Raw genomic sequence first — 127,832 nt, 5'->3', positions numbered from 1 at the left:
GTGCGGCTGGAGGGCTGTGGAAAAAGGGGGTTCACTCGGACTGGGGTCCAGGCCCAGGTGTACTGTTGTCATCTGGTGCACTAGGTTGCGGAGACGACGGCATTCTCGTCTCATTAGACGCGTGGTTGCTGGTGGCGGGCCGGATTGCCCTTCCTGGGATCCAGATTGGTTGTGCTGCATCATCTGGGAAAACACAAGCAAACCCGCGCCCCTGGGCGAGGAGTGGGGAGGGACCCTTCCAGGCATTATTCTCTGGGTCCTTCCAGTAAACCATCGGGGCCTGGGTGGGCCTATACGAGGGCCCCCAATGTTTATGTAGGGGCGAAAGCCCATCCTGATTGAATGTGAGTAGATTAAGGTGAATAAGGGCTGCTATGATAAGGTCCCCTGGAGTTGCCTGGGGGAGCATTGCCCTTTCTTTTTCAATTTGTGTTTTTAAGCGGCGATGGACTGCTTTTACAATGGCTTGCCCCTGAGGATTATAGGGGATGCCGAAATGATGGGTAATGTTATATAACTGAAGAAAGGCTGCAAAGGAGGCACTGCGATAGGCAGGCCCATTGTCTGTTTTTAGGTCCCAGGGGACTCCCATGAAGAGAATTGCTTGTCTTAGGGCCTTGATACAGTGTTTGGCCATTTCCCCGGCGAGGGGGACTGCATAACACATGGCCGAGAAGGTGTCAATTATTACATGCACATATTTGAGGCGTCCAAAGGACGGAACGTGAGTTACATCCATTTGCCATCTAGAATTGGGTTTTAGGCCTCGTGGGTTGACTCCCTGAGGTTGCAGGGGGCCAAGCGGCGCGAAGGGCGCACAAGTTGCGCAATTGCGGACAAGATGTTTACAGGTGTCTAGGGGGAGGCCACATAGATGATGTAACGACGTAGCCGAAAAGTGAAACCTGGAATGCAATAACTTGGCCTGGTTAACAGCATCCCCCGGAGGGGCTGCTGTGTGGGTTAGCATAGCTTGGGTATTCTGAGGTGAGACCGCTTGGTCTACTATACTATTGCCATTAGCCAGGGGCCCCGGAAGGCCTGAGTGACTACGAATGTGGCTAATGAACCAAGGATCCTGTCGATGCTCCAGGATGCTTCTGAGGTCAGAAAGTGCTTTATCAATGGCCGAGTCTCCCGGGAAAAAGGTGGAAAACGCGAAGACTCGGCAGACCTGATACGTGTAGAGGCTGTCTGTGAAAATGTTTACTGGGTGGTTACAGTGGGTGTTTAGCGCGTATGACACTGCCAGAATTTCCCCCACTTGGACTGAATGAAGGTTGACATAACTGAATAGGTGGGGTTCTGGGTGGTCCTGGGAATAAGAGAGGAAGGCGAAACGGGTTTTGGAGGCGTCAGTGAAGACGGTAGTGGCACCCGGGATGGGTGCAGAGGAGGGGAAAGGATGGAAGGGGCTGCGGAAGGGAAGCTTGGCGAGCCCCTGTAACAGTCGATGGCTAGGATAGTGGCAGCTGAATTCCCCCTGAAATCCTTCTAAGAGGATTTGCATGTCCGGGTTATCACGTATAAGCAGGCGGGTTTGGCCTGCGTCCAGGGGCCAAACAATTTTTTCCAGCGGCTCTCCAAATACATGAACAGCCAGAGTGACTAGATCTGAAGCTAGGCTGATCCAGAGCCGCACTGCGGGGCAAATTTTCCTAAGCCGGCTTTTAGCAGGGTGCACCCAAAGTAGAGGGCCTTCCTGCCACAGGCAGCCCATAGGTGTGCCGGGCGTAAAAAGGATGAGTGCTATAAGATTGCCCTCTCTAGTGCTGAACCTGTTGAGACAGCAGGCGGCAAGCGCCTTGTTAATAGCGGCAATGGCTTCCTTTGCCTCCTGGCTGAGCTTAATGCGCCGGGACATTGCTAGCGGCAGGGCTTCAGGGACACTCAGCAGCATAAAGAGTGGTTGGAGCTGCGCGGTGGTGATTGGCAACGCAGAGCGGAGCCAATTGATCTGGCCACAGAGCTGTTGGAGCTCAGTGATAGTGACCCGATCCGGTATGTCCAGCTGGGGAGCGGACGGGGCAATGGTTTTATCAATACTAAACCCTAAGAAGGCTAATGGAGGCACAATTTGAACTTTTTCGGGCTGAACCGTAAGGCCGAGGTCAGCTAAATTAGTGGTGAGGTCTTTAAGGATTAGAGGAAGCGCCTCGGCGTCCTCAGAGGCCACCAAGATGTCATCCATGTAATGGATGAGCATGGCCCACTTTCGCAGGGGGGCCAGTGCGTGATTAACATACATTTGGCAGATGGCCAGACTGTTACGCATCCCTTGAGGGAGGACTTTCCATTGGTACCTGCTAGCCGCGCCCGCGTGATTGGGGACGGGAACTGTAAAGGCAAAGCGCGGGCGGTCTCGCTTATGTAGTGGGATGGAAAAGAAACAGTCTTGATGTCAATGGTGGCTACGTGATAGTGGGCTGGGATGGCCACCGGATGGGGGAGACCAGACTGCGGGGAACCCATGGGAAGAATATGCTTATTGATCTCCCGCAGATCATGGAGGAGCCTAAATTTCCCTGTGGCTTTTTTATGAATAACAAATACTGGCAAATTATAGGGACTAGCAGAAGGTTCTATGTGGCCTGCGTCTAATTGTTCTTGAACAAGGGCTTGGAGTGCAACTAATTTGTGTGTGGGAAGGGGCCACTGCTCTACCCATATAGGTTCCTCAGTATCCCACTGCAGAGGAACGGGCGCTGGAGGTGTTAAACGAGCAGTGGCGCACATTATTGGGGGGGGCTGCGTGGTAAGCACTGCCCCAGAGGCGGCGAGGATATCACAGCCCCATAAAATTTGGTCTATGGTGTGGAGGAACAACGGGCGGAAGATGCCCGAGTGGCCTTATTTATCCTCCCACTTAATGGGTCCCATGGCCTGAAGAGAAGTGGAGGTACCGGTGGCTCCTACTACCGAGGGACCATCGAGAACCATGCACATGGTAGCATACTGAACGGGCATGCAAGAGACTTCTGCCCCTGAATCGAGCGTGCCCGTGTACCATTGCCCCCCTATTCTTAATTTACGAGTAGGCTTTTCCGGAGTGATAGGGACTGTCCAGAGAAGCGTTTTATTGCCAGTGAGGTGATGAGTTTTATTAGAACCGGCCGGCACGCTGCCTCTTAGGGGCGGGGCTGAGGCTTGCCCCGCTTGGAGTTTAAAGCTTGCTCAGCGCCTTGGCGCTGATTGACACCGGGGCAGCGGCAGAGGGTTTTGGGGTTATTTTTGCAATCGCGCGCCCAGTGATAGCCACGCTGGCAGCGTGGGCAAGGAGTGGGAGGGGGGCGCCCATTGCGCGGCATGAAAGGCGGGCGGTTGACCTCCGCATTGGGGCACTCCCGGGCAAAATGGCCGCTCTGCCCGCACTTAAAGCAACCGGTGGTGGCGGCTAAGGCGGCAGTGACAGCACCAGAGACAGCCTGGGCTAGGGACGCGACAGCTGGGTCAAAGGCGCTGCAGGCAAGTACCCAATCGTGCAGGCTCTTCTCCCGTAAGGGAAGAATAGCCTGCTTGCAAGGGGGACTGGCTCCCTCTAGAATGAGTTCTCGAGCGAGAGCCAATTGGGCCTGGGGATCACTAACCTTCCGAGCGCAGGTTTCTTCAACCCTAGAGACAAAGGTGGCAAAAGGCTCATTTGGCTCCTGGAGGAGCTTGGTGAATTTGGTAGGCCGACAGGCGGAACAGCTGGCAAAAGCTTGCAAGGCGATTCCCCGAAGGATAGGCCAAAAGGTGGCAGGTGCATTAATATAAGCAGATGCATTTATAAACGCTCCCGTGCCCAAGTAAGCTTCGGGGTGATGATAGACTCCAGTGGCTGCGTCTTGCTCGCTTTGCCTAGCTGCTTCTGCCTGGAAGTGGGCACGCCAATCAACGAACTGGCCGGGGTTAAGGATGGTAGGGGCAAGTGAGGCCCAGTCCTGGGGGAGGCAAAAGTCCATGGCGATATCCTGCAGTAATTGGGAAGCATATGGGCTACCTAACCCGTCTTCCTTAACGGCCCTGCGAAGCTGCTTGATAATATCTGAATCAATGGGATACCAGTCGTACGGTTTCTGCGGTGTGGGGGTAAAGTTAAGGGGAAAGCAGCGAAAAGCGCGAGAGAAAGGAGGACGCGCTTGCAGAGGGCCTGGCACGGGAGTGGGGGCAGGGGCAGCGTTGCCCCAAGGGTTGCCTTGAGGTGTAGAAGGCAGCCAGGGGTTGTTAGTCGGCAGGGTGGGAGGAGCGGCGGCAGCTGCCGGCAGCGGCTCTGAGGGGGAGCTCGCCGAAGGGGGAGGCGGAAGTGGGAGGCCCCAAGCGTCGCAAGATGGCGGCGCGGTAGGCGTGGCTAAGACACAAGATGGCGGACTAGCTCCGCCCTGTGAAAGGGCGGGGCCTAAGGCATAAGATGGCGGACTAACTCCGCCCTGTGAAAGGGCGGGGCCTAAGGCATAAGATGGCAGACTAGCTCCGCCCTGTGAAAGGGCGGGGTAAAGCGCATGCGGTTTCCGCCCGGCTTAGGGCTGACGTCATCACTAGAGCACTTCCTCCCCTCAGTAGAAGAAGGAGGAAGTTCGCCATTTTGGAGCAGTCTGGGGGGGGCGGTTGCAAAGAGGCACACGGCGCCAAACAAAGAAACAAAGACACAAAGGACTACAGCAAAGTAATGGAGGGGAAGAGGGAGAGTGTCAGGAGGAATGGGGGAGATAGGAAGAGAAGACGAAAGGTAGTCGGGGGCAATAGCCAGGGTAATACGGGAAAGGAGGAGCGGCCCGGGCGCGGAGCGGCGAGGGAGAGGCGGCTCCGGACGTGGAGCGGCGAGGGAGAGGCGGCTCTGCGGGGCGGCGAGGGAGAGGCGGCCCTTACCTTGCAGGCGAGGAGAAGGGGAGTTGGAGAGGCGTCCGGGCGAGCGGGTGGTTTACTGGACCGCTGCGTGGAGAGGACCTGCCCCACGTTGGGCGCCAGTTGCGGTCGCAGTTGATTCGTCTGGGGGGGGGGGGCGGCCGGTTGCTGAACCCTCGGCTCTCGGCGTTGCTCAGAGGGTACCGGCGGCGGGGGCTCTTTCCCGGAGGCGAGGGCGAGGCGGGGGACTGGGCCCGGTCCCCGGCGGAGGCGTGCAAGGTGTGGAGGGCGGCGAGAAGGAACAGGCAGGACACGGTTCTTTGAGGATGAAGAAGCCAAGAGAGTTTATTAGGGGTGAGCACAGGTTATATAGGCTGGCATAGAGGGCGGGGGTTGTTACAAGTCAATGCTGAGGGGATAAAGGCTAGGATTGGTTCTGAGAGGGTGCGGAGGTTAGGATTGGTTCTAAGAGAGCACGGAGGTTGTTTGAAAAGGGGCGGGAGTTGCTCTGGCAACGGTGTCTGGCAACAATGTATGCGCACTGGTGGTGATGGGAGTTGCACTGGCAACGGGGAGTGTCCGGGCAAGATAAGGGGGTGGGGAAAAGGCGGTTCCCTCCGGCAAGCCTCCCCTAACGGTGGTATTTTGGGTGAGGAAATGGGGCCTGCTTCCGGCCTCACTTTCCCAGGCCTGGGGGGCTGTGGAGGGCGCTGTCGCCCGTGCCCACCACCCTCCCCAGGGGCGGATCTGGTCCCCTGGCCCAGGCCCGCCAAGTTGAAGCACGTAATCAGTGTCCCGCAGTAGTTGTTTCACATGATCACATGATATTTAAGGTTCCTTCTAACTCTTAAGTTTCTTTAGTCAAACCTGCAGCATATCACTTACAATGGATATTTATATTTCCATGAAAACTCACAATTTAATCAAAAACATGAAAATTACTCTGCCTCTAAAACAAGTTAGAATTTAACAGTGTTAATGGAACAGTACCTCTGTTATCAGTGTTTTTGAGGGGAATACTTTCCCCCTACTTCTCATTAGGGGAAAGGGGACTTCATGGGAGAGAGAAGTATGGGAAGAAGTTCTCTGGACCCTCATTCATTTCTTCCCAACAGAGAGGTGTCTTATGTGATTAACGATATTGGGAAAAGAAACTGAGCATGTGTGGATTCTCTAACCTTGGGAACTTCCCAGTCTCATTATGCAAAGATGGGCCCCCAATCAGGGGGAAGTATTAGGAGACTAATTGGAGAACAAGTCAACCTTGCTCTCTATTTCAGCTTCATCACTAATAAAACTGATATTTCAATCTCCCTCTGACTCCTCTATCTTATCTTTCAATTTGTTCCAAAGTGAAGTGGGGAAGACGGGAGTTACCTGTTGGTGCCCTTAAATCTCACAAGCCTCACAATGCAGCCATAAATTGTAATTGGCTATGGCCATGCTACTTACATTCTGAAATAGCATCCTATTAGTTTTTCAAGTCAGTGAACAATTATATCCTTCTAAAATACAAAAACAATAAAACATTATAATTACATAAAAAGGCCCTCTTTCTTTACTGGCATCAAAAAATTAGGGAATTCTAATTACTCAGTTGTCTATCTCTAGGAAACATTGGCATTTTCCTAGGTTCTACTTTATTGAGAATATTTTTAGTCATAATCTGCAGAAGTTGGTCCTGGGCAATTTGAAGTTAAATCTTCTTTATCTTCATAGGCTGTTCCACACCAAATACAATACAGATGTTCTTCCCTTAAATAACTGGTCAATATATGCAATTTTTCCAGTATACTTAAATCGTCACTCTCATATTCATCTTCATCCTGTTCTTTTTCTTCTGACTCTTCCTCTTCTTCATCCTCTTGTTCAGGCCTCAACCAGTACCATGCCTCTCTGGGAACCTGAACATTCTTCTGGGTGTCCAATTGTTGACAGGCTCACTGGCTTCTCTTAAGATCTCCTTCTAACTTCATTTCGTCTCGCTTAGTCTTAAGTCTCATTTGAAATTGTTCTGTAGCTTTATCTTCGAATCTTTCTTCTGTAGCTTTCTAATTTTTCCTCTGCTTTCCGTTTTAATAAGGCTTCATGACCAATGCCACCTTTCCCAGTTTTGACAATGAGAGGAATCGGTTCAACAATGCCATCTCCAATTTTGCCTGACCACTTTTATAACCCATCTTCTGGAGCAAAGCAAACCCTTTGTTTTCACAGCCTAGTGCATTCTTCAACCCAATGTCACGTCTTTCTTGTTCTTCTATTAAACTCTTCTGCCTATTTTTCAAATTAGCCTCCAGTTGCTTTCTTCTTTTCAATAGGCTTCTCGGATTTGCCTCAGCATTGGCAATCCTGGTCTGATGTCTTCTTGGACATTAATGAAGGAATCAGACATGTAGTCCTCTTCTTCTGCCATCTTCAACTTCAAATGGCAATCATCTGGCAGCTCCACTCCCAGTCAGCTCACAAGAGCCTTTCAGGACTTTCTTAATATAGGATCATGTCATCTGCAAATAGGGGAAGTTTTACTTCTTCCTTTCCAATTTGGATGCCTTTTATTTCTTTTTCTTGCCTAATTGTTCTGGCTAGAACTTCTAGCATCATGTTGAATAGGAGTGATAACAGTGGGCATTCTTGTCTTGTTACTGATCTTGGAGGGAAAGCTTTCAGTCTTTCACCATTGAGTACAATCTTAGCTGTGGGTTTTTCATAAATGCCTTTTATCATATTGAGGAAGTTTCCTTCTATACCTATCTTTTGAAGTGTTTTTATTAAGAAAGGATACTAGATTTGTTGGATGCTTTTTCTTCATCAATTGATATGATCATGTAGTTTTTTTTCCTTTCAATTTGTTAATGTGGTGTATTACATTAATTGATTTTCCTGTGTTCAACCACCCATCATACCTGGAATAAAAGCCACTTGATTGTGATGTAAAATTCTTTTAACGTGATGTTGAATTTGATTTGCAAGTATTTTGTTGAGGATTTTTGCATCCATAGTCATTAGAGAGATTGGTCTGTAATTTTCTTTTCTTGTAGTATCTTTATCTGACTTTGATGTAAGGGTGATGTTAGTTTCATAGAATGAGTTATGTGGTGTTCCCTCCTCTTCAGTTTTTTGGAAAAGTTTGAACAGGATTTTTACTAATTCTTCTTGAAATGATGGTAGATTTCACCCTTGAAGCCATCTGGACCTGGGCTATTCTTTGTTGGGAGGTTTTTGATAACTAATTCAATCTCTTTACTTGCGATTTGTTTGTTGAAGTTTCTATTTCTTCTTGAAATAGTGTATGTTGTTTGTTTGTTTCTATAAAATTGTTCATTTATGTAAGTTGTCTAATTTCTTGGCCTCCAGATGTTCATAGTGTCTTCTCTTGAGCTTCTTTATTTCTGTGGGGTCTGTAATAATGTCCCCATACTCATTCTGATTTTATTTATATACATTTTCTCTCTTTTTCTTTGTCAGTCTAGCTAAGGGTTGTCAATTTTATTGATCTCAAAGAACCAACTTTTGGTTTTGTTGATTCTCTCTATAGTTTTATCATTCTCTGTTTCATTTACTTATGCTCTGATCTTTGTTATTTCTTTCCTTCTGCTTGCTTTGGGATTAGTTAGCTTTCTTTTTCTAATTCCTCCAGGTGTGCAGTTAGGTCTTTGATTTTAGCTCTTCTTTTTAAGTTAAGTGTTTAGGGCTATAAAATTCCCTCTCAGCACTGCCTTCAGTGCATCCCATAAGTTTTGATTATTTGTGGTCTCCTTTGTCTTGAGATATTTACTAATTTCTCTTTCAATTTCTTCTTTAGCCCACTGATTGTTTAAGACTGTGTTGTTTAACCTCCATATATTTATTAATTTTCCCTTTCCCCACCTGTTATTGATGTCAAGCTTCACTCAGTTATGATCAGAGAAAGTGCTTTGTATAATCTCAGCCTTTTTCAATTATTGAGACATGTTTTGTGACCCAACATGTGGTCTATCCTGGAGAATGATCTATAAGCACTTGAAAAGAATGTATATCCTGCTGTTTGGGGCTTCAGTGTTCTGTATGTGTCTGTTAGATCTAGTTCATTTATCGTTTTGTTCAAGTTCTCTGTTTCCTTATTGATCCCCTTATAGATGTTGTATCTGTTGATGAAAGTGATGTATTGAAGTCTCCAACTACTATTGTAGAGGTGTCTATTTTCCCCTTCAGTTTTGCCAGTGTTTGCCTCGTGTATTTTTGGGCACCATGGTTAGATGCATAAACATTTATGGTGTTATTTCTTCTTGGTGGATCACCCCTTTTATTAATATATAATGTCCTTCCTTATCTCTTATAACATTTTTGCATTTAAAGTCTATTTTTGCTGATACTAATACAGCTACCCCAGATCTTTTCTGTTTACTGTTTGCGTGGAATATCTTTTTCCATCCTTTTACTTTCAACCTATTTGTATCTTTTGGTCTAAGTCTCTTTTATTTTTTAATTCATTTTTATTGAGATTGTTCACATACCATATAATAATCCAAAGATCCAAAGTGAACAATCATTTGCCCATTGTACCGTCATATAGCTGTGCATCCATCACCATAACTTTTCGATTTTTAGAACATTTTCATTACTCCAGAAAAGAAATAAAGACAAAAAAGAAAATTCAAATCCTCTCATACCCCTAACTACCCTCCTCTATTATTGACTCATAGTATTGGTATAGCACATTTGTTACTGTTGATGAAAGAATGTTAAAATACTACTAACTGTAGTACATAGTTTGCAATAGGTATATTTTTCCCCATATACTCCTATTATTAACTTCTAGTTATAGTGTCATACATTTGTTCTAGTTCATGAAAGAGATTTCTAATATTTGTATAGTTAATCATGGACATTGTCCACCACAAGATTCACTGTTTTATACATTCCCATATTTTAATCTCCAACTTTCCTTCTGGTGACATACATGACTCTGAGATTCCCCTTTCCACCACATTCACACACCATTCAGCACTGTTAGTTATTCTCACAATAACGTGCTACCGTCACCTCTGTCCATTTCCAAACACTTTAGTTCAACCTAGTTAAACATTCTGTTCATAGTAAGCAACCACTCCCCATTCTTAAGCCTCGTTCTATATCCTGGTAACTTATATTTCATGTCTGTGAGTTTACATATTATAATTAGTTCATATCAGTGAGACCAAACAATATTTGTCCTTATGTGTCTGACTTATTTCACTCAATATAGTGCCCTCAAGGTTTCTTCATCAACCCATTTTTTAAGACAGTTTTGTTCACCCACTATACATTCCATCTTAAATAAACACTTGATGGTTCCTTGTATAATCACATATTTATCCATTCATCACCATCACCACTATCTATATAAGAACATCTCCCTTTTATCCACAAAGAAGGAGGAAGAGTCAAAGAAGGTAGAGAGACAAAAGAAAAAGAAAGAAAAAAATGACAGCTAAAAAGCAACAAAAGGAAAGATAGAATTAAACTAAAGTACAATAAAAGAGTCAGACAACATCACCAATGCCCAGAGTCTCATACCTCTCCCTTATGTTCCCCTCTTATAGGCATTTAGCTTTGGTATATTGCCTTTGTTACATTAAAGGAAGCATAATGCAATGTTTCTGTTAACTATAGTCTCTAGTTTGCATTGATTGTATTTTTCCCCAATACTGCCCCATTTTTAACACCTTGAAAACTTGACATTCATTTGTTCTCTCTCACATAAAAACATATTTGTACATTTTATCAAAATTGCTGAGCATCATAGGTTTCACTGAGTTATACAGTCCCAGTCTTTATCTTTCCTCTTTCCTTCTGGTGTCCCACATGCTCCTAACCTTCCTCTTTCAACCACACTCACAGTCATCTTTGCTCAGTGTACTTACATTGTTGTGCTACCATCACCCCAAAATTGTGTTCCAAACCTCTCACTCCTATCTTTTCCTATCTGTCTATAGTGCTCCCTTTAGTATTTCCTGTATTGCAGGTATCTTGTTCACAAACTCTGTCATTGTCTGTTTGTCAGAGAATATTTTAAACTCTCCCTCATATTTGAAGGACGAGTTTTGCCAGATATGTGATTCTCGGTTGGCAGTTTTTCTCTTTCAGTATCTTAAATATATCACACCACTTCCTTCTTGCCTCCATGGTTTCTACTAAAATCCACACATCGTTTTGTCAAGCTTCTTTTGTATGTGATGGATCACTTTTCTCTTGCTGCTTTCAGGATTCTCTCTTTGTCTTTGACATTTGATAATATGATTACTAAGTGTCTTGATGTAGGTCTATTCAGATCTCTTCTGTTTGGGGGTATGCTGCACTTCTTGGATCTCTAATTTTATGTCTTTCATAAGAGATGGGAAATTTTCATTGATTATTTCCTCTCTTATTGCTTCTGCCTCTTTTCCCTTCTCTTCTCCTTCTGAGACACCCATGACATGTACATTCATTTGCTTCCTGTTGTCATTCAGTTCCCTGAGCTGTTGCTCATATTTTTCCATTCTTTTCCCTATCTGTTCTTTTGTGTGTAGGATTTCAGGTGTCTTGTTCTCAGTTCCTGAGTGTTTTCTTCTGCTTCTTGAAATCTGCTGTTGTATGTCTTCACTGTGTTTTTCATCTCTTGTGTTGTGCCTTTCATTTGTATAGGTTCTACAAGTTGTTTTTCAAACTTTCAATTTCTACCAAATGGCCAGTTTTCTTTATACACTTCATCTCTTTTGCCATATCTTCCCTGAACTTGTTGACTTGATTTTTTAATTCATTTAGTATATTTCTTTGAAAATATTTTATTGATTGTTTCATTAAAGTGAAACAATATCTCAACTGTATCTTAATTGAGGTGTAAGTTTGGGCCATAGCTTCTTTTTCCCTAGTGTAATTTGTAGTTTTCTGTTTTCTAGGCATCTGGTTTCCTTGGTTACCCCAATCAGATTTTCCCAGGCCAGAATGGGTTCAGGTATCAGAATGGGGTTATATTCAGTTTCAGGTTTCCTTGTGGGTGTATCTTAGAAGATTGACAGACTTTCCTATGAGGCCTCTAAGTGTTGTGCTTTTCCTAATCTGCCCAGCAGGTGGCACCCATCAGCCTGTTGCTCCCAACTGGTGTAAGGAGTTGTGGCCCCTTTAGTTCTCAGCTTAGGTTGTTTCTGTTTTTTCCCAGGCCCTGGGGTCTGAGTTCTGAAGAGAAGGCACTAGAGCACTAGAGCTGGGCCCCACATTGTTCCTCTTAGGGAAGATACACCCCCTAGGGAGTTATCTTCTGCATTTGAATTTCTCCCTTTGTCTCTCTGATTCTGTTAACTCCACCCCTGTCTGGGTCAGACCACTTTTAACTGAAAATGGCTGAGGCTCTCTCCACTGAACCACTCAGGTTGAGAGAGAGCAAAAGGGAAAGAAAGCCCCCATTCAGAACCACTCCATGGCCCTCCAGTTTTCCCATTGGTCAGTGAGAGCACCTGGTCTTCTGGGCTCCCTTTCCCAGGGCACAGGCATTTTCTGGGTCTTTAAGGTCAGTCATCTCTAAAAGCCTCTGTATTTTTCCTTCTTTTTTATAATTAACTTTTTTTTCCATCAGCCCCACCTCCTCTCCACTGGGAGCAACTTCAGGGTACTTTGCTGCTTGTTAGAGGTTTGTCTATGTTTGTAGCTTGTATTCAGCAGTTTACATTTGTTAATTAAAACCCCAGATGGAGCTGGGCTGAGCTATATTTGCTTGTTGCAGAAATACTGTTTTTTCCTACAATAAGGTCTTGCAGCTCAGTCTGCCATGGAGGAAGGGGGCTCCCAGCATGTTTCTGCAGTTTTTACTTACAGATTTTATGCTGCGATCTCAGCCATTCCATAAGTTGAGTCTCTTGTAGACACCATATAGATGGATTATATTTGTTTTGTCCATTCTGCCAATCTGTATCTTTTGATTGGGGAATTTAATACATTAATATTCAGTGCTATTGCAAAGGTAGTACATAATTTCAACCATTCTATCTTTTGGCTTTTATGTGTCATATCTTATTTTTGTCTCTCTTTTTATCCTTTTAGCTACCCTTACTGATAATCTTCATTCCTGTTTTTCCTTTTCAGCCTGCAGAGCTCCCTTTAGTATTTCTTGTATTGCAGGACTGCTGTTAACAAACTCTGTCAGCTTCTCTTTATCTGTGAATATTTTAAATTCTCCCTCATTTTTGAGGGACAGTTTTGCTGGTTAAAGAATTCCTGGTTGGCAGTTTTCTCTTTCAGTATCTCAAATGTATCATACTACTGCCTTCTCACCTCCATGATTTGTGATGAGAAATCAGAACTGAATCTTTTTGGGCATCCCTTGTATGTGATGGATCATTTTTCTGTTACTGTTTTCAGAATTCTCTTTATCTTTGTCAGTTGACATTCTGATTAGTATATGTCTTAGAGTGGGTCTTTTTTAAAAATACATTTTTATTGTGAAATTTAGCATATATACATAACAGTGATAACTTTCAAAGTATGATTTAACAAGTAGTTAGAAAATTTCAAAGAATTTTACAGGTTACAGTTCCACAATTTCAGTTATTTTCTTATTGGGAAATATAACATATAGACAAAAAGGTGATAACTTTCAAAGTACATTTTAACAAGTAGTTATATAGGTAATTTCAAAGAATGTTATGGGTTACAGTTCCACTATTTCAGTTTTTTCATTATTTTGAAATATAAGATATATACAGTATGCTGGCTTGGATGTATTATATTCCCCAAAATGCCATGTTCTTCAATGCAATCTTGTGGGGGCAGATTGACTAATCTTTTTGATTAGGGAGTGACCTCTTGATTGGATATTTCCATGGACATGTGACCCACCCAACTATGGGTAACACCTTTGATTAGATTATTTCCATGGAGTTGTGGCCCCGCCCATTCAGCATGGGTCTTAATTAAATTACCTGTACTGGTTTGAATGTATTATGTCCCCCAGAAAAAGCCATATTCTTTGATGCAATCTTGTGGGGCAGACATATTAGTGAGGATTAAGTTGGAATATTTGTATAAGGTTGTTTGCATGGAAATGTGCCCCACCCAACTGTAGATGATAACTTTGATGAGATATTTCCATGGACGCATGGCCCCACCCATTCAGGGTGGGCCTTGATCAGTAGAGCCATATAAATGAGCTAATGGGCAGAAGGAACTCAGTGCAGCTGTGAGTGACATTTTGAAGAGGAGCTACAGCCAAGAGGGACACTTTGAAGAGTGCACAGGAACTGAGAGAGGAGCTGCAGATGATGGGACAGTTTGAAGACAGCTGTTGAAAGCAGACTTTTGCTCCAGAGAAGTTGTGAGAGGAAAATTGCCCCAAGAGCAACTAAGAGTGACATTTTTGAGGAACTGCAGCCTAGAGAGGAATGTCCTGGGAGAAAGCCATTTTGAAACCAGAACTTTGGAGCAGATGCCAGCCACATGCCTTCCCAGCTAACGGAGGTTTTCTGGATGCCATTGGCCATCCTCCAGTGAAGGTACCCAATTGCTGATGTGTTACCTTGGACACTTTATGGCCTCAAGACTGTAACTGTGTAACCAAATAAACCCCCTTTTATAAAAGCCAATCCATTTCTGGTGTTTTGCATTCTGGCAGCATTAGCAAATTAGAACATTACTAGAGCCCTACAAATGCTCAAACAGAAGGAGCTCAGTGCTGCAGCTTAGAGAGACATTTTGAAGACAGCCATTGAAAGCTGATGCTGACGTTTTTGGAGACTGCCATTTTGAAATGCAATCTGGGAGCAAGCAGACATCAGCCATGTGCCTTCCAAGTTAACAGAGGTTTTGTGGATGCCAATGGCCTTTCTCCAGTGAAGGTATACTTGTGTTTATGCCTTGGTTTGGACCCTTTTATGGTGTAGAACTGTAACTTATAACCAAATAATCCCCCTTTGTAAAAGCCAATCCATTTCTGGTATTTTGCATAATAGCAGCATTAGCAAACCAGAACATACAGAAAGGTGATAACTTTCAAAGTACAATTTAACGAGTAGCTATAGAGAAAATTTCAAAGAATGTTATGGGTTACAGTTCCACCATGTCAGTTGTTTCCTTATAGGTATTCTAATACCCTAGCATCTAAAAAATGTTTATATAAAGATTCAGTATTGGTAATCCTTTGTTAAATCCTATCTTGTCTGTTGCTACCCCTTTTCTCATTTAATCACTTTCTCGATCTTCAGGTGTGTTTAGGCAGTGACCACCCTAACTTGTTCATATTGAAAAGAGGTGTCAACATTATGGGGAAGGGGGCTGCATTTGGTTGTTGTTCTTAAAGAGGCTATTGCCTCTGGGTTTGGGAACACTCTGGTGGATTTAAGTTTCTGAGACACAAACTTAGTGAGTGAAACTTTCATATAATCTCAGATAGGGACCTAGGTATTTTTTTTATTAAATTCAGTTTTATTGAAATATATTCACACACCATACAATCATCCATGATATACAATCCACTGAGGGACCTAGGTATTTGGGGACTACTGTTGGTTAGGGCTTGGCATACTGTATCCATTTAGGTTATACTGCTGGAGATTACATAAGAGTAACCTCCAGGATAGCCTCTTGACTCTATTTGAAATCTCTTAGCCACTATAACCTTATTTTGTTATCTTTCTTTTCGCCCTTTTGGTTAAGAAGGCATTTTCAGCTCCTTGATGCCAGGGCCAGGCTCATTCCTGGGAGTCATGTACCATGCCACCAGGGAGATTCACTCCCCTGGGAGTCATGTCCCACATAGTAGGGAAGGTTAATTAATTTATTTGCCAAGTTGGGCTTAGAGAGAGGAAGGCCACATCTGAGCAACTAAAAAGGTTCTCTGGAGTTGCCCCTCAGGCATAATTATAGGAAGGCTGAGCCTTGGGTGGGTCTTTTTTATATATTCTGTTTGGAGTATGTTGCATTTCTTTGACATGTATATTTATATCTTTCTTAAGGGAAGTTTTCAGCTATTATTTCCTTGAGTATTCTTTCTGCCCCTCTTATCTCCTTCTGGGCTACCCATGATGCGTATGTTTGTACACTTTGTACTTTCACTTAATTCCTGATATCCTGCTCATATTTTTCCATTTTTTCTTTCTGTTCTTTTGTCTGTTCAGTTTCAGGTGTCCTGTCTTCTAGGTCTCTGATCCTTTCTTCAGCCTGTTGAAATCTGCTGTTGTATGCCTCTAGCATATTTTTTTTAAGTGAGAATAATTTCTCTTTATTGAGGTAAAATTCACTGTTTTAACTATTTTAAAGTATATAATTCAGTGACTTCCAGCATATTCTCAATGCTGTACAACCATCACTATTCAATTACAGAACACTTTCATAAGTCCCAAAAGGAACCCCTTACCCATCAAGCAGTCACGCCCCATTACCTCTTTCCCCAGCCCAACAGCTACTAATCTGCTTTAAGTGATATGGATTTGCCTATTCTGGACAGGTCACATAAATGGAATCCTACAATGTGTGGACTTCTGTAGCTAGTTTCTTTCACATAACATGATTTTCCAAGATACCAAGTAGCAGCATGCATTAGTAAATCATTCCTATTCATGGCAGAATAATATCCCTTTGTAAGGACATGCCATATCTTGTTTATCCATTCATTAGATAATGGACATCCTGGTTGTTTGCACTTTCTGGCTATTGTGATAACTGCTACTATAAATATTTATGTACAACTTTGTTTTCAATTCTCCTGGGCATATATTTCAGATTGGACTTACTTTACTCATGGTGTATAATAATCCTTTAATATGCTGTTGGATTGCATTTCTTGGCATTTTGTTAAGGATTTTTGAATGTATGCTTATTAGGTACACTGGTTGGTATTGTCCTTTTTGGTGCTGTTGTTGGTATTAGGGTAATATGGGCCTTACAGAACAAGTTAGGAAGCATACCCTTTAGTTTTTGGAGTTTGAGGAAGACTGATTGTTTTTAATGATAGATTCACCAGCAAAGCCATCTGGTTCTAGATATTTTTGTTGTTGGAAGGATTTGATTATCTGTTATAGACCTATTCAAATTTTCTAATTCTTCTTGAGTCAGTGTTAGCACTTTGTTTCCAGAATTTTATCCATTTCATCTAGGTTATCTAATGTGATGGCATACACTTGTTCACAGTATTTTCTTATATCTCTTTTTTTTTCCTGTCAATGTCAGTAGTAATGTTCCTACTTTATTGCTGATTTTAGAAATTTGGGTGTTCTTTTGTTCTTGGTCAGTCTAGCTAAAAGTTTGCCAGTTTTGTTGATCTTTTCAAAGAACCAATTTTTGGTTTCATTGATTCTGCTTTTCGTATTTCACTTATCTCCACTCTAAACTTTATTTCCTTCCTTCTGCTGGCTTTGGGTTTGCTCTTCTTTTTCTAGTTCATCGAAGTGGAAAGTTAGGTTACTGATTTGAGATTGTTCTTTAATGCAGGCATAGCTACAAATTTCCCTGATCATTAATGGCCTTTGCTTCATTCATTCCATTAGTTTTGGTATGTTTTGCTTTCATTTCCATTAACCTGCAAGCATTTACTAACTTCTTTGATGCACTGCTTAAGAGCACTTTTTTTTTTTAACTTCCACATATTTGTCAATTTTCCTTCTATTAATTTCTAATTTCATTTCATTGTGGTCATGGACAACACTTTGTACAATTTCAGCCTTTTAAAACTTATTGACACATTTTGTGGCCTAACATGGTCTAAATAGAATGTCCCATGTGCACTTGAGAAGCATGTGTATTCTGCTGTAGCTGGATGGAGTGTTCTGTTAGGTCTAGCTGCTTTATATGTTATTCAAATCTTCTACTTCTTGGTTTATCTTTTGTCCAGTTCTATTCAACAGAAAGTTGGGGGGTTGAAGTCTCTAAATACAATTGTTAATTTTTCACTTCACCTTTCATTTTTGCTTCATCTACATTGAAAGTCTGCTGATAGGTATGTTTATAATTGTTGTATCTTCTTGATGACTGACCCTTTATCAATACATAATGTCCTTCTTTACCTCTAAGAGCTATTTTTGTCTTAAGGTCTACCATGTGTGATATTAGTATGGCCACTCCAGTTCTCTTTCTGTGAGTGTTTGTATGGAATATCTCTTTTCATTCTTTTACTTTCATCACATTTGTGCCTTTGGTTGTAAAGTGAGTCTCTTGTACACAGCAATAGTTGACTCATGGTTTCCTTACTCTGTTCTGCCAATCTCAGCCTTTTAACTGATTTATATCTGATGTAATAACTGAAAAGGAAGGAGTTAGGTTGCCATTGCTATCTGTTCTCTAGGTCATAATTTTGTTGCTCAATTCCTCCACTGCTGCCTTCCCAGCTTATAAAAAACTGCTCCTATATAGATCTGTTCCCTACCCCCTGTTATTGTTACAAATTACATCTTTATGTGTTGTATATCTGCTGCCATTGATTTATTATTTTATGTAGCTATCATTTAAATAATACAGGAAAAAAGTACTGACCAGAAATATACTTTTATATTTACATATGTAGCTAACTTTACCAGTGTATTTTATTTCTTAGGACTCAAGTTACTCTCTAGTGTCCTTTCACTTCAGGCTGAAGGACTCCTTTTAGCATTTTTTGGTGGGCAGGTTTACCAGCCTCTAGCATATTTTTAATCTCACCTATTGTGACTTTCATTCCATAAGTTCTGTGAATTTTCTTTGCTTGCTTTCAAATTCTTCTTCATGGTCACCCAGTGTCTTCTTAATATCCTTTATCTCTTTAGCCATATTTTCCTTCCTCTCCTTCAATTGGTTTAGGAGATTTATTTGAACATCTTTGATTTGTTGTTCCAAATTCTGTATCTCCTCTGACATTTTAATTTGTCCCTTTGACTGGGCCATATCTTCTTGTTTCTTAGTATGCCTTATGATATTTTCCTGGTATTTAGGCATCTGATTATCTTGATGAGATTCTGAAGATTGGTTTCCCTCTCTTGTCTAGGATTTTGTTGTTGATTGGGTTCATGTTAAAGCTCTTCTTTGGCACTTGGTTTGTTAGTATTTCCCAGCCAAAACAGGGCCAAGGACTCATACAGGGTCACAGACTGGTTCCAAAGGGCCCTGAGGATAGGGTAAAGAAGTCAGCTTCCCAAGACTGCACTTTCCGAGCCTGCCCAGCAGATGGCACTCCTTGGTAAATAATTCCTTGCAGCCCTACAAAGACAGGGTGCTTTTAGTTCTCTATCCACTCAGCTTCTGACATGGGCTGAAACAATGGTGCAGTGGGTGCTTATCCATTAAGGGCCAAGGCTGTGGGACCCAGCAGTCCAAATCCACCAGAGAACAGCCAGATCAGAACTGTACCATGTCCCCTTTTGTTCCCCGGGAGGATGGCTTCCCCAGCCCACCCAGTTGGCGGCAGCCTGCCAGACAGGGATCCAATTGACTAGAAGCTGCTTGCCTTGAGGTTAGGGGGTGGGTGCCAAGCTCCACGGCTGAGTGAGTCACTTTCTACAGTTCTTCATTCTCTTTGTCCTGCTCTTCCCTGCGGGCTGCATGTTACTCCCCTGGTCTCTGAATCCCAAGAACCACTGCTTTGGACTGTTTGTGCCAAAAGTGGAGGAGTGTTTTTGGTAGAGGAATGAGCCCTGCCACTGCCTATTTAACCATCTTCCCAGAAGTCCGTCTCTGTATTTTCTTGTAAAAGTTTTATAATATTAGTTTTTCTACATAGGTTGTTGTCTCATTTTAAATTAATTTTTGTATATGGTGAAAGGTAGAGGTTCAAATTCATTCTTTTGTATATGGATTTCTAGTTTTACAAACACCATTTGTTGAAGAGACTATTCTTTCCCCTTCACATGTACTTAGCACCTTTGTTGAAAATCAACTTACCATAGATGTGTGAATTTATTTCTGGAGTCTCGATTCTATTCCATTGGTCTAAATGTCTATCCTTATGCTGTACCACACCTATTTTGATTACTATTGCTTTATAGTAGGTTTTGAAATCAGGAAGTGTGGTTCCTCTAACTTTGTTCTTCTTTTTCAAGATGGTTTTGGCTATTTGGAACCCCTTACAATTCCATATGAATTTGATGATCAGCTTTTCCCTATCTTCAAAAAAAGGCTGCTAGAATTTTGATTGGAATGCATTGAATTTGTATATCTCTTTAGGTAGCATTGCTATGTTAACAATATTAAGTCTTCCATTCTGTGAGCACAGAATATCTTCCCATTTATTTAGGTCTTTAATTTCCTTTAGCAACATTTTGTAGTTTTCAGTATATATCTTTCACCTCCTTAGCCTTCTTTTATTTAGCATTTTCTTGAAGGTACATATATTGAATTATATAATATTCAATAGAAAAGTGCACACCAATCATAACTGGTACAGTTTGAAGAATTTATCACAAACTGAACATACCTTGTTTTCCAGCACCCAGATCAAGAAATAGAACATTACCTGTAGCCTTCTTTGTGCCTTCCACTAGTCACTATCTGCCCCCTCCCCAAGGGAAATCCTACCAGTTTATATCAATCAAATTCTAAATCCTAACAGTTTATATCAATTTTGTCTGTTTTGAACTTACATATGTGGAAACATACAGTATACTCTTTTGTGTCTGTCTTCTTTCACTCAACATTATGTTTGTGAGATTGATCTGCATCATTGCCTGTAGTTACAGTTCATTCATTTTCATTCCTTTGTATAAATATGCCACAATTTAATTATCTATTCTAGCATACATGGACATTTGTATTGATTTCAAGTTTTCAGTTATTATAAATACTGCTGATATGAACATTCTTGTACATGGATTCTGGTGAGCATATGTATGCATTTCTGTTGGTTACATGCCTAGGAGTAGAATTCTGTGTCATAGGCTATGGGTATGTTTCACTTTAGTAGACACTGCCAAATAGTATTTGAGAATTGCATTTGTTCCACATCCTTGCCAACATTTGTTTTGTTTTTCTTTTTTTGTAACATTTAGTATTATGTCTTAAATTGAGCCAAGTTAGTGAGTTACCCATGTACTGGTATTTCGTTTTGGTTTTAATTTGTATTACCTTAGTTTCTACTGAGGTGAAACTCCTTTCGTATGTATTGACCATTCACATTTCATTTTATATGAGATACCTGTTCAAGTGTTGCTCATTTTGCTCCTATAAATTGTATGTCTTTTATTTATTGATTTATAGGAGTTCTTTATATCCTCTAAATATGAGTCCTTTGCAGGTTAAATGTGTTACAAAATATTTCCTTCTACTCTGTGGTTTCTCTTTTTCACTTTCTTAATGAAAGGTGTATAAAAATTATATATAAGTACATATATTTATCATATATTGATTTTATATCCAGCAATCTTACTCTTATAATTTATCTGTAATTATTTTGCATTTTCTTTGTACCCAATAATATATAGAATAGTAACAGTTATGTTTCTTCCTTTTCAATACTTATATCTTTCGTTTTTTCCCTTGTGGTATAGTACCAACAGAGCCTATAGTACAATGCATAATAGATGTGATGATGGTGGGCATCTTGATGTCAGTGGACAAACTTTCAACTTTTCACCATTAAGTGTGCTGTTTGTTGTAACTTTTTGGTAGGTTCTCTTCATTAGATTAAGGAAGTTCCTTTTCATTTCTGGTTTTCTAAGCTTTTAAAAAAATTATTAATGTATGTTGATATTTATCAAATTCTTTTCCTGCACCTAGTGAAATGATCATATAATTTTCCCCTTCAATCTGTTACTATAGTGAATTACATTGATTTTTATATTTTTTGAGAGAATTCCAATGGAAAATATTAAAAACACAACTAACTGGGGTTTCTGGGTTGAGTAATGTTCTATTTCTTGACCTGGGTGCTGGGTACACAGTGTGATTGGTTTGTGGAAATTCTCCGAACTGTACATTTATGTAATTTTCAGTATATATGTTATATTTCAATAAAAGTTAAAAAGAAAGGCAACTAATTCCTATTTGAGTATGAAACTCATTCTTCTTAAGTATACCTAAATGCCCCACTTTTCACTCACATCCACCTCCTAAGAGAGGTAGAGATCTGGGTTATTAAAATGGAAGGAAGGCCAAATCTATTAAATGGTGCCCAGCTAACACATTTTATATTCTCAGAGTTAAAAGCCAGTGTGGATCAACTTTGTTTCTCAGTGATTCACTCAAGTCAAAGGAGCTCATGTTTAGTGCTATGCTGAGAAATTCTTCAAGAATTATCTTTTAGGTCATCTTCTCCAGACAATTGTTGTTATCTGGTTTTTGCTATCTTTGCTTTAGCTTTGAGATTCTCCAACATGGTATTTTTTTAATGTGTTGAGATATTCTAAAGTATTTCCATTTCTCCTCTTACAATACCTGTAGATGTTACCTTTTATATGCCTGCAGGAATTGGTGCGGAGTCTTACATTCTGTCTTCAAAATAGGTCTCCATTCTTTCACAGATTTATTTTCAATTTTATTTATTTATTTTTGCTTAGAATTGTGTTGTCAATTCATTTTTAATTTAGGAAGAACTGACATCTTTACTATCTTCCCTCTTTTCATTCAGGACCATGGTAAGCCTCTCCATTATTTCAAGTCTAATTTTATCCCTCTTGGATATCAACGTTCGGTAGTTTTCTCCATATAGGTTGTACATATTTCTTATTAGAATTATTTCTAGTTCTTTTCATGGTTTTTCTGTTGTTATTGTTGCTATTGTGAATGGACCCCCCCCCCCCTTTTTTTTTCATTCAAAAATGAACCTGTGGAGCGATAGGATCTCTACCAACCCCTTTCAGCTGTGAGACTCTATGGTTCCTTGGTTCTATGAGAACATTCTACTCGAGCCTACATTACCCGAACCTGAAGGAAGATGGCAACCCGGAGTCACCAAGCAATGGGCCGCTCTAGCTCGCCTTTGTTCTCCTCTCGGTGACGACTGCGCAGCCGTAGAAGCCTCAGGCCCGTCCCCGCCTCCCCGGTCGCGGGCCCAGCTCGGTAGCGCCGGCGCACTGGCGCGCTCCGTTTACACGCTCTGGGGCCTGTAGACGTCGCGAGTTCCGGCTATCGGTGTCGCCGCCACAGCTCCTGGAGGTTGGTTGCGACGAGTAACGGCGCCAGGACGAGCCCTGTGCTTTCTTCTCCGATATGTACCCGAATTGGGGCCGGTATGGCGGGAGCAGCCACTATCCGCCGCCGCCGGTCCCGCCGCCGCCACCGGTGGCGCTTCCTGAGGCCTCGCCGGGGCCCGGGTACTCGAGCTCGACAACTCCCGCGGCCCCCTCCTCTTCGGGCTTCATGAGCTTCCGCGAGCAGCACCTGGCACAGCTCCAGCAATTGCAGCAGATGCATCAGAAGCAAATGCAGTGTGTGCTCCAGCCCCACCACCTTCCCCCGCCCCCCCTGCCACCCCCGCCGGTGATGCCGGGGGGCGGCTACGGGGACTGGCAGCCGCCGCCGATGCCCCCGCCGCCTGGGCCGGCCCTCAGCTATCAGAAGCAGCAGCAGTACAAACACCAGATGCTTCACCACCAACGAGATGGGCCTCCTGGTTTGGTTCCCATGGAGCTGGATTCTCCCCCTGAATCTCCCGCTGTGCCGCCGGGATCCTACATGCCCCCGTCTCAATCTTACATGCCGCCACCTCAGCCGCCACCCTCGTACTATCCCCCGTCCTCGTCCCAGCCCTATCTGCCTCCCGCTCAGCCTTCCCCTTCGCAGTCCCCACCTTCCCAATCATACCTGGCGCCCACCCCATCTTACTCTTCCTCCTCTTCCTCGCAATCCTATTTGAGCCATTCCCAGTCCTACTTGCCTCCTTCTCAGGCATCGCCTTCCCGCCCCTCCCAGGGCCATTCTAAGTCCCAACTACTAGCTCCACCACCACCGTCAGCCCCTTCTGGGATTAAGACCACTGCCCAGCAAGAGTCTTTGGAGAGTGGGGCCAAGAACAAGAGTTCTGAACAGCAGCAAGCCGCCCCGGAGCCAGATCCGTCTACAATGACTCCACAGGTAAGAAAGCGTCTGTCAGAACCGCATCTTTCTCCTTGAGGGCCGTAGGTGAGCAGGCCTCAGGGCTTTAACCAATGCTTAGCCGTTCCAGTACACAGTGACTAGCTAATTTACACCCCAAAGGATTCCACCATAGCCTTACAGCCAACTTTTAAATTAGATAAATGTGGATTACTAAAAGAATCTTGTTTAAAAATGTTGCTAGACACCACAGAATAGTGGGATGGTTCAAGTTACTTCTCAGATATATTCCGGGTTTCCTTCCACCGGCCTCCTAGATTTGTTGCAAAGGACCTTGTTTTAAAATTGTATTTTAAATTCAAATTTCTGTGTGAGAGGCAACATATAGAAGAAGCTTCTCAAAGGATTGACACTTGAAATATATGTAAACCTTACGACCCAGCTAGCTTAAAAAAAAAAAAAAAGTATTTGGGGACCACTGATAGTTCTCAGCTTTCCGAATTAGGAGGCCTCAGCAAATGAAGGATAAATGTCATATTAGAGGCATCTTAATTATGCTTATAGATGCATACTGAAGTTTTATAGTTTATTCTCAAAATGCACTTACTCTGTCAATACATAGATTTGTCTCTAGACGTTTGATCCTTTTCCGGGGCCTGTTGGTCCATTTAAGGAACTGATCCATATGTCTTTTCCTCACATCACTTATAGTTTATATAAGTTTAAGGTAGTTTTAAGACATGACCAATTTGCTGCGTTCATCGTTGTTACCATGAACACCAAAGTAACATCCTTGGAATTAGGCCAAGGTAAAAAAAAAGAAAAGTTTGTTATGTCCCTTCATTAGAATATTAGTAGCGAGAGAGCCATTCCTCTCTCTGTTTAAAGTGATGCGTCCCACAGAATGATCAAAGATTGACAGGGTAAATAGAGGTAATAAATGAATTCCTCTATTGAGAAGGAAGGTAGAACTAAAGGGGAATAAATGATTTGTTACGATTTCTTAAAATAGACACTTTTAGCAATTACTAACCCAGATACACTAACCATTTTTGGTTATTGAAGAGAATCTTCTAATATACAAGCCCATATATGCGTATAAAAGATTTTCAGAAGGTAGGGATGTAGTATTCTAATTTTACAGTGCTTTGGCATTAGAAATCAAGAATGAGGCAAATTGTTTTAAGGAATGATACTTGGCACACCATCAGAAAACACTTGAGATGCCAGGATAAAGCAGTAAATATGTGATTCTGTTGGTTTATGCCAAATTAGTTCCATCCCTCCAGGTTATTTCCTCCACATTCCTCTGTTACATAGACAGAATTTCTGGCCCCTTTCCCACTCCACTCTGAAATTTCTAGTGTTTTGTTGTCACATGCTCTCAGAGTTAGTTCGAGCCAAAATATGACATTTATATCCTCATCTCTACTGTGCTGTTTTTCTGACCTTTTAGAGTGACAAATGAATTGGATTTTTTGGATTACATGTTTTGGCTTTTTATGGGGACACTATCAAATGGTCCTTAATATAAATACTGACCACAAATGCTACTTTTACTTTTCTACCTTTGTATCCTTGTCTATAGTAAATTTCTTTCAGTACCTTGAATATTTAGTGCCTCCAGTTCTTTGGTGAGAGCTAGAAAGACAGTGGTAGAAGATGAGACTTGAGAGGTATGCATGGGCTAGGTCTAGAAGGCCACGTTAAGCCTGCTTAGTCTTTTCTCCCTCTGTCTAGGATTCATCCCGACCTCATCTACCCTCCCTGTCTCCTTAGAGGAAGTCTCTTCAAGGCACATCTCAAATAGGGTCTCCATGAAGCTGTGACTGAGCGTGACCATTTGGTTTTGTTCTGTTGTTCTGATTCTAAGTCCCTTGCAGACAGGGACTGTCTTGCTCATCTTTTTTATCCCCTGTAGCACCTAGGACAGTGCCATGAAGATTTGTTGACAAGATACAAGAGTTGTCGTGTTCTAGACTTAGAAAACTTTCATTTGTTAGTTGATAAATATTTTTTTCCATGCCAATGCCAATCTCTTGACAATTAACCCTTCTATATATTTATTATTCTTTGATTCATATTTTATGTTTGGAATATATCATTTAAAAATATTTATGATGAAAGATTTTAAACATACATAACATTAAAGTAAGAAAATTATGATTCTCACCCCTCCCCCATATACCCATCATTCAAATTCAGCATCTGTCAGGAGTTTGCCACTTTTACTTCACTTAGGTTTTTTGTATTGCTGCTACTGAAATATTTTAAAGCAAATCTTAGATGTCATGTTATTTCATCCCTACATTCTTTTTTTTAATTCAAGTTTATTGAGATATGTTCACATACCATGCAGTCATACAAAGCGTACATTCAGTTCACAGTACCATTATATAGTTGTGCATTCATCACCAAAATTAATTTTTGAACATTTTCATTACCACACACACAAAAATAATAAGAATAAAAATTAAAGTGAAAAAGAGCAATTAAGTAAAAATCACTGGGTGCCTTTTTTTTTTGCCCCCATTTTTCTACTCATCCATCCATACACTGGACAAAGGGGAGTGTGGTCCATATGGCTTTCCCAATCACATTGTAACCTCTCATAAGCTATATTTTTATACAATCATCTTCAAGATTCAAGGGTTCTGAGTTGTAGTTTGATAGTTTCAGGTATTTACTGCTAGCTATTCCATATTGTGCTAAAAATGGTTGTCCGTATTGTGCGTAAGAGTTCACACGAGAGTGACCTCTCGGCTCCTTTTGGAATCTCTCTGCCACTGAAGCTTATTTCATTTCCTTTCCCATCCCCCTTTTGGTCAAGAAGATGTTCTCCATACCACGATGCCACATCTCTACATTCTTAATTAGGCGTCTCTCTTCAATAAACGAATTATAACACCTAAAAAAATTAATAGTGTCTTGGTATCCTCTAGTACCTGATTCATATTCATGTTTCCCCAGTTGTCTCATCACACTATCAGAATTCACAATAATTCCTTCATCTTATCCAATAACCAGTCCATGTTAAAATCCCTCAAGTAACTCAGTAATGTTTTTTACACTTGGCTTGTTCAAATTAGGATCCAAAAGGGGTACACAGGAGTCTAGATCAAGGTTTCTCAGCCTTAGCATTATAGACATTTTGAGCAGGATAATACTTTGTTGTGGAGCAATGTCCATTATAAGATGTTTAGCAGTATCTCTGGCTTCTACTTGCTGGATGCCAATAGCCCCCAGTTGTGACAAACAGAAATGTTTCTAGGCAGTGTTTCCAGACATTGCCAAATGTACTCTGAAGGGCAAAATCACCCTTGATTGAGAACCCCTGATCTAGATTCAGTCCTCTATCCTCTACCCGCCTCCCGTGCCATTAAACTTGATGGAAAATCTGTCAGTTATCCTGTAGAATGTCCCCATTCTGGATTTATCTGTTTGCTTTCTCGTGATGGTGTTTGGCTTGTTCCTCTCTCTTCCATGTTTTTTGGCAAACTAGAAGTTAACCCTGAAGGCTTTGTAAATTTAGGTTCAGCTTTCTTTTGGCAAATGTGTGCCATAGGTGGTGCTCTATACTTCATATGCATCCCAACAGAAGGCCCACTTTGCCTGGATGTGCAACTGTTAGCAGTGCCCAGGTTGATCAGTAGGTTCAGGTGGTAACAGTCTGGTCCCTTCACTATAACGCTTCCCATCAGTGTTGCATCTAATGGGTCATGCATTGATGGTCTCTACCTGAATAAATTGTTTCAGTAGTGGTTCCAACATGGTGATATTTCCACCATTTCTTCCGCATTTATTTCCTTCATGAAGTAGGGCTGTTGGGTTGGAAATACTGTTAGTGTAAGAAAGACAAGATAAATTCCTTATTGTTTCCATCTAATATCTAGATTTCAGAGTAAAGCATTGATGATTTAATGAAATGCATCTTTTTTGAAGTACTGACTTGTGTGTGTCTAAAAGATTCACTAGGTAAAGTGCATTATAGCCTTTTTTCATGAATTGTGATTTTATTTATCCTTTTATTAAAGCAACTTATTTAGGTAAAGCTGTTGACCTTGAGTAGAGTTTTTAGGGTTGTCACTTATTTAACATTCAAGTATTTATTGATTAGCAACTGTATGTCAAGTACTGTGCTTGGTACTGGAGATGAAATGCTGAATAAGATGGACGTGGTACCTGTCCTCATTGACTTGTTGTTCCAGTGGTAAAGAAAGACATTTGATAATTAAGAGAAGTGCAAGATGCTATAGGAGTGTATCTAATATATATATTATAAACGTCACTAAACTGTTCCATAAGGACAAAGCCTTTTTTAGCCCACCACTGAATTTACAGGATGTAGCACATGGTAGGTGAAGAACAAATATTTATTAAATGATTGGCTGTAGCTAGGAGCTCTAACCTAATTGAAGAGGCCCCATTTTGTAAGTGATATTTAAGGGAAACCTGGAGGATGGATAGGAACTAATTAGAGTTCAAAGAATTAAGCTCAGTGAGGCTTACTGAAAGCTCAGGGTGAGAATGGTAGACATGGACCAGATCAGGTCCTTTTCCTGATTATTAAGAATTTTATCCTAGGGGAGGTGAGAAGCCAAATGATTTTAAATAGGTGAGTGTGACAGACTGGCATTTTTGAAAGTTCACTCTGATTTCAGTGTGGAGACTGGAATAGAAGGGAGCAAGAGTGATTTAGAGAGAATAGTTATTGAAGTAATCCAGCAACAAATAATAATGGATTGATCTTGGATGGTGAGAGTTGAGACAGAAAGAAGTGGACAGACTGGAAAAATAGGTGCTCCAAGGATGATTCCTGGATTTCTGGGATGAGCTGCTAAGTGGCTAGTAGTTCCAGGACTAAAATAGGAAACCCTTGAGGAAGAGGAAAAACAATTTTGGGAATGAAGAGGAAATGATGAGTTAACTTTTAGACATACTAAGTTTGAGGTCCTTAAGACATAAGATTCCAAATGGAGATATCCAGTTGGATGTTAGATATAGGTCTGGGGTCTAGGAGAGAGATTTGAGAGACATGATAGATTTGTGTGTCATCAGCATAAAAATGGTATTTGAAGGCACAGAAATAAATGAGATCTCCTAAGAGGAGTGTGTGTAGACTAAAAACAGCTTAAAGGGCATTGAGCCTCATCCTTTGGAATGGCAGTATCTAAGGGAACCAATTGAGGAAAGACCAAATAAGTAGATGGAAAATCAGAACAGTGTAGTGCCACAGAAGTGAAGGGAAGACTTTGTCTAGAAGGAAGGAGGGGTCAGATGTGTGAAATACTGCTAAGAGGTCAAGCACGGTGAAGATTGCAAGTCGTCTTTTGCGTTTACTGACGTGTAGATTATTGTTGATCTTGGCAGGAGCAGTTTCATAGTGACTGAAGCTATATTGCATTGATTTGAGGAGTGATGGCAGGTGAGGAAATGGGAATGTTGAGTATAGACATCTCTTTCAAGAAGTTTGACTGAAAGAGAGAGAGAATAAGGGCAGGAGGTGGAGGAAGAGGTGAAATAAAAGAGCTTTTTTTTTTAAGATGAGGACTAGGATTATCTGGTGACCCTAATTCCAGGAGTAGCATGTAGACATCAAAAATATTTGAAATAAATGTAGGTGAAATGAATTCTTAAATGAAAATTCGGTTAATTATTTTACCAGTCCCTCCCCCCCTTGCTTTAGGATCTAAGACATACAACATTTAGTATTACAGCCATTTATAATAGTTTAACCTGAAGGGAACCTTCCAAATTAATCTTTAAAATAGAACACATACACACACTTTGTACTCCCCTCCTTTATATTCCTTGCTTGGAAAATCATTTAGTACCTAATTCATTACTCTACAGGTAGCAAGTGGTTGGTAATAAATTAGCATCTTTTTTGGTGGATAAATTAGCTGAATAAATTAGCGTCTTAGTTGGTGAAGATATTTGTAACAAGTAGTTCTTTTTTTTTTTTTCCTTGTTCTTGGCTTGCTTTTTTTTTTAGTACAGTTTTATTGAGATACAGTCACATACCCTACAGTCGTCCACAGCGTACAATCAGCTGTTCACAGTACCATCATATAGTTGTGCATTCATCACCAGAATGAACTTTTGAATGTTTTTCTTACTCCCCCAAAAACAGAATAAAATAAAATAAAAATAAAAGTGAAAGTAAAAAATAACACCCAAGACATTCTATCCCCCGTCATCCCACCTTATTTTTCATTTAGTTTTTGTCTCCATTTTTCTACTCATCTGTCCATACACTGGAAAAAGAGAGTGTGAGCCACGAGGTTTTCACAATCACACAGTCACACCCTGTAAGCTACATAGTTACGCAATTGTCTTCAAGAATCAAGGATACTGGGCTGCAGTTCAACAGTTTCAGGTATTTCCTTTTAGCTATTCCAATACACTAAAAACTCAAAAGGGGTATCTATATAACGCAAAAGAATGCACTCCAGAGTGACCTCTTGACTCCATTTGAAATCTCTGAGCCAATGAAACTTTCATTTCACTTCCTCCTTTTGGTCAAGAAGATTTTCTCAATCCAGGCTCATCCCAGGAGTCATGTCCCACGTTACTAGGGAGATTTATACCCCTGGAATTCAAGTTCCATGTAGTGGGGAGGGCTGTGAGTTCACCTGCCATGTGGGCTTAGAGAGAGAGAGGCCACATCTGAGCAGCAAAGAGGTTCTCTGGGGGAGACTCTTAAGCACAATTATAAGTAGGCTCAATCTCTCCTTTGCAGCAATAAGCTTCACAAGGGCATGCCCCAAGATCGAGGTTTCATACTACCAAACTGTCAGTCCTCAGCGTTTTCGAGGGCGCTAGTTAACAACCCAGGTCGAGAAGTCCAACATTCTCATTCTTCCCCAGTTCCCTACGGGTTCCTGCAAATATATCCTCATTCTCTGCTCAAATTACTTTGGGATGTATTGGAATTTCACACTAACATGTACAAACCTACCAGATCTCATTTCCTATTCAAAGTTTCATTTAATTATTTGTAGTAATAACTCCCTCCATTCAGTCTCTTTTAAATCTGTTTTTAAGTCATCTATGCTATGATTTTCTCCTACTAATGAACCAACAATCCATATGAGATGGAGTTGTCTGATAAGATAGGGCCATCAGAGGAATTGGCTTCTAGTCACAGCTTCATAAGGAAGTCCAGGCAGATTTTTTCCTTGCGAACATGGAGAGCTCTTCTCTTGGGGTCACTGAAGACATTTCTGGGTCTTGTCATTATTCACTTGTAAAGCTTCAAACATATATTGAAGCCTAGTCCTAGAGTTGAATTAGATCTGGTTTCTGCTTATTGGGATCATATTAAATAGAAATTGGCATATGAGGTTTACTGCTGTCAATTAATCAACAAGTACTTGAGCCATTAACAAGGTTCTTAACTCTGGGCCATGTCTAAACCAAAGATAGGAAGCATGAAACTAAGGTGGGTACAAATTGATAAAGAATCTAGAAGTGCACAATCTTTATATCTGTAGCCTCTACTTTGAAAGATAGTTGGCATTTTGTAACCTTTAATTATGCTATCAGAGCAACTAAGAAAGAAATCTATTAATTTCTGTTTGAACGGGACTGAGTTTAATTTTTTGAACTCAAGGATAAGCCTGTTTTCAGTATTTTCATAAATAATGGAAGAAAGATGAAAGTAGATACTATATTGTTGTTGACTATCATAGTCAATGTGCACTGTTCTTATTTTGATCGCTAAAAGTGATTATACCTAGGAGCTAATGATACATGTTTTACAATTAAAAACAAAACAAAAAGCCAGTCAAGTGCCAAAAGTTAGTGAGGTAAAACTAATTCTTCCCAATAGATTGGAACAAATTTCAGGGTCAAAGAAATGAGTGGTCTAGAAGGGAAGTCTTCAGGTGATCAACTATTTTGATGTTCTGCTGTGTGCTCCATCACTAGGCTTAAGCACCAGATACATGAAACATGTCTCCCCCAAGAAAATTTCTATGAGAGAAAAAACAGTTAACAAAATAGTATGTTTAATAAGAAATAAGTATATAGTATGTATATTTTATTTATCTGTTTGCAAAATTTGGAAGGTTAAATAATAAAATATTAACATTATAGGAAATCCTGGTTATCCAAAGATAATTAGATTAGTAGATGGCCAAATAAAATCCATTTATTACAGGGATGAAAAGTTCATTATAAAAAGTAAAAAAAATTGATTGGGGCACAGTCTTGAAATGCAAAGCTCAAAATTATGAAAATGTTTTAAGTATTCAGTGGAATTGTTATGAATGAAATTATAGCTGAATCCTAGAGTGAACAAATAATAAAGTATAGGTTGTTTCTGTGCTATAGTTATATTTGTGACAAAATTGAATGACAACATTACATATTATCTTTATATATATGTGTGTGTGTGTGTGTGTGTGTGTGTGTGTGTGTGTGTGTGTATGTATTTTTTTTTTCTTGGGATTTATAAATTTTCAATCTTTGATATTTAGATCATTCCCTTTTCAGTTGCTATTGTAAAAGTTTCCTTTGGTTGTTAACTGGCATGACTTCTGCCAGATCCTAATCTGTCATTAATGAGTTCAGAAGGTCTGCAGCATCATTTTTATCAATTTCATAAAATCTTGCATCCTTTTAATAATCTCACCTTTGTAATGAAGGTATATGTTAGTGTTAATCATAGAGATATATAGGGAAGTTCATTACTGAATGTTTTACTGTTATGACAACTTGTATTTTCCTTATGCAACCTTGTCACCATGGGGAATTATATAATGAATGTGGAATAACGAGGACCCTGTAGTTATTTCTGCATGGTGAGATTTTTTTTAAGTTGATTTTAGTTAATTAATATTTGCTTATTTGTATTTTCTAATTTTTTTCTCCTTTGAACTTATTACTCTTATAAGAGTTATGAAAGTGTTATAAGAATTTTTAAATGGAACAAAACCAAGCCTCCAGAAAATTAAATTAAAGTATAATTTGGATGACAAGGCTGAGACTTCTAACCTAATTAGAAAGTATTTTAAAACACAGCATGTTCTCATGTATATGTGTATACCTGACTATGGATAGACTGATGGTAAAACAGGTATTTGAAAGAAGGAGGAGCAGTGAAGAAGAGAGGAGGTAGGCCTATTTGGTTATAGTCACTAATTATAGGACTCTTTAGGATAAATATGAACGACTAAGCACACGTTAAAAACAAGGAACTGTTGAAAAAGTTTACTTTGATCATTTATCAAAAAGTCTTCCCACCTCCAAGTGCATGTATTTTAAGAGAGTAGAGAAGTATGTTAAATTCATATATATGGTTTAATTTAAATTTATAAATTGAGGAAGGAAATGAAAATTTTCTCTAGCCCATTATTGATTAAGATACTGTTTTAATTAGTTATCTTTCTTAGTTCAGCTTTGCATTTTCTTACATATAGGCACATGAACACAGACACAAATTGTAGCTCCCTGTGTCAGCTCCAAGTTGCAGAGATACAAGTACTGCCAATTAAAATTCTTAAAAATGGTTTCTGTTGTAGGAACAGCAGCAATATTGGTACCGACAGCACCTGCTTAGTTTGCAGCAAAGGACAAAAGTGCATTTACCGGGACACAAAAAGGGTCCTGTCATAGCAAAGGATACACCAGAGCCAGTAAAAGAAGAAGTTATGGTACCCGCTACCAGTCAAGTTCCAGAACTCCCTCTGTCTGAGGACCCCCCATTACCTCCCCCTAAAGAAGAGGTGCCACCTCCTCTCCCACCTGAGGAACCCCAGGTAACATATACTTAAGTATTTGGTATTCACTAAATTTTGACATTTTTTTTCTGGTTTACTTATGCACATCTTTGTACACAAATGGTATATAGTTTCATGTGGTTTTTTGTTTGTTCACCAACCCCCCCTTTTTAATGGTGTATTACTCAGAAAAACAGAACCAACAAGAGATTATTTATATGTATAATATTTATATGTATAATATTTACATGTATGTATATGTAAGAGGTTTGTTATAGAATTGGCTCACATGACCATGGTGATTGGCAAGTCCACATCTCTTAAGGCAGGACACAATTTGGGAACCCAATGGTGAGGCTGAAGTTCCCAGGAGAAGCTTGTTGGCTTTAAATTAGCATGTGTGGTTACTGATATCATAATTGGAGAGTACGGTATTAGAGGATGAGTTTCATTCCAGTAAGAGATGCTTGAGGAAACCAGTAAAAGAATGGATGATGAACAGTTGATAAATTTTATTGTAGATCCAAGACTAAAACACAGGTGAAGATGAGGGTAAAAGAGTAACATATAGATGCAATACATGTATTTTTTGCTATTTTAAATGGAATATTTTTACTGAAGTTTAATGCACATAGAGAAAAGTACAAAAATTACAGTTACATAGTTTGATGAATTTTCACAAAGAAATCACCCCTGTGAACTGCTTGCATGGTCAAAAAATAGAGCATTACCAGCTAAAACTAAAGTTCCACATCCCAGGAAATCTCGTTAGTTCTGGGAGAGCCCTCCTGTGAAGGCTGCATGTAGCCCTTCCGTTCTGTACTATGTTCCTAAGTAACCAAGACCCTGAAAAATATTGATGAGATTTGCATGCATCTGAATGAATATAAATGGGTATAAACAAAATGTATTGTTTGGTGACTGGATTATTCCATTCAACATTATGATTAGGAATTAATCCATGTTGCATGACTATTCCTCCAATTTATTCAAATCACTATCTTTTTTTAAGGGTTCCCTCTTTGTGTTGTACAGTCCTATGCATTTTTAAATTTTTTTCTGGTAATATACATGATCTAAGATTTCCCCCTTTTAATTACATTCAAGTATATAATTCAGTGCTGTTAATTATGTTCCCAGTGTTTGTTACCATCACCACCATCTATTACTAAAACTTTTCATCACTTCAAATAGAAACTCTGTACAATTTAAGCATTAACTCCCCATTCCCCATTTCCTACCCCCCACCATGGCCCCTGGTAACCTGTATTGTATTTTCTGATATGAATTTGCTTATTCTAATTATTTCAGATCAATGAGGTCATATAATATTTACCCTTTTGTGTCTTATTTCATTCAACATGATGTCTTAAGGGTTCATCCATGTTGTTGCATGTATCAGAACTTCATTCCTTTCTACAGCTGAATAAATTCCATTGTATGTATATACCACACTTTGTATATCCATGGGTCAGTTCCTGGACACTTGGATTGCTTTCATCTTTTGGCAGTTGTTAATAATGCCACTATGAACATCAGCGTGTAAATATGAATAAATCACAATCTATAATTTTTAATGTTGGATGCTTAGATTGTTTGCAGTTTGAGGCTATTGTGAATTATGATACTATGAAAATTCTTGTATATGTCTTTGCACATAAGTATACATTTTTGTTGAGTATATGCCCGGGAGTAAAGTTGCTGAGTCACAGGAAATGCATAAGTATGGCTTTAGTTGATACCAACCAAACCATTTCCAAAGTGATCACCCACTAGCAGTGAATGATCCAGCTGCTCCAATCCATGCCAACACTTGGCATCCTATTTAATTTTAGTCATTCAGTTGGGTGTTTTGAAGCATCTTGTTGTGGTCTCCCACACAAAGAGGAGTTTTTTTGTGGTGGTTGTGGTTGAATGCATGTGTTTTTTTTTTAATTCAATTTTATTGAGATATAGTCATACACCATACAATCCATCAAACTATACAATCAGTGGCTCACAGTATGATCACCACAATCAATTTTAGAACATTTTCATTACTCTAGGGAAAAAAAGAGAGAGAAAACCCAAAACATTCCATAACCCTTATCCCCCCATCATAGATCCCTACCATTGGTGTGGTACATTGGTTACTGCTTATGAAAGAATATTAATATATTACTGTTTTAACAATAGTCCATAGTTTGTGATAGGTTTGTTTTTTCCCATATACCACTCTGTTATTAACTCCTTATAATAGTTTTGTACATTCATTCTAGTTCATGGAAGAAATTTTTTATATTTGTATTGTTAATCTCAGTCATCATTTTGTTTGTTTTTAAATTCAGTTTTACTGAGATATATTCACATACCATACAGTCATCCATGATGTGCAATCAGGTGTTCACAGCACCATCATAGAGTTGTGCATTCATCACCCCAATCTATTTTTGAACATTTTCTTACACCAGAAAGAATAAAAATTAAAAAAAAAAAAGTAAAAAAGAATACCCAAATCATCCCCCCATCCCACCCTATTTTTTCTTTAGTTTTTGTCCCCATTTTCCTACTCATCCATCCATATAAAGGGAGTGTGATCCACAAGGTTTTCACAATCATGCTGTCACCCCTTGTAAGCTATATAGCTATATAATCATCTTCAAGAGTCAAGGCTACTGGGTTGGAGTTTGATAGTTTCAGGTATTTACTTCTAGCTGTTCCCATACATTAAAACCTAAAAAGGGATATCTTTAGTGTGTAAGAATGCCCACCAGAGTGACCTCTTGACTCCATTTGAAATCTCTCTGCCACTGGAACTTTATTTCGTTTCATTTTGCATCCCCCTTTTGGCCAAGAAGATGTTCTCAATCCCATGATACCGGGTCTGGATTCATCCCCAGGAGTCATATCCTGCATTGCCAGGGAGATTTACACCCCTGGGAGTCAGGTTCCATGTAATGGGAGGGCAGTGAGTTCGCCTGCAGAGTTGGCATAGCTAGAGAGAGAGGGCCACATCTGAGCAACAGAGAGGCACTCAGGGGGAGACTCTTAGGCATAATTATAAACAGGTGTAGCTCTCCTTTGCAGTACGAGCTTCATAAGGGCAAGCCCCGAGATAGAGGGCTGGGGCATACCAAACTGTCAATCCTCAGTGTTTGTGAGAACGTCAGCAACAACTCAGGTGAGGAAGTCTTAACACTTTTGCATTTTCCCCCAGCTCCTCAGGGGGCTTTTCATACATATTTTTATTCTCTGCGCAAGTTACTTTGGGATGTTAAACCCATGTTTTAACCTCTGTCTTGTCTTCTGGTGGCATATATGATTCTAAACATCCCCTATCAGCCACAAACCCATACCATTCAGCACTGTTAATTATACTCGTAATAATGTGCTACCGTCACCTCTATCCATTTCCACTCATTTAAATTCAACCTAGTTAAAAATTCTGCACATCTTAAGCAACTGCTCCCCATTCTCTAGCCTCATTCTATCTCCTGGTAATGTATATTCTAGATTATATGTCTGGGAGTGTAAATAGTATAATTAGTTCATATTAGTGAGATAATACAATATTTGTCCTTTTGTGTCTGACTTACTTCACTCAAGATAATGTCCTCAGGTTTCGTCCATGTTGTCGCATATTCAGGATCATTTGTTTTTTTGTATATTTTCTTTTGTTTTAAACTTTTGGTTATAGTAATGTAAATACAACTCAAATTTTCCCATTTTAACAACTTTCAAGTGTACAATTCAGTGGTAGTAATTACATCATGCATCTTTAAGTACATATAAAATTCCATTTGTGGACTAATCAGTTGTATGCCTTATCAGGTTTAGAAAGGGATTTTTTTTCCTGGTTTAATTAAGAGTGAAAAATTAGACACTCCTCTGAATTGAGTGGCCCTAAGCCACTAAAGGCATGCCAAGATGGTTTTATATAGACAGCACAAGGCAGTAGTTCAGATTTAGAGTGAAGTTGCCCAGGCTGGAGTCCAGGCACTGCCACTTGGTGGTGGTTACTTTGGGCACTAGTTAACCATCCTGTATTTAAATGGATGCATCTTCAAAATGGGCGTATTTAAACAGTGGCTATCTAATAGAGCTGTTGAAGCATTAAGTGTTATGATTTTTGTCACTAAGCATAATGAGAAGCACATAGACAGTTCTCACATTGGTCCAAAGATCATTGTTCTCTCAAATGCCTTATGTGTAAGCTTTATTGAAACATAATGATTAAATTGGTGAAAAGTGACTAAGGTCAAAAAGAATGGGATTACATGAAAGCTTTTCATAGAGTGAAAGGATGATAATTGTAAGTCCACTTTCTGCTGAGGAAATGGTTTCCTATTTAGAAAAGGTAAGATTATTGCAATGAAGACTATGGAATTTAGAAATTCTTTTGTGTCAGTATCCATGTAACAGTAGAGATAAAGCTGGGTGTTTTATCTAAAGATAGAAGGGCTTGTCTCAGTCAGCCAAAGTTGTAGGGATCCTGGACTTTGTAGTACATTTATGAAATATTCAGTTTTTTGATTAATTTGGTTATCATTTTGTGATTCATACAAAAATGTAGCTTTTTTTTAATATTTAGTCTGAGGACCCAGAAGAAGATGCCAGGTTAAAACAGTTGCAGGCTGCAGCAGCACATTGGCAGCAGCACCAGCAACATCGAGTTGGCTTCCAGTATCAGGGAATAATGCAGAAGCACACTCAGTTACAGCAGATCCTACAACAGTACCAGCAGATTATACAGCAGCCACCACATATACAGGTGAGTACTTCCTCAGGTGACAAACAGGAAGTTGTCCTGAGAAGTTAAAAGTATTAATTCCTGAAAGAGGTCTGAGTGTGAAGTACTAAAGATAGTGAGTGTTGCCAATTAGATATTTCCCAAGGGGTGCCCAAGTAGTTAACTGTCACATTACCTGGAGGCTTGGGAAATGGGGTATAATGTAAAGACCCTTGAGGAGGGGTGGTTTATTGGAGTCTCCTGATCATGGCAACTGAAGCCCAACATTAGAATGCTATTGCTGAGGGACTTAAGAACCAGGGATTTTTACCATATGCAGGCATACCTTGGAGATATTGTGGGTTTGGTTCCAGGCCACCACAGTAAAGCAGATATCACAGTAAAGCAAATCACGTGAATTTTTTGGTTTCCCAGTGCATATGAAAGTTATGTTTACACTATACTGTAGTTTATTAACCGTGCAGTAGCATTATGTCTAAGAAAGCAATGCACATACATTAATTAAAAAATACTTTATGGCCAAAAAATAATAACTATCGTCTGAGCCTTCAGTGAATCATACTCTTTTTGCTGGTGGAGGGTCGTGCTTTGATGTTGATAGCTGCTGACTGATCAGGGTGGTGTGGTTGCTGAAGGTTGGCTTGGCTGTGGCAATTTCTTAAAATAAGACAGCAATGAAGTTTGCTGCTAATGACTCTTCCTTTCATGAAAGATTTCTCTATAGCATGCAAGGCTGTGTGATAGCATTTCATCCACAGTAGAACTCCTTTCAAAATTGGGGTCTATCCTCTCAAACCCTCCCACTGCTTTATCAACTAAGTTGATAACAATATTCTAAATCCTTTGTTATCATTTCAACAAAGTTCACAGCATCTTCACCAGGAGTAGATTCTATCTCAAGAAACCATTTTCTTTGCTCATCATAAGAAGCAACTCCCCACCCGTTCAAGTTTTATCATGAGATTACAGCAGTTCGGTCTCTGCTTCTAATTCTAGTTCTCTTCCTATTTCCACCACATTTGCTGTTACTTCCTCCACTTATGTCTTGAATCCCTCAATGTCATCCATGAGGACTGGAATCAGCTTCTTCCAAACTCCTGTTAATGCTGATATTTTGACCTTCTCCTATGAATCATGAATGTTCTTAATGGTATCTAGAATGGTGAATCCTTTCAGATGGTTTTCAATTTACTTTACCCATATGCATCATAGGAATCACTATCTATGGCACTATAGCTATAGCCTTATGAAATGTGTTTCTTAAATACTAAGACTTGAAAGTTGAAGTGACTCCTTGATCCGTGGGCTGCAGAATGATGTGCTAGCAGGCATGAAAACAAGATTCTTATTGTACATCTCCATCAGAACTCTTGGGTGACCAGGTGAATTGTCAGTGAGCAGTACTGTTTTGAAAGGAGTCTTTTTTTTTTCTGAGCAGTAGATCTCCACAGTGGGCTTAAAATATTCAGTAAATTATGTTTTAAACAGATGTGCAGTCATCTAGGCTTTATTATTCCATTTATAGAGCACAGGCAGAGTAGATTTAGTTTAGTTCTTAAGAGCCCTAGGATTTTCTGAATGATAAATGAATATTGGCTTCAACTTCAGGTTACCAGCTGCACTAGCCCCTAACAAGAGAGAGAGCCTATCTTTTGAAGCTTTGAAGCTCGGCATTGACTTCTTCAGTCCAGCTATGAAATTCCTAGATGGAGTCCTCTTCCAATATAAGCCTGTTATGTCTACACTGAAAATCTGTTGTTTAGTGTAGCTGCCTTCATCAGTCATCTTGCTAGATCTTCTGTATAACTTGCTGCAGCTTCTACATTAGCGCTTGTTGCTTCACCTTGTACTTTTATGTAATGGAAATGTCTTTTTTCCTTAAACATCATGAACCAACCTCTGCTTAGCTTCAAACTTTTTTTCTACAGCTCCCTCACCTCTCTTGCCTTCATAGAATTGAAGGAGTTAAGACTTTGTTCTGGATTAGGCTTTGGCCGAAGGGAACGTTGTGGCTGGTTTGTCCTATCCAGACTACTACAACTTTCTCCACATTAACAATAAGGCTGCTTCACTTTCATATCATTCTTGCATTCACTGGAGTAGCCTTTCTAATTTCCTTCAAGAACTTTTCCTTTGGGTCAAAATGGCTCTGCTGTTGCAGCATCAGGCTGGTGGCTGGATGGTGTTTGAAAATGGTATCACAGTGCTGCAGGGTTCAATAAACTGGAGTTAATACGAGATGATACAACAGCAAGAATAAAGATGTAAAAGAAGCCATAAGAAGACATTCTGAGAACCTTTATAATGACAGGGTGTTTTGCATTAAGAGAGCACTGGACCTAACCATGAGACAGCAGCTCTTGCCTAAAGAGCAGTGGACAAAATATGAGGAGGATAAATTCTATCTTAAACCATCTCTGAAAGAAGCTATTTGGGAAAGAAAAGAGAGAGAGGAACGGGCAAAGAAATAATCACGTAATTGAAATGTGGATGCAGCTGGTCCCCAAAGTATTTTTATGAAGTTGGTAAAACCTAAAATGTACAATTTAAGAACTATTTGGGCTACAAATATATTACTTTAAACAAATATCAATTGTAATCATTGGAGTTTTTGAATTCTAAATTATAAAAATCTTAACTACTGATTTCACTTATCTGTTATAACTCTTTACAAACTTCTAAGCTATATTTAGTTAGTGTTTAATTGCTTCCTGGGGCTGAGAGAGAACACTTTAATCAATTCTCACCAGTTGGATAACCCCAATTTACTAAAGGAAATAATGTTACACCAAGTAGAATAGTCACCTTTATATTGCCTTTATAGGTTAGCAAGGTGCTTGAAGCCAGACCATAAGGGCCTGACTTGCAGGTATGAAATGGAGCAAGAAACAAGTGCCAGTACTTGATTTCACCTGAAGTAAATAGAGCAGTCCAGCAGACTGGCTTTCATATTTCATGAGTCTTCAGTAGAATGAAATGAAAGAGAAAGGATTCACTCCCCAGTGTGCTAAGATTAGGAAGCAGCCCCATTTCATGACTCTTCAACCACAGGCTTTCAAAGTATTTTATTTTGTATCCTACTGATAAAAAATCATGCTTATAGCCCCAATATGGAGATTTATAAATCATGTATGTATTCCTATGCTATATATATATTAGAAAGCAAAAAGTAGACATTAGAAAAATAAAGATTTAAAGACAAATTATACTTTCTCCCCTTATCTAAGTGACTTGTCCACTCTCAGAACTATTGTTATTTAAAAAAAAAAAAAAGTTGTTATAAAATATATTGTGAGGACTGAACATGAGTAATAGTTAAAAGTTTTAAGGTTTTAGGTTGACTACCTTGAATATAAACTAGAACTATTAGATAATGTCCTTCCCACTCCTAAATTCTGAAGCACTTTCTTTGTTGGTAGTGAAAGGGATGGAAGCACGAAAAGCAGGGAAGGGATTGTGTGAAACCCACAGTGCTCCACGGCAAGTCTTTGCTATGTGGGGCAGAAATAATCTGATTGGAATTCCACCTTGAGGAACAAAACAGACTAAGAAAAACAAATTTTAGATTATATTTTAAATTCATAAAAAATCAAAAGTGTGTATGTGTATTTAGCAGGTGTGTATATATGTGTGTGTGTGTATAAATCCCCCCCCAAAAGATGAGATATGATGTTCCACATTCATTATGTTTGAGTTGCAACATAATCATAAAGGGGGTCTTTTAAAATTTTTCTGAAAATATTAGAAAACCTCATTAAATCCCTTGAAAAAAAAGAAGAACTTTTCACAATTTGGCTAACTCTTTGGTGCAAGAGGCCTAGCTTTCAGTGTGCCTTCCTCACTAAGCTTAATCATTTCTAGCTTTTGACTTCAGGTGTTTCATTTAAACACTAGAGACCATTGTCAGGTTATTAATCGGCTTAATTTCGATGACTGTGTGTCTCAGAATGGGGAGGCCTGAGGAGAGGGGGAGAGACAGGAAAATGGCTGGTCGGTGGAGCAGTAAGAACATACACAACTCTTACTGATTAAATTTGCCATCTTATGCGGGCGCTGTTTGTGGCACCCCAAACAATTACAGTAGTAATATCAATGATCACAGATCACCCTATAAGATATTATAATAATAATAATGAAAAAGCTTGAAATATTACAAGAATTATCAAAATGTTGACCTAGAGATACAAAGTGAGCATGTGCTATTGGAAAAATGACACCAATAAACTTGTTTGATATAGGATTGCCACAGACCTTCAGTTTGTAAAAAAGCAAAGCGTGCTAAGGCAAGGGGTGCCTGTAGTTACAAGTTAACCTATGGTTTGCTTACAAGCTACAAAGTAACAGACAAGCAAATAATTACCAAAAAAGACTCAGAACACAACAACAAAACCTAAACATATATACCGTAAAAGATAAAGTGACTTAGATACTTGTTTGTTTTGTTTCTTTGAGGTATTATCTTGTGTTTATATATTTATAATAGATCATTTTTCAAGTTGTTAAAATGATGCATAATAACATTAAAAACTTGAAAATTACTCATTGCTGAGATAGATATTTGCTTTAGTGTTTGGTTTGTCCAACTCTGTGATAACATATAAATAAGTTAAAGGAAAAAGGAAAAATGATCATTATTGGAAGGATTTAATAAACTTATCCTCAGCCTTGCCAAAGTCTTTAGTGTTTTAATTTTCTAAGGCTTCAGATGCCCTCAAGTCATTAACATTTTAGCTTGTGATTAATTCTCTTAAATGATTATCTTGAAATAATTTTTTCCCTTTATTTGTAGACCATGTCTATAGATGTGCAGCTGCGGCACTATGAGATGCAGCAGCAGCAGTTTCAACATCTCTACCAAGAATGGGAGCGAGAGTTTCAGCTGTGGGAAGAACAGCTCCATTCCTATCCTCATAAAGATCAGCTTCAGGAATATGAGAAGCAGTGGAAAACATGGCAGGGACATATGAAAGCCTCTCAGACCTATCTCCAGGAGAAAGTCAGTTCATTTCAAAACATGAAGAATCAGTATATGGGGAACATGTCAATGCCACCTCCTTTTCTTCCATATTCTCAGATGCCTCCACCTCCTCCAACAATGCCCCCTCCAGTATTGCCTCCATCATTGCCACCACCAGTGATGCCGCCTGCCCTGCCTGCTACAGTGCCACCACCTGGCATGCCCCCACCTGTGATGCCACCTTCTCTACCAACCTCTGTGCCCCCACCAGGGATGCCTCCATCTCTCCCTTCAACAGGGCCACCACCAGTTCTTCCCCCACCTTCCCTCTCTTCTACAGGGCCACCACCAGTTCTTCCCCCTCCATCTCTCTCTTCAACAGCACCTCCGCCTGTCATGCCCCTCCCACCGTTGTCTTCTGCCACACCCCCTCCAGGAATACCTCCCCCTGGGGTTCCACAAGGGATACCTCCTCAGTTAACAGCCCCAGTGCCACCAGCTTCCAGTTCTCAGAGCTCACAAGTTCCAGAGAAACCTAGACCAGCATTGCTTCCCACTCCTGTGTCTTTTGGTTCAGCCCCACCCTCAACTTACCATCCTCCATTGCAGTCAGCTATTGGCCCATCAGAACAAGTGAATTCTAAAGGTCCTCTGAGCAAGTCTTCTCTGCCATATAGTTCATTTTCATCTGAGCAAGGACTTGGGGAATCTTCAGCTGCTCCATCTCAGTCAGTCACTGCAGTCAAGGACATGCCAGTGAGGGCAGGTGGACTACTTCCAGATCCTCCTAGAAGCAGTTACTTGGAAGGTCCAAGAGGCCCAAGGTATGTCTCTCTTTTTTTTTTTTTTTGGTTTAATTGTTGACTTAGGCTATTTAAGGCTTCAAAAAGCTTCATTTATACTATTTTAATATTCTTATGTGTACTTTTATTTTTTATATATTCCTGATTCAAAATTAACAATGTTAGTGTTGTTAGCTTATTGCAAATGATATAATGAAATCTAGAAATGCCCCCATTTTTTTGGATGTCACTGCTTTTGTCCTATATATAGAGATTATAGTCCAGAATAAATTTTAGTGTTTTAGAGTAATCTTTATTTCTCAATGACTTTTCAGCTTTAAAGGCAATATTTATTGAATTTATTATATCTTTTTTGCTCTTTGTTTATTTGACAATTGAATTGGTAACTACTGTTTGTTAGAAAATATGCTAGCTGTTGGGGATAAAGGTGAACAAGCCAATATTCTAGTGATAGAAAGCAATGAAATTTAGTAAATAGGACTTTTATTTTATCCATTTATTCAGCAAATATTTATTAAGTTCTTGCTCTGTGTTAGGCCCTGGAGTTAACAGCAGTGAATATAATAGAAAAGACCAAATCCCTGTCCCTGTGTGCATTTATATTTTCCTCAATTAGGAAAATATCTTTCTTTTGTCTGAATCATATTTTTATTCGGTAAAGAAAAAAAGTTGCTAGTACGCTTTCTAAGTTTTTTCTCTTCATGCCTTTTTAAAAGTGTTAAGTTCATTTTTCTAAGGCTATAAAAATATTTTTCTACCCAATTTAACCTAAATACTAATTTTCCTATAGAAAAATATCTTCAATCAGATTTTTTTTCAATTGGAAATTATAATAGAAATACATACTCCTTGTACAAAATTCAGACATTACAAGAAAGTATAGAAATAGCTAAAGTCACCCAATTGTGATCATCGGGGATTTTTTGTTGTTTTTTTTTCCTTGTATGTTATAAAAATGGGATCATGTTGAGTGTATCTTGTAAGTTGCTTTTTTCCACTTAGGTATGTATTGGTTAACTTTCCATGTTAGTATCAATGGATCTACATCATTTTAAATTTAAACCTAATTTTAAAATTAGAAATGTGTCTTTTATCTTTCCTCCAAGTTAATAATTCTGAAAACAATGTAACACATAAACTCCATCCAGAGTCAAAGCCAAGAGAAGATAGAGGCAACTAACATGAATTCCTCTGTACCAGAAGCCTTTGCTGGAGACTTGGCATACATTATCACATGCAGTCTTCTCAACAGTTTATGAAGTAGGCAGGTTCTCCTGCATTTACCCTTTACAAACTGAGGCTGAGAGGATTAGATAACTTGCTCAGTGCAGTGTAGCTGGAGAGTAAACCCAAGTCCATACCCAGGTGGAATTGAGTCCATTGTCACCAGAGTAAAGCTACTGTGTAAGCACTGTATTTAATGCTATGATTCAGTATTAATAGTCAGTGATTACAAACAGATTTGAAGTCTTGGTTTATTTGGCATGTATATTTTCTTGATTTGAGTTCCTACTTATCTCCTGGATTGGACATTGCCTTTTAAATGAGTTGTACAGAGGAGTATATTCTTAACACCTCATGAAACTCAAATTTCATATTAATATTTTCTCTCTTTTGCTTACCAAATCTTGGCTAAATATAGGATCTTTTCAAGCTTTTTCTTATATTGAAGGTATAGTTAATAATCTTAATGTTCGAAAGGATCTTAGCATTATCTAGTGCAGTATTTTTCTCTACAGTAACTCACATTTGGGTTGCATTTTGGTTTGTCTTGAATCTGTTACCTTATTTGTTCCTCTCAGCAATCTCATGAAGTAAATACACAAGCAGTTGTTGGACTCTGCTTGAACATTTGCACTGCAGTAAGGAACACTGCCATATAAGGCATCAACTGTTTTCTAGAAAATTTATTTCTTACCCTGAACCTAAATGTGTTGCTTTAATTTCTACCTGTTGATTCTAGTTCTGCCTCTATGGAGCAAAACAGAATGAGTTATCCTTCTTCTGTACTGTGTCTCATGTTTATTTAAAGATTGCCCTCATGTATCCCCCATCCATCCTGCCTATCCACTCTGCTCTGCCATCATACAAACTCAAATTCTTGTTTTTACACTACCATTTGTTCTAGCCTCCTCCTACTGTTCTGTTCACTGTCCTTTGATGGCTTTAGGTTTGTCAGTCTCCTTCAAAACAAACACTTCAGATGCACGGGACTGTTACCGACTTTGTTATAAATAATGTACTTACACAGCTTAACAGATCACCATTTTTGCTTGTATTTTTTTTGGCATGGTCATGGTGTTGACTCATGTTGAGCTTAATATCAGCTTGGCTTCCTAGATCTTTTTCACATAAACTGTTATTCAACTACTTCTCTCTTATCCTGAATTTGCAAGGTTTTTTTCCTTTTCTTTTTCTAATCTTAAGACTTTACATTTATCTTTACATTTCATCTAGTTAAGTTTGGGCTATCATTCTAGTCTCCTGAAACCTTGATGAATGTTGATTTGTTTGTTTTGGGTATGAGATAACCTTCCCCATCTTTTTCACCTGCAAATTTGATAAGGATGGCTTTTGTGTCCTTGAATTGGATCCTGCTCAAAGTATCCACTTTGTTTTAAAAACTTGTCAAAGCTAACTTTGTCATTGCCATTTCTATCCACCTTCCATGTCTTTTGCTCACTTGGCCTTTTATAGAGTACAGTTTGTGACTGTTGCCCAGGCATAGTTCTTTTGTACCTGTGTACCTAGGTGAAAAAAAATGTATCAAAATGGGAAGCTGGTTAGAGAGTGAAAGAGACAAGGGTAAGAATAATCTATGCTTTTAAGAAAAGTTGTGAACTACCTTTTTTGGTTGAATTCAGATTTTGCTCTGAACAGATTAATTGATATAAGGCACTCAGCTTTTAAAAAAAAAAAAAAAGTTGTATAGACCAAAAAAAAAAAAAAAATTGGAAGACAGATGACTGATTTACCAATAACATGCTATTAAAGTACTGTAAATTGCTTTTGAGTTTTTGCAAAATCCTAGTTCAGGCTGCTATCAAAAAATTGTTAAAAGTTTACACTAAATTAGGTGACAAAATTGCATCACATGTGAATAGCATACAGCATTGTTCAGCATCGAGGGCAGCTCTTTTGAAAGTGTTTGTGTATTTGTCATTAGATTCACCAGATCTTCCAGAGTACTACCACCACTCCGGTAAATAGTCTTATCAGTGGACTTTGGTTTCCCAGACCCTTTTATTGTTCGATAATAAAATGTGTTTATTAAAGGATAGTCTGCAGAGAAATGCAGAATCGTAAGTGAACAGCTAAGTGAATTTTCACAAGGTAGACACACCCAATACTTAGATTAAGAAATAGAAGTTATTAGTGATTGAGAAGTTCCCCTTGTGTACCTGCCCAGTCATTTTCCCCCACTCCAAAGATAACCATTATTCTGATTGTTTATACCATAGATTAGTTTCGCCTGTTGAATTTTATATAAATGGTATCATGCTGTATGTACTCTTTTGAATCTGGCATCTTTCATTCAACTGTATTATTGTGAGATTAATTCATGCTGTATGTGGCAGTAAATAGTTTCTTCATTCTCATTCCTGTGTAGTATTCCGTAACATGAATATACCACAGTTTGTTTATTCATTCTAATATTGATAGTCATTTAAGTTTTTTGGCTAATGTAAAAAATACTGCTGTATCTTTTGGTGCTTTATATGTCCCTTTAGATATGTGTGTCTGTGTGTGTGTGTGTGTGTGTGTGAATGTGAATATTTAATTTTGTTGGATAGAGACCAAGGATTGGAACTGCTTGATAATAGGTATGATTATGTTCTCCTTTGGTAGGTACAGTATTTTCAAACAGTTTTCCAAAGTGGTTGTTTGAATTTAGACTTTCAACAGCAGTGTTTCAGTGTTCCGGTTTTTTCACAACATTGTTTTGCTGGTTTGGGTGTATTATGTCCCCCAAAATGACATGTTCTTTAATGTAATCTTGTGGGGGCAGAGGTATTATTGTTGATTAGGTTGGAATCCTTTGATTGAGTCTTTCCCTGGAGATGTGACTCAGTCACCTGTGGGCGAGAGCTTTGCTTGGATAATTTCCATAGAGATGTTACCCCACCCATTGAGGGTGGGTCTTAATTGAATCACTAGAGTCCTATAAAAGTGTCCACAGACAGAAGGAGGTGCTGTAGCCAGGAGAGACACTTTGAAAGAACACAAGGAGCTGAGGGTGGAGCTGGAACACAACCTGGGATCAGCAGATGCCAGCCACGTGCCTTCCCAGCTAACAGAGGTTTTACGAATGTCATTGGCCTTCCTTCAGTGAAGGTATGGTTTGCTACTGCTGCCGTTTTGCAAAGCACCACAAACGGATTTGGCTTTTATAAAGGGAGTTTATTTGGTTACAAATTTACAGTCTGAAGGCCATGAAGATGTCCAAATTAAGGCATCAACACAGGTATACCTTTACTGAAGGAAGGCCAGTGGTGTCTGGAAAACCTCTGTTAGCTGGGAAGGCACATGGCTGGCATCTGCTGATCCCGGGTTGTGTTCCAGCTCCTGTCTCAGCTCCTATGCGTTCTTCAAAAGGTTGCTCTTGGGGTGTTTTGTCCTCTCTTAACTTCAGCAGCACTTATAGTGCTCCAGTGATTTAATTACGGCCCACGCTGAATGTGGGGCCATACCTCCATGGAAATAATCTAATCAGAGTTACCACCCACGGTTGGGTGGGTCACATCTCCATGGAGACAACCTAATCCAAAGGTTCCAACCTAATCAAGACTAAATACATCTACCTCCACAAGATTGCATCAAAGAACATGGCTTTTTGGGGGACATAATACATCCAAATCAGTACCCTATACTTGTATTGATGCCTTCATTTGGACAGTTTCATGGCCTTCATACTGTAACTTTTTAACCAAATAAACTCCCTTTATAAAAGCCAATCCATTTCTGGTATTTTGCATAAAGGCAGCATTAGCAAACCGGAACACTTGTCAACACTTGATATTGTTAAACTTTAAAATTTTTACCATCTTGGTGAATGTTTAGTGGCAATTCAGTATGATTTTTAATGTGCATTTCCCTGATAACTAATGAGGGAAATTAGTCCATTTGATTATTGGTCATTGGATTTCCTCTTTTATGAAATGCCTATTCAGGTCTTTCCCCTATTTTTCTATTGGATTCTTTTTTTTTCTTACTGATTTGTAGGAGTTTTAAAATATATTCTAGGTATCAATTCTTTGTCCATTATATGTGTTGCAAATTTCTCTCTTTGTTGTTCAGTGTTTTAATTTCTTAAACCTCAGTACACCAGAAAAGTAGTCTTCACCATTTACCACCTGGGTCTAAGAAGTCCTTTTTATTATTTTTAAATTTTAAAGTAATTTTATGAATAATTTACTGAATTAGTAATAAAGGGATAGTGAAAAACAAGTGATCAGAAATTTTGGTAAGAATTTCAAAAGAGAAAAGCCCTTGGTATCGAGTAAATCTTGGCACCCAAACATCGTAAAAGGTGAAGTAATTCTGTCAACATATCGTTTTAGCAAAGCAGGATGGTCCAGGTTCTTGTCACAAAGTATTATGTGATGATGTCCTTCCTATTGAATAACTAAGTGGAAGAGGATACCACATTTCCTTTCTGTCCTTTGGGATATATTGTTACCTTGTTGAATCTTGAGTTTGAGAAAATTCATCTAGGATATTATCATGGGAAACTCATAGTCTGAGATTTCATTTATTTGATCAGTTTGACATCATTATTAAGGCTCTTTTTTGTGTCCTGTTTAAAAATCCTTGCTTACCCCAAGGCCATGAATATATTATTCTATTTTATCTTCTGTCTTTTATTGTTTTACCTGTTATTTTTAAATGAGCAATCCATATAGAATTGATTTTTTGAATGAATGGTGTGAGGTAGTGGGTCAAGGTTCATTATTTTCCATATTGCCATCTAGTTGGCTCCAACATCCTTTATTGGAAAGGTCATCCTTTCCCTAATGCTGTGCAATGTCATCTTCATCTTAAATCAAGTATCTACATTTGTGAATTTATTTCTGGATTCTGTTATTCCTTTGACCTAGTTGTCTATCCTTGCAGTAGTATCAAACTGTCTTTAACAGTCATAGCTTTTTAAGTCTTGGTATCCATTTGTGTAAGTCCTTAGATTCTCTTCTTCCATAATAGCTTTCTTTAGGGGGCTAGATGGTAAATATTTTTAGGCTTTGTAATTATATGTGATCTCTCTCAAGTATTTTCCTTCCTTCCCTTTCTTCCCCCTTTTCTTCCCCTCTTCCTTATTTCCTCCTTTCTTTCCTCCTTCCCTTCTTCTTTCCTTCCCTCCTTCCCTCCCTACCTCCCTTCTCTTCTCCTTCAAAAGTGTGGAAAACCACTCCTAACCAGATCTGACCCAGTTAGCCCTGTATACTGACCTGCATTCTAGATTGTCTTGACTATTTCCAGGTCCTTTGCATTTCCTGTGTAATGTTTAGAATCAGCTTGTCCATTTTCACAAAGCTGCTGGAGTTTTGGTGAACTTTGCAAAGAATCTCTTGATTGTTTTGAGAAAGAATTGACATCTTATATCAGGGCCTCTGATTCATCAGAAATACTTTTTGGATGATTTTAGGATTGTAATTATGTCCTTCCTTCCTTCTGTAGCTGTCTTAGGAGGATTAGTAATGCTAATTACTAATGCTATAGTATTATTTTTTGCTTCCATTTGTCATGGATGTTTCTGTTTATAGTGATTACTTCTCTTTGGAAATTTGATTTTTAGGAGCTTGGTTTATACATATTAGAATATGGGCATTATTTCATATGAAAAACAAAAAGGCAGGAATTTGATTCCAGAATTTAGTTCCTTGTAATTCATGTGGTCTGCTGATTTTAGCATGTTTATGTAGATGTTTATGTTTATGTAAGGATATTTGTATTTCTTTACACCTCTTCAGTTTTTATACCTATTTTGGAAATTTTATATCATATTTTTACTAGTTCTAAGTGTTTTATACATAGATTTTGTTTTTTAGGAGCTTATGAAACACTTAACTTTACAAGGGAAACTTTTCTAAATATACACCAAATACTTGTTTATTTCTCTTTTAATCTAATCACTGTGCATGCATGCATCTTTTTAAATTATATTGAGTGAGTGCAAAATATGTTTTTACTTTATTTCAAATACTTGTCTTTATTTGTTCAAAAGGTCACAGTATTTCATTGTGTTTTTGTAAAGATTACTTATTTTTGTACATTCAGTATGATTATATCTTAATATATTTATTCCAGGGACCTACAATCTTTTTGCTTTTATACATGAAAAAGGTTTTGATAGTCTGGCATTTCGTAACGCACTTGAACCTTGAAAATTTTAAATGCGTTAACAGTAAATAATTTCCATATTGTATATAGTGTTAAAAGTTTATCCCATTTGGTTGGTATATATTCTGACCCTTAAAGAATAAAGAAAATGATGGCCCTTGATGGTTGATCAGCAGTTTAATCTGAAAGCAAAGCGTCCTACCCTTTCAGGGAAACTGCATATTATATGTGTGTAGGTATGGGGCTAAGCATTAAATTTCGTTACTATACTGAGTCTTGGCTATGTTCTCTTCCTCATTCTTACCTGTTTACCTTTAAGTGTCTCCTGCTTTCTCTGTCCTTTCTTCTGGCCTTAATGCATGACCTCTTTTTCTGAAATCCCTTTCCTCCTATTTTTTGCTTGGCTAATTCATATTTTTCCTGCCCTAGGGATGATGCTTCAGTAATGATGTATTAGGCTCCTTTATAGAGTCAAACATTGGGGATATCATAGCAAGACATGTCCCATATTTATCAAAATCGGTTTCAATTGTTTGTTTATTTGTCTCACACTTCCTGTGGACTGGGAACTCGAGGTTAGATATCACTCTATTTCTAGCACTAACTCAGTACCTGATGAATTTGTAGGTGTTCAATAAATGTTCCTTATGCCAAAATATCAGTCATGGACAAAATTCTCAAGGCATTCACAATTTAGTTAGGAAGGCAGCTTGTTCACAGTCAGAATTTGATTATAATTCTAGGTAAGTTTTCTTACTATGTACGTTGCGGAGGATAGTCTTCTCTTACCATTAATGTGAACTAATAATTGCTGAATTGAATGCAAAGCAGATGATTTTACACAACTTAAACAATTTAAGATATTATTATTTCAGGTATTTTGAATTACTAAATGTAACTTCAGAAAAGGGAACCAAATCATCACAAGCCCTGCTGTGTAGCCTCCATCTTTAGCATTGTGATATATCCTTTGAGAAGTCCCTGGTCAGCAACTTTTCCCTTGCCTATAACGGTGCCAAGCCGTCATTGCTTTACATAGGCCGTCTATCCTAGTGCTGCTTTCTTTGGCTCAGCAAACATTTTTATTTGACTTTTATATCTTTAACTTAGCACCTGTTTCACAGAGAAAACCAAGGTTATCAGGCCCAGTAAAACCTCTCATTTCCAGCCTTTACCTTTATTTATTAACCTTTTATGCACCCACCTTCTTCTTTCTTGTAAGTTTACGAAGAAAAAAATGTTCTCCTGACTAGGGCTTGTCCTCTTTCTGTCTTTTAAAGAAACACCTTTTACATTTTTATCAAATTGATTTACATAAACATTGTTTAAAAAAAAAAATCAAGAGCAGCAGCCATCCACTTCTGCAAGCCCCCCTAGATTTGTTTCCCAGTGGCATCTTCTTTTAATTCTTTAGCTATTTCTTTGGGTAGTTAGCTTCATATCTCTAAATAATTCGCTTATGCTGTTCTTTTTTGATTCACACATTGTAGATGTTATATAATTATTGTTCTGATAAACATTTAGTTCTTATACTCCACTCTACTTCCCTGCCCCATCTGTCCCATATACTTATTATGCTTGTCATTATTTTCAGATAAATGAGTAAGTAATGTTTGCATTTTTTTGTAAATGTTCATTGTAGAACTTAGTAGTATGCTATGATTACTTTTTTTCCTATAATTTCCAGTTCTTTCTTCTTGTACTATCTTCTTTAAAATGATCTGTGTGCCTCCTACCCCGAAGTACCATCTCCTTTTCTCCTGGAGGATCTCTTTTCCAAAGTCATGCATCCTCTTTGGGATGCCTGGGCTGCTTGGCTGGTTGCTTGCTCTCGAGATCTGCCACATGGCTCTTACTACAGCATTTCCCTTGTTACTCTCCCAGATTGGATTCACTGTTTATTGGATCTCATGGCTTCCTGTTTGTGGTTTATATGCCTTCTTTTCCCAAGGGAACACTCAGGTAGCATGCTGAGAAAGTGTGGGTGGGAAGAAAATTGAGTCCTTACATATCTGAAAATGTCTTTATTCTAATCTCATACTTGATTAATAGTTTAGATACAGAATTTCAATTGAATGTAATTTTTCCTCAGTTTTAGGGTCATTGTTCTATTTTCTTTTGTCGTCTGTTTCCCCATGGCTAGAAACTTTTTGAATCTTTTTGTCCCTGGTATACTGAAATTTCACAAAGATGTACCGTATTTTTTTCCTTTTGTTTTTTAGATGTGTTAATTATACTTAACTACTTAGTGTGTTGGATCCTTTCTGTCTGGAGATTAGAATCTCTTAACTCTTGGAAACTTCTTTGTGCTATTTCTTTATTAATTTCTTCTCCTGTTTCCTATTTTCTTATTTCTGGAACTCCTCATTAGTGAGATTTTGAATATGCTAGATTATCTCTTCATTTCATTGTACTTTCTGAGATACTTTAACTTCTAATCCTTTTGCATTTTTTATTTTGAGAACTTAAAAAGTTGTTTTCTACAGTCCTTCTGGTTCTTTCCTTTTTTGTATATAGCATATTGTTCTTGATTTATAGGTAAAATATCTCTAAGGATCCCTCTGAAGATACCAAGCTGAGATTTCTTTAAGTCCTCTTCCATTTTTTGCTTTACCTCTATTTTCTTCTTTTCCATATTCAACATGTTTCTTTGGTTTATCCCTTTCATTTTGGAGGCTTTCCTCAAATACCTAGTAATCCTTGGTTGTCCATTTATATTTAAGAGTGGGAGACACTGAGAAGCTGATTGGGAGCTCTCTGTGTTGGAGGGTGGCTAGGAAAACTGGCTGCTAATTCTAGGGTATCCTCAAATATTAGAATTTAGAGACTTTCAGTATAGGGGGAGGCTGTTTGTTGGTTCTGAATATAGATTTTAATTTACATCTTTTCAGCCCAAGTCTTTACTCCTGGCCTTTCTCAGCATCCTTGGTGTCTGAGAGTCTTGAACCTCTCTGGGGTTCTGTGAGCAACCAGCCCCATTTTGATTATATACCCTTTTGCAACCAGCACTCCAACTTCAACTTCTTCCTGTTCCATAAGTTACCACTCACATTTGTTTGTCATCTTCCAGAATTAAAAAAAAAAAAATTCTTATCTGCTGATGGGTTCCTCTCTTTCTGTTTATTGTGGATTTATCTATTCTTTACTTCCTTGTGATGACTTTATAATGTGTCAGTTTGGCTAGACTGAACTACCTTTCCCAGAATTCCTTTTCTTGTATGTTTCTTGATGAGGGTTGGCCACAAAGGAGATTTTTGTACCTAAATGGTACAGTTATCCCTGAACAATCAAAAACACTCTGATCCTTTTCCCAGAAGAGGATATAAAGTCCCTTTTTTGTCTTTGGGGAAAACAGTCAGTCTTCTAGCTGTGTCACATACCTTAAATACTGAAATATAAAGTTAACTGTTAATACATCTTAAAGGATAAAACAAATTAATCAAAAAATATTTGGTTACTGTACATGTTTATATTCAAACACATATATATCAAATTAAGGAAGAAATATTCATAACTTATAGTCCTTGTTTTTGTAATAGGTCACCTGGTTGTAGCTGGTATCCTGTAATTTAAACACTGTGCTGTAAAGTTAACTATTATTAATGCATCTTATGTTAGATGATTAGGGGATAAGAGAGGGAAGAAAACGAAGGTTTTATATATATGTAAAATTAAACGTTCACAAAAAAAAAAGGAAGAAATTAATAATTACAGTCTTCATTTCTGCAACTGGTCAGTGATCATAGTTAGTATTTGTTCTAGTTTGCTAATGCTGCTGGAATGCAAAACACCAGAGATGGATTGGCTTTTATAAAAGGGGGTTTATTTGGTTACACAGTTACAGTCTCAAGGCCATAAAGTGTCCAAGGTAACACATCAGCAATCGGGTACCTTCACTGGAGGATGGCCAATGGTGTCCGGAAAACCTCTGTTAGCTGGGGAGGGATGTGGCTGGCATCTGCTCCAAAGTTCTGGTTTCAAAATGGCTTTCTCCCTGGACGTTCCTCTCTAGGCTGCAGTTCCTCAAAAATGTCACTCTTAGTTGCACTTGGGGTATTTGTCCTCTCCTAGCTTCTCTGGAGCAGGAGTCTGCTTTCAACAGCCATCTTCAAACTGTCTCTCATCTGCAGCTCCTGTGCTTTCTTCAAAGTGTCCCTCTTGGCTGTAGCTTCTCTTGAAAACGTTACTCACAGCTGCACTGAGTTCCCTCTGCCCATCAGGTCATTTATATGGCTCCGCTAATCAAGGCCCACCCTGAATGGGTCGGGCCACGCCTCCATGGAAATAGCTCATCAGAGTTATCACCTACAGTTGGGTGGGGCACTTTTCCATGCAGCACCAAAATGTCTGCCCCACAAGATTGCATCAAAGAGTATGGCTTTTTCTGGGGGACATAATACCTTCAAACCAGCACAGTATTTATACATACTTTCTTCCGTTATTCATTTCATATTCCTTTTGCCCTCAGCAAGCCCCTTAGTTGGTCTTAGTTCTTTGAAGAGTCTGTGCTATTAGCAGTCCTTCCTGAATTGGATTATTGTAATTTTCCATTTACTTTAATCACCGAACATAGAAGTATTAAGAGGTGTTGTAAAGGATATCCCACATTCTAGGCATGTTTCTTCTTACCCCCATTTTATAGTAGCAGTACAGTTTCCTCTTGGTAGTGGGGATCAGTCACCCCAGCCAGTACAGTAACTCCCTTTGTTTCAGAAACTTGAGGAGCCCAAAGTGACCACGTTTCCATTTCTTTTTTTTTTAATTCATTTTTATTGAGATATATTCACATACCATGCAGTCATACAAAGCGTACATTCAGTTGTTCATAGTATCATTATATAGTTGTGCATTCATCACCAAAGTTAATATTTGAACATTTTTGTTACCACACACACAAAAATAATAAGAATGAAAATTAAAGTGAAAAAGAACAATTAAAGTAAAAAAGAACACTAGGTGCCCCCTCCCCCCATTTTTCTACTCATTCATCCATACACTGGACAAAGGGGAGTGTGGTCCATATGGCTTTCCCAATCAGATTGTCACCCCTTATAAGCTACATTTTTATACAATCGTCTTCAAGATTCATGGGTTCTGGGTTGTAGTTTGATAGTTTCAGGTATTTACTGCTAGCTATTCCAATTTGTCAGAACCTGAAAAGGGTTGTCTGTATTGTGTGTAAGAGTGCCTGCCTGAGTGACCTCTCGGCTCCTTTTGGAATCTCTCAGCCCCTGAAACTTATTTCGTTTCCTTTCACATCCCCCTTTTGGTCAAGAAGATGTTCTCCATCCCACAATGCCAGGTCTAGATTCCTCTCCGGGAGTCATAGTCCATGTTGCCAGGGAGATTCACTCCCCTGGGTGTCTGATCCCACGTAGGGGGGAGGGCAGTGATTTCACCTGCCAAGTTGTCTTAGCTAGAGAGAGAGGGCCACATCTGAGCAACAGAGAGGCATTCAGGAGGAGGCTCTTAGGCACAATTATAGGGAGGCCTAGCCTCTCCTTAAGCAGCAACAGTCTCTCCAAGGGCAAGTCCTGTGGTAGAAGGCTCAGCCCATCAAACCGCGAGTCCCCTATGTCTGTGAGCACATCAGCAACCATCGAGGTGGGGAAGCCAAACACCCCTGAATTCTCCACCAGCTCTTCAAGGGGGCTTTGCATATTTTTTTCATTGTTTTTTTTTTTTTAATCGAACTCTTTTTTAAAAAAATTAACTGTATCAAAAAAAACACAAAAAAAACATACAGTAAAAAAACATTTCAGACAAACCATAACATAACAAGGGAGTAAGAAAAAGACAACTCCATTTCAACTTCCAGTTCAGTAGAATCATTGTGGTATCCCCTGGTAGAAGCATTCCTCCCTTCAAAACTTGTAAATCAGAAAAACCTATAGTAACAGGGCTGGGAAGCAAAACTTGTTGAAATTGAACTTATTACTTTTAATTGATTTTGCAAACAAATGAAACATAAATTCTTCTGTTTCTCATCTTCTTGAAAGACATTATGGTCCACTCAGTCACGTAAGCTAGAAACCTTGGAATCATCCTAAATTCTTTTCCATTTTCATCTTAATCCCACCTGTTACCTAATCCTATCAATTCTCCCTTCTTTCACACTAATCACTTTTATCCCTTTCTCTATATCCTTATATTAGTCACTGTCTTAGACTAGGCATAATCTTGACTCACTCAAACTGTAAAAATAATCCTTAAACTTTTTTCCCTGACTGCCTCATTACTTAACTCTCAGTATGTGGCTTTTCCACTCCCTCTTTCTCAGCTCTCCCAGATGCTATCCCCTCTTTTCTTCAGCCATGCTAAATTATTTGCTCTTGTAAACATGCCATGCTGGGATGTGTTTTTCTCCCTTTCCTTGTACTGCTTCCTCACCCTCAGGTCCTTGCCACCTATTTCTTTCATCACCAACACCCTCTGTCAGCCTGATCTCAGAGATTTGTCTTTCAAGACTTAATTTAAGCATCTGTTATTGTATAAAGCCTTTTTTAGACAGCACCTTCTTTTCCCAGTAGAATGAGCATTCTCTCCTCTGTTGCCTTTTTGTATGCAGGTAGTCTTTACTCGGTATACTTATTGTACTTACTTACACTTAGATTTTCTTTCTACTATGTTGTAAACTCTTTGAATGCACAGATGACATTTTATTTGTATATCCCTTGGATGTAGAATGATGCCTGACAAATATGGTATATGCACTAAATATTTACTGGATGAGTTAATATTTGGGTCCATAGCAAAAACAGCTCTGTCCAGACTATTTAAAAATGTCAAAGCATACTCTTAAGATATGGCTGCTGTTTTTTATACTATTGTCAGTTAAACTTTTGTCAGGTGTTAATGCTGGTTCCAAGAATACTTACAACCACCCTGTATTTTTGTTAACTGTTTCGTATTTAGTTTTTAGTTATATTTTAAAATTCTAAAAGTATTCTCAGAGTGAGCTATGGAACTTAACTTTTTTTTTTCCATTTAAAATGTGTGGACTTTTCTGTCTACCAAGGCAGTCAGAATTTATAATTGCCTTTTAACAATTCAGTGTTACCAGTGACTTGCTGCAGATGATGTGTCAAAGTGAATTAGATACCACTGACATGATTTCCAAAGCCTGCCCTGAGGCCTTCTGTAAACTGCCACCTTAGCATACTGGTTCTAAGATAAAGGTGACTCGGAATTTGTTAATTACTGAGTCATTGTTGTAAACAAATTCTAAGGCAAGAATGCCTTAAATATTCTTACATGGAGATTTTTTTTTTTCCTGCTTTACTGTTTTGAGTAATATCTTTTGTTTTACTTGTAGATTTGATGGTCCTCGAAGATTTGAGGATTTAGGGTCAAGGTGTGAAGGACCGAGACCCAAAGGGCCTCGTTTTGAAGGAAATCGCCCCGATGGGCCAAGACCGAGATATGAAGGTCACCCAACAGAGGGCACTAAAAGCAAATGGGGAATGATTCCCCGGGGGCCAGCATCTCAGTTTTATATTACCCCCAATACATCCCTAAGTCCTCGACAGAGTGGACCACAGTGGAAAGGCCCCAAACCAACTTTTGGACAGCAGCATCAGCAGCAACCTAAGTCACAAGCAGAACCTCTTTCAGGAAACAAAGAACCATTAGCAGACACCAGTAGTAACCAGCAGAAGAATTTTAAAATGCAATCAGCTCCGTTTTCCATTACTACAGATATAAAGGATGCCAAGGCGGCTCAGTCAAATGAGAATCTAAGCGACTCTCAACAAGAGCCACCTAAAAGTGAAGTCTCTGAAGGGCCCATAGAGCCTTCTAATTGGGACCAGAATTCTCAAAGTATAGAGACTCAAATGGACAAAGCCCAAGGTGTTACTCAGCCTGTACTCCTTGCAAATAAGCCTGTACCTACTCAATCTACTTTTCCCTCAAAAACAGGGGGGATGGAGGGAGGAGCAGCAGTAACAACATCATCATCGTTAACTGCAGATAATGATTTTAAATCTATGGGTATTGGTCTGCCCCATTTAGAAAACAACCAAGATAAAGGGCTGCCTCGGCCAGATAACAGAGATAATAGGTTAGAAGGCAGTCGAGGCAGCAGTTCATCTTACAGAGGTCCTGGGCAAAGCAGAATGGAAGACACACGGGATAAAGGACTGGTAAACAGAGGTCGAGGCCAAGCAATCAGCCGTGGCCCAGGGTTGGTCAAACAAGAAGACATTCGTGATAAGATGATGGGTAGACGAGAAGAGAGTCGAGAGAAGATGAGCAGAGGAGAAGGCAGCCGGGAGAGAGGGTTGGTGAGGCCAGGAAGCAGTCGGGAAAAAGTGCCAGGTGGTCTGCAAGGCAGCCAGGACAGGGGTAGAGCTGGCAGCCGAGAAAGGGGACCACCTCGGAGGACCAGCAGTCAGGAGAGAGGACCTCCTCGAAGGACTGGGAGTAGGGAGAGGGTACCACCCCGAAGAGCTGGGAGCAGGGAGAGGGGACCACCTCGAGGACCTGGCAGTCGGGAAAGGGGATTGGGAAGACCAGATTTTGGTCGTGATAGAGGTCCGTTCAGACCAGAACCAGGAGATAGTGGGGAAAAAATGTATCCATATCACCGAGATGAGCCTAGTAGAGCTCCGTGGAACCATGGAGAAGAGAGAGGGCGTGAAGAGTTCCCATTAGATGGTAGAAATGTGCCAATGGACCGAGAAAGACTTGATGATTGGAATAGAGAGAGATACTGGAGAGAATGTGAACGGGACTATCAGGATGATACACTAGATCCATATAACAGAGAAGACAGGTTTTTAGCACCACCATCTCGGTCTCATGATGGCGATAGGCGCGGCCCTTGGTGGGATGATTGGGAGAGAGATCAGGATATGGATGAGGACTACAATAGGGAAATGGACAGGGACTTGGATAGGGATGTGGATCGGATTGGAAGACCCATGGATATGTATGATAGAAATTTGGATAACGAGTGGGACAGAGATTATGGGAGACCACTGGATGAACAAGAATCACAGTTTCGTGAACGGGATATTCCACCTCTTCCATCTTTACCACCTCTCCCACCTCTTCCACCCATGGATAGATATCGGGATGATAGATGGAGAGAAGAAAGAAATCGAGACCATGGGTATGATCGAGATTTCCGTGATAGGGGTGAATTGAGGATTCGAGAGTATCCAGAAAGAGGAGACACATGGCGGGAAAAGCGAGATTATGTTCCTGATAGAATGGACTGGGAAAGAGAACGGTTGTCAGACAGATGGTACTCGTCTGATGCGGATAGACATTCTCCCATGATGGAGCACATGCCCTCCTCACATCATTCCTCTGAAATGATGGGGTCAGATGCAAACTTAGACTCTGACCAAGGCCTTGGAGGGGTTATGGTTCTAAGTCAGAGGCAGCACGAAATCATTTTGAAAGCTGCACAAGAACTGAAAATGCTTCGGTAAGTTGACTACTTAAGATCATTCCTTTAGTGAAAACCACGTTCAGACTGCTTTTTTAAAAAGTGATGTGATATATTTGAATGGGATCATTTTGCTTCAAGTTCCTATCACAAACTTCTAACTTATATTTCTGGTCATTCAGCTTTGTTTTAGGGGTGGGCTGGGCATTTAGGAACTGTGTTAATTAAAAATTTATCACCTGAAATACAAAAATGGATATCCAGTCTTGGCTTTTTGTAGATGTGTTGCTGACATGCCAGGTCTGTACATGTTTGAAGTGTCAAACTTCAGCTTTTTAGTGCTCTGTATTTCACAGGGCTCATACGTGACCTCCATTTTCCCCAGTAGGCAGCCTGTTATTTGGTATTAGATCCAATAGCCTTCATATCCACTAATCTTTAATACAGTTTTGGAAAGTGCTGTCAAGGATTCATGTTTTTCTCAGTGGAAGCTAAGAATGTTTGTCCTGGAAGTGTCCTCAGATTCGTCTAACCATTAATACTTTCTTTTTGGGATTTTTTTTTTTAATCTTTCATTATAACTAGAAGCAGATATGTCTACTTGAGAATGTTACTTGTTTATGCATAATCAAATGTTCTCTTTGTAAGATGGGGAATAAAATTTACATTTCTTGACTAACAATCAAGTACACATATATAGGTATCTACATAGTACTTCCCATGTAGTAGCAATAATAACACAAGCTAACATCTATTGTGTGCTTACTGTGTGCCAGGACCTGTACTAACTCATTTAATACTTCACTTAAACTGCATCCTAGGATAGAAAGTCAGTTACAGATTTTAAGCTTTTTAGCAATTTCTTAAGAATTAACAATGTTTTGAGAAAATAAATTAATGATTAGGTTTTGATAGAGTTCCATGTATTTTTTCCTTCATTTTTCATTTCTGATCTGTAAGTGTGTAGATTATATCAGTTGAAATTATAACTGAAGCTTTAGGACTAGAAAAGTATGATGAAGAAAAATAGCTGTAGGTAAAGATAAGCAATCGGGTGCCTGAGATAGCAAAACAAGTTTCTGAGGTCTATAGAAGATATGCTCTAAGAGGTGTATTTTTCCCAGATTACTCATGAGGAGGATGTGAAAAGCATGCCACAGAACATCCAGCTACTACACTATTCACTTTTAAACCACAGGCACCTTTAATTGTCTCAATCCTCCTGTCTCAAATCCTTTGATCTCAAAGGCCTACAAAGATAGGTAGTGTTTTCCCCACTTCACAACTGAGAACAGTAAGGCTCAGAGAGTTTACATTTACTTGTTGAGTAAGTGGCAAACCTAGAATTTGAACCCAGTTCTTTTCAACTCTGAAATCTATGTTGTTTTTGGAGAATACAAAGCTGATTGGTGTTGCTAAGCCACCAGCCTTTCTTTCCTTTTCTTTTTAAATTCTCCTTTTCATCCAATATTGCTTTGTGTAGAAATGCTGGATAAAAGGTCCTTCTTTTTCATCAACTTTTTTTATACTCTTTCTAGGCAATGTAAACATAAACAAACAATATGAGAAGTAATGGATAAGAGTGGTCACAGTTGAATATAAGTAGGCTATGTTATGTTGGGGTAAAGTCATAAAGAATATTATAAGGAATATGATTTACATAAGGCAGAAAAAAATCTTGTATTACATACTTGACCCTTATTTTTTGTCCATTTGCGTTACTATGCTTTACAAAATGTAGGGAGGAAATTTTAAAAGTCTGCAGAAGTTGAAGCAGTAGTTAACCTTTGTTTAAAGTGGGCATTGTAAGGAAAAGTAAAAGGAATTTGGCCAGAGATTTCAAAACAAAACAACCCTGAGGAGTTGCATAATTACTCGTTAGGGATATGAAGTATTGTTTTTAATGACTGATTATTTTTCTTACCCTCTACAGCAGGGCTCATAAGGGCCAAACAGGTAACAAAAAGAAAGGAAAGTGGGCCAGGAATAACTCAGTAGTGTACTGGGGATTGTGGCAAACTATTTCATCTAAAGTGGGCAGCCACTATTCCATTCCAGCTGATTGTTGGCATGGGGAAAAGTAGGCCCAGTGTTGACAAACTTCTTTAAAAATTTGAATATGTATGTGAAATATTTTGCTTTGTAAATAATAGCAATGAATTTAAATTTTAAAAACTTTTCTAGGACTTCAGAAGTAGGTTCTTATGATATGTTAATATGCCTTAAAAATACCATTTAGTATTTTCACCAAAATTTAGAAAGGAATTAAAAATGAAACTATTTAAATAAAACACACACACACACACACACACACACACACACACACACACACACAACTCTCTAGGCCGTATTTGGCCTATGGGCCACCATTTTGCAACCTCTGGTCTAAAGAGTAAATTGAACAATAACCAAAAAAGAAATAGTAAAATAGCTTTTGGTTCAATCAAAGAAAAACATGACCAAGTAGATGAGATGCTAGAATAGACTATTGAGGCAGGTTGTAGAATCTGTCCTTAGAGATCTTAAATACTTTATAGTTATCTATAGATTATAACTGCTCAGTAAGCTACATAAAGGCAAGAGAGGGTTATACCAGAAGTGCTCGGTAGGCACTGAAGGTCATCTTTTAGGACAGGGCTTTTAGGTCTTTTCTTTTATACAGTGTTAATTGCAGTCATTTAGGAATGGAATAGACATGACTTTTGTACAATTGCAGTTTTGTTTTATTTGTTTACAGAGAGCAGAAAGAACAGCTTCAAAAGATGAAAGACTTTGGGTCTGAGGCACAGATGCCTGACCATCCACCACCCCAGGAGTCAGTGAGATTGCAGAATACATCTTCAAGACCTGGGATGTATCCGGTATGGGAAAAAAAGTGCTCAGAAAATGAAATCGTTTCAACTTTGTATGTTTTTGTGTTGAAGACTTGTGTGATTAGGTTCTCCCTTTATTATTGTTTTGTTTTCATTTGTTGTTTTACCTTTAAACCAGTGGTGGACTTAATTGTTATGCACATATATTACAGTACAACGACAGAGTTAAATCACCCTTAAACCTTTTCATCAAATTAGCTTTTTCATTTCTCACTGTTCTCTTCCATCCTGGTTTAACACATGACACTGATATAGTTGTTGAAGTCAATGACCACCATGATATTTTTGACTCCCAAAATCATATCTCCTGACCTACACATGCATCTGCCTAGAGGGTTTGTCTCTGCGGATGTGTCTCCTATCAAACTCAGCATAATCAAAGTGGAGCTTATTATCATCCCCCAATAAACTTATTCTTTCTCTTCACCATCACGTAGTCACCCAAACTCAGAATCTGAATGTCAACCTCTTTCCTGTACCTGAACCCTATGTATCAGTCATTCTATTGATTGATATTATTACCTTTTTAATATTGTGCAGATATTCTCTTTTCCTTCCCCACAATCTCAGTTCTAGCCTTCATCAGTTCTTGCCTAGATTATTTCAGAACAGTCCTAATTTATCTGTCCATCTCATTTCCCTCTGATCCATTCTCTGTATAAGCTTTTTTGATATGTAATTTACATACAGTAACATACATCCATTTAATGCTTACAGTTTGGTTTTGACAAACGTTTACCAAAAGATAAATTCCCATCACTCCCCAAAGTTCTTTCGTGCCAGTTTGTAGACAGCATTGATGTGATTTCTGGCCAAAGAGGGATATTTTAAAACATAAATCTCACCATGTTGTTCCCTGACATAAAACCTTTCAAGGCTTTCCTATTGCTTTCAGGATAAAATCTAGACTCTTTTGCATGACCTTTTATGTTCTTCCTGAGGTGGTCTGACCCCTGCTTACTGTTACTTGCTGTTCAATCCCTTTAACACTGCACTCTCCCTCCATGTGGAGCTATTTCAAATTTTGTGCATGTGCCAGGCTTTTCTACTTCTCCATGCCTTTGCACACTTGTGTGTTGTTCTCTAAGTCTAGAGTCTCTTTTCCTTACCACCCCCTCCTCAGACTGTTCATCTTGTTCATCTTTTAGAACTCAGTTCTGCTGTCTTTTTTATTTCTCTCTCACTTGTGTGAGACGACTGCCTTCATCTGTGCTCCTGTAACATCTTATGTTGGCTTCTGTCATACCTCTTATCCTATTGTATTTTGATTTTCTGTCCTCTTGTCTGTCTTAACATCTAAACTGAGCCCTTAAAGATAGGAACCTTGTCTTCTGTCTTTGTTTCTCCTAGCAAATGGTAGGCGCTCTAAATTATGGATCCACATTTCTGCTTTATTCACATAACAAATCATAAACATGTTTCCATATTACTACAGCTTCCATGATGTACTATTTTTGATGTACAATATTTTATTAAACACTTCCATTTCTGTTGGACTTCTGTTTCCAGTCTTTCATTCTTCCTGTTGATACAACCGTAACGAATCAAGTTCTTATTTTGAATAACTTCTTAAGAGTAATTTTAAATTCCCAAAGTGAGATCCATCAAAGAATAAGGACATTTTTTAATCATTTTGTAATATAGCCAAATGGTTCTCTAATAGTTGTATGACATCTCTACTACAGCCTTGCAAGCTTTAACTATTTAATTTTTTCTTTTGCTAAATTTGGTTGTTTTAACACAGTGTTTTAATATGCATTTTTTGGTAACTTGGGAATGTGAATATTTTCCTGTATTTTTTAATTATATTTCTTCTGTAAATTCTGGTTTTGTCCTTTACTCATTTATCTGTTAGACTCTTCAGGTTTTTCTTATTGATTTATATTATCCTTGATGTAATACAGATATTAATCCTTTCTCATATAAATACTGCAGGGTTTTTTAATAAACATGTCTTTTGCTCTCACTATATAGTATGAATACAACACTTTTTGTTTTATTTATAGACATAGTCCCAAGAGTTCTTAGGATAGTAAAAACTGCCTGGTTGGCTCTGCCCCAAACAAAATAATTCTATCCCATATAGGCATATTCTTAACAATGTTTAAAGTGCCATATCCTCATAAAGTTTACCTTTAGGTAATAGCCATTTGTCTTTAACTCAAGCCTATAGTGACCTCCAGTTAAATAATGTTCTTTACGTATTTGTCAAATTCATTTTGTTGCTCAAAGTTTATGTTTGAAGATCGGCCTATTCATAGGTAAATATGTGAGTAATTTATATTATTCACTGTCCAAGAACTACAATAGCTGTCAGTGAAACAAAAACAAACCAGAAACAGTGAACTTGGAGAAAGGAGACATGAGTATTTGAAACAGGTTTACAAGGATTAAAATAAAATTTATCTGACAGTGGGGTTTCAGTTTTGAATCTGTCTGCCAAGAGGTTCTACCATCTCCTTAATATACATTTCCCTTGGCATTTGGTGATTGCTTTGGGAAAACAAATGTAAATGTGGCAGAATACAGTGGCACTCCTTTCTGGAGAGATTACAAATTGTCTCATTTGATTTCTTTGTTTTATTTCCCACTGCTGATGTTGTGTGTTGGTATCAGCCTTGCCGCACACTGCTGTTGTCAGCCTGACAACTGAAAGGCATAGAAGTGAGGAGGGTATCTAGAGTTTATTTTCTCATACTGAAATTCACTTTTTGTAGAGGAGATAGGTCTCTAGAGTGGGAAGACGGTATATAAGAGAGTTTCATAACTAAGAAGTGAGCATCAGTATTACTTGTGGAGGGTTTTGTTTTGTTTTGTTTTTTTGCTTTGTTTTTGTTTTAAACTAATGCTGGGATCCCAGCCACAAAAGTTCAGTAGGTTTGGGGTTGGCCTGGACATTTGTGTCTTAAGTGGGTACCCTCTTAATTTTTAATGGTATGCTTTGCTGATAACTGCATTTGTAGCTAGAGAAATACACTGAATTCAGTAACAAAGGAAAGTAAAAGCAGCTAGCATAATCAATTTCAGTAAATTTGGGGAAGGAGAAGAAAGAGGTTGGCAGGTATATTGGGGAAGGAGGTGATAGTGTTGAAGGCAGTTTTTAAAATAAAAAGTTTTATTGAGATGTAAGTTTCATACCATATAATTCACCCATTTTATGTATACTGTTCAATGATTTTTAGTAAATTTACTGTGTTGTGCAACTGGCACCATAATTCAGTTTTAAAATATTTTTTATCATCCTGGCAAGATCCCTTGTGGCAGTTTACTGTTAATCCCTATTCTCATCCCAGCTCCTTGCAACCACTAATCTACTTTCTGGGCCTTTCTGGCATTTCATATAAGTGGAATTCCACAACATGTGTGGTCTTTTGTGTCTAGGTTCTTTACTTAATGTACTGTTTTTGAGATGCATCCGTGTTGTATTACAAATCAGTACTTTTTGTTGCCAGATAACATTCCATTGTAACAGCCACGTTCTGTTTATCCGTACACCAGCTGATGAGCATTGGGGTTGTTTTCTCTTCTTGGCTATTAGGAATAATGCTGCTATGAATATTTTGCATGTAAGTCTTTCAGTAGACATGTTTTTATTTCTCTTGCATAGATACCTAGGAGTGCAATTTCTGGGGTGTGTGGTAAATTTATGTTTGACCATTTGAGAAACTGGTAAACTATTTCCAAAGTGGCTGCACCATTTTTCATTCCCACTAACCATCTAGGAGGGATCCTGTTTCTCTACATCCTTGCCATCATTTGTTATTTTCTGTCCTATTAATTATAGCCATGCTTGATGGTGTGAAATGTAAGCTCATTGTGGTTATAATTTGCATTTCCCTGATGACTAATGTACATCTTTTTGTGTGCTTACTGTCCATATATTTTATTTGGTGATAGATCTATTCCAAACTTTTGCCCATTTTTAAAATTGTGTTGTCTTCTTATTGAATTGTTAGAGGTTTTTTAATATTCTGGATACAAGTACTTTATCAGATATGTGATTTGCAAAAATTTTTCCTTCTCCATCGCTTGTCTTTTCATTGTTTTACTGGTGGTGTTTTGAAGCAGAAAAAATTTGGAGTTTTGAATGAGTTCAAGTTATCAAATTTTATGGATCAAAAACCAGATTTTAATTTCCAGATCTGTGAAAAGATGGTGGTCTTTTCCACTAAGTCCTTTATTTTGTTCTCCAGCCTCCAGGGTCCTATAGACCACCCCCTCCTATGGGTAAACCACCAGGTTCAATCGTAAGACCCTCTGCTCCACCAGCAAGATCATCTGTTCCTGTGACTAGGCCACCTGTTCCAATACCGCCGCCACCACCTCCTCCTCCTCCACCTCCACCGCCTCCTCCAGTGATAAAGCCACAAACTTCTGCTGTGGAACAGGAACGCTGGGATGAAGATTCTTTCTATGGGCTCTGGGATACAAATGATGATCAAGGACTGAATTCAGAATTCAAGTCAGAAACTACAACAATTCCATCTGTTCCATTGTTACCGCCCCCACCTGTTCACCCGTCCATTCCCCCTCCTGGCCCACTGCCTATGGGTATGCCACCAATGTCCAAACCACCACCAGTGCAGCAGACTGTTGATTATGGTCATGGCCGAGGTGAGTAATGGTGCTGAACTCATATTTGGGATTCTAAAGGGACCGTTAGCTTTAGCTTTAGCTTCCTTAAGCTTCACTCTTGACAGCATTTATCCTTGGTTTTGTTTATCAGATCTATCCACTAATAAAGTTGAGCAGATTCCCTATGGAGAAAGAATAACACTGCGCCCAGATCCACTCCCTGATAGATCAACGTTTGAGACAGGTAAAGAGTCCCAGAGAGATCAGTACTTTTCAACCTTCTAGGGTCTAATTATATCACATGATTTTTCACTTTTTTGAGATTATTTGGGCCTGCATTTGATGGACTTAAAAGATTCTTAACTTGAATTTCATGGCAGCTATTTATACTAGTTCTAAAGTTAGATTTGTACTTTTCTGCTTTTATTTCAGAGAAAGGGATAGACTTCTTATTTCTTACTAATTGTTTTTGTAGAGCATTCAGGCCAACGTGATCGTTATGATAGAGAAAGAGACCGTGATCAGTATTTTGATCGTCAAAGTAATGCCATGGCAGATCATCGAGATTTTAAAAGGGATCGGGAGACACATAGGGACCGAGACCGAGATCGTGGTGTTATTGACTATGACCGGGACCGATTTGACAGAGAACGCCGACCGCGAGATGATAGGTATGCTATGAAAATTATCTTTGCCAGGTGTGCAAATTATCATATACTGAAGGTCAGCAAAAGTCAGTGTAGTTAATGGAAATTTAGTATTTAGTATGTGATGTATTCTTTTCATCCATGTGTGTATATAATTTGGATTTGGAAGAGCAGTTTTGGACCAATTTTATCCATGTGTGTATTTAATTTGGAGATGGAAGAGTAGTTTTGGACCAATTTTAAGGAAAGTATGTACTTGAGTTTTCCCCGCTTGAATTCTAGAGAATTAAATGGGAGTTGGAGATAGCCAGAAGGGGAAGGAAACAATATCGTCAATAAAGGTAACTTGATTAGTAAGAGAGGAATTTATTTTTGCAATTCCTGGACTTTTTAGATGTGTGTATGCAAGGATCTGAATGGAAAAGCAAAATCAAAATAGAAATTATTGACTATGTAGAGTAACTACTCATAGCGAAAACTGGGCAGATGATATTGTTGCATTATAAAGCAGAGACCTCCAAATACTTTTTTTTGTACTTCCTGTCAAACCTTCTAGGACTCAATCATACCGAGACAAAAAAGACCATTCCTCATCCAGAAGAGGGGGGTTTGATAGGCCATCCTATGACCGGAAGTCTGACCGGCCAGCCTATGAAGGACCATCCATGTTTGGAGGTAGAGCAGTGCATTATTGACTATAAGGGTGTTGAGAATGTAAACACTGGCAGATGCTTTCCATTGTAACTTCAAATTTTTAGACTAAAATCCATGCACAGAATTCTCAGAGATGGCAGCGTTATTGAAAAATGTCAATTTGATTAATAAAACATAAACTGTGTTTTTTATATTATAAAAGAAATTTTGGAAAATAAAAACAAAATCACTATCCCCTCACTTACCATACTATATTATAATTTTATGTATTTCCTCTCATTCTCTATTCATATACATATTTATGAAGTTGTAATAAAAGTATTTGCAACAATTTCTGTATTATGCTTGTTCCAATTGACGTAGTGCCATACACAATTTTCCATGTGTAAACCTATTATATTAATGCTCTTTTGGTGTTCTATTGCGTGGACAGACTATAAAAGCCTCTTTGTTGGACATTTAGGTCGCTTTTAATTTTTCATTGCTATAAATTATACTTAAACTAGAAACTTCATACTTGTTTACAGGAACAAGTTTTCCAAAGCTAGTAACTCTTGTTCTTAAAACTGTAAAGCAAAGTTAGAGAGCTGACTCTCCGTCACACTTAGGACTGTCCTGCAAAGTATATGTTATTCTTCTATTTGCTGTTGCTTAATGACTACATTTAATGCAAACAAGAATGAATTCAGTATTTGCAGAATCTTCTGTTGGCCTGAAATCATACCTAAGTCTTTTCATTTTCTTGATTTCAATAGATTTACATTAACTTAAACTTTTTCTAATCAAGGTTAAAAGCAGCCTCCAAATTATTAGACTTGGTCTGAATTAAATTATGTTAGGATGAGTGGGGAGTGTTAAAATTTTAAAATAATTACTATATAAATAGTAATTCAGTTTAACCGTTGGAATCCTAGGAGAACGAAGAACGTACCCGGAGGAGCGAATGCCTCTGTCTGCTCCTTCATTAAGCCACCAGCCACCTCCAGCTCCACGGGTTGAGAAGAAGCCCGAATCCAAGAATGTGGATGATATTCTGAAACCACCAGGCCGAGAGAGCAGACCTGAGAGAGTAAGTCCTGTGCAGTTAACTAGATTTCTTGCAAACTGGAAGCTGACAAGAGATCATTTTAATGTCCTGAAAATGATGTCCCTACTTTTCTGTGACGTAGTGCTAACTTCAGATTCAAGGCAGCTTACTATCTCCAGATCATCATACAATTGATGTCTCATAAGTTGCCCACTTTGTCGAATATTTTAAGAAGTTAGAGCTTAATTGCCTGGGAGAAAAAGATGCTGAAAACTTTAAGAAATGATTTCATTATAGCTCAATTAATTTCATTTTGAAGAGGGTAGAAGTGGTTTTGGTATTATGATAGGTGGTACAATAAGAGAATTAGGAGATTTGATATTTTAAACTTATTTTCTTAGTGCCCTCCAAATGTATATATTCTTAAATTTGTCTTACATTACAAAATAATTAAACTTAGTTTTTGAATAAACTGGCACCTGGTGGTTTTAGTCAGATGTTTTAATAACATACATGTGAATTGATAGGGCATTGTTAACGATAAGATCTCATTGCAAAAAAAAATCCTCTCTGAGTGATGTATTTTTTTTCATTTTGTTTCAGATTGTTGTTATAATGAGAGGATTGCCTGGAAGTGGAAAGACGCATGTTGCAAAACTTATTCGAGTGAGTATGGGAAAGCCAAATAATCATTTGGTTTTTTTAGCCACTTGTCTTCTTGGCAGCATGATATCAATATAGGTATCTCCCATATGATCCTTTGTAGTCGGCCTGTGTGGTAGATGCTGTCCTCTACAAATTTTTGATCGAGTGACACAAATATTTTTGCTTTGGATTGATTTGAAACCACCAGAAGATTGTATGTTATTAAGCCACAAGAGGGAAGTTTGGTATGACCATTCCTTAATTTATCCCATAAATTTTCTTTAACCTTCTTGACTATATGATTCTTAGGATAAGGAGGTAGAATTTGGAGGACCTGCACCCAGAGTTCTAAGTCTGGATGATTACTTCATCACTGAAGTGGAAAAAGAAGAAAAAGATCCAGATTCTGGAAAGAAAGTGAAAAAGAAGGTATCGTATGATCCTCTCAGTTTACATCCTCATTTGTTAATGGCATTTAAAGGAAAACATGTTCTGAGAGAGATGTCTCTTCTGAACACAAATGTTAGTTCTTGGTATGAAAGAAGACTACAGAGTCATCTCGATCCAGATTATAACCATTCTTTGTTTTTGCTAAGTCCAGATTTCTTTTGGGGGGTTTTAGGTAATGGAATATGAATACGAAGCTGAGATGGAGGAGACCTACCGCACCAGCATGTTCAAAACATTCAAAAAGACTCTAGATGATGGCTTTTTCCCCTTCATCATCCTGGATGCCATCAATGACAGAGTTAGACATTTTGACCAGTTTTGGAGTGCAGCAAAAACCAAGGGTTTTGAGGTATAGACTTAAAAGAACTTTAAAACACTTTGAGTTGTCCTGTAAGTATTGTATTTGTTTGCCTAATCTGCATTCATTCTTTCTTAGGTGTATTTGGCTGAAATGAGTGCAGATAACCAGACTTGTGGCAAAAGAAATATTCATGGAAGAAAGCTTAAAGAAATAAACAAGGTGATTTTCAGAAACATAGAATGATGGAGTATCCTGAACTTCATTTTCTCTGTGTAGCACCATTGTTGTCTAGAAACTCTTGTTTATCCCATTTTCTTTCAGAATGTCTTTTTTACATGTTTAATAAATGTTTATTTTCCTTGGTATTTGAGTGAAAGAGATGGTGTAGCTATTCCTGGAACTGGCCTGTTAGCTAAATTCACAGTATTAGCTAAATTTGTCTTTGATGCTCACTTGGTCTTATATTTAAGTAATTTCCAGAGATAACTTGACCTCTTGTATCTCTCAATAGATGGCTGATCACTGGGAAACTGCACCTCGTCACATGATGCGCCTGGACATTCGTTCTTTGCTGCAAGATGCTGCTATTGAGGAAGTGAGTGTCCTTTGGCTTGAATGTAGTACAAAAGTGGCTTTTTTTCCCCACTTTTTTGAAATAGTTTAAGCCTATAGAAAAGTTGTATGAATAATACAAGGAACCCCTGTACCCCTTTTATCAAGATTGACCAGTTGTTAATATTTTGTCACATTTGCCTTTTCTCTTTATAGTTAAATGTGCATTGTGATGATGTTTACTATTAGCATTATTATTATGGAACCATTTGAGAGTTAAGTTGCAGATCTCATAATCCTTCGCCTCTAGATACTTCATGTATCTCCTAAGAACAAGGATGTTCTCTTAAAAAACTAGAAGTCAGTTATCAAATTCAGGAAATTTAACATTGATGCTATAATTAAATACTATATTAACTAATATAAATTTCCTGAATTAAATGTCCTAAATTCTCTCATATGCATCCATACTCAAATTTCACCAATCATCCCCATAATATGCTTTATAGCAATTTTTTTAAATCTAGAATCCAATCCTTAAATCTGAAACAGTTTCTCAGCCTCTTTTCATTGTCATGAAAGACAAAGAATATTTGAAAAGTATAGACCATTGGTTTCGTAGAATGCCCCTCAATTTAGGTTCGACAGATTATTTCTACATGATTAGATTTAGGGTAAACATTAACAGGAATGCTATGCAAGTGATATTGTGTGCTCATCGCATCACATCAGGAGCCATATGGTGCCAGTTTATCTCATTATTGGTGATTTAAGCATTGATGACTTTGTTAAAGTGGGGTCTACCAGATTTTTCTACTGTTACCTTTTTCCCTTCGTAATAAGCAATTTGAGATTGTGTGAATATCCTATTCCCCAACAGATTTTCACCCACTGATAATTCTTGCCCGATTCAGTTATTAACATAGAAACTTATATTTATCATGAAAAGGGAGAGATTTTGTATTCTTCTATTACCTTTGTCCTCCTCACATTGCTGTCGTTTTTTGTCATTGTTTTTCACCTCCCTGCCACTCTACCCATTTCCTTCTGGCTTTTGCCCCTACCATTCCCCAGAAACTCTCTCACCAATGATTTGTATGACAGTGGACAATTCTAACTTTACCTACTGCTTAATTTTGCAGCCACACTTGACACAGTTGACCCATCTTCTTGAAAACATACTTTTTTCTTGGCTGCTGTGAGTCCACATTCCTCTTACCTCTCTGGTCTCTTCATTTGCTGGCTGCTCCTGCTACTCAATCCTGAAAAGTTGGAGTTCTCTAGAAATCTATCTATCCTAGGCCTTATTTTCATTCTGCACTTTCTACATTGTTATTCTTTCTAGCAACTTTAATTGCCACTTTTATGCTCTTAATATTAAATTGTAATGACTGGAGTAAATTATGTCGGTATCTTAACAGTAATTATATCCAAGTGGAGGAATTATGATTGATTTTTACAATTCTTCTTTCACCATTATTTTCCAACTTCTCTCCAAAAAACACATATTACCTTAGTACACCTCCAACTCAATATATCCAAAACATAATTCATCCAGACTTGTTCTTCTAGTATTCTCAGTTTTAATAACTGCAACTGCCAATCCGTTGGTTGCTGAAACCAGTAATTTGGAAGTTGTTCTTGACTTGTCACTCTCCCTTATTCCAGTGTGCAACCCTACTCCTATACCATGTAGTCAGTCTACTAGTTTTACCAGTTTTACCTTACCAGTACTTTCCTAATCCATCTATTCTTTATTCCCATGGTTGCCATTCTGAGTCCAAGCTACTATCATCTTACTTCTCACTATATGCTCTGTCTTACATTTTGAAATTTGAATTATATAAACATTTTATCTGATTGAAAGAATACTTTTTAAAGGTTTTAAAAAGAAATCCCATATGGGTTTTATTAATTTTCTTAGGGTATGGTAGGAACATGTTGGAAGCAAAGTAGTTATTTTAGGTTGTTTTTCTTAATCCTTTGCTTGGTTTTGTTTGAAATGTTGTGTTTTGTTATTGTTTGTTTGTTTTAATTTTTTGATAAAGTTAAAAAAAAAAGAAATCCTAGTAATCCATAGGCATTCAAAACAGGTGAACATCTACTTAGAGCAGAGTATTATACTGAAATTCATAGGGAGTTATAACGATACATATCCCAAGAAAATTAAAGGTAGGAATATTGTTCTCTCTTTTACAAGCTCTGTTCTGAAATTTAGGGTTTTAAAAATCACTTATCTTGCTATGGAAAACTGCTATCTGCTATCTTGCTATGGAAAACTGTGCTCACTGCTCATCGCAGTGAGGGAGTCAACATTTTCCTAAGTTAACTCAATCTTTTTTTTTATTTAAATTATTGGGGTGATGTAGGTAGAGATGGAAGATTTTGATGCAAATATTGAAGAACAGAAAGAAGAAAAGAAAGATACAGAGGAAGAGGAAAGCGAACTGGTAGGAGACAGACCAACCACTTTGAACAAAGTGTCTCTTTATTAAAATTCTTAAGAAGGGTATTGTTTTAAATTCAAATCTGTGGTCAGTTTATTACTGTTTTGATATGCACCTTAATGATAAAAGTTTCCATACTTGTCTTCAAGGAGACTTGTGGATGCTTATTTTTCCCCAGACCGAATAACCCTCTACTGTGTTGTTGAAAGAAAACTGAGTGCTGAGAAACTTAACCTTGTACACACTCATCTTTTTGTGGGTGGTTTTAGGAGAGTTTACTTATCAAGGAAATTGATTACATATGAAAGGACATTCTTACATTCCAGCAGGTATGTGGTGCAGCCTACCCAACATATGTATAAATGTCTCTTCTTTGATACAAGATCCCAAAATTGAGTTTCTGTCAACTAATGCAGAAGAACTGTTATTGAATGAGGAAGCAGAGGGTTGCCACTTACTGCTGGATTTGTTCTTCTGCATTTTATTTACCCTATTAAGTGATAGAGGAAATTATTTGACTTGTGTAGGCAGTGGATTTTACTCAGGCTGATTAGAGGCTTTCATAGTGTGAGTTCAGAATTCCTGTGTACCTACTGTAAATGCTTTTTATTACACCTCTGTAGAGATGTTTGCCTTACCCTTTCATTCAAGAATATGCGACCTATAGAGTTATGTTGACTTTTCATTGTTTGCTAATGAGGTACAGAGACCTGCAAGTGTTGCTTCTTTAATCAAAGTATTATTCAGTTTATTTAATACCTCAGCCCTTGCTGAAGCTGCTTCTCATAGTCTTCTGAAAATGTACAAAGTAAGAACTCTTAATTCCTACCCCCTAAAGTATACAGTGATCCCCTCAAAGCTATGTGTGAAATAGAGGGCTCTTAATAAAATTTGTGTTTATGTAGAGATGGTGTCAACCTCTACATGCCTAGATTTCAAATGTGGATTAAAAAATAAGCTATAAAGTTAATGACATTTGAGTCTCAGTATGTTTTGTTTTGTTTTTTTTTAATAAAGTTTATTTTTCTTAATTAAGTTGTATTTTGACATATATGATCTTAAATGTAGGCAGGAAATTCACTTAAAAGTCCATGCTGTTCTGGAATATGGCTGATGACCTCTAACTGCTTGCAGTGTGTGTACTAGAAAGTGATCATGTGAGAAGTCTATAAACTTTTAGCTTTCTGAAGCTCCGTCTTCCTTTTGTGGAGATTTCACTTCAGGATATGGTTCATGACATCTGACTGACTTAGATGCTTGGAACTTTCAATTGCATGTACTATTATTTTTAAAAGTGAAACACACTTTAATACTATATTTTTACATCAGAGACATGGCAAGGAAGCCTTAAAACTTTACCCTGCTGGACTATCTCTTCTATTTCCAAATGGCTTACTATTTCAAGTAAGCAGTTGGAGGATTTTAAGTTTTAAGGAAGAACAGGGTGGTTCCAGCAGGGGGAAATTAATATACTCATTTTGCTTCTCTTTATGTTATAAAACTTCTCTTAACCCATTCAAAGATGCAGAATCCAGATCTTCTACTATTGGGGTCTATTCCAAGAGTAAAAGATTCTTGGAGAATTTTAACCAAAGGGTTAAAAGCAAGTCTCATGTCATTCAGACTATTTTAAGGGAATTCTCGGTCAACTGCATTTTCTACTCTGTACTGATTAATACAGTTGGATGAAATCCAGACTTTTCTGTGTTATAAGAATCCTTTTTGGTGGGTCATTGGTTTCATATTTGCCTTCTTTAGAGTTTCAGTGAACCTTGTAGATATGACTCAGCTTATAAGTATATTATTCTAGTGATGCTTAATGTTTTCAGATGAATTTTGAGATGTAATTTGTACATATTTGATCAATATTTTAGCACCATCACTTCAGCATAGCTTTGTCTTGGTTTCTTCTAAAAATGTATTTGAAAAAGATAGTATTTTAGGTTGTAAGTTATACCAGCTAGTAAGTTGAAATTGAATTCTTTGTTCTGGCTTGAAGACTGGAAATGTATAAAACCTGTAGGTTTCCTGGAAGAATGATGATGCTCTAGTAACTCTTACACAGAAGCTATTGTCATGAAGTCTTCAAAATACTTTCCAACTCACCTGTGTCAGTCTGATCTATGAACTTGAACATCCCCAACAGTAGAAAAGTCTTAAAAGAAGATTCTGACTGACAACTTTGGTGAATCAGTACAATATAATAAGTCCTAATATTCAAGTTACTATATGTTAGGGACTAATAGAAAACAAAGTTTAGATGAAGGAAAAGGGGAGTCATCATAAAACACAAGGAAAACACATGCATTTGTTAGGTGAATAAACTGAAGGGATTACTACATAATTAAATAGGTACATTGGGAAATTTGAAAATCTTATGAGAGTTTGTTTGGAAATAAACACCCTGTCATTTTATTACATATGAGATATAAATGTTGTAAATAGGAAACATAATTTTAAAACACGTGAGAAACAATGACCTATTTTCCACCTGATAAAAGAGAAATGCTCTGAAGTTGATTCAGTAATATTAGCCTTTCTCATATGTAACTGATAAATGGATTGAGTCTTTTTGAAATGAGGTTGAACTTTGTAGTTGATTTCAGTGATACCAGGTTTTCTCCTTTCTTTTGAGTATTTAAAATTACAGTGGAATATAAAGTAACTGTTTTGTTTTGAAGAACAGTTTTTGGATTTCATGGCTACTATCATTTGAGAATAGCTGTTGTGTTTAGAAAATAATCTAGCTAGTATTATAAATCCTGTACTACTCAATGATATTTCTGAGTATGGTAACTACCTGTACATTCTTATATTTGCTGTAAAGCTGTTGTTCAGACTACATTTGTGAGTGCTGAACTGTAGCTGCTTCAAAGCACCTTCATGGGATACCATTCTGAAGTGACTACTCTGAAATCTGGGCAGTCAAGTTTGGCGAATTTGGTAATTCAGTTTCTTCAAAAATAATGAGACTGTGCTTTCCCTAAGGATATATTTATAACTAGTGAGTGGAAACTGAATCCATTCCCAGTTTTAATGCTTTTCCAGTTCAAAAGTGATATGCATGTATGTGTCTCTTTCTAACCCTTCGAGCTTCTCTCTGTGTACAATTTAGGGTTACATTCCGAAAAGCAAATGGGAGATGGACACATCTGAGGCAAAGCTAGGTGGGTATTTCCTTTTTCCTCTTTTTATATTCTGGTGGTAATGGTCATAGATCTTTCTGCTGTAAGAAGAGCAAATTTCCCAAAATCTCTGCTTAAATCAAGATTTTTGGCCTACCTTACATTCTCCAGTCTATTTTGCTAGCTTTTGGCTTAACTCTAGTTATATCTTGTGACAGAGAGTAAAGAGGGTTTTTTTAAACTGCCTTTAATGCCATAAGTTTTTAAAGTAAGATTTTTGAAGTAAATGGAAATATGTGATAAATTGAGTAACAAAATACTGTCACCTCTACAGTCCATTCTTTTATATAAATCAGAAATATTGGTGCCAATGAGGTTTCTGCTTTTTTAACCAATATTTAATTGTAGTCCATGCTGAACCTGATTATGAATACTTTAAATAATAATAAGAAATATTAAAAGCCAGAAATTAATTAAAAGGCAATTATTTTCCTTGTGGAATAAATTAGAGTTTCTGGGTAGGCAGGATGTAGCTATAAAAATCCTAGTAATTACTGAGGAATCTGCTATATAAGATTCTATTTAAATTTTCCTTCAAGTTGTTTTTAGTGTAGTGCCAGATTATAAGGTGAACTGTTTAAAATGACTGTCTAAATCAAAAATTGGAGTTGCTTAATGTGAAGTTGTCTGTCAAAGCAGAAAATCATTTGTATTCAGTGGATTTTCCTCCAGTATTTCGTGGTGATAATACAAAACGTCTTTTCAATGAATTTTTGACCTCACTTAAAGAGAACTAGTTAACATGATAAGGCCTTTTTGAGATCGGGCTTACTGATAAATGAAATATGACAGTCAATCTCTGTGTTTCTCTTCCTGGTATGCTATTACTCCAAAACAGAAGTAACCGTCTAAATATCTTAAATTCATAGAACAAATTTGAGTCATTTAGTGGCTTCACTGCTGGGCCATTGTCTGTGTTTTTGACATGGGAGTGCTGCATTTTGCATACATTTGCAGAGGTTATGCTTTTCATATTGTCCAACTGATTGTTTTAGCAGTTTATGTTGACCAGGTCCTATGTTTAAAGATAGTTCCATAAACTGTAATATTACTATATTACTAGGATACGTATTTTGTTGTAAAGTTTAAAATTTTATTCCAGTTTATGTCATATAAAAATTATATGTGATTACTGACATATTCTTCCTTCTGTGGGACATCTTAGTAATATCCAACTGTCTTCTTCCCTACCTGTAAAGCACTTATAAGTGTTTAAATGCAATTAAATATGTAGGAGAATAATCAACCACAAATTACTATTTAAATGATTTTTTAGACCTGCTTATTTTGACGTGAGATTTTTGTCTGTATTAAGTTCTGTACTTTTAGATTAACCTATGAAACTGTAAGATCATTTCTTTTCTGGTTCTCTAAATAGTGATTATCTTTTGGGGCAAAGGGAGATCATAAATAAAGGTAGACAAAGTGATTATAAAAGTGATAGATATTTTAGCTAAGCATATAATCTTCAGAGGCTTTCTGTAATATATGATCTAGGATAATGCTATTTTAAACTTGAGCTAGTCCATTTTCTACTTTTCTTTTATGGTTTAAAGATAAGGGAAAATGGAATTAGTTATTATTCAAGAAAATGTGATATTACACTTGTTCATTTCTGGAATAAATTCTGACCTATCTACCATTTGCTTCTCAGAAAATACCATTTTATACAAATTCAGTCAATTTTAAAGACAGAAAGTTAAGACAGTAAATTCCAAGAATGGATTTGTTAAATAAACCACTTCAGTTAAAGGCACTGAAGATCTGGTAATGAATCTAGAAAATAAATGTTAAGATGTTTTCAGTTGGGTCTTGTTTGTTTTTAATGAGTGATGATGATATTTTGTGTAATGTTCATCTTGCACTTCTGTATTGTCTTGAGAACTTCTCTTATGAAGAAAGACAAATTGAATGTGGGCATTTCTGAAAGTATTTACTTATTTGGCATTGATCTATGGAGCCAAATGAAAGAAAATTCTCTGAAACATGAGAATTTTGCATTGAGAATTAGCCTATTTTGACTTCTTTCCAGATAACAATTTATTTTTCTGAATACTTGACTGACATTTTAAAGTTATTCTTGGTAACATCATTATGCTGGGTGGAAATATAATAAGTTTTAGCGTTAGCACACATTGAGCCAGAAGAAGAAATTAAACTAAAAATTTTTGATTCACAAATGAGTCTACCAGTGAGAAAATACTCACTTAACTATAGTCTTTTGCGCAGCTGGTTGAATCTCATTGCAGACTTCTTGATCTGTGCTCATTAGGTATAACATATAGTTCAGCCTGCATTTTGAGTGTTAATCTGGAAGTGGTGTAATTTTAGAACAGTTCACAACAGGCCTGCGTTTCGCCTGTCCTTGGTGTCATAGAGTCATGGAGTTGTTGAAGGCCGTCTATGGCCCACCTTCAGTCACATGTGGCTGCCTCCTGCCCATCTGGGACACAGGCGTCCTAAAAGAGTAGATTCTGCTTGTCACAAGAGATGTCGGGATTCAGCATCAAAGCTACTTAAGTTCCAGTGATATGATTTTAGTTTCTCAAATGGTGAGGAGTGAAATATTTGAGACTATCATCCTAATTTTGGTTTCTATATATCAAGTAACTTGTGCTTTTCTCATCTCAGTGCCATTTGCCTGTGCTTATGAGTTATTATGTACTGGCCTTCCACATGTCACACAGATTCATCTCCTCCCAGTCGAAGTGTAATTATTATTTGTATAGGTAAACAGCCCTTGAACAGATTTTCAGAAATACCATTTATGTTTAGAAAATACTTAGATGCATCTGAAGAATTTTTCTGTTGTGTTATAATGATATATACAGTTTTGAAGATGTGAAATTCTCTGACCTGCCAAGTTGGATATTTCAAACTACATCTTCCTCTTAAAACTACATCTTTTGAAATTGAAACCTCTGAAAATCATTAGTATGAGTCTGTTGATCACCAGTCTTCCTTCTGTAATTAATACCCCAGAATCCACTTCCCTCACCTTGAGCCCTACATCTGTGCATTTGGGTTTCTAGAATGCCAAGTGGAAGAGGTGTGAGCCTTTCTTCATCCCTAACAAGGAAACTTCAAAATATGTTGTGCACAATAAAATTTCACATTAAACATTTCAAACAAGGGTGCTCAGACTAGAAATACATGCTTTTCTGAACTTCCATGTTACAAATATGGAACTCTTGATCTGTAACTCCTGTCATATACCCAGTATATGAGGAAAAGTTCTTGTAGTTTCATCCTGCCCTTTCTGTTTTGCTGCCTGGTCATGATCTATTCTTGGAATTGAGCTATGAAATTATTCCTTTGAAGTATGCTAATGTCAAAGCTGATCTTATTAAGTTTGAAAATCCTTTGAAATTTATTAATAATAAGTGTGTTATTATTACCTACTCATCTGGTCACAGTATTGAACTGAGAACAGTTTTATTGTTTGTGGGACTTTGTCAGTTTTCTGATAACATATCCTGTGTCCCTGTGCATTCAAGGGGTTACTTCTTTAAGATCCTGTGTGATATGGCCTGTCATGTACATGTGGATAGAGCTGTTTGGTACAGCATGTGATTTGTAGAGGAGATTAAAAGACCACTGTTTCTTTTGAACCCATCCATTTTTAAATCCTGCCAGAGTGAGATGATAAAATTTTCTTGAGTTTTATAAAATTATGGTAGTTTGCCTTACTGATTTTTCAATCATATTGCTTCTACAGGGGAGGGGTTTGGGAAATAAAAGCTTTGCGAACTATGCAAAATTTTCCTGGTTTTGGAATCCCATATGGTATGGATACAGTTAGGATATGTGGACATATATGAAATTATTCTATTTGAAGTATAATCCTCCCTCCTACCACTGTTTCCATTGCACTTATCTTTTTATATGAAGTTCTCTCCAACTTGGGGCCTAAAAGATTGCTCTTATATGTACTCTGTATAATGTATGGAGTTCAATGAAGTGTGGTTATTGTATTTCTGAAGTTTTTAGGCTTTCCTTTATCTGCTTAATAATAATATGTTTCTATAACTTCCGACAATTCAAAACTTTAGTGCTTCTATATATATATATATAATTTATAATATTCCACATAGAGTATTCAAAATGAATATTAACAACCAATAAAAAAAAAGCAACACATTTTCATCGCGTGTACTTCTTGAAGACTCTTAAACACATTCATTTCATTTAATTGGTTATACTGTTCATTTAATTGTCTATACTTTTGGGCCCTTGGAAAGCCTAGCCCTTTCAAAGTGATGGTTCAGAAAGAAAATTCAGATCTGGTCACTTCAGCTGACTAACCCTTTGCTTCAGAATGATCAACAGCACTTCATAGTACAGTCAAAGAAAGTGGTGATCTTGTGCAGTCAACTTATTCATATACATTAATTCATGGTGAATCCTTTCATAGCTTCCAAAATTCTAGAATTCTGGTTCAATAGAAACTTTCTTAAACATTAACTTGCTCATTGTATTCTTAATACTACCTGCTTTTCATTTGACACAGTATCAAATGTGATTGCAGGTCAAATGGGTGCCGTTAATACTGTGTTAAAAAGAAAAGAAAAAAAAGTGGAAGAAATTGTCCTTAGAGAAGCCCAACTTTGCATTTTCCTTCAGAACATGTGAGCTGAAGTGTTATGATCTGGTGGTAGATGGGGGGACAAAGAGGCCAGGAGAAAAGTGCATTTTCTTGCTTTTGCCCTTGTTTGTTACTTAAACCAACATCATAATGGCTTCCAGTATGAACATTAAATAAACAATGGACGTTCCACCGAACTCAATATTATCTCATCCAAGAAGATAATTTGGATCTGCAATGATGCTGCTTTCAAAAAATGTGGATGTGTCCTCTGAAGGTGTTCCAGTCTTCTTTTCCCTTGTTTGTGTGTTTGGTACAAACTCACACTCTTCCTTAATGCTCCGGCTCTGTGTTTGTCCCTCAGACAAGTTGGACGGCTTGAGGACTGGTACAAAAAGGAAACGTGACTGGGAGGCGATTGCCAGCAGAATGGAGGATTATCTTCAGCTCCCTGATGATTATGATACTCGTGCTTCTGAGCCTGGGAAGAAGAGGGTAAGAGACTTTGTCAATAGCTGCCAACAAATGAAGGGCCCATTTAGACATCTGGTTTTAGAAAATTGTAGACAGATAATCATAAGAGTGCTATTTTTAGAGTGATTTGGTTTATACTATATCATACTCCAGATACTGTATCTCATGCTATACTACACTATACTATATCTTTAGTATATGCTATATATCCTGACACTAAAAGAGGAGTCAGACCTTAAAAATACTTCAAAAAATGGAGAACAAAACCTCACATGTTTTGTGACAACAACTAGCATGTTGACAGTCTTACAGAGTTGGGAGTGGCCACTTGTGCCCTTTTGTCATGGCACAAAAGAACCAGATTCAGAGTAGGTTGTTGAGGAAAATCTGCAGGACTTCTTAATAGATTAAATGTGGATGGAATCAAGGGTGACTCCTCAGGGTTCTGGCCATGAGCACCCCATGTATGTGGTACCATTTACTAAGAGGAAAAACTGGGGAGTCAGAGGTTTTAGAGTGAAAAATTAGAAGTTCAGTTAGACCAACTTAGTCAGAAATCTAAGTAAAGATGTCAGATTGACTTGGATTTACTAGTATGAACTCATGGGAGAGATTAGGCTGACATAATAAATTTGGAAGTGCTTAGCATGCCAATAGTATGTAAAATGATACCAAATGTCTTACCCAAGGAGAAAGTACAAAAAAAAAAAAAAAAAAAAAAAAATCAGTATAGGACTCAGGACTCCAAAGTATAGAAGTTCAGATATAGGCAAGTGTTTCAAAAAGAAAAGAGCAGTCAATTGTTAAATGATGCAGAGAAGACAAGTAAGTTGAGAACAGAGAAACGATCATTGGATTTGGCAATATGGACATGGAGTAGAATAAAAAATGAATAGGAAATGAAGTCAAGACAGCAAATGTAGACAACTGTTTAGAGTAGTTTTGCTATAAAAGGGAGCAGAGAAATGAACCCAGAATGTTGGATAGGTTTTCCACACAGATGTAGTGTTCAGTTAAAGTGCATTTAAAGTGATATATGTTATTTATCCTTTAAAATAAAGCAAAAGGGATCATATTTTATATATATATACTTTTCTGCAGAAGCTTTTTTGTCAGTCTGTCTTGATCTGTTAAGTGTGTACAAAATCAATCAATTCTTTTTAAGTGGCTGCCCACTGTGCCATTGATTTATCGTCAGTTATTTAACCAGTCCCTTGTTGATGGATGCTTACGTTATTTCCATTTTATTGCAAATATAAGTACAGTAGTGAACATTGTGTTGCTATGTGTTAGCATTTTTTGGCAAGTATATCCCAGTGTGGATTTTTAGCGCTAAAGCTGCAGGGTCATAGAATATATGATTTATCATTCTAAGATATTATGTAATTATTTTCCAAAAAGATTACATCTATTTATACACCCACATGTAAATAAATACCTGTTTTACACACTTCCACCAGCAGTGGTATTATCAAACTTTTTAATTTTTTGCCCATTTGATAGGTGGAAAAAAAAAATGGTATCTCATTTTGCATTTCCTTAATTAAGAATGAGATTGAGTATCATTTGTTTATTTTTCTTTTTCTATGAATTTCTTCAGTGTTTAAAAATTACAAGAATATTTTTTAAAATCTTATTGTTGTAACATATATACAATATAACATTTCTCATTTTAACCACTTTCAAATATGCAGTCCAGTGGTGTTAATTATATTCACAAAGTCTTGCTACCATCACCACCATCCATTATCAAAACTTGTCCACCACCCCAAACAGAAACTATACCTGTAAGCAGTAACTTCCCATTCTCCCTCCCCCCACCTCTGCCCCTGGTAACTTGTAATCTACTTTCTGTCTCTATTAATTTGCATATTCTAGTTATTCCATATAAGTGAGATCATATAATATTTTTCCTTTTGTGTCTGACTTAACTTCACTCAACATGATGTCCTCAAGGTTCATCCATGTTGTAGCATGTATCAGAACTTCGTTTTTATGTCCAATAATATTCCATTCTGTGTATATACCACATTTTGTGTATCCATTCACGTTGATGGACTTGAGTTATTCCTACCTTTTAGCTATTGTGAATAATGCTGCTATGAACATTGGTGTACAAGAGTCTGTTCCAGTCCATGCTTTCAGCTCTTTTGGGTATATACCTAGAAGTGGGATTGTCATGTCATTTGGTAATTCTATACTTAACTTTCTGAGGAACCACCAAACTTTTCCACAGTGGTTGTACTATTTTGCATTCCTACCAGCAGTGCACAAGGGTTCCTATTTTTCCACATCCTTGCCACCACTTATTTTCTGGGTGTCTTTTTGTTTTTGTTTTGCCATCATAGTGGGTGTGAAGTGGTATCTTGTTTTGATTTGCATTTTCCTGATGGCTAATGCTGTTGAGCATCTTTTCATGTGCTCATTGGCCATTTGTGTATCTTCTTTGCAGAAATGTCTATTCAAGTCCTTTGCCCATTTTTTAATTGAGTTCTCTTTTTGTGGTTGACTTGTAGGATTTCTTTATGTATTCTGCATATTAAACCCTTATCAGATGTATGGTTTCCAAATATTTTCTCCCATTCCATAGGTTATGTTTTCACTTAAAAGAATATTTTATTGTAAGAGAATAAAGATGCTGGTAAAACTTCATTACAGTGGATACCGTTACAAAGATTTCTGGGTTTCAAAGCCCTTCAAATACAGCAGAGATGGGAAAGGAAGATCCAATTAGTGGCCCTCCTTATATAGCTCCACCCAAGGACTACTTATAGTGATATCTCTTATTTCAGTTTTACGGTTGGAGTTTTTAAGTAGCAGTAGCTCCTTCTTAGGAATAATAATTCAGTGTAGATTTGGTATCAATGAATAATCTAGAATGAGAAGTATTTTTCTCTGGTTTCTGATCCCGTGCAATTTACTTTGTAAATTTGGTTGGACAAAAACAGCTGAGCTGTAGGTTTCCTAATTCTTTAAAGTGGCTCCTCTTTAACTCTCCTTCCCTGCCTTAACTCAAACCACTCAACCAAATTAACATCAGCATATGGAGAACCTACAGGTCACAAGGAATGCAGAGTTCATTCCTGATTTCTTTCTTGGGGTCTAAAAACTGAAGTAATTCAGTTTTTAGAAATACTTCTATGACAACAAGGTGGTTCTGTAGACTTGATCATATTAGAATTGTACCTAAATGGTTAGGCTCTAAAATATAATTTATTTTCTTAAGGTTTCATTTGCTTAGTTGGGTATAAAATGGTAGCATGTTATAAATTGCAATGAAAGTAAGTACCTCTAGGAAGATGAGGAGGGACACTGAAATTCAAGAAGCCATTTCTAGCTAATGGTCATTTATTCTGCTCCTTATATTTTTTAGTATTTTGGTAATCATTCGTTCATTCTGCGTTAAATATCTGTGTATCAGCATTATCAGCAGGATAAGGCCATTCAAGGAGTGACCTCTGCTGGAGAAGTCCAATATGTAAACAAATAATTTTAATACAACATCAGTGCATATTAGAGATGTGAACAAAATGCAGTGGTTTCTAAAATATTTTAATTCCAACTTTAAAGTCTTGGACAATATTGTGAAAGCATACTGCTTCATTAAAAAATAACTATACACTTTTTCTTGTAATCCCATATTCTTTATTTTATGTCAATTTTAAAGACTTAGAATTTAAACGTAAGATTTAAAAGTTAGCTCTTAATTTACTCAGGACAAGATTGATCATTGTATTTAACTGTGTGCTAAGGTGGTCACAATTTAAATTTACTGTGGACTGGTTACCTTTTCTTTGTTCAGTGGCCACAATCTGTCCATCGTTCTCTCCCTTAACCAGTCATCTTTCTCTAAGATGTGAACCCTTCATCCCAAGGGAACTGAGAGAGTATATCTGCATCTATCAGAATGAATGCATCAACATTAATGGGCAGAAGCCCACATTATTTATTAAATTTTTTACTAAAGTCCATAAAGGAAATCAAACCAAAGATCCTCTGTACACTAAAAATCTGCTTTAAGAATAGTGCATCTCTGAGAGCAATAACACATTTCCAGGTCCAGTGTAAAGAGTGTGGCGTTTCCATGCTCTGATTCCCTTCCCTTGTTACAGGTAATAAATTACAAGCCATACGTAAAGTACAATTGTTGCCGACGTTGGTGTTATGCACTGCAAACAACTGTTTCATAATGTCTTTTTGAAGTGTTTGAACTTACAGAATATCGTCTATGTATATATTTTTACATGTGTTGTATAATATGTAAGAATCTATATTTTTTTTAATGAGAGTACTAATAGGAAAAATCTCTGATCCATATATTTATAGTTATAATCTTGCCGTAAATGATGATGTCAGTTTGGTCTCTTTATCTCATGAGCAAAAAGTAATCACACCAGCCCCTATTTTATATCTCTCATATTTAATTTTAAGAAATATTTATTGTGTGGAGATAAATAAAGCTCAATCCTTGACTTAGGGTGTTTATAGTCTGTTAGGGAAGACAGATCCTTAAATGGGTAACTATAAAAGAGTGTGGAAATTCAAAAGTGGACATGTCAAAAATCCAAAAGTAATTCCAGCAAAAGAATGGTTATTTGATTAGCAAAGGAAAAGAGGGAAAATAACAGGGAAGGATGACTAGACTCATACCACGTGGGTGAAGTTAGGGAAAAGCCATTTCAGGAAGAGGAACTAGGATATGCAAAGTTAGAGAGACGTAGAATGGCCCAGTATGCTCTGAGAACTAGAAATAATTTTGTATTGCTTGTATAAATTGCTGTAGGCACTGACTAGAGATGCCGTAGGATGGTGGGCAGGGGCCAGTCAGGAGGAATCTTGTTTGCTTGGGCTTGATACTGGAGGTAGGGGAAGGATATAAAGCAGGTCAGTCATGACCATCAGTAATTTAGGAAGATTATTCTAGCAGACTGGATTGGAAGGGGTGAGAATGAAGGCAGAAGACTAGGTGGAGGTGCTTTTCTTCAGGTAGGAAATGAGGTCAGTGGACTAAAAGAGAGTGCAGAGGGGATGAAGAGGATAGGACTAAGCTGAGAGCTGAACTTTTCAGGAGGTGGAAGTTTAGAACTTAGTGATTGACAAGAAAGTTTTCTTTCTGTGTGACTTAAAATATATGGTTTCTTCCAGTTCTCCTGAGTAAATTTTTAATTGTTTAAACTCCTGGTTTCAAATTAGTTATCCAAAAGAGAGGTACTCTTTGCCTATTTATTTTTCCTAAAGCCCAGCCTAATGCAGTTTTCTTTTTAGGTGAGATGGGCAGACCTGGAAGAAAAGAAGGACGCAGATAGGAAAAGGGCTATAGGTTTTGTTGTTGGACAAACTGACTGGGAGAAGATCACAGATGAAAGTGGTCACCTGGCTGAAAAAGCCCTCAATCGAACCAAATATATATGAAACTTAGTTTTTGAATGGAGTCATTATTCCTCTAAGGTAAGGGTACACAGTCATATAAGTAGCCTACTGTGTGATTGCTTTGAAGGGTTTGAGATTTAAAAGACAGCATGCTTTGCTAAAAATGCTTTTCTGCCTGTAGTATTTTCTGGCTCTAAAAGAATAAGTATGTGCTAGTTACTAACATTTATAATACAGGATATAAGAAAAGGAAGCAATTTTCTGCAACTTGGCCCACTTATAAAAATATAAGACGAGAAAAGTTTGTATCCTGTAGATTTGGGAAAGAGTAGAGTGATGTGATACTAGGGTCTACTGAACTCACTGCCTGTTCTTTCCCAGAATGACAGCCTTTTCTTTTCTTTCCAGGTGGTTCGCTTTGAGGTGATCTGAAGCCAAGGCCTCATGGAGCTTCGTTGTATGTCACCTTGCTTCCATGTTTCAGTTCTTGTTTTGTTTCTACTGCTTTAGTTTTTTAAAGTTCTCCAGTATCCCCAAGAGGTATTAGAATCTTGCTGTACCCAAGCAAGACTTTAATTTTTCTTTTTAACTATTTTGGGGAGGGAGGGAGTGATAGCTTAACTGCTGAAGCCAAGTGGGGTCCGCTGGAGGATTATGGCAGAGAATATTTCCTCCATTGTACAATGTCACAGACTATCTCTATCATCATTGCTTTGTGGCTGTTTTTGTTTTTTACTGTATGTAACTGGTAGCTGATTGTACTAGGATTAAAAACAATAAACTTTCACTATAAAGCCAATGAGATTCATGGGCTATACAGCATGGGCCCCTCTCCTTTTGTTTTCCTGATTTTATTTTTATTGGTTTTTTAATATAATGTGTCCTGAGTACATGCTAGCTGAACATGAAACCTGCTTCCCATTGAATATCATATAGCTCAATGATTCCATAGCATTTATTATAAACACAAGGTTCATTAATATGCAAACACTCACCTTTATTTTATAGCTGATTTCTTTCTCTACCTTTGCATCTTGAAGATGGGTATGACCAGACCTGAAGCATAACATGATGTTTTATTTGGGTCGTTTTCTATTTTTGAGGGTCGGGGGGCGTCTTCTCTTCTTTCCTTCCTCTTTTCACTTTCTCCCTTTATGTTATGTTATGTTTTGTTTTTTCCCTGATCTGTTTTTGAATCCTAGTAGACAGAACTGATGTACTCTGTGGAACTCAGAAGACTGTTGCCTTACTGCTGAACTTGCACTGTTGATTTTTAAAACAAGATTTCAGGGAAGGAGTGTGGAGATAGAAGCCTTCTGGCAATGCTGCCTTGAAGCCTATTATGTTTTCAGGTTATTGCCAGATTGCTCATTATTGGAAAGCATGGCCTTCTACGCAGAATTTCCTCTCATGTATAAGACTAGATGGAACCCAGAAACATACAGAGCTAAAATGCAAACATCATTCTAATTTAAAAACAGAAAAGGAACTCTTTTCCCTTTTTCATACTGCCAAGAATTCATCTTCCAGCATGAAAGAAGGAGAAGAGCTTCCTTCCTCAAACAGTGTTTCCATTTTAGAATCCATCTCAGCAAGTTGTAAGTTCAGAAAAGGCTTGAATATTCTGAAATGTTCTCTTTCGGGCTACAGACAAGAATCTTTTAGTTAATGATCTACATTAAATACTTTGTGAATAGTGCTAATCTTTACTTGCATTTGAATAGTATCACTTTGGGTTCAAGAACTTGAACCTATAGTACTTAAGACTCTAATTTAGTGGGAAATGCTGACAACTTTCTATCTGTACTTTTATCTTCCCTGAAATTCTGATTGTTTGAATATTAAAAGGCTTTAAGTTCATTAACTTGTCAATATTGAATGTATAACTTGCTACATTAAATAACTTCCACTGTTTGTAGTATTTTTAAGTTATTTCATTTGCTTATTGGTCTACAATACATTTCCTTTTATGGATCTTTCTCAGCTGTCTTCATTATGTTGAGTGAAGGTGCATTGTAAGATAGCCAAAAGAATTATTGTTTGTGCAAAGACCCATTTACTACTTAGCAAAGTCGATTCTCATCAAAAACAAAGCTTCCAGGATGTATTCGCTAGTCCATAAGAAAATGGAGGCATATATGTTCTTCTAGAGGATATTTTACTTCAGTTGTCCTTAATCTTTTCACGTTCTGATTGACAATATTCCGAATAACAATGAAACAAAAATTGGGAATCACCCACAAATCACCTTGAATGCATCATGTGTTTGCCTTGCAGCCATGACTTTGTGTTGCTGCTCCAAGAGGGGATAGGGAAGAGTGAACAGAGTCGGAAATGGCCTGCCAGTTTTCAGAACATTGAGATATTAACATGACCTTCTAGGGTGGGCATCAAGTGCTGCCTGCCTTAGGAAACTGGTAGAACAAATAACGTCAATGAAAGGAGTTTAATGAAAAATATATATTTGAAAGTCTGGGATTAGGCACCAAAAAGAAAGTAATAGGGACAGTCAGTTGATATATGACTTTGCTAGGCCAATATAACTGTTAAGAAATTCTTGAACTTGCATTTTCACTAGAAGCAGGATAGAATAGGAAGTCCACAGATATTGTGGAGAAGTTTTGTCTGCATAGGAAATGCCTTGCCATCTCAAATATTTTGTTTGTTAAGAGGCATATCCTTAAAATGTAGAGGACTAAGTTTGGATTCCATTTATTTGTTAGCATTATATTTTTTATTTTATTAACATTGTTTTTCTTATCCTCTTAGAAAGTTGGTAGGTAGGTATTTAAAATTTTTCATTTTAATCCTATTAGGTTTATTTTAAATCTTTTGTGATGTCTTGTATCGTGATACGAAACAGTCTGATACTGGGGAAAGTTCCTGATACCTCTAATATTTCAGATCTTTTAGAGTAAATTTAAAATTTTCACTTCAGTGATTCACCTCTACTTGTGAAGTCCCAGTGCAAGTAACTTGGTAGACGAGACATAGGAATTTTTCTCTTTGGGTTGAGTTGGCATATTCGAAATATTTTAATGACTGATTACAGAGATCAGAAGCCATTAATAATACCATAATGGTCCATTTGTTGACACTTATGTGATTCACATGATTTTTTAGAAGTTTGAATTTGTGATTCAGATTATCAGTGATTAATCCAGATGTTTACTGACAAAGACAAAATTTTCAGTTTTATGTTTGAAAAAATTGGGCAAAGCAAATTAGGTTCCATTTCATATGAAGAACAAGTATTAAATTCTGAATTGGATTGATTAAAAATTTCAGCATAGATTTTCTTCAGAGGATCTCAGCTTTCATGTTAAGTATTTTATCCTGCTAACTGTGCAAGTTTCAGGTATTTGGGGAATAGGTGTCTAGAGTCTAGCTTACTGCTAGGTTTGTAAAAGCAACAGATTCTCATCTAAAAAGAGACCATACAGCTGCTTTAGGCAGATTTTATAGTGTTAATTCTGAACTACCAAAACTAAGATGGGTTTTAATAAGCTGTAGAAGGAGATTCCTCATTTTTAGTTTCAACAGACCCAAGTACAAGTTCAGGTTTCTCTTTTAGAAGCTGTGTGATTTTTAAGCAAGTCACTTAATCTATCTGAGCTTCAGTTTCCTCATCTATAAAATGAAAATAACAAGCACACCTATTAAAGGTTACTGTGAGGATTAAATTGAGGTAATAATATTAATTGCTTGGCACAGTACCAAGCACATAGAAAAAACTCAGTAATTGGCAGCTGTCATCATCATCATTTGACTTAATCTCACATACTCTTGAAATTGAAAACTTTTAGCTGGGTTGAAGGAAATTATTGTTTATGGTCAGCTACTTAGACTGAGCTATGCCATTTGAAACAGTACAGTGTTTGGGAGCTGTAAGAGTAATTTTCAGGTAACCAAGGACACTGGTCTTCAAAACCACTTTGGGGGCTTAAGAGTCTTAGGTGCAGAGTTTCATTATTAAGTACCCAGTAGGGGAGGAGGAGTAACAACAAGCATTTGCCAGAGCACACGTGTGAACAAAGGTGAGGGCACTGAAGCATTGATTTGTCTTAATTTTCATATATTCAAAAAGAAGTAATTTTATGAATAGGTAATAAATAATATATTCATAACATCATAAAATTCAGAAGGTTCAAGATTGTATATATTAAAAATCTCGCATCTATCCCAATCCCCAGCCTCCACAACCCCATCTGTTTTTGTGTTCTTTCAGAAAAAGTCTATGGATAAGCATTAAGTATACACATTTTTCCTATTGTGTGTTTTTTGATTGGGTTTTGTTTTGATTTTTTGTTGTTGTTGTTGTTTTTTTAACCCAAATGATAGAATGCTATGTACACTACCTTGTTGTGGGGTTTTGTTTTTTTGTGTTTTTTTGTGTTTTTTGATGTTTGTTTTTTGTTTTTTGTTTGTTTGTTTTGCCTTAATGGTATGTCTTAGGGGTTATTCAGATCATTTCTAGAACATTCCCATTCTCTTTTTTCTCTTCAGTTTTCTGAGGGTACACTCCTATTGTAAGGGGGTTTACCAAATAATTTTAGAAATTGCTACAGCCATTTTTCTGTTTTTTTCATGGCATGCGATATATTGTTTCTTTGTGTTTTGTGTGTGGGTGTGTATTTAGTTCTGTGCAATTTTACCACATGTGTAGGTCAACTCCTACCTTTCTCCTGCCCCCACTTTACCACCCATTCCTAACCCTTGTCAACTACAAATCTGTTCTCCATTTCTATAATTTTGTCATTTCAAGAATGTTATATAAATGAAATCATACAGCATGTAACCTTTTGGGGTTGACTTTTTGACTTTTTCACTTAGTATATTTCTCTTAAGATTAATCCAAGTTGTATGTATCTACAATTTGTTCCTTTTTATCACTGAGTAGTATTCCTTCTCATTCTCTTTTATGGCTGCAGAATTTTATCTCTGTACCATAGTTAATTTACCAGGTCTCTGTGGATGGGTATTTCATGCTATCTTTTGGTATTATAAATGGTGAATTGCATATATGCTCAGTACTCTGTACTTGCTGTACTTGCCTAATCTCTTAACAGTGAAGGAACAGTACAGATAATATCCTTAACATAGACATCCTCAGAGGGTGACAGGTGCTTATGAGCCAGTATAGCACAGTGGTGAACTATTGTCAAGAGAGAGCTTGACAGTAATGAGATGACAAAGGCAGATCTTGTTTCCTGGAAAATCCTGTATGATAGGATTCAGACAAAGCAAAGAACCATAGTGTGTCTTAAAGGACCAGAGAGGCCAAAGACCCTTATGGTTCCCTGATCCATATAGATGACTGAGATTTAAGAGCTTAGACCACTGTCCTCAGTACCTGGATATTTATGCACCTGCACCTCAGTGACTAATCTGTTCTCGTTCTCAGGCTCCTTTGCTTTCACATCTGACCATAGTCAAGGAGCATTTCAGCTAAGGCTGAGCTTTTGCAGTTATGGACAGTCCTCTACCTGCCAGCAGGTCTTTGCATTTGTGATCCTAAGGAGAGCCTGTGGTTTACTGTGGAAAGGAAGGCTTGGCTTTGAGTCTTCTACTTAAGAAGCTTGAACTTTCTACCAAATATTCATACTCTTGTTTTTGATTATATTGATCTAGTTGCCAAATCCCTCTCATACTATGTTTGAAGAATTGAAATAATCTCTTCTACCTTAACTTGAAATCCCTTGAAATCTCACTCTCAATTCTATCATTTCTGACAGTGAGTTCCTGTTTTTTGACTAGGTATGTCTAATGTTTATTTCTTTTACAACATCTAGGTCAATGCATGACTCAGATATCTGCAGAGCAACTAAATGGAAGGGTTGTTTTCTGTGGGTACAGCAGGGGTCACAAACTCATGCAGTCGGATAGGTAACACATGAATGAGACAGAGGATAAAGATGATGGTAAACTGGAGAAAAAAGCAGGGTCAACTCAAAGAGGGGGGTGCCTGCTCAGCCACAACAGATACAGCAGATTGTGGGCATGTGGGATTGGGTCTTATGCTGTTGGGTTTTTTGAGAAAAGAGAAATCTGGATTTTTATGTGAGATCTTCCAATATTTCAGCACCAGTACATTTTGTTGTTGTTCATACTTTGTCTCACACAGCCTGCCTGCCACATCTGACTAGAGGACTGCCAGTTTGAAACTCTTGGTATTTAGAGAGATATTCAGAGAATAGGTCGGCCAAACCCTCTTTTATTACAGATGAAGAATCTAACCCTGAAAGAAGAAAAGTGACTTACTCAAAGTCTCACAGTTAGTCGATGACAAAACAAGTCTAGAACTTGGGTTTCCTGGTAAATCATTTGAGATTTCTTTTTAATCACAGAAGCTTAAAAATTAACAAGAGTATTGCATTAAATTATTGTACAAGAACAGTGGGAGTTTCTCTACAGAGTAGAGAAAAATCATTTATGTATTGATGTTCAGATAGTTTATAGAAGTAATTTTGGTTTCTGCGATTTGTCATTTCTTATATAGTGTAACTAGCCTCTTTGCTTTAGTTTCTGTGACAAGCATCTTACCTAAACTTCTCTTGGTAGTTCCCCATTACCCACCTTATTAAGGACAAACTCATCAATGTGGCATTGAGTTCCCTCAACAACAAGATCCCTTCTACTTCTCCAGCTTCCTCTTCCATGATTCTTACACTCTTAAAGACATCTTTGGGTTAGTGTCTTATCCAAAAATATTAAATAAATCAGGTGTTGCCAATTTAAATGCCTTCAATGGATTAAAAAGACATTGTAAAAGAATTGGCCAATTCTTTCATAATGATATGTATTCTTTCAACTGAAACATACTTTGTTGTAAATTAGACATGTAGGAATAGTCTTCACTCTCGTGGACAAATAATCCCCTCATTTTTCTTGAAACATTTTCCACTTTTGGTAGAGATATGAATACAAGTATTAATTTTCATCCTTGTTTTACTGTGAGAAAAACAACAGCAGAAACCAAATTGTATATGGCCACTGACCCCCAGCCTCAGAGTTGGGAAGGCAGTAGGGCTGGTGGGGACTGGGGATGATGGAGAATACTTGCCCTATCTGAATCAGAGAAAGTTCTGGAAAGGTAAACCCAGTGTTGCCAGATGAAGACAAATTGGAAATCTGGATTTTTTGTGAAATAGTTTTTTCAAAATACTATGAAGCCAACACGTAACATGTCTGGAGGCTATATATTAATATAGGCTGTCATTCTGGGACTTCTGACATATACCCTGAAGACACTAACGATTATGAAAGACAATTATTGCAAAGGAGATAGTTGTAGGAGAGGGAGCAGCAAGTTATGTTTGAAATTCTTATTTTAAAATAAAAATATTTTTACAAGCATCTTTTTTTACTGATATTTTGGCATAACCAAGTCTGTTTTCGTTGAGCCAGATGACAATACATACATAATATACTGATAGTGAATTTTCAATGGGTTATTTTTTTTGTCTATTGCTTGCTTTCAAATGGAAGTATGAATATTGCCACCCTCTCCTTCAGTGAATTCTTCCAGGGCTTCATTTCTCAAGATAAAGGTGTGTGTGCACAATTGAATAGTGGGCACAGACCTATCCCAGAGAAAGAAGCCAGTGTGAATTCCCTTTGGTTAAATGGAGCAGATGAGTGACCTGGATGCAAATTTGATCAGAAATATTCTGCTCTTAACTTGCCATTGCTATCTACTATTTCTGCCTGGGGAACTACAATGTATGTCATTAAAGCTTCTTTGTTGGCACCTATCAAGTGTCAAGGTGGGTATACATTTGCTGTTTTATTTTTTTCTTAAATTATGTTGTTGGGCATTATCTTTTTCAAATTTATTTCAGCTATAAAACATGAACTCATTTCCAGTATTAAAAAATTAAAATACTACAGATAAACTAAAACTCTCCTTGAGCAACAGATACGTTAAATCCTGGAGGTGTAATTACTGTTATTTTGGAGTGTGGCTTTCCAGACATGTATATATGTATATATACATGAATGTAGTTTTATATTTTTGTATGAATGATATTATATATTGTTCTGCAGACCTACTACGTCTTGGATATATATATATACATATATACATGTATATATATATTCTATGATATGTATAACACAAATTATTTTCCCTTATTTGTGATAGTTTTTCACTGTCCCTCCAACTTTTTAGTGAACATCCTTGTAGATACCCCTTTGGATACATTTTCAAATTTTCCCAAGGAAAATACAGAAGAATAGTATTATTTGGCAATAGGGAAACAATTTTTCCTTTTCTGTTCTTCTAATAATTATCTATATGTGTGTTTCAGAGTCCTAACTTGATGTCTGAGGTATCAAAAGAAATTCTTTTCTTGGTCTTATAAAATTCTAGTTTTATGTGCTATCCTTACTTAAATTCTGCCTTTTAAATCTAGATTTGGAATTAATATGAATAAGAAAAATGGGTTTTAAAGTAGCAGCCATAATCAAAACTAATAAGCTTTTGGGAAAAGGTGCTTTGTTTCAGTGGGGGGGGAATTAAATTGTCAATTGAGAAGATATGTCTCCCTTAATCAAGAACTTATTTCCAAGTCTTTCTCAGCTCCATTTGGAATTGGGACAACTGGATCTACAGGTACTATGAAATTATTTTCTTACATCACATCATTGTTTAGTGAGTTTGGGAATACCCACTCTTGAGAGAATCTAGTTCACTTATTTATGTATTAAAACTTTTATTAAAATAACATGCTTTGAGGATTTTTATTTCTTGAGTCCTCTACTTTCAGTAGCTGTGAACCTGCATGTATTAATAAACCCTCTTCTTGATCTGAAATGTTTATTGTCAGGAAAAGCCATTGTCAATGGAGGCCCTAACTCATGAATTGCTCAAGTTTTGGTTAAATAATTGCTTAGATTGTAGAAGCAGTAACATATGATTACTCCTTTCTCTGTGTATGCATTGTTTGGAAAAATGTTGGAATGTGAACAGTGCTCCATTGTGAAGAGTTTTGTGACAAAGCAGTGATTATCAAACTTTGCGTATTTAAAAACTCCCAAAGCTCATAGCAATTAAATCAGAATCCAAGGTTGGGACCCAGGTATCAGTATTTTTAAAAGCTAATTAGAGTATTCCAAGGTGCAGCCAAGTTTCAGCACCAGTGGGCTAAAGGAACTTAAAAATTTGTTTCATCTCTAGCTGAAGAGAGCTTCATTAAACACAATTTCCAAAAGCCCTATTAGTTAATTTTGCAGGTGTGGAAGATGAGGTTGTTGGAAGGACACTTGTTAACTAATAAAAAATTCCTTAAATTTGCAAAATAAAATCCACCTAGCCTAAAAGAGTTAATGTGGTTTCCAGAAGTTCTTAACAGCCAAGAAACAACTTAGGCACAGAGGGTATCTGGCTTATTGGGAGCAAATAAAGCCAACATTTAAAATGCTTTTTTAATCTAAAGCATATGTGTATCTCTGGGTCTGAAAACAAGCCTAGACCTTTCAGTTGTACAGAAGATTCCTCACAATAGATAGAACTGAGTTGCAGTACAATATTGTTTAGACTTGAAAGTTGAGAGGAGGTTGTAGGTGGGAAAGAGAAGGTCAGTGGGCAGTCAGGAAAAATTGTTTTTCTATGGCTTCTCCTTTCTGATTTTGAAGACAATAGAACTAGGCCACCTTATTATCTGTGTGGAAAGAACAAAACCTGAACAAAATGAAAATTTCTGTTTCATCAAGAAACTAGAATGTGATTTATTAAATTAATCTGCTTTGATATTTAGGATAATTAGGTATTTGTGGCATGTGTCCTTACAGAAGCACTCTAATCTGTGGTGGTATGGACTCTATTTGCCTCTTCTGTAAGGGTCATCCCTCCTTTAAGTAGAACTTTTTCTCAAAGATTCTGAGTCCACATTAGATTTTTTTAAAAAAAACTTCTTATTTGGAAATAACTACAGTTTCAAAAAAACTTGCAAAAATTGCAGGGAGATCCCACGTACCCTTGACCCAGCCTCCCCCAAGGGTAACATCTTACTTACATAAATAGAGTACATTATCAAAACCAGGAAATTGACATTGGTACACTCCTCAGCGCTTATTAAGATTTCACTATTTTAAAAGCACTCATTTTGTGTGCGTGTGTGTGTGTGTGTGTGTGTGTGTGTGTGTGTGTAGGCCTATGCAATTTTATTCCATGTGTAACCACCACCACAAAAAAATTCAGAACTCCACATGGGACTTTGAAGAACAGTTAAGGGAATATGGAATGACTGACTCACTTTGCTTGTAGTCCCCTCACCAACGGAAGTTCAGGGCTTTGTATTATTGGGGACCTCTCTGCTTTGAGGGAGTAAATAGCATAGCTTTCACAACGTAAAGTGGCTTTATTTTTAGTCTTTTTGTTCATAGGATGATCATACATATTTCTCTCAAATATGTTTTCAGTATGTAAAGCATGTTCACTTGCATGATTTCTAGGAAGTGAAGTAAATATATATTCCAAAGCATGAAAATCTGTTACTGGCCATTCTTGGTCGTATCCATCAGTTTCAGCAACAATGGATTGAATGCTTTAAAGTTCTTTTTCTGCCAAATCTCAGAATATTTGTTGCTTAACTTCTGTCTCAACTACCAGTAAGAACCCCACAAACATTTGTGGTAAATTGTTCTGGTACTCCAGCTTTAGAGTCCTCAGGCATTTGAGACCTGCTCAGTCAATGCATCTTTATAGTTTGTAAAACAGTGAGACTATAGACCTCCCAGGAGAATGCCCTGGTGAATTTGAAGTGAATAGGCATGGTTATACGATAAATAAGAAACATTCACTTAATGTTATATTCTAAGCATTGCCAAAATGTTTAACTCTTCTTCACTCAGATTTTTTAGGTTATTACTGTCGCCAGAGCTTAAGGATGCATACTCATGTCTACCATTCACATGGCATGAGGATTTAAATTATTTTTCACCTAGGGTGTCAAAGCTAAGGTCTTTAGGAAAATAAGTCCATTGTTATTGAACTGTCTGCTCCTAGGATTTGCTGATAAGTTTAGTAAAATGGTTTGTATTTGTGTTTTGTTCTAATACCTATACCCAACTATCTTCTTTAGAAACTCTTACCTTGGGTACCATTTTTGGCTAGAGCTTAATAGGAGAGAAGAGTTTCTAGAATTCGTTGTGGTTTTTCCAGAGTCAGTAAGCTCAGCCCTAATCAAGTAATGGGATGTGTGATGAGAAAAGTGTCTAAACGCCAAGATGTAATCTTGCACAAAAGCAGCTTTGGGCTATATATAAAAAATACATCCTGCCAACCATAATTTTGTTAAAGCTTTATATAGTGAGAATTCAGCAAAGCATCCATTTGATAAACCCATTGTCTTAGCATGGTTTGAAAAAGTCAGTATAATTAGAAACCAACTAGCCAGAAAACATTTAAAATCATAAATATTCTGAAAATGATGACCACTAGATAAAATGTATGAATGAGCAGAGAAAGAACATAATGAACGTTAGCCATTAATGACTGAAATGAAGAGAACCAGAAAGGAGGCTGGATTATTTTCAATAAAAAAGTAAACTAATCTTTATGCAAAAGTAATCCTGTACATAGATTTTTTAATGTTAGAGGAGAGAAAAACCAAGGTTGTGTCAGTATGTACTCCTTCACCCCCAGCCCAGTCAAAAAAAAAAAGCAATAAACCAGCCTCTTTTAACAAGTGAATTGAACCAACTTCGAAGGTGTTTTGAGTAACTGTACAGAAATTTGTCAAGAAAGTATTCAAGCCAAAAATGGTCTTTTCAATGTTTGTTACAGCCCCAGAAAGCAGTGGTTAAAGATGGCAAGTTGAATAGTTTTAAAAATACCACATTAGATACTAAGCATATAATCTAAGAGAGTGTCAAAAAATGCAATGCATGTCTTTCATTTCTTTTTTCTTCCCTAACTGCTCTGTCAGTAATTTCCACTGGATAACAGTGATGGCAGTGGGTATCCTTGTCTTATTCCTAGGTTCCTGGTCTTCACCATTATGATGTTAGCTGTGGGTTTTCCATATATGCCCTTTATCGTGTTAAGGAAGTTTCCTTCTACTCCTAGTTTTCTACATGCTTTTATCAATATGGGGGGCTGGATTTTGTCACATGCCTTTTTTTGGCGTCAACTGAGATGATCATATGGTTTTTCCTTTAGTTCTATTAATGTTTATTATGTTGATTGATTTTCTTGTGTTGAACCAGCCTTGCATACTTGAGATAAATCCCACTTGATCATGGTGTAATTCTTTTAATGTGGTTTTCAATTCAGTTTGCTAGTATTTTGTGAAGGATTTTTGCATCTATATTCATAAGGGATATTGGTTTGAAATCTCCTTTTCTTGTGGTGTCTCTTTATCTGACTTTGGTATGAGGGTGATATTGGCCTCATAGAATGAGTTAGGAATTGTTCCCTCCCCTTCAATGTTTTGGAAGAGTTTGAGCAGGATTGATGTTAACTCTTCTTTGGAACCTTTGGTAAAGTTCACCAGTGAAGCTACCTGGTCCTGGGCTTTTGTTTGTAGGGAGGTTTTTGTTTACTAATTCAATCTCTTTACTAGTTACTGGTCTGTTAAGATTTTCTGTTTCTTCTTGAGTCTGTGTAGGTAGTTTGTGTTTCTCTGAGCTTGTCCATTTCATCTGAGTTATCTAATTTGTGGGCATACAATTGTTCTAGTTTCCCCTTCCTTTCTATTTTTTATGGGGTTGATAGTAATGTCCCCCATTTCATTTCTGTTTTAGTTGTGTCCTCTTTTCTTTTTTCTTTGTCAGTCTAGCTAAAGGTTTGACAATTTTATTGATTTTTTTCAAGGAACCAACTTTTGGTTTTGTTGTTTTTCTCTAGTTTCTTAATTCTCTATTTCACTTACCTCCACACTGATCTTTATTAGCTCCTTCCTTCTGCTCACTTTGGGTTTAGTTTGCTCTTCTCATTCCAGTTCCTCCCGTTGTAAGGTTAGGTCTCTGATTTGAGATATTTTCCCCCCTTCTTTTTTAATGTAATACATTTAGAGCTGTAAATTTCCTTCTCAGCACTGCCTTTGCTGCATCCTACAAATTTTGGTATGTTGTGTTTTCATTTTCATTTGCTTCAAGATATTTCCTAATTTTCCTTGTAATTTATTTGAACCATTGATAAAGAGTGTTATTTAATTTCCATATATTCATGAATTTTCCATTACTTCATTTCTTATTGATTTCTAGCTTCATTCCATTGTGGTCAAAAAGGATACACATGGTTCAATATTTTAAAATTTATTGAGACTTGTTTTTGTGACTGAACATAAGCTCTATTCTAGGGAATGATCCATGTGCACTAGATTGGAAAGAAGGAAGTAAAACTTTCTCTATTTGCAGATGATAAAATCTACAACAAAGCTGCTAGAGCTAATAAATGAATTCAGCAAAGTGGTGAAGGTACAAGATCAATGTACAAAAATCAGTAGTGTTTCTTCCTGAACTGTAATGGCTATCTCCAGATTCTGAGATGCTGATCCCTTTGTGTATAACCTGATATATCCCTGGAACTTTGGGTAACTGTGTGACACCTGAAACTCAGAGCTAGAACTTGGCAGATATGAATGTCAGTATTAGCACATATAGCAACTGTTGAAAAAGCTGAAAAAGAGTCCAGACTTCAATTAGAGATATGAATGAAGCAGATGTGGTTAGGACTGGGGCAAATCAGTCCAAAGGGTAAAGGACAATACTGACTGTGTTTTAAAACTTCAAATTCCATGTGAGACCAAGGAAGAGATGTTTATTTGGTGCAGGATCTATATTTCCTAAATAATTTAACTCGTACAGTTTGTTCAAATACCATAATTATATGGAACTTTTAATAGAAAGTGAGACCTGGTGGGTTTGCATAGGTTAATGTGAAATAGCGACATATCCCAAAGTAATTTGGGCAGAGAATTAAAATATATATGCAGGCCCCCCCCTGAGGAGCTGGGGGAAAATGCGGAGGTGTTGGGCTCCCTCACCTGGATTGTTGCTGATGTTCTCACATTGAGGACTGGTGGTTTGGTGTGCGGAGCCCTCTAATCAGGACTTGCCCTTATGAAGCTTACTTCAAAGGAGAGGCTAAACCTGCTTATAACTGCCTAAGAGTCTCTGCCTGAGTACCTCTTTGTTGCTCAGATTTGGCCCTCTCTCTCTAGCTAAGCCAACTCGGCAGGTGAACTCACTTCACTCCCCCCTATGTGGGATATGACTCCCAGAGGTGTAAATCTCCCTGGCAACATGGGATATGACTCCAGGGATGAATCTGGACCCAACGTCGTGGGATTGAGAACATCTTGACCAAAAGAGGGATGCGAAATGAAACACAAAGTTTCATTGGCTGAGAAATTCCAAATGGAGTCAAGAGATCACTCTGGTAGGCATTCTTACGCACAATATAGACAACCCTTTTTAGGTTTTAATGCATTGGAATAGCTAGAAGTAAATATCTGAAACTATCAAATTGCAATCCAGTAGCCTTGACTCTTGAAGACAATTGTATAACAATGTAGCTTACAAGGGGTGACAGTGTGATCGTGAAAGCCTTGTGGCTCACACTCCCTTTATCCAGTGTATGGATGGATGAGTAGAAGAATGGGGACAAAAAACTAAATGAAAAATAGAGTGCGAGGGAGGGGATGATTTGGGTGTTCTTTTTACTTTTATTTTTTATTATTATTAATTTTTCTGGTACCAGAAAAATGTTCAAAAAACAGATTGGGGTGTTGAATGCACAACTGTATGATGGTACTGTGAACAAATGATTATACACCTTGGATGATTGTATGGTATGTGAACATATCTCAATAAAATTGAATAAAAAAATCAGTATTTCTTTACACTAGTAATGAGCAATCTGAAGAGGAAATCAAGAAAAAAAATCCATTCACAATAGCAACTAGAAGATTCAAATAGGAATAAATTTAACCAAGGATATAAAAGACTTGAACATGGCAAATAGCTAAACATTGGTGAGAGAAATCAAAGAAGACCTAAATAAATGGAAGGACATTGCATGTTCATGAATTAGAAGACTAAATATTGTTAAGAAGTCAGTTCTTAAAGCGATTTACAGACTCAATGCAATACCAATCAAAATTTCCACACCTTCTTTGGAAAAGCCAATCATCAAATTTATATAGAAGGGTTAGAAGCCCTAAAATAGCCAGACCACCTTGAAAAAGAAGAACAAAGTTGGAAAAATCACACTTACCAATTTTAAAACTTATTTCAAAGCTACAGTAATCAAAACAGCATGATACTGACACAAGGACAGACATATAGACTTGAATTGAGAGTTCAGAAATAAACCTTAATATCTTTGGCCAATTGATTTTTGACAAGGGTGCCAAGCCTACTTAATGGAGAAAGAATAGTCTCTTCAACAAATGGTGCTGGGAAAACTGGATATCCATATGCAAAAGAATGAAGGTGAACCTCTACCTCAGACCATATACAAAAACTAACTCAAAATGGATCAAAGACATAAGTATAAGAACTAAAACTATAAAAATCCTAGAAGAAAACATAGGGAAGCATCTTCAGGACTTTGTGTTAGGCGGTGCTTTCTTAGACTTAAACCAAAAAGCACAAGCAACAAAACGAAAATAAATGAGACTTCTTTAAAAACTTTTGTCCATTGAAGGACTTTACAATGAAAGTAAAATGACAGCCTACTCAATGGGAGAAAATATTTGGAAACCACATACTTGATTAGGGTTTAATATCTAGAAAATATAAAGAAATCCTACAATTCAAAAACAAAAAGACAAATAGCCCTATTTTTAAATGGGCAAAGCACTTTGAATAGACTTTTCTCCAAAGAAAATATACAAATAGACAGCAGCACATGAAAAGGTGCTCACCACCATTAGCCATTAAGGAAATGGAAATCAGAATCATAGTGCAATACTACTTCATACACTAGAATGGCTATTTAAAAAACAGTAACAATTTTTGGCAAGGATGCATAAATATGGGAACCCTCGTGTATTGTTAGTGGGAATGTAAAATGGTACAGCCACTGTGAAAAACAGCTTGGCGGTTCCTCAGAAAGTTAAGTATAGAATTACCATATGACCCAGCAATCAAACTTCTAGGTATATACCCCCAAAAATTGAAAGCATGGACTCAAACAGACATTTGTACACCAATATTCATAGCAGCATTATTCACAATAGCTGGAAGGTGGAAACAACCCAAGTGTCCAGCAGCAAATGAATGGATAATCAAAATGTGGTATATACAAACCATGGAATATTATTCAGTCAGAAAAATATGACAATGTGAATAAAACGAAGACATCATGTTGAGTGAAATAAGCTAGGCTCAAAAGGACAAGTACGTATGATCTCACATAAATGAAATAATTGAAATATGTAAAGTCACAGTCAGAAATAGAATACAGTTTACCAGGGGGCTGGATAGGGATGGGGAATGGGAGATCATGCTTAATTGGTCCTGAGTTCTGTTTGGGGTGGTGGAAAAGTTTTGGTAAGGGATGGTGGGGTGATGTGATAGCACCACATAGTGAACATAATTAACAGCACTGAACAATATTTGAGAGTGGTTTTAGGTTGTAAATGTTACCAGAATAAAAATTAAAAAAAAAAAAAAAACTGTATCAACAGTGAACCTAATGTAAAATATGGGCTCTAGTTAATACTATAATTACTAATATTGTTCATCGATTGTAACAAAGGTACCACAGTAGTGCAAAGTGGTAATAATAGGAAAACCTGGGGGGGGGAGTAGTACGGGAATTCTGTACTTTCTGCATGATTTTTCTGTAAAACCTAAAGCTTCTCTACTTAAAAAAAAAACGCAACGTATGGTGTTGGACCTGAAAACGACAAAGTAAGTCAGTGTCTTAGTAAACAATTAGCAAATACATGGGTTATGCCATTTGCTGAGTATACACATCAAATGAGATTGTTACAAAGAGTTAGAGGTAATGCATATAAAGTTTATATCACAGGCTTGGCACTTAATTAAGTGCTCAATAAATTTTAATTGGATTTTTTTACCTGTCAGAAAGCATATTGACATATCAGTTTGGACCTAAGTTTTATGCTGTCATTAGTGCATCAGTGCATAGTTATAGTAAATTAAAAATGTTTTGTATCAGTAATGTCACATCATGCCATTCTCAAGCTAAGAAATAATTCTTTTTTTAATTTATTAAATTAATAAATGAATTTAACAGTAAATTCATGACTTGATTAACAGTTTATGACTGCTGAGTAATAGCTAACGTTGAGCACATGTGCACTAGGAATGTGCTGAGCATTTTACATGTATTTTTTTATCCGAAACCTTAAGAACAGTACAATGAGGTAGGTATTATTATCGTACCTATTTTACAGATGGGAAAGCCAGGCCAAGAAAATAACTTTCAAAGAACTGTAGCTGGTAGGTGTTGAGCCCAGGTGAAACCGCAAGCTCCCCAAGCCCATGCACCTAACCACGTTACTCTCCTTGGGGAAGGCACTGATTGAAAGGGAAATGAGAGGGGTAGCAGATAAGATGGTTGGGGATAAAGTGGGCGTAAATGAGAGAAGAGAACATCCTTTCCCAAGGAGGAATTTCTAGACCAGAAGCAGCTATCAGAGAGCTAGGAATCTGAACCACGGTAATCAGTAAATGAGGGAGTAAAAGATATTTCTAATTTAAAATTAAGAACTGACATTTGTTGGTGGGGCGAGTCTGAAAAATTTTGAAATGGTAAAACAAGATGGTGAGAAATAAAATAACCCCAAAAAGCTCTTGGTAAAAGGACAGGAGTAGATGGGATATGTTGGGGGTGTACATGTCTCTAATATTTTCATTGTCTATACCTACCCTCAACATTTCATCAGACATCCCTTTCTTCCTCTGGAGGCTAGCACCTAGTTTTCCAATATGAGTGAGCATTAGACTCCTGGTCACTTAGTTACACTATTTAGATTAATATATTCTGAAAGAGGTTCTTTGTCTGTTGGAATTGTTACCCTCAAAATACATGAATTGTCTTTTTCCACATCTGAGCACATAAATCTTTGTTAAGTGTGGGTACCATGATCTGCCTAACAGATACAGCATGCATTATTAATACTCTTAAGTGGGTCATCAGAGGTTATTCTTTACAGATGAGTGTATATATGTATGGTAAATCTGATCAATAATATTTTTATACTTTCATGAGAAATATTATATTTACCATAGTGTCACAAGCATCAAGCCCTGAAACAATTGTTAAGAATTTTAGGGCACTTTTCAAATTCAAAGCATTTGAATTTTTTTCATAAAAGTTTGAATATTTAATGTTTATTCAAAACATAATTTAATCAACCTGATAAGATAACTTATTTTAGTTAAAATGTTCTTTACGTCTTTCCTGCTCATTACTCTATGTCCTTGTCTTTTCTAGTTTTCTCAGTCCTGAGAAAGTGATCTTGGATTTTTAAAAAATCTGTTTTAAGGTATAAGTCTGTTGTTCTGAATGCATATGTCATCAAAACTCTGGATCTGCTTTACAAAGGAAAGGGTCAAAACTACAAAGAAAAGTGCTAGAAGCAAAGATTATGAAAATGTAGAATATGTAGGACTTCATCCAGAAAACTGGTCACCAAGATTTTAGCTAATTTTACAAGGGATTGTATTTTTTTTTTTTTAATATCCAAACACCCAAATATAAAACAAGGTTATGAAATTGCCACTTTAAATTGTTTTTTATGAAGATTCTATATTTTGTCATTGAAAAAAAGCAGTTTTTAAAAGAGGACCTCCATATGGTGATGAAGCTAGGATGTAGAAGTTCATTAATAAAGACTGATAGCAAGGAAATGGTTTTTTTGTGTTTGGGGGGTTTTTGTGTTTTTGTTTTGTTTTGTTTTTTGTTTTTTTTATGTCCTGGGAGATTCCTTGGCCTCTCACTGCCATGAATCCATTTTGGAGCTGTGTACACTATATGAACCATATTTGAAATAAAGGTTCTTAATGAGCCTTTTCCTGCACATAATACCAGTTAACTGCCTACTTTTAATCATTAATTGGGCATTAACTCCTTAGGAGTGCTATCATCATAAACCATAGTCCAGGGCCAACCATCCACCACTGAAGGATTAGACAATCTATGCAGTATTTGACTGGACTGTGAACAAGTCTATTTTAGAAGAAAATAACATCCACATACACCTTAATGGGAAGAATGACCAGATCTTGGCAATGTTAGGACTGCTGAAAGAACATCATAACCACCTCAGCTTATACTCAGAATATGTTCCCACCAGAGAAAGAGATATACTTGGTAGAAACAGGAAAATAAAATAAAACAGAATTGTTCTGTTAGCAGAGTATATATATTTATACTTCTTCTGTGTTTAGCTCAGTGGTTAGGGAATGCTTCTGGAAAGACTGGCAGTATACAAAATGTTTTCAATTTGATCTTATACATGTCCTCTGATTGGTCCTTAGACAAGGTTCACTGCCCTGAGGTGCCTTGGCTCAGTCTTTAAAGCAAATATTAATGAATTCAGGTTTGGGAGAGAAAGCAGGGCTGCTCCATTTTGAACAATCGTGAATTTGGAGTTGTTTCCCATAAATTTCTTACTTAGCTATGTAATGTCACTCTTAATAGTGGGTTCTTCTGCTGTCCCCATATGGAGAGAACTGATTGTCCTTGCTCAGGATATTCAGCGATAGCCTACTTTTAAACTTTGATTTCACAGATTCCTTCATTTTTGTAAAGGGTGCATTGTGAGAGAAAATAGGGGATAGACTTCTGAATGCAATTGGATATATTGAAAGAAGCTTTAAAATAATGTTAAAATAACCTGAAAAGGTTGGTTTGGGCTGACTGTGTTTGTATTGTCTTGTTTCTCTTCTCAACTGTTTGAAGTAAGAGAAAATTTAAAGGAAACATCTTTCATATCTCTTAATGTTGATACTTCTAGCAGTAGTTCAGGGATTTTATTTCATCTGCTCCAGCTAGTGCCAACTGAAAAGTCACAGAAGTGGGGTAGCTAAAGATGAAAACTTTACTCAAGTAGATAGGGAAGAAGTAAGCTAATGAAGCACCTTGATCACGACTACAGAGCTCAAGCTATATATGATGACTCCCCACCCCCCCACCCCACCCCCACACACACACACCTTTTGCAGTGCCTACAGGCTTGATTTTGACTGACTTAGAAACATGGAGTTACTCGGCTTTACAGATGTCTTGTCTGTATACTCAGATGAGTCACAGTTTGTGGTAGGCCAGTGTGCTGGTTTCGATGTATTATGTCCCCCAAAATGCCAGTATCTTTAATGCAATCTTGTGTGGGCAGACAAATTAGTGTTGATTAAATGTTTGAATCCTTTGGGTGTTTCCATGGAGATGTGATTCAATCAACTGTGGACAAGACCTTTGGTTGGATAATTTCCATGGAGGTATTGCCTCACCTATTCAGGGTGGGTCTGCATTAAATTACTGGAGCACTATATAAGCTCAAACAGAAGGCACAAGCTTACTACAGCCAAGAGGGACACTTTGAAGAACACACAGGAACTGAGAGAGGAGCTTCAGCTTACAGAGGCATTTTGGAGATGGCCTTTGAAAGCAGACTTTTGCTCTGGAGAACCTAAGAGAGGACAAACATCCCAAGAGCAATTAAGAGTGACATTTTTGAGGAGCAAAAGCCTAGGGAGGAACGTCCTGAGAGAAAGCCGTTTTGAAACCAGAACTCTGGAGTAGACGCCAGCCATGTGTCTTCCCAGCTAACAGAGGTTTTCCAGACACCATTGGCCATTCTCCAGTGAAGGTACTCAATTGTTGATGTGTTACCTTGGACACTTTATGGCCTTAAGACTGTAAGTGTGTAACCAAATAAACCCCCTTTATAAAAGCCGATCCATTTCTGGTGTTTTGCATTCTGGCAGCATTAGCAAACTAGAACAAATTTTGGTACCAGGAGTGGGGTGTTGCTGAGTTTGCAAATACCAAACATTTTGGAACAGCTTTTTAAAGGGATAAGGGGAAGATTCTGGAAGGATTGTGAGGAGCTTGATAGAAAAGGCCTAAACTGCTTTGAAGAGGCTGTTTGTGGAAATATGGATTCTAAAGATAATTCTGATGAGGTCTTGAGCAGAAATGATGAATGTGTTGTTGCAAACTGGATGGAAGGCAATCCTTGTTTTAAAGTGGCAGAGAATTTGGCAAAATTGAGTCCTGGTGTTGGATGGAAGGCAGAATTTGAAAGCAACAACCTGGAATATTTAGCTGATGAGATCTCCAAGCAAAATATAGAAGTAGCCTGGCTTTTACTTGCGCTTATAGTAAAATGTGAGAGGACAGAGATAAACTGAGAAATGAACTCTTGGTTTCAAAGAAACCAGAAATTGATGGCCTGAAAAACTCTAGACTTCAAGGGGTTAAACCCCAGAAGCTACAGCCCAACATGAGGATGTAACCAAACATGGAACCCAGCCACCATTTCAGTACAAGCCAAGATTGGAGAAGGAGTTAAGTAGAAAGGATTTGTGGAAAGTCCTGTTGTCTGATGGCTTTGACCCGTGTGCTTCATGCGAAGCCAACGGAATTTTTGCGAGATCTTTATAGATGGAGCCGCTGCCAGTCTGGACTGGAGGGGACAGACAAGGAACAAGTTGAAGGAAAAATTTCTTCAAAGAGCCATGGAGGTTGAAGTCTGGAGTCAAGATGTCTCAGGCTGGGAGATTGGAGTGGTCCACATGCATGGAAAGAGTGAGTTTGCCCCAGAAGTCGAGGGTGGACCTTCTGCCTCGATGCTCTGGAACAGTTTTGCCACCCCAGGCCTCAAAGAGGGTGGAGCACATTCCCAGGGAACTGGGAAGAGCCTGGCCGCCACCCCACTATTTGGAGACGGGAGAGCCTTTGCCCCGGAGAGGAGGAGTCTGGGAGGCATCCCAATGTTTGCGGAGGGTGGAGCCGAGAAGGTGGTCTCCCCAATGTGTGGATATGTTGGAGTACTCACCCCAGCATTTGGAGAGAAAATGGCTGCCGCAAAGGCCCTTAGGAAGGGTTAGACTCCCTCTCTCTCAAGCCCCAAGGATACAAAGTCATTCTGTTAATGACTCTCAGACTTTGAAATCTAATGGCGTTTGTCCTGCAGGTTTTAGGAATTGTTCTGGTCCTTAAACCTGTCTTTTCCTTTCAGTTTTTCCTTATGGCAATGGGAATGTTACCCTATGACTGTCCCTTCTTTGTGTATTGGAAGTACATAACTTGTTCTTAGTTTCACATGTCCACAGCTAGAGGAATGGGAATTTTGCATTAGGACAGACCACACCTGTAACTGATTTTGATGGGGATCTTGTATTTACCTATTGATACTGAAATGATTTAAGTTTTTGTGATATTGTTATGGGATGAATGTATTTTGTATATGGAAAGACCATGTCATTTTGGGGTCCAGGGGGTGGAATGTGCTGGTTTGATGTATTGTGTCCCCCAAAACTCCCAGTATCTTTGATGCAATCTTGTGTGGGCAGACATATTAGTGTTGATTAGATTGTGGAATCCTTTGGGTGTTTCCATGGAGATGTGATCAATCAGCTGTGGACAAGACCTTTGGTTGGATAATTTCCATGGATGGTGTTGCCTCACCCATTCAGGGTGGGTCTGAATTAAATTACTGGAGCACTATATAAGCTCAAACAGAAGGCACAAGCTTGCTACAGCCAAGAGGGACACTTTGAAGAAACACACAGGAACTGAGAGAGGAGCTTCAGCTTACAGAGGCATTTGGAGATGGCCTTTGAAAGCAGACTTTTGCTCTGGAGAACCTAAGAGAGGACAAACATCCCAACAGCTACTAAGAGTGACATTTTTGAGGTGCAAAAGCCTGGGGAGGAATGTCCTGAGAGAAAGCCATTTTGAAACCAGAACTCTGGAGCAGACGCAAGCCATGTGCCTTCCCAGCTAACAGAGGTTTTCCAGACACCATCGGCCATCCTGCAGTGCAGGTACTCAATTGTTGATGCATTACCTTGGACACTTTTTGGCCTTAAGACTGTAACTGTGTAACCAAATACACCCCCTTTATAAAAGCCGATCCATTTCTGGTGTTTTGCATTCCAGCAGCCTTAGCAAACTAGGACAGCCAGTAAGACTAAATGTTGATTTCACGAATTCCTTCATCTGGAAGATTGACCATGGACTGTAATTTCCTTATGGAATGGGAATGTTTCCATGTCTGTGCATTCTATGTGTGTGATGCTGCATTTGTCCCAAGTATGCCATTCATCTGTGAGGTCCTGCAAGTCTCCTTTCTGAGTCTCAGTTGCCTCCTTCCTGATTTGAGCAATATGGACCAGTTGATCTCCTAAGTCCCTTTCTAGCCCTCACAGACTGCAGTTCAGTTTTTTCTGCAAATATGAGGTTGGGGCATCATTTGCATTGGTCAGCAAGAGACTACTTGTTCTTCCAGCTGACAAGCTCTTCCAGCAGATGAATGTGAATGTACAGCAGCATTCAAGTTCTGTGGGAAGTTCTGCATTAGATTGCTGAAAAGATCAGGGGAAATCATGGGCAATGAAGCACTTCTAAGTATCAGGCAGCACCACATCACCCCTGGATGCTTAGGGTTTGAGATCATGAGGTCCAGCATGCAGTCTGGTGTGACAAAGTCTTGAGTTCCTCTGCACTACTGACCATCCCTCCCAACCCAATCCTTGCAGCTTTTGGAGAGTTACCTCAGAGTTTTAAAACTTCAGAGTTCCAAAACTTCTGTTTGGCCATTTTTTAAATGAAGATAATGTCTACTTTCCAGTGTTGGTGGAAAGTTTAAAGGTAATATATAATATATATGAATGTGTCTAGCAAATAGGTAGAGCTTGATACGTAGGCAATTAAAATCAAAACAGCAATTTGTGAAAATCCAACATTAGATAACCTAATCTGAAAACCAACGGGGAAAAACTAATTTGTGTAGTGCATAACATTTCAGAGAGCACTTTAGGACATACTATGTTTTGATCCTTACAGCCTCGTTTTACAGATGCAGAGATGCCAGGGAGTTTTCCAAGGTCACCACACCTGGAAACAGTGGCACTGAGACTCAAGTCTTCTGATTCCAAGCTGTTATATTCTTTTAACAGTGTATCACCAACATACCAATTAATCAGTACACTTAATTGATATTTTTATAGTTAAGGTTAAACTGTTGATTCTGGAAAAGGTAATAAATGATCAGAAATGGTAATAGTGCCTATTTTGGGGGTTTCTTATGCCCTTTTCGTATGACTACAGGTATACAGACTGCCATTTAAGACAAGCCCAGGTAATCCTGGCCAGTCACTCCTCACTCTGCCCTCTTGTGGGATCTTAACTCCGAAACAGCTCCCGGGGATAGCTGGAAGATTTGAATATCTCTGGAATATCACTGTCCAGTTTCGAAATAATTTTATAAATGGGTTTCTTCCAGGAAGGATCTGAGTCTTTCCCTGCGGAGACAGCCCTGAAGAACTCCTGTAATGTCAAGCTGGCGATTTCCAAGAAGCAACCTGGGACCTGCATTCCCAAAGAGACCCACAAGAAAGAAAAGACATGAGACTGAAGCACTGCCGCCGCACAGACCTCACTGCTCCAGGCTACTTGTTCTTTGGGCAGTGGGCTGATAAGAGCATCCCTGCTCTACGGGTCCCTGATTTTTGCAGCCTTAGGAATCTCCTGCTCCCTCATCAAATACAAACCTTAAGATAACAGTTCCAATGAAACAGCCCTGAGAAAAAGCACATCAGAGACGCTTCTTTGTAGAAGGAGCTGATTCCAGTCATAGGATGACTTTTTAATAAGTAAGTGGGAAACTCTGATTTGATTGAAATTAAATCTGTGGTTCACAGTAGGTTTTTTGTATTCTTTTCCTTAGTGCCTAATGTGGAAAGAGGTGCCCAAGCTTATGCTTATGACTGTCATACCTCCTCCCACTACCTTTTGGGGCTGGACCCAAGGGGCTTGGAATTATCCTTGCTTCCAAAGCAACCAGGAGTGGGGCTCAAGAATCTGGTCCAGGTCACCCACCCAGACTGGCACCATAAATGTTGGGGTCCCCCACAGGTCCTCCAGATCAAGCCTGGCTCATGCCAAATGACTATTTCCCCTGGGGAAAGACGTGGCAGTGCTACCCTTTCACTCTGACTCTGATCCTGAGAGCCTCAAGAGAGGAGACATGGTCCATTTTCCCCACAGGTAACCTTAGGTTGCCAAACATCTTATGATTGGGCATCTGACCACTTGATGCTAGCAGTTCTGACTTTTCTTGGAGGTATCAATAGACTGATCCTTGTGATCACAGTCAAATGAGAAAGGCAAGAAGAGGGAAGTATATATAAATGGCTCTTGCAGAATAAGATGCCAGCATAACAAAGTTGTCAGTCGCACATGAGAAAAAGTGTGTCTCTAGATTAGGAGTTCACACAATGAAGCTTAGGCCACTTGCTTGCCCTTCCCTGAAGCTTTACCTCTAAGGTGCCACCAGTGTGCCTTCATAGAGATCCCCAAAGGACTGAGAAGCTTGAGTATTGTTTATTTGATATTTGCAGAAAGGATTGGAGGTGACTTTCCATAAAAGGTCGGCAAATAATAAAAATGTTCAAATGAGAATAAAGATAAGAACCAAATGATTAAAATAACAATATGGCTGTATAGAAAACCTAAGCCAAGGCTATGCGCTGCAACTGAGCACAGAATTTAGTTGTAAGCCTCCTGGCACTAAGGCAGAAAGGCAAACAAATTGTGCAACTTGATAATGACGGAGTCCAAAATGGCATAACACCTGGCAGACCTCTGCTTAAATTTCAGAATGAAGACTGGCTGTATATTCAGTTTCCTGTATCCACCTGTTGCCCAAGAGAAGATGTTGAGGCTGTAATATTTGTGGGTGATTGGCCCCAGGCTGCTCTGGCTTCTCAGTGACTTGAGAGATATAAAAGGGAATCTTTTTAAAACCTCCAATCACAAAGGAAGGCATTGACCAGAGTTCATGGTATCCAAGTACGTGGTCTTACCTCAAAGTCATTTCCCTTGTTATAGTGCATATTGAGAGCTCGGAAAAGCTCCGAATCGCGGAGAACCACCAGCATTTTGGGATTCGTGACACCTTCTGAAATCGCTAGCCGGGCATATTTCTCCATTTGGATGTAATAAAATTCACGAAAGTTGCTGAACCACTTGATCATCTGGGAGGTAATGCCGCGGTTGAACTGTACAAACAATGGGGTCCATCAAGTCAGACTTTTGCCATGAGGTGCTCAAAGCAGAACTGCCAGCTTCCAGCTCCACTCAGGGGTTAGTAAGAATGGTTTCAACCAACATTAAAGAAGGCTGCTTTTGACAAAGAAGCCATGGCTGTTTTTTAAGACTTCAGTTATACATAGAAAAATCTGAATTAGCTACAATGCCCATTAGAAAATAAATGTTTTTCAATATACTAGGTTTATGAAGGTTTTTTCACCCATGAAAAACTTCATGGTGTTATCGTGTGACTTCCAGAGGGTCCACAGTCAAGGCCAGTGTGGTGCCAGCTTCTGCTGCACCCAGGTGGACTGCATGGCAGTACCAGAGACTTCTGCCAGAGTAGAGGGCCAAAGGAAGGGGTAAGGGTGTAGGTCAGAGAGCAATTGATTGGCAACTTGGCATTGCAGAATGAATCAAAAACAATTTGCTGCAGAGATCAAGCAAGCAACTGAGTATGAGGGGAAAGTCCTGAAAACTGTAAAGGAATGATACAGATGCGAAGTATTAACAGCTCCTCACCCAATGCCCCCGGCAAAGGAGGCCCACAGAAGCTTTTTGTGGGAACAGGTGAAGTCTGGTTCCAACCATCAGAGCTTGATTTTCCTTATTGTCACACTTGATCCATATATACCTTAACTCAGTTTTGAAACATGGGAATTTGAAAGTAAATTTGACAGTGTCAGACTTTTATATTATCCCCAGCAAAGACAGTACTGTAGGTCAAAGGTGCTATTTACTAGTGTTTCTCTCTCCCCACACCCTTCTCAGAGTTTCCAGGTAGAGCTACAGATCAAAAGCTTAAAAGTTCAGGTACCCAAACTTCCTAGCCCACAGTTAGTCGTAGTTCTTCAGGCAGAGTCTCAGCCCAGACCTGGAAATTGCCTGGATTCCATCCATAGCACAAAGGAGGACTGAAGTACACAGATTATAATCTAAGACTTGCCTCACCCTGAGCAAAACCCACTGCAACTTGGGAGTTTTGCAGAAGCTGAAATTCATTTGAGTGACTTTACCTGAACATCAGGGAAACAGGCCTTCAGGAGGTTGGAGCTTGGGTATCGTGTGAAAAAAAACATTAGCTTGGCTTTCTTCAAGTGACCTGGATTTAGGCCCTCCTGAATTTATCCCAGTGTCAAGGACAATTAACAAGTTAAAACATCAGTTTATCAAAAATTCCATCAAATTATCCAAATAGCAAGTTGTCCTGTTCTTTGTGGGAGTTTTTTTCCCCCCTGGCTGAACAATAAATTTGCTGATTTTTCTGTCTCTAGCAAGCCTAGTCAGGCTTTCTGGATGCTGGGTACCATAAACCATATGTGCACAGTAAACTTACAGAATTTAAAGAACATTTTGATGTGTAAAAGACATGGCATATATGATATCAAATACAGTTTGGTGTACTTTGTGTGTGTAGGCTTTCAGAATAGGATGATGGAAAGAGATGGCAGCTCTATCCTAGATAAACCATTTTGAGATCCCAAGTAGAGATTTACTTCTCTCTGCCTCAGTTTCCTCATCTGTAAAATGAGAGGAGTCGACTAAATGGTCCCCAACCTGGTACTCATTCTTATAATTGCCTTTACAGTGTTTAAACCAGCAACATCTAACCAGACTTTGAGTACTGGGTCACATTTTGCTTCTGTTCAGAAAGCTTGAACTGCTGGACTGCACCTGCTCTCCATTTGCCTGGAAGAACTTTTCCTCTTCCTTCACGGAGCTTAGATGCTCCCTCTGTGAAACCTGTCCTTGCCAAATTAGGCCTTCTTTACCCTGGGCCACCAAAGCTCTTTGTACAAACTTCTGTTGTGGCAATGACCTTATTGGAATTTTTACTGCATGTTTGTCTCCCCACTAAGACTGTGAGCCCCTTGAGGGCAAGGACCTTATCTTTCCACCTTTGTACTCCAAATGCCTGGCCCAGTGCTAGGAACATAGTAGGTGCTCAATAAATGTTTGTTGGATGAAGGAGCAAGTGAATAATTAAACAGTCAACCTTAATCCCTACACAAATATGGAAATTATATTTCAAACCATACCTCACTCTGGAGACAGATTGTTTCCCCTTTAACAAGCACAGGTATAGTGGTGTGATTGCATGGCACCAGGTTGGGAGGGAAATAAAAATTCTTACAGGAGAACACTTAGCATTCCCCAGGACAATCCTTGGGACCAGTGACAAATATTATACAGAGTGACCTGGATCTCAAGTCTGAGAGCTGTAACTTTAAGACAATCAAGACTCCTCAGTAGGATAAAGCAGCTTAGCCAGAGGAAACCAAACCGTCTTCAGTTATAGCTGACCCAGGCACTTAGTTTGCTACCCAGAAGACCTCAGCCTACCTCCTGTCCCCTTGGCCCTACTTCTAATCCCCTTTACAAATTCATAAGTGCTGTGGAAATAATCCCTGATATGAGATGAAAGACCCAGTTTCAGATACTAAATTTGCCACCTATCTGCTGTTTGACCTTGGGGAAAACCACTTAACTTCTCTGGCCTCATTTCTAAATGTAATGGTGCAAGGCTTGTGCTTGGCAACCAGATCCCAGGTTTGAATCCTGGCTCTGCGCTTGTCTGTCCCTATCTCTCTGATACCTGATCCTACAGTGGGTGCTTGATTGGGAGGTAATATAGGCCCATGACCCCTTATCTGAAACCCTGGGCCAAACGGGGTTGAGATTTCAGAATTTGTTATTTTCCAAAGGTCATCTGGGGCATGTGCCATATATTAGCTGATCCCTGAAGCAGAGCCTGTGGCAGCATCTGTGAGTTGATACATTAATATTCCCACATCAAGGTGTATGACTATTACACTAAGTGGGAGAAAGTCCATAGATAGATCGGTACAGGTCATATTTTGCCACCAAAAAAGTTCACATCCATCTTAGGGGGATAAAAATCATAGAGAATTTCCGAGCTGTTTGGATTTCAGAATTGTGGCTCAGTGGTAGGGGCTGTGTACATATGACCTTCTTACTGTAGTGCCTGCCACAGAGGAAGTGCTCAATGAATGTACTTTATCTTGTCATACCTGCCCTTCCTATTTCACAGGGATGCCATGTGAATGTGAAAGTTCTTTAAAGCAGGTTGCTCCTAGGTGGCTTTCATGAGACACAGGAATAAATCTCATTGCTGGAACGTAGGCAGAGGGAAGTAGTTGGATGGCCAGGATTCTTCATGGGGGCCCCAAATCATTCCAGAGATAGCCAAGTATCTCACCCATGCACCCACCCATGGAAAACTCTCTTAGGAATGGGTCCCGAAACCTTGATGCTCTCTGAGCCCAGTCCTCATTTGACAAGGCAGGAATAGGCACATGGTAGGTGCCCAACAGATACTGGCATGTCCCCCTCCCCAGGAGAGTACAGCCAGGAAACAGCTTGGCAGCCTTTCTTGAACAGAGCTGTTGCTCGACAAGAAAATCAATCTATGCTGGTATCTCCATACCTGCAAAAAGATTCCCTGCCGCCTGGAGAGGCAGTGGGTGGGTGAGGTGTTCTCAGTGATGGGTTTATGGTTGCTCACTGCCTTCCAGGAAAGCCTCGCCAGGGCTTTGGGGGCCTGGGTCCAACACACGTAACCAGCAGGGGGCGCTCGGAGCATTTAGGACTCCAGAGCCCGCCCTGGCTTGCTGGTGAGCTGCTCCCACCCCCTCTCCATTCCATCCTACAGCTTGCCAGGCAGAGGACCCAGGCAGAGGACACCTGCACATGCGACTTCACAGACACATCGACCTCTGGATACCTAGTTCAGGGCTGCCCATGAAAAGCAGCTTCACAAGCACAGCTCATGAAAAAATCATCCAAAATGTGTTCTAAGGAACTTTAGTCTTGCAAGATACTTGTTCGAAGAAGGGTTCTTGGCCATATGAGTTTAGGGTTGCATACATTACCCTCTTAGAGCCTCACAGTGGGCTTCAACATGTTAAAAGTTCTGAGAAGTCCTGCAGTGAAGAAGTTAACCCAATATTTACCCAAGCTACTTTTTCTTCTAATTCAATAATTACTAATATCTGGAAAACACTGCTTAAAAGAGTGGGGTCTGCCTAAGGGTTGCAAAGATGATGAAATAAGATTCAGGCCCCTGCAGATTAGTCTGGGGCCCTCAGCCTTCCCCAAGTGCCCAGCCCCCAAGCTCCAGCCCTCTCCTTAGAAGTGCTCCTAAAGCTGAAGGCTTCTTGCCCTTCTAGCTGCCTCTGCAGATCTAGTCCGTGACGAAAATTTCCCCTTTCTTTTCTGCTCAGATGTTCCCTGCATGTCTCCTAGACAGTGTAGTCTTTTTGACTGTAGAGCCATGGGACTGGGGGAGCCATGCCTCGGATGAGGTCATTCCTTTGACCCTCTCTGCCTAGGGGTATAAAAAGCTGATAACTAAATTATCGGGTTCTTCCTTCTATAGGGTACTTGTCATATTTGGGGAGCCCAGTTGGATTTAAAAACCAACCACCCAACAACCAAACACCTTCAGACCCAAAGGAATGAGTCAGTAATGGTGGAATCTGATGTGTCACAGAAGAAAGTAAATGAACCTTCTCAGCATCCTTAAGTGGTCACCAGTTTTGTGGGGGGGTGGGGGGGTGGGGGGGGGGTAATGAGCTGTGAGCTGCAGGGAAGGAAGGCCCAGAAGACTATTTGGAAGCAAAGCCATTCCGTATGCCATGTAGTTATTTACTACCCCCTCCTCCTCCTCATCTTCTAGATTTCCTGTTTCTCTGGACAGTGACAATGGGAACCTCAATTACCAGTAAAGGATATGTGGACTGAAGAAAAAGGAAGTGCATCAGTGACAAGCTGCAGGCCTCCCTGTTCCATCTTCACCAAGGGAAGAAGAGGCAGACCTTCCAGATGGGCTGTGGTGAAGGGCCGGGGGTCCTGCTGCTGTCTCAGAATTGATGGGTGCAGTTTTACAGCTCCCCAAGGTCGCAGGGCAGCCTCTGAGGAAGGGCAGCTTTGGGAAGACGAGTCTCGGGGAGGACTGCTGTTCCAATGGCCACTGTGTCCACGACTCAGTCGCTGGCTAAGAATCTGAGTTTCTTGCCTGTGGGAAGGCACTGTCGAGGGATAGTTTGTGGGGAGGGCCTGATAAGGTTTGGGGATCACTCTTGGAGAGACAGAGTACTTAGGAGGATCTAGGGGCTTGGCCAGGGGTGAGTTCCCCAATGGAACCCCAGCCTGTGGCTGAACCCTCCTTGGCAAGGCAGCCAGAGGAAGTGGCTCTTTGCAGGCATCTCCTTCCAGAGATGAGGGCTCACTTCTACCCTCTGGTGCTAGCCCCTGGAAGCCTCTGCCCAGCTGGGTCAGGTGGCCTGGTGGATCCACTAGAACCTTTTGTAATACTAAGTCCACAGCCTGGGACACTGCCCTGGTCAATTCTTTCCTCAGGAACTCCAGCAAAGCCTGCACTCCAGAAGGAAGGAGACTGGGTTCCTCAAACTGGTATTTGACCTCAGGCACGCTGTGTTTTTCCACCCTGGAGTGGTCCCTGCTGGAACCCTGCTGGTGGTCCTTGTCCAGAGCCCAGGGACTAACCCCACAGCCATTCTTCTGCTTTACTATCAAAGGGTCCTTCCCCTTCTCCAGATCTTTGGGGCCCTGAGCTGTGTCCCCAGGCCCAGCAGCCTGCACAATATGCTCTTGCAGGTGTCTTAGCTGTTGCTTTAGCAGGTGAAGCTGTTCTCTCACTTGAGGGCCCCCCGGTCCCTTCCTGTTGCCCCAGTACCCTGTAGGGCCTGCCTTCAGCAGGCCTTGCTGCCTGGGAAGGCTCTGCTTCCTCCTCCGCTCCCGGACTTTCTCTGGGCAGCATGGGCTGTCCCTGCCTCGGACATTGCCGGGGGAAAGGCACATGCCCTGGACAATGGTCTCCACTCTGGCCCTCTTTGCCTGGATGTGCTCGTCCCCAAACCAGTCAGGTTCAGCAAGAATGGAGTTGGAGACCTGGCTCCAGGGAAAGGGAGTGTCTCTGCCCAGTTCCTGGCTGGATGGGCTTCTCCCACCTTCCATACAGGGTACTGTTGGGCAGGAGCAGGTCCGGGATTGGGGAGAAAGCAAGACTGAGTTTGGGTCCATCCCCTGGCTCCACAGGCACTTGCTCCAAGGCTGTGTGACTGATTTAGTCAGGGCTCTGTGAGGAAGCCAAGGGCTTCAGGAATCCCTCCTTCTAATCTTCTCAGCTGGAGGTACACCCAGAATGAGCTGGGGGCTGCTCTCTTGGGATTCAGATTCAGACTCTGGGATACCAGGGCTCAAAAACCTCCTGGGAAGATTCCTGAAATTAGAAATAGGCAGAAAACAGTACATATGATTTTGAGAAGCCAAACTTTCCAAACTCGAATGTGCAACTGAATCACCTAGGGATCTTGCTAAAACGCAAGTTCCAATTCAACAGATGTAGGGCAGGGCCAAGATTCTGCATTTCTAACCAGCTCCCAGGTGACGCTGCTGCTGCTAATTAGGAACACACTTTGAGAAGCAAGGCTAGAGATTCCCAAGAGTGATCTCAGGGAGAAACGTCTTCTACCTGGTTATGATAATAATAACAATAAGAAGAGTGGCAACAACAATAGTAATGATAGTAGTGGCTAACTGAGCATTTGCTAGACATTGTACCAAGAAGTTTATCTCCATTACCTACTTTTATTCTCACAGCTCCATGAGAACGTTGTCATTCCTATTTTACAGATAAGGACACAGGCAAATCTCAGCTCCTCTGCAACCAGGGAGTTCTAGGCAGGCCACCAGAGTCTGCAGACACGACCACAGCTTCCACCTGGAGCTGCCGGGTGACTTGCAGAGACTTGCAAAGCAAGTTCCCTGTGTTCCACTCGGGGAAGTGCCATCACCGAGCAGATGCCACTGATAGAAAAAAAGGCTGGGTCCTCGGGGCAGAATAATTAGAAAGTACTTGCTTTGAATAATTAACATTTTTCTAAATTAGGAAAATAAAAATAGGTGACTTGTCAAATTGATATAAATGAAAGTATTAGTTATCTCCAAGTTTGTACCAACAGGTTGGATAGTTTTCCTCCTTTGGGAGAAAGAAACATTTTTTAACTTCCTGTGATAATTTGACAATGAATATATATAATTTTTGTAATATGAAAAAGTTATTTTTAACAGATTTTATCATCTAAGAAGTTTGAATCATAAAGTATACATTAGCTGCTTTGTAAATAATAATCATTAAACTGGCAGAACTGATATTCTAACCAAGAGGAGCTTTACAAAAATGATGCAAGACTATATATATATATATATATTTGAAGTAGGCTCCAAAAAGAAAAGAGGGTTGGTTATGGTTATTCTGATTACTAGTGAACATTTCCTCCTTAAACCCAACATTTTCAAACTCAAGCTCGACAGCTGCCCCCTCCACTCTGTTTCACCTCTTATACTTGTTGTTCAAGCTGCAAGTAGAGGTGTCTCTGACTCCTGCCCTACTCCTCATCCTCAATATTGACTTGGTCATCAAATTTATGGCAAGAGTGGCTCTGAAGAACATCGCACCACTCCTTTCTCATTACCACTGTCCTGATTCAGGGTCTCATAATTGTACATGTGGACAGCTCCAATGCCCTGTGACTGGTTCCCCATCCTCTAGCCTGGAGGAAAACTAGGGGTGTGTGAGGCCCTGGGAGCCAAGTGAAGAAAGTGTTTCTAGGAAGAGAGAAGAGGTCAAGTTATATAGGATTGTGAGTTGAATATTCAATTTAGTAATGTCAAGTCACTAGGGACTTCAATCAGAGCAGTTTGGGTAGAGTGGAGAGAGAAAAAGTCAGATTGGAGTGGATTTAAGGGAGAGGGCAAGAAGAGGAATGGATGACATTGAATATGGCAACTCTTCCAAAGAGTTTTATAAAGAGGAAAGAAATGGGACAGTGGCTGGAAGGGATGGTAGGGTCAAGAGAGGGTTTTGCAAGATAGGAGAAGTAATAGCATTTTGTATCGATGATTCCATAGAAAGAGTAGATATGTTAGTGGAGACAAGAGGGGAAGAATTTCTGGGCCATGGCCTTGGGTAGGAAGGATCTAGTGCACAGGAGATAGGAGAATACACAGTTCATCCATGCCCACAGGATGCAAGGAAACACATGTATCCAGGTGCTGATGGGTGGGGAGATACCAGGCGGAAGTTGGTGGAAGTTCTCTTTTGATTGTTTCCATTTTCTTAGTGGCAGTGTCATTGGCATTAATATTCTAAAATATGGGTGTGGTTATGCCCCTCAATAAAATCAAACTCTTTGCTAGCTTCCTGTTGGCTGTAACATTCAGATGCCTCAGTCCTTTTTGAGGGTAGTCTTAATCTAACTGTTCTGGAACCACTATACTCAACACTTGCCCTGTGTTTAGCCACTCTGGACTCTATTCCCCGAGCCTGCTAAACTCCTTCAAGGTTCTGTGTCTTTGTACTTACTCATCCCGCTGCCTGGCAGGCCTTTTTCCCTCTTTTCCACCTGCACACTCCTACTCTTCTTTCAAAATTCAACTGAAATGTCACTTCTTCTCTGAAGCAGCTAACATGTCTTCCCCATTAAACTGTGAGCTCCCTCTTCTTTGTGTCCCCCAGTAGTGCCTAACTGACAATTACCAAATAGATGTTCGTTGGCTCAGTTGAATGAATTATTCTCTAAATACTTCATTTATACTGATTTTTGTCTCCCCAACAGAGATTCTTTATTTTAGATCCTTCTGGCACTGAGCACAGAGCCACGTACATGGAACAAACTCAATACATTCAGGAATGTGGGCGGGTGGGGGATGGACAGATAGATTGATCGATAGATCAGGAGAACACAGAGCCACCAAGTTTGCCAAATCTGCCTGTCTGTGTTAAATAAGTGATAAAGTAAGGTATCATCTATATGGTGTTATATTATGCAGTCATTTTAAAAAACCATGTGTAATAAGAGTCTATAAAACATTGTTTTATAATTGAGGGTGGGAAAGAGAAAAGTAGATATTAAAAATGCAAAGAAAAAATGAAATAGAACACATTAATGTTAGCAATAGTTGCTTTTGGGTGATATGACATTGGGTGATTTTTTTCTCTATTTTTTCTTTTTACTCTTCTGTATTTTTCATTCACTTTTGTAATTAAAAAAACAAAGACAGCCCTTGCCTTGCATAATTAAAAGCTTGCATTTTCTTTCTTTGACTCTTTCCCAGATGTATATTCCTGGGGACCAGATATTAGAAACCCCCTCTGAGAAGCAAATTTAGCCACAAACACAGGCTTGTGAGATAACTGCAAAATAAATTATATAGGATTTTATAGCTAGAAAGTGTAAAATAAGGATGAGGTTGAATTTCAAGTAAATAATAAGACATGAGAGAAGATGTGTGTTGTCTCCACTCAGCTGAAGAGGTGTCAAAGCTCATGGCAAGATCTGAAAAAAGTCAGCTGGTGTGTCTGTGGAATTATCAACTGTGCAAATCTCCTCCTAATCAGGGGACTTTCTCCCTGGAAATCTGTGCCTTCCCCATGGGGTCTCCCAGAGCTCTGCCAAAATGGGTAAAGGGGAAGGGCTACCCGGGAGGCTGGCTGAAATGCTCCCTGCAGCCCACAGGCTATGCCTCCACTTTCTGTGTGTGTCCACATGGAGGGAGGTCAAGCACCGCTGACACACTCCAGCAGGGATGTGGGCAACAGTCAATAAAACAGGATGGGCTAGGGGGACTCTGGATAACAGGCCCTGTGTAAATAAAGTCCAAGTGATGCTAACTCATTCCTATCACTGCCATTTGAAGCTTAATCCAGATTTATATAAGGAAGGCTTATTGTTATTTCCTTGATAAAGTGCCTGCCTAGTTAGAAAAACTTAGGGTTTCTCTTTGCAGTATTTTGTTCATTCGTTTCCTAGACTCACTTGGAATCTAATTGGACCAGCCTTGAGCCTACGAGGTAACTCCCCACCGTATGGTTGGAGAAATACAGAGGAAAATGCTTTATTTTGAACCAGCCTCTCCTATGCAGATGTCATGGGGTCTGAGACGTCACTGCTGACAACTCATAATAATGATCACTTACTCACATTTATATGCCAATACATTTTTGTCTGACCCACAATATTCCTGAACAGCCTCCCGTCCAAATACCTCCCAGGCCCAGCTGATTTCTTCTGAGTGGCATGTCTCAAAGTCATATAACATTTTTACACTTTACTAAGTTGTTCTCATATACCACTTCATCACTGTTTCGTTCCCTAAGATGTGGCGACATCCCTACTACACAGATTGATGGCGGCAATGGGGAGGGGAGTTCAAGTCAGGCAGTTCTGTCCATGGTAGACACAGACACAAACGAGTTAAAAGCCCCGAAGTTTGATCTACCGGGTATATCCCTGGGCTGGAATCACTAGCTCTCATGTGATCTTAAGCATGTCACTTCACCTCTCTCCCCCTCAGTTTCTTCACCTGTGAAATGGGGTTGATAACAGTGCCCACCTCCTAGAGCTGTGGTGAGGGCCCAATGTGATAGCACATCCAAGTGCCCTGGTACTAGGCCCTTCTTACGTTGTAGTTTCCTTTCATCCTAAGGTGGGGTTGGGAGGTCCCACAACCGTAGAACTTTTCAGGGCCTTAGGAATCATCTGGTATAGTGGGTGGTTTCCAGAATTTTAGATTTCAGCCATTACTGTATTACGATGAAAAGAAAAAAATGTGGACCAGCTGGGGTTGTCAACATTTTATTTTGGAAAAAAGGGCACACACACATAAGCACTCTATCTCCTTCATTTTTATTTCATGAAATAATCTTAACCATCCCTGTAAAAAAAGCGGGTAAGCAGGGGTGGTAAGGAATACATTTAGATTAATGAAAAACTCTTTACATAGTCCTCTCTCATTTTCTGAAAACTTTCTAGACCAGTGTTAGGAAACCACTGATCTTCTCGCCACGTCCTCGCTTTATGGATGAGGAAACAGAAACACAGAGAGGTGAAGTGCCCTGCCCAGGATCACACAGGAGAAACAGCCCTGGCTGTCAGAGACCCTTCCAATGGCTCAGTACAGGATCCTGGGCTGGGAGTGAAGAGGTCTGGCCTCTCCTCCCAGCCATTTGCCCTCAGGCCACACTCAGCTTCTTTGTGCCTTTTTCCCTGGAGATGATAATCACCTGCCTGTAGGACTGGTGTGAGGACCCAGTCACTTTTGAAAGGAGAGCCTCAAAAGTGCTCCAGAGTTGCTCATCAGGGTATTATGGAGTGAAACAGCTTGATGTCTGCAATTTACTTGACAGTGTTTCAGCCCACAAAAATAGATGAAAAAATATGGCAACGTATCACCAATTGTTAAATCTAGGTGATGGGTATATGTAGGTGGGTGTTCCTTATGCTAGTTTCTCTGCCTTTCTGTATGCTGGAAAAGTTTCATAAGAAATGTTCCATAATTTTTAGAAGTACTCTGGCAATGGAAATGGCAGGGATGGGGTTACTCACAGAGAAGAAGTCTGCAGAAAGGTCCACTTCCGGGCTCTGCGGCCAGGTAGGACCCGCGGCCCCGAGGACGTGCTGCAGCCCGCTCTTCACCAGCCTTGGGCAGACAGAGCCACGGTCAGGAAGTGATTTTGGTTTCCCAGCTTCCTCCCCAGGCAGGCCTCCAGCCGTGACTGGACTGGGTGAGGGGAGCCAGGGGCCCTCTGCCTGTCTCCGTGTAAGGCACCATCTGACAGCCCAGCCCAGCACTGCTGCAACTGCCCCCCTGGGGACAGTGAGGCTACTCAGAGCAGCCAACCGGCGTGGGGGCTTATGAATATGCAGATCGGGCCAGGGCTGGTTGTCTACCCTCCTGCCACTCCCGCCTCCACCCCAATGCAGGTGCCCAGAAAGACAGCTCAGAGAGGGCCCTCCTGAAATGCCATCTCTTTTCTCCTTGCTGAAGGAACCAGAGAGCCCTTTGAGAAATCTGTGGATTGAATTATCTAGCTTCTCCCATCACTCTGGCCTCCAGTTTGGGAGCTCCTCACCTCTGCTTCCAAATTCTCCAGCAAAACAGTTCCAAAGTGAACATCCTTCTCCCGCTCTTGAAGCATCCTGAGGATATGGAACCCACTTAGCACCAACATATGACAGCTCAGCTCTAAAGGAAGGCTGTGTGGCCTTTCCATCCAACTAGATCCAAACCACTGGTGGGGAGGCTGGTTGCTGGGCAAAAAGCCCCCATCCCTGGCAAAGCTGGGGAGGACTCACTGGCCAAATTTATCCACCCGAGAATATCACTTGAATTTGCCATGTTCTCTTCCATCAGCTTACAAAGGAGGGAAGTAGAATGAATGCTGTGAAATAAGGCAATGAAAATCAATGAACTTCAGCTCAACTCATCAACTTAACTCAACTTGCTCAACTCATCAACGCAGATGAATGCTTAAAACATAATGCTAAGTGAAAGACATCACAGAATTATACAGGTGTCAAGTTTTCATTTTCATTAAGTTCAAAAATAGCCTGCCCCAAGAAACCTGTCTAGATTTTCATTCTGTATTATCTATCCATTATTTTAAATTACAACTGAATGGATAGACAGATGGAATCAAGGTGTCATGGTAATGCAAAGTGAATATAGGGCATAATCCTTATTTTAAGGAGCCCAGAAATGGAAGGATAGGCTTTTGCCCATCCACCACCTGGTTGGTAATATTCATAAATATACAAGCAAGGATGGGAGTGCATGGTTCAGACCACATATACAAATATTGGGGAACTGGAGGACAGGAAGAAGAAAGCTAAATTATTAAAGGCGAGCTGCCCACTCTGGTGTTTTGCATTAACTGAGCCACTTTTCCTTTCTAAAAATAGAAAAAAATTTCTTATATAATTTGAAAGTAAATGCGTCTGTGCTGGTTTGTATATATCATGTCCCCCAGTAAAAGCCATATTCTTTAATGCAATCTTGTGGGGGCAGACATATTAATGTTGATTAGGTTGGAATTCTTTGAGTGTTTCCATGGAGATGTGACTCAATCAACTGTGAGTGAAACGTCTGATTGCATAATTTCCATGGAGGTGTTACCCCAGCCATTCAGGGTGGGTGTTAATTGGATCACTGGATTCCTATAAAGGAATTCACAGACAGAGGGACCTGAGAGCAACTAAAAGTGACATTTTGGAGCAGCTGCAGC

At 38.7% G+C, this 127,832-nt stretch overlaps 2 protein-coding genes and 1 pseudogene across 3 annotated transcripts; 1 reads left to right on the top strand and 2 right to left on the bottom strand.

The window, feature by feature from the left end:
- Nucleotides 1–6,479: 6,479 nt before the first annotated feature.
- On the bottom strand, nucleotides 6,480–7,243 carry LOC119533180 (annotated as a pseudogene).
- A 15,431-nt stretch (nucleotides 7,244–22,674) lies between these two features.
- Nucleotides 22,675–89,298, top strand: YLPM1 (YLP motif containing 1). 2 transcript variants are annotated; one of them, XM_037832290.1, is made up of 21 exons: nucleotides 22,678–23,781; nucleotides 33,270–33,506; nucleotides 38,038–38,217; nucleotides 42,986–43,977; nucleotides 58,610–60,730; nucleotides 63,429–63,552; nucleotides 67,758–68,178; nucleotides 68,291–68,383; nucleotides 68,615–68,810; nucleotides 69,343–69,461; nucleotides 70,355–70,509; nucleotides 71,071–71,133; nucleotides 71,422–71,541; nucleotides 71,735–71,911; nucleotides 71,999–72,082; nucleotides 72,375–72,458; nucleotides 74,785–74,865; nucleotides 77,978–78,029; nucleotides 82,997–83,127; nucleotides 88,372–88,554; nucleotides 88,885–89,298. In XM_037832290.1, exons 1-20 carry the CDS (start codon nucleotides 22,918–22,920, stop codon nucleotides 88,516–88,518), a joined length of 6,441 nt encoding a protein of 2,146 aa, XP_037688218.1. In that variant the 5' UTR covers nucleotides 22,678–22,917; the 3' UTR covers nucleotides 88,519–88,554; nucleotides 88,885–89,298. The 2 variants fall into 2 exon arrangements, 1 of the variants encoding a protein (XP_037688218.1); XR_005216286.1 differs by lacking the exons at nucleotides 77,978–78,029; nucleotides 88,885–89,298 and having other exon boundaries at nucleotides 22,675–23,781; nucleotides 88,372–88,510.
- A 23,173-nt stretch (nucleotides 89,299–112,471) lies between these two features.
- Nucleotides 112,472–126,283, bottom strand: PROX2 (prospero homeobox 2). Its single transcript, XM_037832291.1, has 6 exons — nucleotides 126,154–126,283; nucleotides 119,483–120,986; nucleotides 118,427–118,438; nucleotides 115,738–115,839; nucleotides 114,496–114,690; nucleotides 112,472–112,999 (listed from the first exon to the last, which is right to left on the bottom strand). The coding sequence occupies exons 2-6, from the start codon at nucleotides 120,785–120,787 to the stop codon at nucleotides 112,814–112,816; spliced, it is 1,800 nt and encodes a 599-aa protein (XP_037688219.1). The 5' UTR covers nucleotides 120,788–120,986; nucleotides 126,154–126,283; the 3' UTR covers nucleotides 112,472–112,813.
- Between the last annotated feature and the right edge of the window lie 1,549 nt (nucleotides 126,284–127,832).

The sequence above is a fragment of the Choloepus didactylus genome, chromosome 4, assembly GCF_015220235.1.
Source record: "Choloepus didactylus isolate mChoDid1 chromosome 4, mChoDid1.pri, whole genome shotgun sequence".
NCBI classification, from domain to species: domain Eukaryota; kingdom Metazoa; phylum Chordata; class Mammalia; order Pilosa; family Megalonychidae; genus Choloepus; species Choloepus didactylus.
Note: the sequence above shows the minus strand (reverse complement) of the source record. Positions and strands in the feature narration are given on the sequence as shown.

What these genes read in the sequence shown, in the direction of transcription:
- PROX2 (XM_037832291.1), bottom strand. Translation starts at nt 120,787, where the DNA reads ATGGACCCAAACTCAGTCTTGCTTTCTCCCCAATCCCGGACCTGCTCC. An exon ending in CCTGTTTCCCTGATGTTCAG is followed by an intron (nt 114,691 to 115,737) that starts GTAAAGTCACTC and finishes TTGTTTGTACAG; the next exon opens with TTCAACCGCGGCATTACCTC. An exon ending in ACAAGGGAAATGACTTTGAG is followed by an intron (nt 113,000 to 114,495) that starts GTAAGACCACGT and finishes TTGGGAATGCAG; the next exon opens with GTCCCAGGTTGCTTCTTGGA.
- YLPM1 (XM_037832290.1), top strand. Translation starts at nt 22,918, where the DNA reads ATGTACCCGAATTGGGGCCGGTATGGCGGGAGCAGCCACTATCCGCCG. An exon ending in GAAGGTCCAAGAGGCCCAAG is followed by an intron (nt 43,978 to 58,609) that starts GTATGTCTCTCT and finishes TTTTACTTGTAG; the next exon opens with ATTTGATGGTCCTCGAAGAT. An exon ending in CACATCTGAGGCAAAGCTAG is followed by an intron (nt 78,030 to 82,996) that starts GTGGGTATTTCC and finishes TTTGTCCCTCAG; the next exon opens with ACAAGTTGGACGGCTTGAGG.